At 47.8% G+C, this 144179-nt stretch overlaps 1 protein-coding gene across 2 annotated transcripts; it reads right to left on the bottom strand.

Annotated features, from left to right (window-relative positions):
- Window positions 1-41307: 41307 nt before the first annotated feature.
- ICE1 (interactor of little elongation complex ELL subunit 1) lies at window positions 41308-106891 on the bottom strand. 2 transcript variants are annotated; one of them, XM_040262382.1, is made up of 20 exons: window positions 106558-106891; window positions 93577-93635; window positions 92852-92886; window positions 89448-89466; window positions 88560-88671; window positions 86611-86687; window positions 85599-85636; window positions 83291-83373; window positions 83039-83078; window positions 82905-82961; window positions 71927-72013; window positions 69474-69847; window positions 62677-67209; window positions 61126-61294; window positions 56959-57119; window positions 53929-54119; window positions 52017-52123; window positions 44994-45092; window positions 42453-42601; window positions 41308-41607 (listed from the first exon to the last, which is right to left on the bottom strand). In XM_040262382.1, the coding sequence occupies exons 1-20, from the start codon at window positions 106639-106641 to the stop codon at window positions 41593-41595; spliced, it is 6489 nt and encodes a 2162-aa protein (XP_040118316.1). In that variant the 5' UTR covers window positions 106642-106891; the 3' UTR covers window positions 41308-41592. The 2 variants fall into 2 exon arrangements, with proteins under 2 accessions (XP_040118316.1, XP_040118315.1); XM_040262381.1 differs by having other exon boundaries at window positions 41308-42601.
- Between the last annotated feature and the right edge of the window lie 37288 nt (window positions 106892-144179).

Genomic DNA, 144179 nt, shown 5'->3' with positions numbered 1-144179 from the left:
AGGAAAACCGACAGAGGATGAGATGGTTGGATGGCATCACCAACTCAATGGACATGAGTTTGAGCCAGCTCCAGGAGATGATAAAGGACAAGGAGGGCTGGCATGCTGCAGTCCATGGCCATGAAGAGTTGGACACGACTTGGCGACTGAACAACAACAAGGAAAACCAGATATCAAGCTAAGGAATTTAGTGAAGAGGCAAGGCTCTGGCTTCACTGAATTCATGCCTTTCATACGCATCTCAGGATTGACTGGTTTGATCCGCTTGCAGTCCAAGGGACTCTCAAGAGCCTTCTCCATCACCACAGTTCAAAAGCATCAGTTCTTCAACTCTCAGCCTTCTTTATGGTCCAGCTCTCACATCCGGACATGACTACTGGACAAAACACGGCTTTGACTAGACAGACCTCGTGAACCCAATGACCAGTCTGAAAAGGCAAAGCAATAAAGCTCTTGTGTTCTACTCCACCCAAAACTCTGTCTCTGAGATTTAATTCTGTGTTGGAGTTCAGAGACTGGATGTGGCCCAACACTGGCATGTTCTTTACGTCTAGCAAGGGCAGAAGCTCCCAGAGTAGATGAAGCACTGCTGGCCTGAAGTGACCCCACTAAGGCGTGGAGTTCCAACAGACACCGATTCCTTCCGTGTGCTCTGTCCATCCTCCGTGTGGGATGCCTTTCTTTTACTCTTGAGCAGGCTTAGAGAAAAACGTTCTCTCTTTCATCATCCAACCTGCATTTTCAAAGGCCTGGGATGCCTTTCAGTTGACAGTGCAGGGTTTTCAGCTGAGAGTCTGGAATTTCCACCTGGTGTTTGAGGCTGCCCCAGCCGTCCTCTGCTCCCTGCATTGCCTTCCTCCCCAGCCCTCCTCAGGCTCTGCCTGAGCGTCACCGAGGCTCCTACAATATACACAAGGCCTCCTTCACCCTCGCCCCTTCTACCGTGAATGTCCCTCCTTTACCTCTTCAGAGCGGGTGTGTCGGATCCCTAGGGCTGCAGTAATGGTGCTGCAGACCTGGTAGCTTAAATCAGCAGAATGCTCTTCCCTTGCAGCTCTGGAGGCCAGAAGTCTGAAACCAAGGGGGTCAGCCGGTCCCTGGAGGCTCAGGGGGAGAGTGCAATGCCTGCCCCTGGTTTCTGGAGTTGCCAATATGCACCCGGCATCCCTTGCTTGTAGCTGCATCCCGGTGACCTTTTCTTGTCATCACGGAGTCCTCCCGGTGCGCCTCTCCATCCCTGTCTCTCTCCCCTCCTCAGGCAATGGGTTAGGGCCATCCTGTACCTATGTCTGCACCTCACTCTCCCTTCCACAGGACCCCTAGGACCTGAGCTCCCCACGGATCCCCAGGCCCTCCCTCCTTCCAGTCAGTCACTTATCTGGGCATCACCACCAGGGCCCATCTCTCCAGACAGACACCTGATCACTGCCCACACCTGCTTGGCCTCCACTGACTCCTGCAGACTCTACAGAAAGTGCCCGAGTCTCTGAGCCCTGTTGGAACTGTTCTCCCAAATCTGGGCCCTTCCTCCTGGTCCTTTCTCCTACTTTGCTCAGCACCCAGAATTTGCACCAGTCATGCAGGACAGCGTGGGAAACGTGGCCCAGAGTGGCATGTCTCATTGGACACTTTGACTTTTCACTTTTCTTCCCTTCTCACTACGGGGAGAACACTAGAATTCGTTTTTCTGCCTTATCTCCTGGCTAACTGTTTATACTCTGCAGAACCCTGTGGGGCTCCTGGGCACAAGGGCTTTCTGTCTCCCCCATTTCTTTGGTTATAGGAAATAGTCTTCATTTAGCCTCCACGACCTTCCCTGAGTTCCAATGGACAGATGCAAGCCGTTGTTAATTAGGGAAGGGAAAGTCAAAGTGTTAGTCGCTCAGTCGTGTCCAACTCTGTGAACCCATGAACAGTAGCCCACCAGGCTCCTCTGTTCATGGGATTCTCCAGGCAAGACTACTGGAGTGTGTTGCCATTCCCTTCTCCAGGGGATCTTTGTGACCCAGGGATCAAACCTGGGTCTCCTGCACTGCAGGCAGATTCTTTACTGTCTGAGCCACCAGGGAAGCCCAGTTAGGGAAGGGAGGGAAAGTGAAACCAGGAGGAGCAGTCGAGCAGCCTTGAGGCAGGGGCCTATTTCCCCATCAATGGATACACACACAACAATATCTTTGAGTTGTTTTGCAGATACAGAAAACCCTTCCAGGTAGAGAAGTCAATGTTTAATGATGATATGCTGCCCACAAGCAGGTAGACTCCAGACCAGTTAAACTTGAAGGCTGATGATGCTGACCCCTACTTACCTCACCACCAACCATCAAAAGAACGTTCACGAGCTGATCACACCCTCATTTACTGTTAATACAAAACTTATCACTGTCTTTCCCAAGTGGGGACGCTTGGTTTTGAGGGCATGAGCCCTCTGTGTCCCCACTTCACTTGACCAAGTAATAAAGCTCTCCTTTTCTATTTCACCCAAAACTCTGTCTCTGAGATTCGGTTCAGCACTGGTGCGCAGAGAAGCTGAGCTTTCGGCATCAGTTTTATCATTCAAGCATTCAAGACCAAGTGCAAGGCCAGTCTGCAGGAAGCTCTCTTAGCCCTTCCCCCAACCCAAACTGGCAGCAGAGCTGTCTCTGGGCTCCCAGAACCCAGTAAGCATGGTCAGCTCTAAATGTCTGGCCGCCCACCCATCTCCTTCCCTCGTCTGGGGTGCCTTGTGGTTCCCAGGTAGGCAGACACAGCCCTTCACAGGGTGTGGGTGCTGGGCAAGGTGAGCTGAAGGACAGCCTGTTTCTCCTCGCCTCCTGTCCCCCACTGCCAGGCCAGGGCTGTGCACACAGCCTCCTCTGCTTGATGCCAGGCTCAGGTCTTCCTAGGGGCCTCTACTGGTCTTCCAAATAAAGACTATGATTATTGGCTCCTTCACAACAGTGGAGGGAACCCAGACCTCCATCGCCACACTCAGCTCTCAGCCCCTCGGCCCCTCTGAAGACACAGGTGCCCGTCTTCATCAGGGGGCCTACCTCCCGGGAGGTCAGAGTTCACCAGAGCCCTCAACTTAAAAAGAAAGCACAGTGGGGCTTTAATAGGATCGGGCCACAGGCTACACAGACCCAGCTTCAGACTTCTGGGAGCGAATATCCGTATCCATAAACAAAAGTCAGTCATCTGGAATGCTGACAGCCCCCCGGGGCCTCTCTGGGTGACAGTGGTCCCAGACCCCACGTGTCCCCAGCCTGAGCTGGTGCGGCCAGGGCAGGGTGTTCAGCCACAATGGGAGCAGAGCTGGGTTAGCAGCCAAAGTCAGAGCCGAGCTGTGAGGACCTTTCCACATGCTCCATATTCCTCCTTAGAGATCGTCCACCTCTCATTAAGGCATTGGCTTCCCAGGTGGCTCAGTGGTAAAGAAGCCGCCTGCAAATCTAGGAGACGCAGGCAACACGGGTTGGATCCTTGGGTCAGGAAGATCCCCTGGAGAAGGACATGGCAACCCACTCCAGTATTCCTGCCTGGAGAATCCCATGGACAGAGGAGCCTGGTGGGCTACAGTCCGTGGGGTGGCAAAGAGTCAGACACGACTGAGCACACACACACACACACACACACACACATTAAAACAAACTTATTTAAGTTTCAAGTAGTGATTGGGGCAGAATGAGGTGTTTCAAGATGTACCTAACCTCAAACTTATGTGAGGTTATACCTTATATACCTTATATCTAATAATGTGTTTTCAGGGGGAAAAATCTTTAATTAAGAAAGATGTCAGATGAGAGAAATGCAATCAAGCAAGTCACCCTTCAGAGCCTCATTTATTACCATGCCCTCTCCAGATCCAGCCTGGAGCATAGATTTGCTGATAGGTGTGAATGGAAGGCTTGCTCAGGATTGACCAGCACCCCAGCCCCAGCCTGGTCACTTTCGGGACCCCATCAAGCAACCTGCTTGAAGGGCAAAGAGGTGAAGAAGGGCAGCTGGTTGTCAGAAGTGGAGGGGTGGGGAGGGGAGCCGCCCCATATGAACAAACAGAGATGTGCTCACCAACGTGGAAGAGCAGCAAGTTCTGTGCCTGGGGAGTATCTCTGCTCACTCAGAAACCACATTCCCTAAGAGAGGGTTATCTCAGGGGCCGCAGGCACTGTGTTGAGAAAGATCCTGAGGCTGAACCAAGGCCGATGACAACGGGCCCGACTGTAACGAGAGGTACCCGCCAGACTGTGGGGTGAGGCGAGCAGCCTGGCAGCTGCTGTGTGTCTGTGCCCTCTCTCATCACAGATTGTGCTCAGCGACAGCTATTCCACACGTTGCCCCGCATGTCAGGGAACATCAGCGTTTTCTCACTCGTTCCTAAAACAACCTCATGATGGAGGCCAGACAGGCAGTATCAATCCCATTTTTCAGGTGAAAAAGCAGCATTTTAGAAGGTAACAGGATCTGACACATTGCCCCCATTTTTATGCGATTTTCTCGCTGCTGCTAGGAAGACAGTTGAACATCTGGTGAGCAGGTTAAAACGTGGGCGATGCAACAATATTTATAGCATTGCTCTCGGGAAACACAATCAATACTCCCTAAAGAACAGCAAGCTATCCTGTCCATCTGTGTTAAGACGTGAGACAAAACATAATGAAAGGATAAAACTTATGAATGATCATGAATATGAACTTCTTTGCAAATGGAATAGTATTTGAACTTATACACAGTTGTTTTTTTTTTTTCAGTAAATATGTACTGCAATACTACACAACCCATGGTTGGTTGAATTCACTGATGTAGAACTGTATATACAAAGGACCGACTGCAAAGTTATATGTGAATTTTTTACTGTACTGGGGGCCGATGCCCCTAGCCCCCATGTTATTCAAAGGTCAACTGTAGGGCTCATTTATGTTGACATTTGACAGAAAACTCTGTAAAGCAATTACCCTTCAATTAAATAAATAAAAAAATAAAGGTCAACTGAAGCTGATGCCCCAACATGAAAGGAAATATAAAAGAGATTGAAAATCCTGACTGCTAATTTCTGTGCATGCCCAAAACAAGGCCGGAAAAGAGCGGTTAAACTAAATTAAGGGCATATATTTGAGTCACATGCTAAATGCATAGAATATGCTAGAATACAATCTAGTATGGGTTAGATTAACGTGTGCGTGCGTATGTGCTAAGCCACTTCAGTCGTGTCCGACTCTTCGTGATCCTATGGGCGTCAGCCTGCCAGGTTCCTCTGTCCATAGGATTCGGGCAAGAACACTGGAATGGGTGGCCAGGCCCTCCTCCAGGGGGTCTTCCCAATCCAGGGATCGAACCTACGTCTCCTGCGGTTCCTAAATTGCAGATGGAATCTTTACCACTGAGCCTCCAGGGAAGACTATTAGATTAATGTATAAATAACTGAAATCCAAGACAGGATATGGTACTTGCCATTGGAGAGACACAAAGGAAATACGATTGGAGATCACTGAGTCAGGAGATATGGATGTAAACATTCAGCATGATTACTGAATGGATTTTTATAAGTATATAAAATTTACTTTCAAATTTAAGAAACCAAAAAGAGAGAGCATCTCTCTGTTTTATGGATTAACTCTGACTCTCTGTGGTTTTCTTTTTCCTGGATGAGGAGGTGGGTATGAAAAAGCCCAGTCTATAATGTATTCAAGTCCATTTCCTGAAACCTTTCTAGGATCATATATAATGAGCATTTGATAACAAACCAATTTAGCTTGGGACCCATGGCATGGATTTTAATTTCTGCTTATAAATTTTCAAAGGTTAGTAAAAGAGCAAATAGAGCTTCTACAAATGAACACAGAAATCAAGAACTTCATGTAATTCCTTCCACCATTAAATAGAAATGTTTTTAAACTATCCAACAGGGACTATGACCCATCTTATTCCTTAACTCTCCTGGAAATGAGAGACCCTCTGCTTGTCTGAAGGCTGAACTAGTCTACTCCAGGCAGAGGGTAAGGGTCTTCTGTGTTATTAATTCCTAAAGTCTCTGATCATGGACACTCTTAGGAGTGATGTCGCCTCTATCTGCTATGCCTTGGTGCTCAGGTCCTTGTGGGCAAAAGGAAATAGGTCCCAACTTCTTTGACTTTTGCCCCATCAAGGGACTGAGACTGTCCTCTCCCCTCAAGTCAGGGCAGGCTTGAGATAGCTTCAGTCAAGCAGTATGGTGGAAGGGACCCTGTGTCTTCTGGAACAAGGTCTTAAAAGTCATGTTGCTTCTATGTGGTCCCCGGAAGCCAGTTCCATGCAGTGAGAAGCCCAAGCAGGGGGAGAAGCCATGTGTGGACATACCACTGAACCGTCCCGGGGAGCCCGTGCTTCAAGCCATCAAGCCCGGGTAACACATGTCTGGGTGAGGAAGCAGCCAGACGGTTCCAGTCCCCAGCCTTGGGCCAGCCCAGCCATTCAAATCTTTCCAAATAAGACCCTAGACCTCCTTTCTGTGTTCCATACAGTTTCCTGACCCACAGCATTTGTGAACATATTATCTTATCCCCACAAAGCTTAGGGTCATTTGTTACACAGCATTCAACCAGAACGCCCACCATTACTTCTGCCTATGTTGCTCAAACTTGTCCTGAGTCCACCTCTCAATCTACTTCTATCCTGACGCCGGGCTTCTCCAGTGGCTCAGGGGTGAAGAATCCCCCTGTCAGCGCAGGAGACACAGGAGATGTGGGTTTGATTCCTGGGTCGGGAAGATCCCCTGGAGGAGGAAATGGCAACCCACTCCAGTGTTCTTGCCTGGAGAATCCCATGGAGCCTGGCGGGCTACAGTCTGTAGGGTTGCACAAGCCCAACTGTGAATTCTCTGCCAATCCTAATACAAACTTCCCATCTTAACACTCACTCAACTTTACACTAATATTCTTCTCATCGTAATATTTTTTTGTATTTATTTCCAAAATGTATTTGTAAAACCATTTTATTATCATGGGATGTTTCCATTCTTTTCCATTATAAATATGCCATCATAAACATCTTTGTATGTGATTTTATGCTTGAGTTTCAGATTTGCTTTGAAGGGTTGATTTTCAGAAGTTCAATTACTGGGTTAAAGAGGATTAACGACTTTAAGCTCTGGAGACATACTGGCAAATTTATTTTCAGAGTTATAACAATTTAGAGTGACACCAATAATCTATGAGCATGTCTGTGCTGCTCTGCCCTCTCCAGTTAAATTAAGCTTTATAATTAAGAAAACACTAATTTGAAGTGTAAAATTCACGGTTTTGTTTATCTCACAAATTTATTTAGAGGTGGGATGACAAGGGCAGCTAGAATCCCAGGTACGTCACAGCACGAGATACAAAAACAGACAGAATATGGTTTAGAAGAGAAAAAGCAAAAGGAATGATTGCTGAGCCCAAGGTGGGCAGAGAGAGAGAAAGATGGTACAAAAGGAGATGGAAGAAGGTAGCAGAAGGGACCCTCAGACCATGGCAAGACCAGAAGCATGAAGAAAGAGGAAACCAAAAAGAAATATGAATTCCAAGCGGCTGTGTGGATCACTGTGTGGGTCAGTGCTCCCAGGGGTCAGGTAGTAGACAGGTCTCCAGGGGGTTTTCAGCTGTGTCTGAGAATCAGACCAAGGTATTGGAGAGACCCAGATGTAGAGTCTCTTAGAGAATAAGAAAAAAAATTCTGATCAGCAGTGTTGCTATGATAAAATGTCCACTTGTTTATCACCTCACACTTTCATCAGAGAGAAGCAAGAGGATAGAACACTAGCTTTAGATAAACAGCAATAGGAAACATGTTTTCCATATTCAAAATATTCCAAATAATACTTGGAATGGAAGTGAATTTAATTCAAATACCCTTACTGTTATTTTCTGAAACAACTAACAATCCATCTTCTCGCAGTTAAATGCAGTTCCTTGAACTAAGAAATGTATAAGAAAATTCCAAACAGTCTTTTCAAAGAGGGTATTTTTTGAAATCGTGCTGTTTAACGGTCAGCTTGTTGCACAGTTTTATTTATTTCTTCCCAGATACCAAGGCTGGTGATAAAAACATCTGGTCTGGGTGAGCCTGTTTTGGACAGCAGCATATTATGTAAATAAATATCTGCTTAAAAATGCATCACACAATTGCAACTGGTGTCATCAGCTCCCCAGTTTCCTAAGAACAATATGAGATAAACCACAATTAACTCTTCTAAACAAGAAGAGAGCGACAGTTAAAATAGTCGGTTTCGTTTAAACTCTGCTCTGGACTGACATTAGGACCTGTGTAACTCAGGACATTGCAGGCTGCTGGACTTGCAGAAAGAAACATCTTTCCCCCAGACCACACTCAAGGGCTTGGCACAGACACCTCACATGTGCAAGCAAATCAATATTTTATTTCCTACTGAGCCAGGAAATAGGCAAACTAAATACTCTACTTCATAGTATAAGTGATATTTACATGTCAGGTGTGATCACTTATATTTGTACACTGACCTACAACATGCTAAGCTGATGTCCTTCTTATATCCCATTACATTATCACAACAATTCTAACAAAAAGCTATTAGTAATCCCACTTTTTTTCAAAAACCGGTGCTAAATAAATCCAACTGTTTGCCTACATGTGGGGAGCTCAGTGCTGAGGGGAGAAACTATACAACTGCCATTTGATGCAACTTAGAACCAATGTTTTCCTATTGTACCTGGACCCTCAGACCCACCACACCTGGGTGTTCAGACCCCACCACACCTGGACCCTCAGACCTCATCACACTTAGGCCCTCAGACCCCACCACACTTGGGCCCTCAGACCTCACCACACCTGGACCCTCAGACCTCATCACACTTGGGCCCTCAGACCCCACCACACCTGGGCCCTCATACCACCAGCCCATGCCGACCTCACCTCCCACCTCAGAGGGGCTCTGGGCCCTGCCTGAGGACCCACCAGGTACCGGCTGCCCTGCCCTGCTCCGCATTGCTCGCTCTGCATGACTCATGTCCGACTCTGTGTGACCCCACGGCCAGGCTCCTCTGTCCAGGAGATTCTCCAGGCACGAGCCCTGGAGGGGGCTGCCGTTTCCCTCTCGCAGTGCCCACTATGGTTACCAGGCACCCCTCCCCATGAGCTCTACCACCTGCCTTTCCAGGAGCGGACCTACTACAGGCCAGTGACGGGCAGAAGGCCCTGTGTCTGCGGGGCCTCCGGGTCCGGGGACCACCTGGAACACCACTTTCTGGAGAAACCCCTCCTGTTTACACCGGTACTCCACAGGAGCAGCAAAGCCTCTCTCTCATGTCCAGAGGCTCTTTGAAGAGAGGCCTGCTGTTTTCCAACCTGCTTTCCCTCCACGTGGCTGACACCCCCTCTTGGGAAACGAGACTTTCTCCTGAGGGCCTTGGGAAAGCACAGCGGGTGGCTTTTCTCACAGCTGCAGGGTGCTGCTTATGAGGCGGGGGCCCGGGGCGGCCCTCAGGGGTCCAGCAGTGGGTCCCAGTCTCTGCAGCTCTGTCAGTCTTCACAGACGAGGCTGGGAAATGCGATGGGGCAGGAGGGGGCAGGCAGACCCAGGCCAGCGGGCAGCATGGGTCCATCCCGGGGTCTTCAGCTGGGAGCCCGCGGGCTTCAGTGATGCTCTGTGTCATCAGATTCTGCAGCAGCAGGCCTGAGGCGAGGGGCAGAGGCGTGTGATGGGACGGGGTGTGGGCGGGAAATGAATGGTGTGAGGTCCCGGCTGGAGGAGAAGCAGGAAGCCACGAGGTGGGCATGGCTCCGGCCTGATCCCAAGGGGCCCCAGGTGTGCGTTATCCCCCAGCACAGTTCCAGCCCGGAGCCAGGAAGCTCCAGACCCGGAACCTGGCCACGTCTCTGGGGTCGTGGTGGTGGGGGGCAGGATGGCAGGACCTAACCTCTGGGCACTTCCTGTCTGTGCAGGTGAAGGAGGGGTCAAGGTCAGCGTCCCACAGAAGAGCCACAGCTCCACTGGGGAGATGGGTGCAAAGGCAGGAGGGGCCTGAGGGCTTCTGAATCAAGCACCAGCATCGCCCTCCACAGGTAACAGGTATTTAATCGCTTAATACTTGGGCTTCCCTGGTGGCTCAGGCGGTAAAGAATCCACCTGCAATGCAGGAGACCTGGGTTCAATCCCTGGGCTGGGAAGATTCCCCTGGAGGCGGGCATGGCAACCCACTCCAGTGTTCTTGCCTGGAGAATCCCAAGCACAGAGGAGCCTGGCGGGCTACAGCTCATAGCGTCGCAATGAGTGGGACTGTTCCTGAGTGGGTTCCCTTTGCCCTCCTGACAATCCTCATTGCCCTGACTTCACAGAGGGCAACCTGTGCACAGAGGTCGAGGCCGTGTTCCCTGGTGGTCATACTGCCGGAGGCAGAGCCTAGCCCTGGGCCGGTATTAGGGCCTGTGTCTGCACGTCTCTTGCACAAGACCCTGTTTCCTCCTCTAAGATAAAGGAGCAACTAGCTGGGAGGGTTGGAGACGATCCTTATTGATTATGACACGGCCCTGCCTTATGCCGGGGCGGGAGCCGGGAGAACCAGGAAGGGGAGCAGACACCCGCAGCCTCGTCAGCTCCGTGTGGGGTGAGCCTCTGGTGCCCACGTTCACTCTGATACTGGCTCACAGACAGAAGGGGCTCTCCAGGTGTCTCAGTGGTAAAGAACTCGCCTGCAAATGCGGGAGATATGGGTTCAATCCCTGGGTCGGGAAGATGCCCTGGAGGAGGGCATGGCCACCCAACCCCGTATTCTTGCCTGGAGAGTCCCACGGACGGAGGAGCCTGGCGGGCTAGAGTCCACGGGCTCACAAAGAGTCAGACACGACTGAAGCGAACTGAGCACGCGCTCATAGGCAGGAGCAACCACGCACATTTAACTCCCTTTTCTCAAGACCTCAGTATGAGGGCACCTACTCCATCCTATTTCTCAGGATGTAACCGACCAGCTCCCATGTTACGTTTGTGTGCGTGCGTTAAGTCCCCTCAGTCACGTTCGACTCTGCAACCCTATGGACTGCAGTGAGTGCTCTACACTGACTTGGCCCAGTAGCCCAGTTCACCAAGCCCTGGTCCAGGCAGTGATATCCTTGGTGGTTTGTTTTGTGTTTGAACCCTGGATTCATGCCAGGTCAGTGCACCTGGGGAAATGCATGGCCAGGGTCCTGAGACCAACGCGACTTTGTCAGCAGATCAAAACGAGCCTGTACTGTGCGCTTCTGTTTAAAGACGCTGGTTTAACATATGGCTGACTTACTAACACTGAATTCAAGCCACCATCTCTGGAGCTTGTGTCTGAGTGAAGCTCATCTAACACGTGTATTTTCAGAACCTCTTGTTCTTAGGATCCTGGGCAGTGTTTCAGCATGATGCTTGAGGGAAATTTTAAACAGTAAAGGCATCAACCAGAAGCCTAAACATGGGGAGAATGTGTCACTAAATAGACTGTGAAAAGGCCGCTTGTTTAGTATGGGAGCCGAGACCAGGAGGCGGAGTGCCTTGGTTCCCCCTCTGCTGGGACCGTGTTGGGAACTCAAATTCCCCATGCTCTGCGGTTAGACAGATAAATCCATGAAAGCCCTGAGACTTTTGACCTGGGGCCACAGATAAATGTTAGCAAGTGGGTGAATGCACAAATATAGGCTCTGCAGCTACTGAGGACAGGCTGTGTGTGATGCTGGTCACCAGGTCAGCTTCACGACGAAAGATGTAGTATTGGAAAAGCTCTGTGACTGTAACGCAGACGTCACCGATGAGAACGGACGCGGGTCCTACAGAACCGATGCTCTGGCCCTGAACAGCTGCAGGAGACACCAGTGCTTCTCCAGTTGAGTGCCAGCTTCCAGCTAGAGAAGGGCTGGTGGACGACTGGTGCTGGCCAGGCCCTGCCGCAGCCTCTGCCAGCATCACTGGTGGGGATCCACAGTTCTGCGGACCAGAGGTTTATGACACAGTGCTCAGAGGAACAGCGTGGAAGTAGCTGTATTATCCACAGAACTGGGATCCTAAAAGCCCTGCCCAGGCTGGCACCTTACCTGGGTCCATGCAATGCCTGTGAAGCCTGGTGCAGGCCCAGGGCCCAAGGGGGGAACCTCGTATACATCAACACAATGAGTGAGCAAGCCTGGGCCCCTGAGGCCTGGTGTCCTGGGTAAGTGACTGCGGTTTTAGGGTGATGTGGCCTCGGGTAGGCTACTTAGCCACCCTGCGCCTCAATTTCCTGACCTCAGGCACCCACCCCAGGGGCAGAAAGGGAGAACCAGAGACCCCCCCAGCCTCCGAGTGGTGCGTGGGAGGTGCTGTCTGTCACCTTTGCTGTTACGGCCCAAGTGCTTCCTCTCTTCTCATCCTGTAAAATCCCGGTTAAACGAGCTGCATCTGCCACTCCTGATCTCCGTCCTGTTCCATTTCACACTCGGGAACCAAGCACGCAGCACTTTGTCCAGTTACGGAACGCAAGCTGAGGAGACGCCGTTCACAATACGTGTGTGCCCAGAGGACATTACCTTTAGTGCAATAAGGCAGGCACAGAAAAACAAATCTCATGTGGTATCACTATACTGAGAACCTAAGGAGGTCAAATTCATCAAGACAAAGAGTAGGTAGCTGGTTGCTAGGGGCTGGGGGAAGTGAGAAATGGAGAGAAATTGATCAAAAGGTACAAAGTTTCAGTTATAAGATGAATGAGTCCTAGTGATCCACTGTACATTAGAGCTGGCTCGAGTTAGCACTACTGTACTATGTACTTAGAAGTTTGCCAAGAGGATAGATCTTATTTTAAGTGCTCTTATCACACACATACAAATTATGTTAGGAAGAAGGAGGAGGGGAAGAGGCGAGGAGAAGCGCAAACTCTGGGAGGTGATGGCTATCTTTACACACAGATGGCAATGCTGGCTCCGTGGTGTTTGTATACTCCAAACTCATCAAGTTGCGTACACTAAATATGTACAGCTGTTTTCATGTCAATTGTAGTTGTTCAGTTGCTCAGTCGTGTCCGACTCCTTGTGACCCCATGGACTGCAGCACACCAGGCTCCTCTGTCCTCCACTATCTCCCAGAGCTTGCTCAAATTCATGTCCATTGAGTCGGTGATACCATCCAGCCATCTCATCCTCTGCCTCTTCCTTCTCCTTTTGCCTTCAGTCTTTCCCAGCATCCGGGTCTTTGTGATGGGGTTAGTGTCCTTCAAAGAAGAGACCCCAGACCTCGCTTCCTGTCTCTCTCACTTTCTCTGCCACTTGAGGACACAGCGAGAAGACCACCATTGCAAACCAGAAGGAAGTGGCCCTTGCCCAGTCTGCAGACACCTTATCTCCGGAACTGTGAGAAATTAAGGTCTGTGCTTAAGTTTCCCAGGCTGTGGTTGTAAAGGAGCAAAAGGCAGCCCTGGGGCCTTGCGCCCTGTACGGCATCGGCACATAATCCTTTCCTCAGACTCTGCTTTCTGGAGGATACAGCGTTGGTTTCAAGTGTTCAGTTTTTAAGGTGGAGATTAAAAGATCTATCTTGCATGCTTGTTGTGAGCACGAAATCAAACATATGGAGAATGAAATCACACCCACATGCATAATCATTTATTGGGCATTAACCGTTGACAGAGATTGTGCTAAGACTTTCACAGTCACAACCTCTGGTCCTCAAACAACCTATGAAAGAAGCCCTGTACCTGTTACCCAGATGAGGAGAGGGAGACAGAGGGATTTGAAGAGGTTTATCCAAGGTCAACATTGCAGTGAGGTCAGGAACTGTGAAGGAATTCGTGCTTGGAGATCTGGCCTGGGGGTGGCGCCTCCGTAACCCCTCTGCATGATCAGTGATGCTAGGAGGACAGACCAGCACAGGGAAGAGGTTTACAGGTGACAGCTTCTCTTTCCCTCCATCTGTCTTTACAATCATCGTGTAACATAAGCTGTCGTTACTTCAACATAGTTTTGTAACATGCTGCTGCTGCTAAGTCACGTCAGTCGTGTCTGACTCTGTGCGACCCCATAGACGGCAGCCCACCAGGCTCCCCCGTCCCTGAGATTCTCCAGGCAAGAACACTGGAGTAGGTTACCATTTCCTTCTCCAGTGCATGAAAGTGAAAAACGAAAGTGAAGTCGCTCAGTCATGTCTGACTCTTAGCGACCCCATGGACTGCAGCCCACCAGTCTCCTCCGTCCATGGGATTTTTCCAGGCAAGAGTACTGGAGTGGGGTGCTATTGCTGGTAACGCCCAAATGCATGTTTCCAGCTGTGGGGAGAATTAGTCCTGTGACATCCCCTACAAGTGCTTGGACCGCACTGGGAATTGAGGCTCAGAAACAACAAAATGAATGGACTGTAGAACATACACCATAATGTTATTCTGCACGATCCTTAAAAATGCCTGAGCACCCATCCTGATAATCACTTATCCTTGGAAGCTGGTGGCTGTTTCTGAAACACTTGCAAGTTTTGATTTGTGTTTCAATACTGAAAAGTTATTCAACTGTATTATATTGGGTTTTTTGTGATGGTGATTGTGCAAGCAACTTTCTGATCCACCCCCCCCCCCCCAAAAAAAAAAAAAAAAAAACAGATGAAAGCTGGCTCTGGGTTTGGCACAAACCACATTTGAGTTTGGAGCCCCTCACCTTGTCTCCGCATAAGGTTCACGGGCAGCAGAAGGGCCGCACAAGGTGTGCAGTCCACCGACCACTTTCCTTTCCGGCATTAGAGGACGTTATCTTCACTGAAAGGAAGCCAGCCATGGTGCGCATCTTGCAGAAAATTTGGAACCGTTATTGGAGAAAGCAGTGCTCTACTCAGGTCCTGGGCCTCCTCAGGCACATACCTGGGGCACAGTCCAGCTGAGGCTGCAGGAGAGCAGCAGGTCCGGGAGGGGAGCAGGAGAGGGTCTCCAGGCCAGTGCTGGGGGGCCAAGTGCAGAGTCTGGGGCAGGGCAGGAGACAGCCTCCTCAGGGCAGGGAGAGAAGGAAGCGGCCAAGAGGGCACACCGTGGCAGTGGATGGGGAATTTTAGTGCTTGTCCGAAAGAGAGGGGGAAGGGACTCCCCGGGTAATAAGGCCGGTTGGAGCACACCCAGTAGGGTGTTTAGGACAGGTGAGTGCAGATAGGAGCTGGAAGGACGAGGCTCGGGATGCAATGGGCAAGTGACATAGCCTTGTCCTGGGCCTTCCAGTCATCCAGAATGACAGGTAAAACAGAGCAGGTGATGGTGGAGGCAGCCAACTAAACACATTAATGACCCGGGTCCAGAATGAGGCTGCGGGCCGGAGTGTTGGCCCCACCCGGGTCCTGTCCATGCCTGTGAAGAGGAAGGAGAGAGAAGAGGCAGAGGGGGCACAGGGCAGGAATACTGGCACCTCTGCCTGGTGGTAGCGGTGGAGGTGGGAGTGGGGAATGGACATCAGGGTCTGCAGGAAGGTCCTGATGAGGGCAGCCTCCTCCTCAAGTCCCCGCCTCAGGCTTCTGCTCTGCAGCCTGCATCCTATCCCAGCTTGGAAGCTGTGGGTGCAAGACAATCCCACCCCCTCTGATACACTGAGGATCGCAGACTGCCACTGAGATCCAAGGTGGGATCCTAGGGTCTGCACTGCACACCACATACGAGATGGAGGGTGCCGTGGTTTCAAAGGCAACCACATAACTACAGAAAGAAGCTGCTGATCCTGGGACAGAGAAGCAAAGGGCTTAGTACACCCCAAGCAGTGGGGTGTGGTGGGGGGCTGCCTCCTTCCAGCATGGTGTGGTCCTATGGGCGTGGTTCAGGAGGGGTGGACAAAACCCCCTGCCCCCTCACTGCCTTCACTCTGGGGTCCCAGTCACACTCAAGCAGTTAATCCCACAGTGACTCTGAGAAGCTGACCTTCACCCACTGCTGAGTTCGTGCTGGAGCCCTCAACAGCATAACAGTCAGCAGAAAGAGGCACATTTTGATTAAAAAGCCCACAAATCCCTGGAGAATAGATTGTGGTGTAACAATTTCGCACCTGACCACTATTTTTCATGGGGGAAATAATGAACAGGTACATCAGGAAGAATTATGTGATGAGCACTCAGCATCCCATTCTAGGGAATCTGGATTCAGAAATATGAATGTCCTTGTCCCCAAACATGCCAGCTGGCAGACACCCTCATCCATCACTCCAGGAATGTTTCCTTCCAAATAAACGACCTTTCACCCTGGGCCACCTGCTTCTTCTGACTCAGGTTGTAGGGCTGGTGTGGAGAGAAATACAGTCAGGGGTTAGTCTGGGTTCTCCAGGGCCACACAGTATAGGACACATTTGTCATGGAACGTGGTTCTGAGTCTCTGGAAGACCATACTATGCAGATGGATGGATGGATGGATGATGGACAGATAGATAAGGAGGATTCTAAATATTATCTCTCTCTTTATATATATATATATATTTCTGGATACATAGATATATGTATAGATCTCTATATCAAATATCTATGTATGCATGCATGCGTGCTAAATTGCTTCACTCATGTCCGACTCCTTGCGAACCTTTGGACGTAGCCCACCAGGCTCCTCTGTGCATGGGATTCACCAGGCAAGAATAGTGCAGTGGGTTCCCATGCCCTCCTCCAGGGGCTCTTCCCAAACCAAGGGCTGAATCCGTATCTCTTGTCTCCTGCATTGGCAGGCAGGTGTTTGTTTGTTTGTTTGTTTGAACCACTAGTGCCGCTTGGGAAGCCCCTATCCGCAGATATCTATATATCATCTATGGGAATCTCTGGCAGCTCACTGGTAAAGAATCCACCTGCAATGCAGGAGCTTAGGGTTTGATCCCTGGGTCAGGAAGATCCCCTGGAGAAGATGGCAACCCACTCCAGTATCCTGCCTAGAGAATGGCGGGGACAGCGGAGACTGGCAGGCTGGTCCTTGGGGTTGCACAAGTCAGACACAACTAGGCGGCTAAACCGCCACTGTGTGTAGCCTATGCCTCTCTGTGTATGTGTGATCTCTGCTAGTGTTTCTTCATTTCTTTTTCATTTATTCCAGCTCTGATCTTGATGGTTCCTTTCCTTCTACTAACTTTGGGTGTTTTTGTCGCTATTGCTGTCTTTTTCTAATTGCTCTATGTATAAAGTTAGGTTGTTTATTTCAGGATTTTCTTGTTTCTTGAGGTAGGGTTGTACTGCTGCAAATTTTGCTTTCTTAGAGCTGCTTTTGCCGTGTCCCCCCATTTCTGGGTTGCCATGTTTTCATTGCCATTTGTTTCCAGGCACTTTTTTATTTCCTCTTTGATTTTTTCAGTGATCTCTTGGTTATTTAGAACTGCATTGCTTAGCCTCCATGTCTATGTGGTTTTTAGGTTTTTTTTTTTTCCCTTAATTGGTTAATTGATACCTAATCTCTTAGTGCTGTGGTCAGAAAAGATGCTTGATACGGATTCAATTCTCTTCATCTCTGGGTATAGATATAGCTATATAGAGACAGGGATTTATTCTAAGGAATTGTCTCACGTAATTACAGGGCCAGAAAGTCTGAAGCCCATGGAGCAGGCTGGGAGTTCAGGGAAGAGCTAACACTGCACCCTCCAGGCTGAATCCAGCAGGGCCACTGGCTGGAATGTAAGGAAGAGTTTCTAAGGCTGTCTTGAGGCAGAATTGCTTCTTCTTTGGGAAATTTCAGCCTTTGGCCTTGGGAACTTCAACTGATTGGATGAGGCCTACTCACACTATGAAGTGCAACCACCTTTAAAGTCAGTTAATTGCAGATGTTAATCACATCTAGAAAGGACTTTCACAGCGACACCTGGACTGATGCTTGATCAAAGAGCAGGGCAGCACAGCAGAGCCACACTGACCCCAAAGCGAACCACCCCAGATGGTGTCAGTTTCCTTCTTTCTGGAACTCCCTTGGGATGAACAGTCATCTTTTCCTAGAGGCCAGCTATGCTCTTGGATCAGCTACCTGGCTGTCCAGAGACCAGAGAGAACTGGGGTAACAGGAGATCAGAGGGAGGAGCAGAAGGAGTTGGTTGCTCTGTGATAGTCTCAAGATCAGCTTTTGTCCCCTTCTAGAAATGTCCTCGTGAAGGCAACTTCAGGCATCAGGTCTGCGCTCTAAGTTCAGTTCAGTTCAGTTCAGTCTCTCAGTCGTGACCAACTCTTTGCGACCCCATGAATTGCAGCACGCCAGGCCTCCCTGTCCATCACTATCTGCTGGAGTTCACTCAGACTCACGTCCATCGAGTCCATGATGCCATCCAGCCATCTTATCCTCTGTTTTCCCCTTTTCCTCCTGCCCCTAATCCCTGGGCATGGCAAAATGCCCCAAATTCACACAAATAAATTTTTTTGAATATAATTTACACACATTGATGTGCTCAGACATCAGGTGAACTATTCGACAAGATTTCTATGAATATTACGATGGCACGTAACACTTTCACCAGCAGCCACATCCCCTTCTCACTGCCTCCATCCCACCCAGAAACCGTGGGTCTCTCTTGCTTATTCTTGACTATTTTACCTATTGAATTATATAATATGTATGTTTGCCTTTGGTTTATTCAAGTCAGTCTATTATTCTGAAACATATATCTATTGCTTATTTATCAGTAATTGATTCCTTTTTTTTTTTTTTTGTATGAAGAAGCACAGTTCAATTCAGTTCAGCTGTTCATTCGTGTCCAACTCTTTGCCACCCAATGGACTTTAGCATGCCAGGCTTCCCTGTCCATTACCAACTCCCAGAACTTGCTCAAACTCATGTCCATCAACTCTGTGATGCTATCCAACCATCTTATCCTCTGTCATCCCCTTCTCTTCCTACCTTCAATCTTTCCCAGCATCAGGGTCTTTTCAAATGAGTCAGCTCTTTGTATCAGTTGGCCAAAGTATTGGAGTTTCAGCTTCAGCATCAGTCCTTCCAATGAATATTCAGGACTAATTTCCTTTAGGATGGACTGATTGGATCTCCTTCTAGTCCAAGAGACTCTCAAGAGTCTTCCCGAGCACCACAGTTCAAAACTATCAATTCTTTGGTGCTCAGCTTTCTTTATAGTCCAACTCTCACATCCATACATGACTATTGGAAAAACCATAGCTTTGACTAGATGGACCTCCATTGGCAGAGTAATCTCTCTGCTTTATAATATGCTGTCTAAGTTGGTCATAGTTTTTCTTCCAAGGAGTAAGCATCTTTTAATTTCATGGCTGAAGTCACCATCTCCAGTGATTTCAGAGCCCAAGGAATAAATTCTCTCACCATTTCCATTGTTTCCTCATTTATTTGCCATGATCTTAGTTTTCTGAATGTTGAGATTTAGGCCAGCTTTTTCACTCTCCTCTTTCACTTTCATCAAGATGCTCTTCAGTTCCTCTTTGCTCTCTGCCATAAGGGTGGTGTCATCTGGGTATCTGAGGTTATTGATATTTCTCCCAGCAATCTTGATTCCAGCTTGTCCTTCATTCAGCCTGGGATTTTGCATGACATACTCTGCATATATGTTAAATAAGCAGGGTGACAGTATACAGCCTTGATTTACTCATTTCCCAATTTGGAACCAGTCCATTGTTTCCTGTCCCATTCTAACTGTTGCTTCTTGACCTGCATACAGGTTTCTCAGGAGGCAGGTAAGGTGGTCTGTTATTCCCATCTCTTTAAGAATTTTCCAGTTTATTGTGATCCACAAAGTCAAAGGCTTTGGTGTAATCAATAAAACAGAAGTAGATGTTTTTCTGGAAGTCTCCTGCTTTTTCTATGATCCAATGGATGTTGTAATTTGACTTCTAGTTCCTCTGCCTTTTCTAAGTCCAGCTTGAACATCTGGAAGTTCATGGTTTATATACTGTTGAAGCCTGGCTTGAAGAATTTTGAGCATTACTTTGCTAGTGTGTGAGATGAGTGCAATTGTACAGTAGTTTGATCATCCTTTGGCATGGCCCTTCTTTGGGATTGGAATGAAAACTACCGCACAATTGCACTCATCTCACATGCTAGTAAAGTAATGCTCAAAATTCTCCAAGCCAGGCTTCAGCAATAAGTGAACCGCGAACTTCCTAATGTTCAAGCTGGTTTTAGAAAAGGCAGAGGAACCAGAGATCAAATTGCCAACATCTGCTGGATCATGGAAAAAGCAAGAGAGTTCCAGAAAAACATCTATTTCTGCTTTATTGACTATGCCAAAGCCTTTGACTGTGTGGATCACAATAAACTGTGGGAAATTCTGAAAGAGATGGGAATACCAGACCACCTGACCTGCCTCTTGAGAAATCTGTATGCAGGCCAGGAAGCAACAGTTAGAACTGGACATGGAACAACAGACTGGTTCCAAATAGGAAAAGGAGTGTGTCAAGGCTGTATATTGTCACCCTGCTTATTTAACTTCTATGCAGAGTACATCATGAGAAATGCTGGACTGGAAGAAACACAAGCTGGAATCAAGATTGCCGGGAGAAATATCAATAACCTCAGATATGCAGATGACACCACCCTTATGGCAGAAAGTGAAGAGGAACTAAAGAGCCTCTTGATGAAAGTGAAAGAGGAGAGCGAAAAAGTTGCCTTAAAGCTCAACATTCAGAAAACGAAGATCATGGCATCTGGTCCCATTACGTCATGGGAAATAGATGGGGGAAAAGTGGAAACAGTGTCAGACTTCATTTTGGGGGGCCCCAAAATCACTGCAGATGGTGACTGCAGTCATGAAATTAAAAGACGCTTACTCCTTGGAAGGAAAGTTATGACCAACCTAGATAGCATATTCAAAAGCAGAGACATTACTTTGCTGACAAAGGTCTGTCTAGTCAAGGCTATGGTTTTTCCTGTGGTCATGTATGGATGTGAGAGTTGGACTGTGAAGAAGGCTGAGCACCGAAGAATTGATGCGTTTGAACTGTGGTGTTGGAGAAGACTCTTGAGAGTCCCCTGGACTGCAAGGAGATCCAACCAGTCCATTCTGAAGGAGATCAACCCTGGGATTTCTTTGGAAGGAATGATGCTGACACTGAAACTCCAGTACTTTGGCCACCTCATGCAAAGAGTTGACTCATTGGAAAAGACTTTGATGCTGGGAGGGATTGGGGGCAGGAGGAGAAGGGGACGACAGAGGATGAGATGGCTGGATGGCATCACTGACTCGATGGATGTGAGTCTGAGTGAACTCCGGGAGTTGGTGATGGACAGGGAGGCCTGGCGTGCTGCGATTTATGGGCTCGCAAAGAGTCGGACACGACTGAGCTACTGAACCTAACTGAACTGAACTGAACTGAACTGAGAATCCCATCAGCTCCACCAGCTTTGTTCATAGAGATCCTTCCTATGGCCCACTTAACTTTGCATTCCAGGATGTCTGGCTCTAGGTGAGTGATCACACCATCGTGGTTATCTAGGTCATGAAGATATTTTTTGTATAGTTCTTCTGTGTATTCTTGCCACCTCTTCTTAATATATTCTGCTTCTGTTAGGTCTATACAATTTCTGTTCTTTATTGTGCTCATCTTTGCATGAAATGTTCCCTTGGTATCTCTAATTTTCTTGAAGAGATCTCTAGTCTTTCCCATTCTATTGTTTTCCTCTATTTCTTTGCATTGATCACTGAGGAAGGCTTTCTTATCCCCTGCTGTTCTTTGGAACTCTGCATTCAAATGGGTATATCTTTCCTTTTCTCCTTTACCTTTTGCTTCTCTTCTTTTCTCAGCTATTTGTAAGCCCTCCTCAGACAACCATTTTGCCTTTTTACATTTCTTTTTCTTGGGAATGATCTTGATTACTGCCTCTCATACAGTACCATGAACCTCCACCCATAGTTCTTCAGGCATTCTATCAGATCTAATTCCTTGAATCTATTTCTCACTTCCACTGAATAATTGTAAGGGATTTGATTTAGGTCATACCTGAATGGTCTAGTGGTTTTCCCTACTTTCTTCAATTTAAGTCTACTTGGTTTATAGGAGTTCATGATCTGAGCCATAGTCAGCTCCTTGTCTTGTTTATGCTGACTATATAGAACTTCTCCATCTTTGGCTGCGAAGAATATAATCAATCTGATTTCAGTGTTGACTATCTGGTGATGTCCACGCGTAGAGTCTTCTCTTGTGTTGTTGGAACATGGTGTTTGCTATGGCCAGTGAGTTCTCTTAGCAAAACTCTGCTAGCTTTTGTCCTGCTTCATTTTGAACAAGCACACCTTATCCATTAAAAGATGCTTTCTCTTGGGACAAAAAGCTATGACAAACCTAGACAACATATTAAAAAGCAGAGACATCACTTTGCCGACTAAGGACTGTCTATTCAAACCTATGGTTTTTCCAGTAGTCATGTAGGGGTGTGAGAGTTGGACCATAAAGGAGGCTGAGTGCTGAAGAATTGATGCTTTTGAATTGTGGCATTGGAGAAGACTCTTGGAGTCCCTTGGACAGCAAGGATATCAAACCAGTTAATCCTAAAAGAAATTAATCCTGAACATTCATTGGAAGCAATATTGCTGAAGCTGAAACTAACACTTTGGCCACCTGATGCAAAGAGCCAGTCCATTGGAAAAGACTCTGATGCGTTTCCATCAGATGGAGGGCAAGAGGAGAAGGGGGCGACAGAGGGTGCGATGATTGGATGGCATCACCAACTCAATGGACGTGAGTTTGAGCGAACTCTAGGAGGTAGTGGAGGACAGAGGAACCAGGTGCGCTGCAATCCACGGGGCCACGAAGAGTTGGACACGACTGAGCAACTGAACAGCAACAGTTCATTGTGTGGCTCAGTAGTCAAGGTTTCACTATTATAAAAGTCTTAGGAAGCGCTTTGCATGGACATATACACACATTTCTTTTGCACACACACCTAGGACTGGAGTTACTGGGGAGGCTTCCCGGGTGCTGCTAGTGGTATTCTTGCCTGAAGAATCCCATGGACAGAGAAGCCTCGTGGGCTACAGTCCACAGGGTCACAAAGATTTGCTCATGACTGAGGAGACAGTGCACACACACACACACACACACACACACACACAGAAGTGGATTTAACCCTTCAGAGACTGACGCTTTGCCAAAGTGGCTGAACTGTCTCACTCTCCTGCCAACAGCGTGTGCAGGCACCGGCTTCCTCGGAGTTCTTCCAGATTTGCCGCGGCCAACCTCCTGTGTCTCAGACCTCCAAGCGGAGCAGGTATAACGTCTCACTGGCTTTTTAGTGTGCACTGTCCTGGTAAATTATGAAGTTGAAGAGTTTTTCATGTGCTTATTGACAACTTCATATTTTCTTTCATGAGGTGCCTACATGCCTTTGCCTCTTAAAATTGAGCTGTCTTCTTGTTATTGATTTTCAGGAGTTCTTTGTAGGTGCTGGATAGAAATATTTTGTTTTACGAACACATCCTCACAGTCTGTGACTTGCTTGCTTATTATATTGACAGTGTTTTATGAGGAAGATTTCTTTTTTGTATTTGATGAAGTCTGACTTATTTTTCATTCCATGATTGTGTCTTTTGTCTCACAAGAAAACTTTTCTTACCCTAAAGTAACAAATATATTCTTCTATGATTTTTTTGGATTGTTTGTTTTAGGTTTTACATTTAGGTCTACAGTTTATCTCAAGTAGGTTATCATTTGAAGTGAATTAGTGACTGAGGTTTTTCTTCTTTTTTTTAAAAATGCGCCTCACATAAGCACATTTTAGACCCCACTTAAAAGGTATTGATACATAGCAACAATAAAATCTTTCCTCAACTTAGCTATTAACACAAGTTTTGACAACTTGCTTTAATACACCTGGGGGCATTAGGTGACCTCAGAAAACCCAACGCCTCTTCTTGCATTTTCAGCTCCTCTGCGTGGGACCACTCTGACTCACCAACCACACATATTTATCACTGTCGGTCTCTTGCTGTTAAAATCGCGGCCCTCCCCACCCCTCCTGTGTACAGTACAGCACAGCACATGTGCCAGTCTCCAGATGGGATCACCTCTCTTGATTTCTTCCTTTTTCTATTGCTTTAAATTATGAAACTTGCTATTCATACACATATAGAAATAGATGTGTATATATATATATATGCATATATATATAATTTCAAAACTCCACACACATTGATAAAATTGGCTCAGCTGGTAAAGAATCCACCTGCAATGTGGGAGACCTGGGTTCGATTCCTGGGTTGGGAAGATCCCCTAGAGAAGGGAACAGCTTACCCACTCCAGTATTCTGGCCTGGAGAATTCCAAGCACTGTATAGTCCACGGGGTTGCAAAGAGTCAGACATGACTGAGTGACTTTCACAGCACACAGCAATCTCAAGATCTTTTAAATTTGTACAAATACGTGCCTTTTCTGTTGCTCTTCATGGCTGCCTATTTATGTGGCTGTCTATATAGATTCAAGGTTGAGTCTGATATAATTTTTCTTTAAACTGAAGAAATTGTTTTGGTTTTTCTTGCAAAGAAGTTCTGATGGGGAGAAATTCTTTTAGGTTTCATCCCGAAAAATGATTTAGTTTGCCTCCAATTTTTAAAGTGTATATACTTATTCTGGGAAAATAGCAGATTCCCATGAAACAGTAAGGAATATATAGAGATTCCACATATGCTTTACTCAGTTTCCTCCAATGATAACACGTCACAATACTACAGGTCAATGTCATAACCCAAGTTATTGGCACAGATGCAGTTAAGGTCCGCAGCATTCCATCCCTACAAGGATCTCTAGTGTTGCTCTAGTTAGTAAGGCCTCTCTCCTCTCTGCCTCCATCAGTGATCCTTGGTAGCCACTAACCTGTCTCCCTGAAGGCAATGGCACCCCACTCCAGTACTCTTGCCTGGAAAATCCCATGGATGGAGGAGCCTGGTAGGCTGCAGTCCATGGGGTCGCACAGAGTCGGACACGACTGAAGTGACTTAGCAGCAGTAGCAGCAACCTGTCTCCCCACTTTATAATTTTGCCATTTCCAGAATGAAATTATAGGATAGAACAGTTTGAGATTGCTGTGTGCTGTGAAAGTCACTCAGTCATGTCCAACTCTTTGCAACCCCATGGACTATACAGTCCATGGCCAGAATACTGGAGTGGGTACCTGTTCCCTTCCCCCAGGGGATCTTCCCAATCCAGGAATCAAACCCAAGTCTCCTGCTTTACAGGCAGATTCTTTACCAGCTGAGCCACCAGAGAAGCCCATTTTCAGATTGGTTTACCTTTATTTTTAAGGCTATTTTTGTAAGATATGGACTTCTAGGTTGACATTTGTTTGTGTCTGAGTGAGGGGTATCTGTGTGTCTGCTTTATTTTTCCTGATTGGTGTTTTCTGAGTTCTTTGGATGTGTGGGTTAACATCATCAACAATTTTATACCATTCTCAGCAAATATTAAATATTTCTTCTTGTTCTCTTTTCTCTTTCTCCAATTATGGATATGTTGGACCAATTGGTATTGTCCCATAAATTAAGAGACTCTTATTTATTCTGGGTTTTTGTTTTGTTATGTTTTCTTTTGTTTGTTTATTTTTGATTTGCTATTTTTTTCTGAATTCACCTGTCCTCAGGTTCACCCATTATTTCCTCTGCTGAATCATTATGTGACTAAAACCAATTCAATTTTTATTTCTTATAGTGTATATCTCATTTCTAGAATTTCTACTTGATTCACTTTTGTAGTTTCTTTGTATTTGCTGAAATTCACCATCTCCTCATCTATCCTGTATGCTTTTCTGATAGATCATTTAGCTTGTTTCTAGTAATTTTAAAGCTCCTGTCAAATAATTTCAACATCGTGTCACCTACAGTTCTATTTCTATTACCTGTTTTCTTTCTTCATCATGAGCTATTAGAACAGCGGAGTCTAAAGCAAATAATAGTTCCCTTCATAAAAGACTTTTCTTCTTTGTCTCAGGTCACTGGTTTGGAGTGACTGAGTAAATTTGTTCTATAGTCAAGTTTGGTCTAAGATTTTTGGCAAGTGTAATTTGTTTCAGTTCAATACCAAGCTACAGATATGAGAGTGGGCGCTGGGCTCAGGAGTTTGCATTCTGCGGTGCTCTAGGCGTGAACACTACCAAGTTGATTCATCTTTTCCACCAGTTCTCCACACCAAGTTAGCTCTATCTCTGTAGATCTCTCCCTGGTGTGCAACTCGATCGACATCTTTGTACATTGTTGGGTAGTTCCCTTTGCTTTTCGGGCTTTTGGACACGTGTGAAGACCCTGTTCCACCTAGAATACTTTAGAGGGACTCCTTCAGGCCTCCTGCCCACCTGCAGCCGCTGTCCGTGGAAAATCTGATGTGTTTGGGGAGTGGAAGATTCCGGGTCTCTTGCTTATCCACAGCCCTTGGCAGCTGGAAATCCAACGTGCCTTTGGCTGACTTATCTCAGGTCTCCCCTCTTTTCGTAGTTGCATCCTCAGCTCTGACTGGCTCAGAGAGACTATGATTTTATGGCTTATGCATCTTCTTTGGGTTGAAAACAACAGCTCTAGTCATTTTCCACTTTCTAACCAAATGGACGTCTTCCGTGTCTCTTACCTTCTCTCTATTTTCTCTCATTCTGTCTCTGAGTTGTTTCTTGTTATATTCAGAGCAATCTTATACCAATATCTCATCATTTGTAACCAGTCAGCTTCTATCCTGTCCCTTGGTTTTATATCATACTTGGAAATATACACGTGTGTATGTATTTATATCTTTCTGTTTTTAGAAGTTCCAAAGTTTGTTAGTTCTTCTAATCTACAGTCTGATAAATTTTCATAATCTTCTTTTCCCTTTTCATACTTTCACAGTCCCCTTATTTTTTAAACATGTTGAACACAATTATTCCATGTATTCTAAACCTGGTAAATAAAACATAACACACTCCATAGATCTGACCTCAAATATGGTGGTTGTTTCTGGAAAGTCTCATTCATGGAGTAGGTTTTGTTTTTTTTTTTTTTTTCATCTGTTTTAGTACTTTTTGTGGGTATGAGTATGAATTCGTGCTCCTTGGAACTTTTATCTGTGGGGATTCTTCAAAAATGGGGTTTTGAGAAGATCTTTTCCAGGTGCTTCAGTGGAACTGAACCGGGAGCACTAGCAACTGACGTGGTGGAGTTGGGGCCACACAGAAGGTGTGCATTCTGGCCCAAGCTCCCATGAGAACAGGCCTGTGGGCAGGAACTCTCACGTAAGACCCCAGTGAGTGTTAGCGGGAATGGGGTTGGGGTCCTGCTCCGCCCATAGCTAGGATGGTGGGGCTTTCCTATTCCTACCTGCTCCTTCTGTGGATGTTTTCTGGTCTTGACCTGAAACCTCCTGTGTTTATGGGGTGGGACTGTCAGAAATATCACATTATTCTGGCCCCAGGACTCAGCTCCGCTGACTTTCCTCATGGCCTGGAAACTTTAATCTCATTTGCCTGTCGGACCAGTTTCCTCCCACCCATTCCCCATTCCCATCCAGGCCAACACCCCAGTGATCCTTCCCACCATGGATTTTGGCTTCCTTGTCCATTCTTACTCTCAGGAGATTCCCTTATGTTCTATGGGCTCAACTGTGCAATGCATTTCAAAAATCTGATACAGTAATTACACACTCATCTGGATATCTGCTGTGCAGATCTCCCAAGCGGACCAGCCTGCTCTTGCCTCAAGCCGCTGGATCATTCCAACTTTAAAATTATCATGTGGAAGTGATTTTCATATTAGTCTTTATCTTGGTAACTGTAAATGTTGGCATGAATATAGATATTACTAAGTTTAAAAGGTAAACTTTTACTACATTAAAATTTTACTTCATTACTACAAACTTACTGTTTTAAATTTCAAACAAGACTATATGATTTAAAGAACAATGCTTAACAACTATTTCTAATTTTACAGTAATTGTTCGGCAGAAGTATACACTTAATGACTAGACTGTCTGGTGTTAACTGTGCTTGCATATTTTTTGTAAAAGGTTGAATAAGTCTGTGCAAGCTTAACTTAGACGGGAAGCACATAATCAAGCTGGAATTACACAGATATGTTTTGAGATAGTCTGGGGTAAAATGTATCTGATAAAGTGGAAGTAACTGTGATGTTCTTAAAATGTTCCTTTTTCCATTTCTGCAGGTAAGTAATCTCACATGTTGTTCAGTTGCTCAGTCATGGCTGCCTCTTTGAGACCCCGGGGACTGCAGCGTGCCTGGCTCCTCTGTCCTCCATGATCTCTCAGTCTGCTCAAATTCATGCATCAAGTCAGTGATGACACAGAATCATCTCATCCTCTGCCACACCCCCTTCTCCTTCTGCCTTCTATCCTTCCCAGCATCAGGGTCTTTTCCAATGAGTCAGCTCTTCGCATCAGGTGGCCAACGTATTGGAGCTTCAGCTTCAGCATCAGTCTTTCCAATGAATATTCAGGGTTGATCTCTTTTAGGATTGACTGGTTTAATCTCCTTGCAGTCCAAGAGACTCTCAAAAGTCTTCTTCAGCACCACAGTTGGAAAGCATCAATTCTTTGGCTTTTGGCCTCCATTATGGTCCAACTCTTACATCTGTACAAGACTACTGGAAAAACCATAGCTTTGATTAGACACACTACGGGGCAGTGAAAACCAGGCAGCTCTAGATTGAAGCCAGAGACTGGTCTGCGTCCTCCTGCTGCTCCGATCAGCTCTGTCCTGACCAAGTGAGATGGGTCACGGAGAAGCTGCTGCAGAGGGCCGCTGAGGGGACTGTGCCCTGGCCTGGCTCTTGCTGCCTTGTCTCCTCTGCCTCGTGTGGTCAGCTGGCTGTCCTGTTCTACTGGCAGGGGCTATGCCAGCCTCCTTCTTCCTCTGAGTGAGTGAGTGAGTGAGTGAAGTTGCTCAGTCGTGTCCGACTCTGTTCAACCTCATGGGCTGTAGCCTACCTACCAGGCTCCTCCCTCCATGGGATTCTCCAGGCAAGAGTACTGGAGTGGGTTGCCATTTCCTTCTCCAGGGGATCTTCCCTACCCAGGGATCGAACCCGGGTCTCCGGCATTCCAGGCAGACGCTTTAACCTTTGAGCCACCAGGGAAGCCCTTCTTCCTCTAACAGACGTCAAGAGACAATGAAGTGCCTTTAAACCAGTTCTAACCTTTCCGCCATCTTTCGTCACATCTGCTCTCTGCTCATAGTGAAACGTCACATGGTGAAACGCTCGATCTGGGATGCGGAAAACGTGATTCATCCCTGGACGTTAGAGACCTCCCGGGATGCAAGGAGCAGCCTCGGGTTTCTAGGGTCCCACTCAGGGTTCCCTGCAAGCCCATAATCCACGGTGCTGAGGTCGCCTTGCCCTCCTGTGCCTAGGTATGCAGCAGCACCTGATTTTCAAGGAGGCTCCCAGGAAGACAGAGATAGAGCATGCCTCTCTGGTAGAATGTTTTCTTGACAAACTACCAAGTAATACTTTTAAAAAGCTAGCCAGGTGAAGTTAGCGGCACATCACTGCTTCAATAGTTAACAAAGAGTATTGTGATATTTGTGTAGGAACTTGAACACTTAAAGCAAATTCCCTTTTCTCTCCCCTCACTCCGGCAAAAAAAAAAAAAAAAACAACACAACCTTCAGAAACAAGAAAATAATAAGGGTGAAAGAAAGGGATGGAAATGATTTCACTTCAAAGCTGAGCATCGGCATCAACTAACAAAGCAGCAGGACCGCTACTGAATTACTGAGTGGACCGCGCTCTCAGCTAACGGAAGAGACGTCTCCACGGCCGAATGTGTCCTGAGCTCAGATCCTCATCACCTGCGTGGGCATTCACGTTGCAGGAAGGGGGACCCACCCCTTCCGGCCCGAGAGTGGGCTCTTGTCTAACACTCAGGAATGAATTATCGGAGGAGACACATGAGCTGACAAAGCAAGACTCTATCGGGAAGGGGCACTGGGCGGAGAGCAGCTGGGGAAGGGAACCCCGGAGGACGGCTCTGCCACGTGGCTCGCCGCCTCCGGTTTTATGCTGACGGGGTTAGTTTCTGGCCTCTCTCCGGCCAATTGTTCTGACTTGCGGTCCTTCCTGGCGGTGCAGGCATCGCTCAGCCAAGATGGCTGCCAGCGAGGAGGATTCTGGGAGGCGGCAAGCCGTAGGGAGCGCAACCACTCTTTTCTCTTGACCTTCCCCGCGCGCTCTTCCGGATGGTGGTAGCTCCTTCGTTCTGTGTTCATTAACACGCCCTCTCCTTTAAGATAACTCACGCAATTTCAATCAGTGGTTCCACTAGCATTCTTAGGGGCATCTGTATTTTCTATAGAAAAAAAAAAAAGTTTTGAAACCTCACCGACATTTCTTGGGTGGTCAGACTCTAAAATACCATCTATGGGATACCTGGCTGGTTTCATCATTGCTACCCTGAGTCAGGAGACAAGGCCCAGGGGTGCAAGGAGCCATGCAAAGCCACAAAAGGAAGGCAGATGTTCCCCACTCAGCCTCCACCCGAGACACTCTGGGTCAGTGACCCCGGGTGACCTGCCCTGCGGTCCGTTAACAGGGGAGGGTGGACTTGCCCAGTGCTCCCCTAAAACCTGGGAGCTGGGGGCCCCTTCCCAGACCCCTCGGAAACCCAGCCACCACCAGCGGACGCAGCCTTTGCCTCGTGGAAACTTCTTCCTTGCAAAACACGGGGAGCATGTGAAATACGCTTTGATGCCCTCCGGTTTCTTTTCTCTCCTAAACCTGTGTTTCTGTGTCTGAGTGGATGCGTGGGTGGTTCTGGGCTCAAGACCAAGGTGTAGAGCGCCACCTGCTGGGAAGGTTAGGCGGCTGCAGACCCCAGCTTGAAGTAGAGCAAGGGAACCGATGAGGTCAATGTATTTTCCATCGAAAACTCTGGCATGAAATGAAATAGAAAAATACGTATGTATCAACTCGAGCCGGGCACAAGGGTTTTATTATCTGAAGATTCTGTTCTCCCTCTCTTTTCTCTCCCCTTGGTCAGATTGTGGAATTTGAATGGAAAGGAACGCCAGGTAAGGACAAAATGCAAAGCTCGACCTGTGAAAAAGAAATCATTCGTGATGACATGTCCCTTTTCTTCAGTTCACTGACAGGGGGACACGCACAGCGCTGTAGTGAACATGGATCGCCAACAAGGCCCTGCTGTACGGCACAGGGAGCTCTGCTCAGCGTTACGTGGCAGCCTGGATGGGAGGGGAGTTTGGGAGACAATGTGTCTGCTGTCCACCTGAAACTATCACAACATCGTTAATCAGTGATGTTGCTGTTTAGTTCCTCAGTCATGTCTGACTCTCTGCAACCCCATGGACTGGGGCCCACCAGGCTCCTCTGTCCATGGAATTTCCCAGGTAAGAATACTGGAGTGGGTTGCCATTTCCTTCTCCAGGGGATCTTCCTGACCCAGGGATCAAACCTGTGTCTCTTGCATTGGCAGCTGGATTCTTTACCACTGAGCCCTCAGTTCAGTTCAGTTCAGTCATTCAGTCGTGTCTGACTCTTTGCGACCCCATGAATCACAGCACACCAGGCCTCCCTGTCCATCACCAACTCCCGAAGTTCACTCAGACTCATGTCCATCGAGTCGGTGATGCCATCCAGCCACCTCATCCTCTGTCATCCCCTTCTCCTCCTGCCCCCAATCCCTCCCAGCATCAGACTCTTTTCCAATGAGTCAACTCTTTGCATGAGGTAGCCAAAGTATTGGAGTTTCAGTGTCAGCATAATTCCTTCCAAAGAAATCCCAGGGCTGATCTTCAGAATGGACTGATTGGATCTTGCAGTCCAAGGGACTCTCCGCCACCACAGTTCAAAAGCATCAATTCTTCAGCGCTCAGCCTTCTTCACAGTCCAACTCTCACATCCATACATGACCACAGGAAAAACCATAGCCTTGACTAGACGGACCTTAGTCGGCAAAGTAATGTCTCTGCTTTTGAATATACTATCTAGGTTGGTCATAACTTTTCTTCCAAGGAGTAAGTGTCTTTTAATTTCATGACTGCAGTCACCATCTGCAGTGATTTTGGAGCCCCCCAAAATAAAGTCTGACACTGTTTCCCCATCTATTTCCCATGAAGTGATGGGACCGGATGCCATGATCTTCAGGGAAGCCCTATTAACCAGCTATTGTTGTTTTCAGTGGCTAAATTGTATCCAACTCTTTTTGACCCCATGGACTGCTGCATGCCAGGTTCCTTTGTCCTTCACTATTTCCTGGGGTTTGCTCAAATTCATGTTCATTGAGTCAGTGATGCTTATCTAACCATTTCATCCTCTGCCATCCCCTTCTCCTTTTGCTTTCAATCTTTCTCAGCATTAGGGTCTTTTACAATGAGTCAACTCTTTGAAACAGGTGGACAAAGTATTGCAGCTTCAGCTTCACCGTCAGTCCTTCCAATGAATATTCGGGACTGATTTCCTTTAGGATTGACAGGTTTGTTCTTCTTGCAGTCCAAGGGACTTTCAAGAGTCCTCCAGCACCACAGTTCAGTTCAGTTCAGTTCAGTCGCTCAGTCGTGTCCGACTCTTTGCGACCCCATGAATTGCAGCACGCCAGGCCTCCCTGTCCATCACCATCTCCCGAAGTTCACTCAGACTCACGTCCATCGAGTCCGTGATACCATCCAGCCATCTCATCCTCTCTCGTCCCCTTCTCCTCCTGCCCCCAATCCCTCCCACCATCAGACTCTTTTCCAATGAGTCAACTCTTCGCATGAGGTGGCCAAAGTACTGGAGTTTCAGCTTCAGCATCATTCCCTCCAAGGAAATCCCAGGGCTGATCTCCTTGAGAATGGACTGGTTGGATCTCCTTGTAGTCCCAGGGACTCTCAAGAGTCTTCTCCAAAACCACAGTTCAAAAGCATCAATTCTTCAGCGCTCAGCCTTCTTCACAGTCCAACTCTCACATCCATACATGACCACTGGAAAAACCATAGCCTTGACTAGACAGACCTTAGTCGGCAAAGTAATGTCTCTGCTTTTGAATATACTATCTAGGTTGGTCATAACTTTCCTTCCAAGGAGTAAGCGTCTTTTAATTTCACGGCTGCAGTCACCATCTCCTGTGATTTTGGAGCCCCCAAAAATGAAGTCTGACACTGTTTCCACTGTTTCCCCATCTATTTCCCATGAAGTAATGGAACTGGATGCCATGTTCTTTGTTTTCTGAATGTTGAGCTTTAAGCCAACTTTTTCACTCTCCGCTTTCACTTTCATCAAGAGGCTCTTTAGTTCCTCTTCACTTTCTGCCATAAGGGTGGTGTCATCTGCATATCTGAGGTGATTGATATTTCTCCCAGCAATCTTGATTCCAGCTTGTGTTTCTTCCAGTCCAGCGTTTCTCATGATGTACTCTGCATAGAAGTTAAATAAATAGGGTGACAATATACAGCCTTGACGTACTCCTTTTCCTATTTGGAACCAGTCTGTTGTTCCATGTCCAGTTCTAACTGTTGCTTCCTGACCTGCATACAGATTTCTCAAGAGGCAGGTCTGGTGGTCTGGTTAGAAAGCATCAATTCTTCGGTGCTCAGCCTTCTTTATGGTCCAAGTCTCACATCTGTACATGACTACTGGAAAAACTATAGCTTTGACTATATCTTTGTCGGCAAAGTGATGTCTTTGCTTTTTAATACACTGTCTAGGTTTGTCATAGCTTTACTTCCAAGGAGCAAGTGTCTTTTAATTTCATGGCTGCAGTCACTGTCCATGGTAATTTTGGAGCCCAAGAAAAGAAAAAACTGTCACTGTTTCTACCTTTTTCCCTTTGATTTGCCATGAAGTGATGGGACCAGATGCCGTGATACTCCAATATAAAATAAAAAAGCTTTTAAGAATGTGATATTTAGCTAAAGAAAGCCAGAAAAAAAGGAAGCAAACCTACAGTTTCTGAAATTGTATTATTTTTCATTTTACCTTAGTTTTTCCTATGCCAATATCTCTCTTTAGAAATTAAAGTCATGCACTGCAAAATTGCATCCAAATCCAGAAAATTCATTTCCCTGTCACTAATCAAATAGTTTATGAGCAGAAGACCCATTAAAAATATTATTCTGGATGATCTGGCAAAATTGTAGGAGCTAAATTTCAGTCTCTTTAAAAATACAGAATAGGAAAGGTCAAGAGAGAGTGCTTTAAAAATTCTATTTTCTGCTCCACTGCTGATTTAATAGACAGATTTTCAATGTGCACATCAAGGCTGCTTCCCAGTTGCAGATATTCAGGGCGGAGGCTTGACCCTGCAGGCAGCCCTTCGGTTCAACCCAGGTTCCCTGAGTCTCAGGCAGGAACAGCTATGACCTGACCTGCAGGAGGCGTGGACCACACTTCATCCAGAACTCCTGAAGGATTTTAAGGCAGGACACGGTCCAGTTTGGTTTTCTCCCTCGGCTGATGACACAGCTCCGGAGCAAATACCATCACCCTGGAGCAAGCTGTCTCGACTACAGAACCCAACCCTGCTTTTCTAGATGTTTCCACAGTAACAAGACTCTGGAGGAAGCACACTCTACATGGGCAAGTTCTCTCCAATATCTGAGGGTGACGGGAGAACAGAAGTCCTGCCAGCCTCAGGATGACTGAGGGGAAGCATCTCAGTGACGGGGCTGGAGATCACCTTCCTCTGCCTGGTCGGGAGTGAGAGCTGGCAGCTTGCTTCACTTAACAAAATGCCTCTTTGTGAAAACTTCCCCATCCCGGCCCCCCCCACCGCCACAAAGTTGAGGCAAAGGTTGAAAAACATACAGGGCTACAGACGGGTCAGGGGACCTTTCTCCTGCAGAAACACACAGACACTTACCATGGTTCCCTACGAAGGATGCTTCTGGAGGTCAGTCATGGGTTCCAAGTCCAAACACTTGCAAATGACTGTTGGTTTCTGTTGAAAAGTCTTGATCCCAGGTAGGTGGTTGGTGGGCAGGCTGAGCTGGGGCTTTCCCCATTGCATGCGGGGCAGGTCCCTGACCTCTGAGGGACAAACTGGGTGAGGTGCCCGGGGCGGGGCTGACTGCCTGGCACTCCTGTGATGGGCCTTGTCTTGTCAGTTGTCCCACACACCCCAGTCCCTCCAGAGTCCACGTGATCAAGGTGACTTCAGTACAGGGGGAGCAGATGGGTCTAAATGGACAGACAGCATCTCAGCGTCCCCACAAACAAGGTGACCTCACCGAGGACGCAGTGATTGCCTGTACACCCTAACCCTGGAAACCTCACAGGGAGATTTTCCATAAAGAACTGTCCCCAAACTTTAAATGTGACTGTTACTCAAAAATCACAAGGGTTATCTCCTTTCTTCCCTGGTGGCCTAGATGGTAAAGAGTCTGCCCGCAATGCAGGAGACCCAGGTTCGATCCTTGGGTTGGGAAGATCTCCTGGAGAAGTCCTGGCAACCCACTCCAGGACTCTTGCCTGGGAAAATCCCCCGGACGGAGGAGGCTGGTGGGCTGCAGTCCATGGGGTCACAAAGAGTCAGAGATGACTGAGCGACTTCACTTTTTCACCTCCTTTCTGGTTTTGCTGCATTTTTACTAATGATGGTTTTAAGGATCTGTTAACGACTGGTGTGGGCTTGGACTGTAGGGAAACATAAAGCAAACACCCACCGAGTTGGGAGCTGAGGTGTGCAGGCTGCCTGGGGTGACAGCTGGGTGGAGACTGGACAACACTGGGCTGCCCCCAGCTGCACCCCCAGCGAGCTGCAGGCTCAGGGGAGTTGGTGGAGAGCAGGCCCCCGCGGAGACCACCCAGGGGGCTCCATTCCCTCCAGGGGACCAGCGAGCAGCAGCCCCAGGGCCTTCTGGGACCACTTCCCCAGGCAGAAATGCACTCCGGAGACAGAGCCAGCGCCTCGACAGCTGCTAACCCCAAGGCCGTCAGACGGAGCAGAGCACAGCAGGGAAGGTCCCTGGCGTCCCTAGTCCTCCACCTGAGCCGGGCTGGGCATCTCTGCAAGGAAATCCAGAGCCTGCTCAGAGCTGCCTGGAACTGCAGGACCCGGGTGACGGGGTAGACTGTGTGTCAGCTGTTTCAATGGTTAATTCACTGTAGGCATACAAAGCTAGTGTGGAAAGATGAAACACAAACAAAACACACTGGATTACAATTTAAACTATCAAGGTGGACGTTTAATACTACTAATTTACTTATAAAACCATGGCAATCAAGAGGGGGCCTCCTGTGAACACTGAGGGCATGGTGGGGTCAGGGCTCACTTCTTCAGCCACCGTTTTTTTCCTCTTCATTTTTGTCATCTGCTCACAGTTTAGGGTGAGATAGTCTCTGAGTAGCAATCAATGACGATTTGTTAGGAAAAAACTTTTCGTTAGAAAAAACAATGTTCTTAAAAACAACATAAAGAATGAAAAACAAAGGCTTTGCTGGTGGCTCAGGGGCAAAGAATCCGCCTGCCAATTCAGGAGACAGGTTCGAGCCTCAGTCCGGGAGAAACCCACAGGCCAGGGAGCAGCTAACCCACGTCACAACTACTGAGCCTGTGCCCTGGAGCCCGGGACCACCAGTGCTGAAGCCCATGTGCCCAGAGCCTGTGCTCCACCCCCAAAAAATGAACACAAAAAAAGCCAGTGTCTGAAAAAAACGAAAAATGGGCAGGGTCTAGACTCCTCTCAAGCTGGAATCAAGATTGCTGGGAGAAATATCAACAACCTTAGACATGCAGATGATACAACTCTATGGCAGAAAGTGAAGAGGAACTAAAGAGCCTCTTGATGAAGGTGAAACAAGAGAGTGAAAAAGCTGGCTTAAAACTCAACATTCAAAACAGCAAAGATTATGGCACCCACTCCCGTTACTTCATGGCAAATAGCTGGGGAAAATGTGGAAACAGTGTCAGATTTCATTTTCTTGGGCTTCAAAATCAATGCTGATGGTTACTGCAGCCACGAAATTAAAAGATGCTTGCTCCTTGGAAGAAAAGCTATGACAAACCTAGACAGTGTATTAAAAAGCAGACATCACTTTGCCAGCAAAGGTCCGTCTAGTCAAGGCTATGGTTTTTCCAGTAGTCATGTACAGATGCGAGAGTTGGACCATAAAGAAAGCTGAGTGCTGAAGAATTGATGCTTCTGAAGTGTGGTATTGGAGAAGACTCTTGAGAGTCCCTTGGACTGCAAGGCTATCAACTAGTCCATCCTAAAGGAGATCAGTCCTGGGTGTTCACTGGAAGGACTGATGTTAAAGCTGAAACTCCAATACTTTGGCCATGTGATGTGAAGAACTGACTCACTGGAAAAGACCCTGGTGCTGGGAAAGAATGAGGGGAGGAGGAGAAGGGGACGACAGAGGATGAGACAGTTGGATGGCATCACCAACTCAGTGCGCATGGGTTTGAGCAAGCCCTGGGAGATAGTGAATGAAGGACAAGGAAGCCTGGCATGCTGCAGTCCATGGGGTCGCAAAGGGTCAGACATGACTCAGCAACTGAACAACAACAACAAAGACTCATCTCCTGATGGTAGAAGACGATCAATGTACTCACCTCTTCTTCCTCCCAAATCCCCACTGAAATGGATCACAAGGGGGCCAAGGCGGAGGCTGCCTGCAGAGTGGAGCTCTGACCTGAAGGCAGCATGGACGGGGGAGCAGAGGTTGCGCCCGGAGTCTGAGCTGCAGGTGTCCAGGAGAGGCTGTGGATTGCATGCCTCTCCCGGGGCGGGTACACACTGGACAGCCCAGTCTAGTACCCAGCCTGTCCTGGGCGAGGTTGTGCCCTTTGAGAACCGCCGGTCTGGGGACCAGCCCGCCAGGTGTCCCCTCTCCCATCCCCCAGGGCACAGACCCTGACAGGTGCAAGGTAGCATCACCCTTCCCAGCTGGAGAAGCAGAACCCCCTGGGAGGGCTGGATCCAAGTACAGGCAGGGAGCCCTAGTCCACAAGTCGGGCACAAAAGCCCAGGGTCCTTCGTAAAAGCAAGAGGATGCTGCCATTTTCATAAAATGAACTGAAGCATCCCTCACCACCACTCTTCACTGTAATTCTGTCTCTGACTACGTCATTAGAACCCCTTTCCTGTGCTGAACACACTGACTGCAACACCATCACGGCTGATTCATGAAAACAATCCGAGCATATGAGGAGAGAAACGGCACACTATGAAAGTAGGGCTCCCTTAAAACCCTCTTTCAGAGGCAAGAAAAGGAACTTCCTGCTTGTTCCACCGTCAAACAAGCATGTTGAATTTCTCTGAGAAAGCATCGGGCGAGTGAAGGAAATGCAACCGGGAGGTGTTTAGCTGGATGGCTCTTCCTTTCCAAAGTCCCCTCAATTCCTAGAGCATTCCTCAGGGAGACTTGTGCGGCATCGTTGACCAGATTCTGGGTCACAGCTCTCTGCACCGTGGTTCTTCAAGAGAGAACGTGCTCCTGGAGAACAGCATGCACCCCAAGGGGGCAGGGGGAATTATCCACCTTTATTCACAGCATCAGGCCGCATCACACGACCCTCCACCACACCCATCATCAGCACTACCCACCTGGCACGTTTTACTTTTGTCAAAGTATTTTGTTTTAGGATCATTAGAAAATATCCAAGAAATAATCTGACCAAACTGGCAAATATTTGCTTCTGTTTTTTTTTGGTGGTGGTGATGGGAGGAGGAATGAATTACTATGATCTTGTTGTTATCCAGTAGACAAGTTGTGTCCTGCTCTTTGCGACCCCATGGACCACAGCACGCCAGGCCTCCCTGTCCATCAACTCCCAAAATTTGCTCAAACTCATGTCCGTTGAGTCGGTGATGCCATCCAACCATCTCATCCTCTGTCGTCCCCTTCTCCTCCTGCCTTCAATCTTTCCCAGCATCAGGGTCTTTTCCAATGAGCCAGCTCTTCCCATCAGGTGGCCAAAGGATTGGAGCTTCAGCTTCAACATCCGTCTGATGCTCTTGAATACCATCTATTTTACAAGTTACTCTTTCCACACGTTTTCCCCACTTAACTCCTGGAGAAAAGGGCCCGGGCAGTAAAACCACCTCTGTTCAAGGCCGCAGATGTGGGCAGACGTCTTCCGGAGAGTTCAATGCAGCCCAAGGAGCCGTGTGTGTCTGGGGCCCTGCGGTTCGCGGTGGGGCCACAGCGCCCTCTAGTGGCACCACGCTGCTCCTTCCCAGCCAGGCACAAAGCCCCTTTCCCGTTTCTGCAGGAAATTTGTGAGTTATGCTGTCTCACCCTATCTAAAAAAACCAAGTAGGCAATGTGACCAAGCATTCCTGGGAAGGGGGATTACAGCCTCAAGTGTCACCTCCAGGCTGATTTTGAGATCCGAATGAAAAGCTGGGGCCTCCCTAGGAGTCCTGGGGACAAGTCCAGTTAAGAGGGCTGGCCATGTGTATGTGGGGTGGGATGGGGAGGGAGGTGGGAGTGGGGTTCAAGAGGGAGGGGACGTACGTGTACCTCCGGCTGATTCACGCTGATGTATGGCAGAAACCATCACAGTATTGTAGAGTGACTGTCCTCTAATTAAAAAAAAAAAAAAACCACTGGCCACACTGCTGCACCCCCTCCTCGCCCCACTGGCCCCCCTCGGGCTCGAATCAAGTGTGTGGCTGCAGGCAGAGGGCCGGGTGCCTGCTCCCGGGGGTCGGCCAGCCACCTGTGCCTCCCGGGTGCCCTGACCTAGTCCGGCCCAGGGCACCCCCCACCCCCATTCCAGGTTCAAATGTTTACCTGCATTTTTGCTGCATCCATTTTTTTTAAGTGATGAAACTCTATAACCGTGTTCTGCCCAGGGACCAGGAACGATCGGTTTACTGACAGTTTTAAACGGCTTCACCCTCTGAGGGGGTCACAGTAGGATGGGCCCGCTCAGGCATGTGTGTTCTCAGGAGTGATGCCAGCCTCCTGTGGGCAGAGGGGCAGCCCTGTCAGCGCCACCTGCTCCCCACCAGCTGAGAGCGCATGGGACTGCGGTCAGAACATGACCTGAACTGTGGTGGTCCAGTCACTCAGCCACGTCCGACTCTTTGCAGCCCCATGGACTACACAGCCCGCCAGGCTCCTCCGTCCATGGGACTCTCCAGGCAAGGATACTGGAGTGGGTTGCCATTTCCTTCTCCAGGGGATCTTCTCGACCCAGGCATGGAACCCAAGTCTCCTGCATTGGCGGGAGGGTTCTTTACTGTGAAAGTAAAGTCACTTAGTCATGTCCGACTCTTCGCAACCCCATGGACTGTACAGTCTATGGAATCCTTCAGAATACTGGAGTAGTGGGTTGCCATGCCCTCCTTCAGGGGATCTTCCCAACCCAGGAATCAAACCCAGGTTTCCTGCATTGCAGGCGGATTCTTTGAAGCCCAAGAGTACTGGAGTGGGTAGCAGTTCCCTTCTCCAGGGGGTCTGCCAAACCCAGGGACAGAACCCAGGTCTCCTGCACTGCAGGCGGTCTTGACCAGCTGAGCCCCCAGGGAAGCCCTCTTTGCTGTGGCCATATGACAAACCATGGGACGCCAGGCAAGTTCACCCCCCAGTGTCCCCAGACCTGCCCTCTCCTCCTCACCTCCTTTTACTCTGCAACCCTCCAGGCTCAGCACGCCCCCAACAAGCAGCAGAACCCACCCACCCCAGCTGCTCCTCCAGGACCGCGGACCTCACGGCCTCCAGCAGCTCAGGGGCCGCTGCCTGCCCTCCTGCTCCCAACTTGGGCCAGGGCGCAGGTGCCAATGCGCTTCTTGGCCAGCCCCTCCTGGTGCTTCCTCCTCTGCCCTCTCCCAGGCGTCTTCAGATCACAGGAGGCGCTGAGAGAGGGAAGTGACTCGTCCCAGGTGACCACTCGCTTTAAACACCCTCCGAGCTCTGTCACCTTCCTGACGTCCGCCCCAGCTCATCCCAGCTCAACTCCTGCAGGTATAGGCTCCCGGCTGCCTCCACATGGATGTCTGCGTCCCAGCACACGCCCAGGGTTTGTGGCTCCTATCACCAACCTGGAACCCCCTTTCCCAACTCAAAACTGTGGGACCCCCCAACTCCTTTCTGTCCTTCATCCAACTCAGCACTGTTTTCACCCCCAAGACCCGTGTGACATCTGACCCCTGCCCTGCTGATGGTCTGTGCCCACCAGCGTCAGCCCCCTGCCCCGTCACACCTGCTTAAACCTCCCTCGGAGTGTGACTGAGCCCGGGGCTGCCCAGGTCCCAGGGAGGGGTGAGCATCCTGCTGACACAGGGCAGGCCCTTCCCCCTCAGAGCCAGCACCCCTGTCCACCAGGACCATTGCAGGGCCCCTCCTCTCAGGGCCTAACTCACGAGTGGCCTCCGCGGGGGAAGCCTCCTGGGCCTGCTCCACTGCTCCAAGTCCCCGTGGCCCCCTCACTACATGTAACCGAAGTCTGGGGTGACACACGTCTTTGAGAGCCTGGCCGCTTTCTTCACCAGCTCCCCCCAGCCAGGCTCTGGCCCAGACCACGCGCTCCAGAGACAGAGGGAGAAAGAAGGAACACACAGACAAAAAGCATCCAAAGGGCGAGGCAGAGGTTTCTTTTTATAAATCTCTGTCTGTAATAATTCCTTTAAAAACGGGGAAGGAGTAACAAAATAGTTGTCAGAGGTAATTTTCTAAGGGGAGCATCTCTAGCTAAACGGAGACATCCAACACTGAGGGCCAGGCAGTGCTGGTGCGGGGTCTGCCAACCCCAAAAGCCTTGGAGGGTGCGGCAGTGAGCACCCCGCAGTGTTCGTGCCCGTGTCCGCAGAGGAGGCTCCCGGGCGGTGGCTCCCGTCCTTGGTCAGCACTGGGCTCTCACTTCATCTTTGGCTGGAGTAGAAGGTGGGCGAGGGTCAATCTGTACTCACCAGGACTCATGTGCATGGCTTACTTTCACTTTTTATTATAAAAAAACACATACAAGAATTTTAAGAAATGATGACTAGCGGACAAATCACGACGAGGGTGAGTCATTAAATCCATTTTTCTCTGTACAAATACTAAAATTCCGAAAAGTGGAATATCATCAAATGTGAGACACACTGTTGGCTGTCCGTATATACAGGGCACACGCGGGGGCCCGCCTGTGCGGGGCTGGGTGCAGACTCCGCGAGCCTGGACTCGCTCTCTCCTCCCGGGGCGGCTGAGCGGCGGGAGAGGCGCCCGGGTCTCTACCCTGAGCAGTGGCGGCCCCTGCCGGGGAGGACAGTGGCAGAGTCTTCAGCCTCAGCCTCCGCCTCAGCCTCGCTCGCTCCCGGTCAGTCGTTTGGGCACAAGGTCCAACACTGGCTCAGGAACCAAAGTAATGTTTTTATATTAAACTCATTAAAAAATGCCACTCAGTTTCAAAAAGCGACAAAAAAAAAAAAAAAAAAAACAACAACAACAACCCACTTTCTGCAGCAAAAAAGGGCTAAGTTCAAGTTTCTGTTGTTTGACCAAGACACACAAACTCCAGTCCAAACGTCCGTGCTCACCACAACCGGAAGGGAGACGTGCGTGGCTCGGGGCCAGCCCCGGTGTCTCGGCCTTGGCCCAGGGGGCGCAGCCCGGCCTCTCCCCGGGGCCCGGGGCCACATCCTGAAGGCCAGCTGACCTGCGGCCCCGAAACACGTGAAGGCACTTGGGCGCGGCGCGGGCGCTCAGCCTCGCCCCTCCGCGCACAGCGCGCCCACCTCGTCCAGGGCACCAAGCACCGCAGCGGGGATGCTGCGCGCCGTCTCCCTGTGCCAGGCCTCCAGGATCTTGGAGATCTCCGCCGGGTTGCTGGGGCTCAGGTCACACAGGGCATACACGGCGGCCAGCTGGACCCCCCATGGGATATCTGAAAAGCATTTCCATATCAGTCATCACAAGAGAAAAGCTCTGCTGTTCACAATCTTAATGTTGTTAATCTAGTGAATCGCTATTCATATACTTTCTGCTAGCAATGAAAACTAATAATAATAAGAACAAAACCGACAATGAAAGAAAAGCTCATTAAGTCTTCCCAGGAATGGAAGAAACAAAACGGAGCCCAGTCTTGACAGACCCTTGGTGATGCTGGCACCCTGGGATGGCGTGCCGAGCAGAGGGCACACCGGGAGTGGCCCTCCTCCGGACCACAGCCAAGCTCTCCAGTGGCAGCTCTGGAAGGACCACACCCAGCACTTAAGGTTCAACAGAATATGGATCCCAAAGCATCTGTCAAATAAACGACTCCATTATACCCAAGGCAAGTATTTACACATGGACTTTGGAAAGGAAAAACATGATGAAATGAGAGCAATGAGAAACTGGTTTTTAGTATGAAAGTGTTAGTCACTCAGTCGTGTCCAACTCTTTGCAACTCCATGGACTGTAGCCCGCCAGGCTCCTCTGTCCATGGGATTCTCTAGGTAAGAATACTGGAGTGAGTTGCCATTCTCTTCTCCAGGGGATCTTTCTGACCCAGGGATCAAACCTGGATCTCCTGCTTTGTCTGCATGCTCTTTACTGTCTGAGCGACCAGCGGAGCCCAATACAGTACAGCAAACACTCTTACACACTAGAGCACAGTGCATGATGACGGACACGGCGTTTCACTGTAGACCAGAGCCAGCTTAGAGATTATGGTATGTAAGAGTTCTCATTTAGCCTGAGTTTATTTAGGAGTTATTTAATTCAAGCTTAATTTAGTTCAAGTTTACTCGCTAAGTTGTCCCCGACTCCTGTGACTCCGTGGGCTGTAGTCCGCCGGGCTCCTCTGTCCATACAGTTCTATTCTCCAGGCAAGAATACTGGAGTGGGTTGCCATTTCCTTCTCCAATTTTAGTTAAATTCACTAAACTATTTGGTTTAAAAAGTTCAGGAGTCATTTCTTTAAACTTGTTATTCACTATACACTGTTAGTGATGCAGTGTTCAACAAGGCAAACAACAAGTGTTCAACAATAAACGTCACACAACCCACAGGCTCAGACGGCGATGCTCTGGGTGCAGGCAGTGCTGCTCCAGCTTTAGCGTGACTTTCCCGTTTAGCTACATGGTCACCAGAGAAGGGGACACAAGACTAAAACAAAAAGCCTCACAGAGGAGTCACACGGGGTGTGAAAGCCACTGTGATGAGCAGGAGTGCGTGCGCAGCTGCGGCTCTGGCCTCAGGCCCAGCTGTGAGCTGGCAGCACGATCCAGCTCGAGGTCTCTCCTGGGGCGTCAAGCTTCCTGAGCATAACACAGCCAGCGCTGCCCAGGAGGGCTGTCTGGGGACCCCATGCTGCACTGGCGGCAGGCCCAAGTGAGTCCCCTTGAGCCTCCTTCCTCATAGGAAATGTCTGAGCTGGCGGCTCTGGGGACAGTCCGTCAGCCACCTTCCAGCAACTCTAAGATGACAACACCCCGTCTAGAAGGGAAGGGAACATGGTCCAGACGGGAAGGAAACACCATCCAGATGGGAGGGGAACATGGTCCAGACGGGAGGGGAACACCGTCTAGCGGGAAGGGAACACTCTCACGGGCATTATCTCAGCAGATCAAAGAGAAAGAAGTTCTCAGCAGCTCAACCTGCCGAGTCTCACCCTGAAAGAGGACAATCTAGAGGTTGAGCTCATCTGGGATGTAGATTTCAGATGTCACTGTGCACTCCTGACGGAAGCTGTGTAAACGCATTACCCCTTGACGGCACAGCATTCAAATAAAACAAGAGGGACTCACTGCTTCAAAGGGTCACTTTTTGAGTTTTAAGCTCTTCCCGAATAAGACTATAAGATTACATGCTCTGCAGTATGCACATTAAAGGAAATAGGTAGCGTGAAGACTGGCTCAGGGGTCCAGTCTCCGAGTTCCCCCGGGTGCTAAGGACAGACACCCAGGCTGCAGTGGAGTTGCTGCTTCACACGTGTGACCCCACTTATCAGGACACACCTTCGGCCGGGCACGTGGCGGCAGTGGGGGGCACGGGGCGGCATGAAGCCAGGGCCGACGGCTGCTGAGACCGAATGCCAGCACCAGGTCAGGAAGAGGCCCTTCCTCCTTAGGGGTTTGCTGCCCACGGGCCTGAGCGGCGACCACGCAAACGGCAGGAAACCCACACAGGTTCTAACGCCGGTGCTGAGGGCACAGGCAGAGTGTGGCTTCGTCAAACTCATGCCCGAGCAGTGGGGGACGCGCAGAGCACGGCACACGGGTAAGAGGGCGAGAGAGACTGGGTGAGAGGAATGCACAGGATCTGAAAGTAAATGTGACAGACAGAAGCTGTACCTTCATCCTGCGCATGCTGGATAAACATACCAATCACCGTACTGATGTTCTTCACCGCAGATGGGAACCCTTCCTTCAAACCCAACTGACCTAAACGACCTAGAGGGGAAAAAAAAAAATGTAAACAACCTTGGGTTTACTGCTAACTTTTCATAAGAATTTGAAACTTATGTTTCCTTTTGTTTAACATTATGTGCACTGAGCTTCAGGATCTGAAACCGGGTTGTTGCTGCTGCTGCTGCTTAGTTGCTCAGTCGTCTCCGACTCTTTTGAGACCCCAAGGACTGTAGCCCGCCAGGCTTCTCTGTCCATGGGCTTCCCAAGGCAAGAACACTGGAATGGGTTGCCATTCCCTTCTCCAGGGGGTCTTCCTGACCCAGGGATGGAACCCGGGTCTCCTGCATTGCAGGTGGGGTCTTTACCGCCGAGCCACCAGAAAGCCCAGTGTCAAAGAATTACACCCACAATTACTCCAACAGGCTACTGAAGTACTCCTCTCATCAGCTACAGACTGTCCCGAGACTGGATTTTCTCCAAATACCTCAACCGGAACAACGTGCAGCCACAAGAGAATGAAAGCAGCTGTGGGAAACCAGACAGTGAAGAGGCTTACAACAAGATAAGGTTCCATTCTATTTTTGTTTGGAGACAGCTGTTTTTCATTAAAAATGCCATTTACAACTACTAGTATCATTTTATTAATTTCAAATGAATAGCCAAAATTTGTTTAAAGTATGAGTTCTAATTTCAACTACAGTCATTGACACACAAAACCTGGGCTGACAAAAGCTCTTCGGGGGTCTCACCAGGGAACTCACCAGGACAACGCTCCTTGCCGAGCCGCCACTCACCAGGGGGCACCGGCCTGCTCCAGAGCAGGACCCCTCCCTGCCCCAGGGCCAGCCATGTGGCCTGCCCCCTCTCGCGTGGGAGGGGGTTCCAGGGCGAGCCCTAGATGCCGCTGTGCCCAGGGCCACTCCCTGGGCTCTTGTGGCCATGTCACCCTGCCCAGGCACCGCTGTGCCCACGTGCTTTCTCAGTGCTACAGACAGCCCACAGCTTTGTATGTGAACCAGTCTACCTGCCCCTCTGTGTTGGACACGGAGAAACCGAGGCACAGGGCACCACAGGAACTAGTCACTCTGCATCCCCTGTAGGGGCTCGCAGTGCTGGTCACATGCACCCTGAATGCTGCGAAAGACACAGCCCTCCAGGAAATTCTTTCTACCAGGGACGCCCCGGGTAAGGCCTAACCCGGGGTGAAACCGTAAACGTCTGGATCCTGTCTCAGGCAGTCCTTCACTGAGGATGAAAAGTAAAGGACTTCAGAGATGAGAAAGTCAAGGCACTGTCACTCTTAAATACCTCCTTGCATGAGGTCAAAGTGCTAAGAGCCTGTCCCCAGCCCTATCCCGAGACCATCTATGAGGAGTGCTCGGTGAGCGGTAGGGTGCGTGCCTCCACAGCTGAGGGGCCACGTGGCTGTGTCCCCAGGCCACACGTCGGCTTCCCTGGTGGCTCAGCGGTAAAGAGTCCACCTGCCGGTGCAGGAAATGTGGGTTCAGTCCCTGGGTTGGGAAAATTCCCTGGAGAAGAGAATGGCAACCCCCTCCAGTGTTCTTGCCTGGAGAATCCCATGGACAGAGGAGCCTGGAGGGCTACCATCTATGGGGTCGCAGAGAGTAGGACACAACTCAGCGACTACACCATCACCACCAGATAACACCTGACTATATTATATTGGATCCTTCTCTTTTAATTAAAGATGCTTAATGAACTGGTTTTTAGAAGCTATCTACCAGAGTAAATCAGAGATACAATAAGAGAAACTCATGGATATGAGGTATATGGTCTAAACCATAAGACTAAGACTTGGCACTCACACATCTGATGACTTGGCAAAGACAATGGATAAATCTGCTAAAGAAACAGGAAGAAAAGTCCCCCCAAGGAAGGAAGGTGGGCGAGTCCAAGGCAGCTGGGCCACAATGAAATTCAAGGAAGAAACGTGGAGGTGATCTCAGATCAAAGACAACGCTCTCCACACTCAGGGAGGCCTGAGGAGAGCTGAGGGTCATAGGGAATGTGGCCTAGTCTACAGGGCAGGGCTCAGAGCTGGACAGTCACCCAGGGCTCTCTGTCATGGATTTATACACAGGTATGTTAGGGAAACGATGTTAAGACAGTTCCACAGAAAAGCTGAACGACGTGGCAAGACCCTGGACAGAAATGAAGCCGGACTGGCTACCACAGGAGACGTGCAAACCCTGGCGAGAGGGACAGGGCCGTCCGAGCTCGGGGCTCTGCTGACCTCAGCCGGGCTGTTTAAGACTTAGAACGCTCAGGGCAGCAAGTGGTATCATGTGGCTTTATATGCCTCTGTGTCCAGTGGAGGCCGACTTCCAGCCTCACTTCACTCCCTTTCGACTCAGGACCTCAGACGCACTCACCTCTCCCCACACCCCAGCTCTGCCGGGCTCTCCACTCCTCCAGAGCCCTGAGCTCCACTGGCATTCAGGCAGGTTAGTAATCAGGCGTGCCCACGGCGTGTGCTCACGGTGGTGTTCACACTCCAACCCTGCACCAGATGGCCTTGGATCAGCCTGCTTTATTTCCCAAGGAGCAGAAACCCCATTGGGATTTACACATTTAGTTAAGAATATAGATGATTCCTGTTTCATGAACGCCTGCTGTGTGACTTCATTTATTATTATTATTACCATCAACTTCATTATTCGCTAAATTCTTTAGTAACTGTCAGCTTCAGAAACTCTTAAGATGCTTCTCCAACGCTTTTTTTTCAGAAATGGCTCAAACTCCACCTGAGATGAGTGCACGGGAAGGACAGCACCTGTCCCGCCCTAAAGATCTCGCAGGATTCCGCCTCGTCCTCAGACTGGGCCTCACGGGTGCCCAGCCCCAGCCCCCCACTAAGGAAGCCCCCAGCACCCGCTGTGCATGGGGGTCAGGAGAGCCTTCAGTGCCAACAGACACCAAGCGAAGCTCGCTGAGGTCCTCCTGGAACGGCCTGGCGGCCCCCTGCCCTCTGTACACCAGCCTTTCAGGCATGTGAGCTCCACCCGCCCTGGTCCTCCTGTGACCAGGCAGCGTTTGCCAGGTAGGCCAGACTCTGTTATTTTCCACGCGACACTTGCTTCCTAATTACCCTTCCTTTGAACTATATTTACGTCTACATTATTGTTTTATTATACAGTACTGTTAACTAAATATTAATTATAATTATTAATTACTCCTATGGGCTTCCATGGTGCTCAAACAGTAAAGAATCCACCTGCAGTATGGGAGACCGGAGTTTGATTCCTGGATCGGGAAGATCCCCTGGAGGAGGGCATGGCAACCCACCCCAGTATTCTTGCCTGGAGAGAGTATTCTTGCATGGACAGAGGAGCTGGGCTGGCTACAGTCCATGGGGTCACAAAGAGATATACATGAATTATTCCTATAAGATACACAACTGCATTATGTCACTCTTAATTATGTAAATATATATATATATTACTCTAAATAATATATCATCAAATCTTACAAACTATTCTGTCAAAGTGTTAGTTGCTCAGTGCAGTTCAGTTCAGTCGCTCAGTCGTGCCCAACTCATTGCGACCCCATGAGTCGCAGCACGCCAGGCCTCCCTGTCCATCACCAACTCCCAGAGTTTGCTCAAACTCACGTCCATCCAGTCAGTGATGCCATTCAGCCATCTCATCCTCGGTCGTCCCCTTCTCGTCTGGCCCCCAATCCCTCCCAGCATCAGAGTCTTTTCCAATGAGTCAACTCTTTGCATGAGGTGGCCAAAGTACTGGAGTTTCAGCGTCAGCATCATTCCTTCCGTCCCAGTCGTGTCCAACTCTTTAACCCTAAGGACTATAGTCCGCCAGCCTCCTCTGTGAATGGAATTCTCTAGGCACAGAGGAGAATTCTCAAGAGGTACGAACAATCCTTTTTGAATCCGTAAGAGAAGCTGCTACTGAAACCAGAGTTTCCAGACACACTGATGCCATCACCTGACAGATAGAAACGCAGCTACTGGCCCGTCCGCGTTCTGGCGGCCCCACCTGGGACACTGATCTCACAGGCTGAGGAAAGCCGTGCCCTACGCTCCCACACCTCCATGCTTTCCTGTTCGGAATCTTAACTCCAAGTATATGTTGAGTTATCTCCAGTGAAAATTAGTAAATGTCCACCTTGCAGCCAGGCTGTTGTCAAGACTCAGCTTCTGTATTTATTTGCAAGGTTCCTATGTTTGCAGGCGAGTGTGCACAGTGCATGTCAGCAGACACAGCAACAAAAGCAGTCAGAGCCATTGTATTTCTTACTGTGATCCACTTACAAGACTGATTTACAGGACTTAAAAATTCTTAAACCTCATTTCAAATGGTATTATCTTTGAGTTTTAATTAAATGCCAAAGATACAGAGGATGAGACTGTTTCAACTTTTTTTGACCTCATGAACTGCAGGACGCCAGGCGTCCCCGTCTTTCACCATCTAACGGAGTTTGTTCAAACTCATGTCCACTGAACCGGTGATGCCATCCAGCCATTCCCTCCTCTGTCGTCTCCTTCTCCTCCCACCTTCAATCCTTCCCAGCATCAGGGTCTTTTCCAGTGAGTCAGTTCTTCACATCAGATGGCCAAAGTATTGGAGCTTCAGCATCAGTCCTTCCAAAGAATATTCAGGACTGACTCCCTTTAGCATTTATTGGTTGGATCTCCTTGCAGTACAAGAGACTTTCAAGAGTCTTCTCCAATACCACAGTTCAAAAGCATCAATTCTTTGATGCTCAGCTTTCTTTATGGTCCAACTCTCACATCCATACATGACCCCTGGGAAAACCACAGCTCTGACTAGACGGGACCTTTGTTGGCAATGTAATGTCTCTGTTTTTAGTATGCTGTCTAGGTTGGTCATAGCTTTTCTTCCAAGGAGCAAGAGTCTTTTAATTTCACGGCTGTAGTCACCATCTGCAGGGACTTTGGTGCCCAGGAAAATAAATCTGTCACTGTTTCCACTGTTTCTCCATCTATTTGCCATGAAGTGATGGGACTGGATGCCATGATCTTAGTTTTTTGAACGTTTTAACCCAACTTTTTCGCTCTCCTCTTTCACCTTCATCAAGAGGCTCTTTAGTTCCTCTCCACTTTCTGCCATAGGGTGGTGTCATCTGTGTATCTGCTGCTGCTGCTAAGTCACTTCAGTTGTGTTTGTGCGACCCCACAGAAGGCTCCCCACCGGGCTCTTCCATCCCTAGGATTCTCCAGGCAAGAACACTGGAGTGGGTTGCCATTTCCTTCTCCAGTGCATGAAAGTGAAAAGTGAAAGGGAAGTCGCTCAGTCGTGTCCGACTCTCAGCGACCCCATGGACTGCAGCCTACCAGGCTCCTCCATCCATGGGATTTTCCAGGCAAGAGTACTGCAGTGGGGTGCCATCGCCTTCTCTGCTGCGTATCTGAGGTTATTTATTGATATTTTTCCTTGCAATCTTGATTCCAGCTTGTGCTTCATCTAGCCCAGTATTTTGCATGATGTACACTGCATATAAGTTAAATAAGCAGGGTGACAATTTACAGCCTTGATTTACTCCTTTTCCTATTTGGAACCAGTCTGTTGTTCCATGTCCAGTTCTAACTGTTGCTCCTTGACCTGCATACAGATTTCTCAGGAGGCAGGTTAAGGTGATCTGGTATTCCCATCTCTTTAAGAATTTTCCAGTTTGTTGTGATCCACACAGTCAAAGGATTTAGTTTAGTCAATGAAGCAGATGTTTTTTCTCTTGCTTTTTCTATGATGCAACAGATGTTCACAATTTGATCCCTGGTTCTTCTGTCTTTTCCAAGTCCAGCCTGACCATCTGGAAATTCTCGGTTCACGTACTATTGAAGCCTAGCTTGGAGAATTTTGAGCATTATTTTGCTAGCGTGTGAAATGAGTGCAACTGTGTGGTAGTTTGTACATTCTTTGGCATTGCCTTTCTTTGGGATTGGAATGAAAACTGACTTTTTCCAGTCCTGTAGCCACTGTTGAGTTTTCCAAATTTGCTGGCATACTGAGTGCAGCACTTTAACAGCATCATCTTTTAGGATTTGAAATAGCTCAACTGAAATTCCATCACCTCTACTAGCTTTGTTCACAGTGATGTTTCCTAAGGCCCACGTGACTTCACACTCCAAGATGTGTGTATAGTCATGATAACTATCTTCAATGACCTAATGGGCCCTGACAGAGGAATTGGGTGAACCCAGTTTTGTTTGCTCCCAGGAGATGAATACATGGCAGAGAGTCAGTTCATAGTAAAGACAGCCTCTTCTAATAATGAACAGATCGTACCAGTGATAATGAAATAACACAGGGAATGGAGAGCAGTTTGTCAGATATGGGGCATAAAAAGGAAGAAAATAAGTCAAAGTAAAAAGTAAAGACTTGTAAGGAGCAAATGGAGCAGCAGAACTAAAGGGTCCCCGAGGCCCTCTTCAGACCTGAGACTAAAAACAATCCGTTTCATTTAAAATATTTTTAAGCAGTGATTTTAATTTCTGTATATTCAGCTTAGAATTGTAGAAACAAAATAAAACTAGTTCCAATTATGGAAGTACATCGTTATCCTTACTAAGCAAGTGCCAAAAAAAAAAAAAAAAGGGTGAAAGTAGGGAAGATAAACTTATTTTATAAGTCAAATTAGACTATAACTTATAGCAATTTATGTATCCTGGTATGTATATGTGTATATCTGTCTGTATATTAAAATTAGTATCTGGGAATCAAGACTTCGATTATAAATAAAATGTACTAACAAGAAAAATCTTGACTCTCTGACAAAGATAAATAAAATGTTAACTTATAAAGAGTATGAGTAATGAAAATTAATTTAGTGCAAAAGTACCTACGCTAATGGCTGTAAAGCCAGTCATAGTGAAGTTTCAGTCAACAATTATCATTATTCCACAGTTACTCTCCCACCAAGATAGCATCAATAACAAGAACAAATTCAGTACAAGAGACAACTCACCGACGAGCCTCAGAACTGACGCTACGATGGTATCAGGAGTGTAGGCGATGTTCGGATGTCCTTTTCTGTACTTTATCCACCTATCCATTACAGGCCACAGCTCTTTGCTGCAAGGTAACAACAAATATAGACACGTATGTGTGTGTATGAAAGTATGCATGCCCACCATGGCTCAAATATTAAGAATCTATCTAAAAATGGTGTATAAGTGACAATCAGTGAAGAAGAGGAACTTCTAAAGATGTAGCATTTTTGGCTAACAATAGAACAGACTCTGAAAACTCAGACTTTCCAACTATTCAGGATCTCAGTGCTCACAGTGGCTTTAAAAAAGCTGCAAACACCCGTGCTGGCATCTTTATTCTGTTTAGACCCTTTTCACAAGGCAAAGTACCCAGTATCGTCCCCAAGCTGCAGAACTGGAAGCAGCAGAGTCTGGATTTTCATGTGGACCATCTAGACATCAGGAGCACCTGTGTTCTAGAAGCCTCGTTTCCTGGGGAGGAGCAAGGATAGTCTGTATTTCATAAAAAGAACTAAACCAGAGGAAATGAACCACACTCCACAGGGATTAAAGGAGTTTTCTACTGAACAGTGGCAATTCCTCTTTGCTTTCTCTTTTCAAAAATGTATTAACTTCTTACATAGTATTTGTAACATTAGAAAAGTTTAATACAGACAAACGAAAGGAAAATGTAAATTAAAAGCACCCCAAACAACACACTGTCAGGCAACTATCACTCTTTTAGTTTGGGGCTTTTCCTCCCACACGCGTCTATGCCTGCACTTATGTAAGAACCACACAGTGGTCACAGAGCTCAGGAACCAGGGTCACAAGTTGCTCAGGCAGAGAGCCTGCCTTTCGCCACTCTGTCCACTCCACTAGGGGCGACCCTGGACAAAGCAGCTCTCCCTGGCACCGTCCACAGTGGCCTAACCTTTCACTGGGAGAAGGGCCCTGCCCCTAGCTCCTAGGAAGAGGGGACCCAGGGTAGCCACTCACTCATCATTACACAGCACGGAACAGATGGCCCTGGCACTTTCTTAGTAACAGACTACGAAACACTTTCGTCTCAACACATACAGATTTATGTAGCATGGCTCTTAATTCTAAAATGGCTGTGCCTCATTACACAGACGCCCCAGAATTCAATGATCTGTTGCTTCACATTTAGATGTGGCATCTTTTCCAAGTGTTAGGAGAAAACAAGTTTCCACAGGATATCAAGATACATACTATCAATCCTTTGGGGACTCCTTTTCAATGTCATAAGCCGCTTTAAACCAGCCTTTCTCATCAGAGTTGTAAGAAAATTAAGGTTATATTTAACCACGGAACAATTATAAATACTTGACTATTTTTCCATTCTCCAAAGATGCTGCATATTTGATGCACAGAGAAAAGTTAGCTCATTACACAAAACAGATGCCTGAGCATATCAGACTCCGTTCTCTCCTGCAACTCCAGTGAGAAGAGGTGCCAGTGCAGAATCCTGAAAAGCCCTGCTCCTATGGCCTTTCCATAGCACCTGAACGTTAAGACAGTGATAACGGCATTCCATCTACACGTACTCGCTGAGCGACTCGCTTGCGCAGGCACAGGTCTCCACGTGCCGGGGAGGCCAGGGAACCAAAGGCCCCCCACTCATGAGATTCATTTCCCATTGGGAAAGAGTAATGAGAGAATACAATGAAAAGCAGTGAAAAAGGTATCGGAAAAAAATAAAGTGAGGGGATGTCACAGCGACACTGGCATCTTACAAGCAGTTTTACTCTTATCCAAATCAAAATGTGTGTTCTGAACAGTTCAGCTGCCTTAAAAGGAAAAATGATTCAAACCACAATTCGGCAATCGCTGAATGGACTACTGACAATTCAAATAACCCAGCCTGAGTCAGGACAGCAGCCGTACCTGATAATGTTGTCGTGCGTCCAAACCCACTTCTGATGGCAGCAGAGCAGATCGATGGCACAAACGTACTCCCAAGTGCTATCACTCAGGTCTTCCCCAAACCTTGCACTGGGCTGAAATTCTGTTTTTGGACATAACTGTATGGTCAAAAGCAGCTTAGAAACCATGAAGCCAACATCTACAGGCGCATTCTAGCAAATAAAGGGAAAAAAAAGGGAATTTAGAATTTCGAATGTAATGCATCTTCTATGGGTGATTTTAAGGCACATAACGAGCATCAGATGAATCATCACATAACTTTAAAAGACACCCTTTGAAAGCTGGATTTTGAAGAGAGAACTGTGTTTATCTAGGCATAGTACCTGTCCCTAAATAATTATACAATAGTGCCAGAGAGGCCAGATAAAAAGCTCCAGGCACAACGCAGAAGCCAGCCAGGCTAGAAAAGACTCCGCAATCCACATAGGAACACAAAGTTTCATTAACTCAAACCAGAGAATTAAAGTTACAAATAAAAAAGTTTTTAATATTTAAAAATTCTTTAATAAACTCATTCAGCCATCTTTCTGACCGTATGTATCAACCTGCTTTTTCCAGAAATTCAAAAAACTGAACAAGACTGTACTAGAGTCTTTCGTCTGCCTCCTTTTACAGCTGAGCGCTATCTGGGTGTCTTTCCACGTTCTTGAGTGTAGAGATAGTTTCAGCACGCCTTCTCACTGCTGAGCAGGGACCCAGTCATACCACGGTTTGGATATACCAAAGCATGGATATACCACGGTTTGTCCTTTCACCTACTGAAGACATGTGGCTCATTTACAGCTTTAGGCTACAGTTAATATCGCTGCTTTGGACATTTCTGTAGAAGCCTTTTTGTGGACATAAACTTGAATTCCCTTGGGTTCATACCCAGCAGTGGATTTATAATGTTCTTCTCTTTCTTCAGTTTTTTGTTTGTTTGTTTTTGGGGTTTTGTGATTTAAACTGAACAAGGAGCTTTCAATCTCTGATGCCTGAAAAAGACTGGGATTAATTGGTTCTTCAAGATAAGATGTAATGTTCAGGTGACATCTATACACCCTTCTTGTATACTAAGTTTCCAATTATCTTTTCAGCCTTTTGTAACTGAAAACTGGCTTACTGCAGTGTTCAACCCTGAACCCAACTGTGGTGTGTGTGTACTGCTAAGAGGCCGCCTGGGTCCAGAGCTGCCCCTGTGACGCTGCAGGTGGCAGTCTTCTCATTTTTCACCCTCTGTCTCTACTCACATCTCTTCTCATCCTGAAATCTTGAATATTTTTTGCTTTTCTCTTTCTATAGTCATCTGAACTGAGTTATCTGTTTTATCAGCATTTTTTTAAAGGCAGTGTTTTTTTTTCATTCTCAACTTCATTACTGTTACTTTTTAAATCACATTTTTTCTTTCCTAGATTCCTTCTCAAATTTTTAATTTTCAAGATGGTTATCAAAGAACTTTGTTCCTATGTTTAATATTGAAGACATTTAAACTATCACAATGAGTGTGAGTCCTCCAAAAATGAAAGGTCTCTGATAATGAAGAATTCCAGATACTGCGATTTTACTTTGAGTTTCTATTTGTTCACAGGCTGTCCAGAGACTGTGCATCTCAATCTCCAGGGAATTTTTATATAATTTTTAAATTATTTATGTCTAATTTTACTAAATCATTACCAGACAATTTTGAGTGTAGAATATTTACTTTTAAAAAATTAAAGTTCTTGTGTGGCCAAATTTATGACTGCTTTTGCAAATGTCATAGACATGAAAAAATAGCCTTCATTCAAGTTTACTTTTTGTGTTGTTGATTTCTGCTATCTCTTTACTTATTTTTTGAGTATCACATCTGTTGAGTTCTATAAGACAGAATATGGACATCTTAGACTATAACAGTATTCCCCCTGCCAGGTATTTCTCTCTCTTTTTAAATAGCTTTGAGTTTGTATTTTTATTTGATATGATACAGACAAAATACACTTATTAAAATTAAAATTCTCCCTTCTTCATTAATCATGGCTTTCACCACCCTATCCTATCTAGCTTCACCCTGAACGGGCTGGAGGAGGAGACCCCCAGTGCACAAGCGGGAGGGTTCAGCATGGGAGGGTGCGCCCGGCCGGCCGGCAGCTAACCACAGAGGGCGGGACGCACGCTGGACGTGGGGAGGCTCTGCTCCCGGCCAAGGGAGTGCAATCAGATGGGACCTCACACAACACACTCTAGACTGTGGGGGTGGACTGATGGAGGGCTGACTGCAGACCCGCTGTTTAATACTTCTCTAACTTTTTATCCACCAAGCCCTTCCCCTTTCTTAAGAAAATTAAAGTCTAACTGACAGTAACACCAGAAAGAACTTAAAAGGAAAGCACGATGGCACATAAACACCGTCCACAGGCGCAAGCCAGTACTTTTTTTAAAAAAGGACAGTAACACAGTCCTAAAAAAGGGCAGAACAAAGTGAAAATCAACCTGTCACTGACTTCAGTGCCTCTTCAATATCTCTTCTTATAGTTTATCACTATCAATTCAGTACCCAGCAATTCTCATTAGAGAAAATCTATGAAAAGAACAGCAATCTGCATATGTTAGCACATCAGTCACTAAAGAAAATAAAGTAATAAAAGAAAGCACACAACACTCCAAAAAACTACAAATTTCATCAACTGGGAAGAAGAACAGACTACATTCAGAAAAATCATCAAAGGAAGGAGTTGGGATCTCAATTTTCTCACCTAAGTACCACGTGTAGAAGCAGAGGTTTGCATCTTCTTGGGGCCCTTACATATGTAAGCACGGGTATGGATCTCACCAGAGGCAAATTAGTACCCAAGATAAACTTAGCTCAATGGACATACTTAATGAACAAAATGCACAAGCTTGGACTAAAATGGTATTCTAAAGGATCTAATATGAAGAATAATAACTCTAAAATGCTCACAAACACAAAACCAAATAAAACATTTATATAAGGTCTATGTGTGCAGTACTGCACAAAATAAAAAGAAACCTCACCTTCTCCCAATTGAGGAAGGCACGCAAACAGTTCAGAACTTCTCCCTTGGCGCGCTGCCTGGCTACCAACTGCATCGCCTTATTAATCACCGACTGAGAGATAAATACATCATGCCACATGTTTGCAATGAACAAAGTCAATTTCTCAGACTCTGGAAAATCTATGAGAAAGAAAACAAGATAATAAACCTTCATGTCTGGTTAAGTAAGTAAATTACAAAGCAAGAACATATTTAAACAATGCCCCCCCTGTGCACAGCAAGGCCGCCTACACCTGAAGAAGAGGCAGCCCCATGAGGCCGGAGGCTCAGCTGCCTCAAATCCACTCTGTCCCTCCCACCTGACCCTCCAGTCCTCTCTCCCAGCCTCCAGCTAACTTTTCCCTTCGGCAAAGTTTCTTTAATCAAATTTGAAACCCAGCATGAGTATACACCACTGTAGAGAAGAGCAGTAAACTCTAAAGCAAGCAGAGAAGGCAGACGCCCTGTCTCAAGAGTCCACACCCAGAACCCTGCTACTAGACGAGTGTCCTTTCAGGCCGTCCCCTTGATGGATCACAGCCTCGTTGTGGCGAAGCTTCAGGGCCACCAAGATGGATGGGTCATAATGTAGACTACAGACAAACCACGGTCCACTGGAGAAAGGAAGGGCAACCCATCCCAGGATTCTTAGCACGAGAGTCCCATAACCAATATGAAAAAGCACAAAGATATGACACTGGAAGATGAGCCCCCAGGTCGGAAGGTGTCCGATATGCTACTGGGGGAAAGTGAAGGGCAGTTACTGATAGTTCCAGAAAGGATGAAAAGGCTGGGCCAGCAGAAACGGTGCTCAGCTGCGTAAGTGTCTGGTGGTGAAAGGAAAGTTCGATGCTGTAAAGGAACGATATTGCATAGGAACCTGGAGTGTTAGGTCCATGAATCAAAGTAAATTGGACATGTTCAACAGGAGATGGCAAAACTGAACATGGACATCTTAGGAAACAGTGAACAAAAATGTACCAGAATGGGCAAATTCAACTCAGATGACCATTATATCTACTACTGCGGGCAAGAATCCCTTAGAAAAAATGGAGTAGCTCTCAGAGTCAACAAGAATCCGAAATGCAGTACTTAGGTGCAATCTCAAAAACTGCAGAACGATCTCAGTTCATTTCTAAGGCAAACCATTCAACATCATAGTAATCCAAGTCTATGCCCCAACCACTAATGCCAAAGAAACTAAAGTTGAATGGTTCTATGATGACCTACAAGACCTTCTAGACTAACACCAAAGAAGATGCCCTTTCCATCACAGGGGATTGGAATGAAAACGTAGGAAGTCAAGAGATACCTGTAGTAACAGGGAAGTTTGGCCTTGGAGTACAAGATGAAGGAGTGCAAAGGCTAACAGAGTTTTGCCAAGAGAAAGCATTGGTCAGAGCAAACACCCTCTTCCAACAACATAAGAGGTGACTCTACACATGGACATCACCAGATGGTTGACACCGAAATCAGACTGATTATAGTGCAGCCAAAGATGGAGAAACTCTATACAGTCAGCAAAAACAAGACCTGAAGATGATGTGGCTCAGATCATCTGCTCTATATTGCAAAATTCAGGCTCAAAATGACGACAGCTGGGAAAACCAGCAGGCCATTCAGGTATGATCTAAATCAAATCCCTTATGATTATATAGTAGAGGTGACAAATAGATGCAAGAGATTAGATCTGGTAGACAAAGAGTGCCTGAAGAAAGGCTAAGGGGTTGCCTGAGGAAGCTTTACAAACACCTAAGTAAAGAGAAAAGAAAGGCAAAGAAGAAAAGGGAAAAATATACTCAACTGAATACAGAGTTCCAGGGAATAGCAAGGAGAGATAAAGAGGTCATCTTTAACGAACAATGCAAAGAAACAGAAGAAAACAACAGAATGGGAAAGACTAGAAATCTCTTCAAGAAAATTAGAGATACCAAAATTTCATGCAAGGATGGGCACGATAAAACAGAAATGGTAAGGACCTCACAGAAACAAAAGAGATTAAGACAAGATGGACAGAATACGCAGAGGAACTCTACAAACAGATCTTAGTGACCTGGATAACCACTACGGTGTGGTCACTAACCTAGAGCCAGACATCCTGGAGCATGAAGGCAAGTGGGCCTTAGGAAGCATACTACTAACAGAGCTAGTGGAGGTGATGGAATTCCAGCTGAGCTATTTCAAATCCTGAAAAGTGATGTGCTGCACTCGATAAGTCAGACAATTTGGAAAACTCAGCAGTGGCTACAGGACTAGAAAAGGTCAGCTTTCATTCCAATCCCAAAGAAGGGCAATGCCAAACAATGGTCAAACTACCATACACCTGTGCTCATTTAGCAGGCTAGTAAGATTACTCTCAAAATTCTTCAAGCTAGGCTTTACTACCAGTCTAAACAAGTCAATCTGAAAGGAAATCAGTCCTGAATATTCACTGGAAGGATTGATGCTGAAGCTGAAACTCCAATAATTTAGCCACCTGATGCAAAGAACTAACTCATTGGAAAAGACTCTGATGCTGGGAAAGATTGAAGGCAGTAGGAGATGAGGACAACAGAGGATGAAATGATTAGACAGCATCACCAACTCAATGAACATGAATTTGAGCAAACTCCGGGCAACAGTCAAGGACAGGGAGGCCTGGTGTGCTGAAGCCCATGGGGTCCCAGAGTGTCAGACATGACCTAGCAACTGAACAATGACGATGATAAATTAATGTTTAATTTTACAAGAAACTGTTTTCGAGTGGTTTTACCAGTCAACACAAATATTTGTATCCTGTTTGGCATGAAGCCATATCTTTTTCATTTTCTCTGTTCTATTTTATCTAAGGCTGTGATGTGTTTAGAAGGAGAGTAACCCAAAGCATACACTCTCTGGGCTACTTTGATCTGTTACTTGGGAAACCGCTTATCTGGTCACACTTCCTCCTGTCCCAGGACATCACAGGCTGTTCCCTCCCCCTGGAATTCTCTTCCTTGCTTCTGTCTTCACATCAAAGCTCAAAAGTCACTTTGACAAGGAAAGCATCCCAGGCCTAAGACTCGCTCGAAGCCACCTTCCACTGTACCTCTCATTCATTCAACAGACACTTGGTGGGAGTACACAACGCGGTTTTCCGGGGAGAGGATGTAACAGGAACAAGAGAAACAAAACTGGTACTCTGACGGGATCTAGCGGAGAAGAGGACAAAGGGAAAGGGAGCTGTCTAACCAGCACCAAGTGGAGAGAGACGCTTCCCGAGAGAGACATGGTTACAAACATCCACACGGGAGAGGGTGCCGGGCGTGTCTGAGGGAGAGACAGAGACCCAGGCGGGCCTGGCCACCCCACGGGGCTCGCCTCTCCGCCGCCCTCCTCCACGGTAAACCTGCTGGGTGCTCCTGTGAGGTCACGGTCACGCGTGCACCACTGCAAGGCTGTACCTGGGTCGGGTCACCATCAAAGCCTTCACGCTTATGTACACCCCGTAACTATTTGCTAATAAGTCAGTGACTGAAAAAATAAAGAAAACCAAAGTGGGCAACCAACACAGCAGCTTCATGCACAAGTCTACACATGGCAGGTTCATCCCGATTCAAAAATCCCATAGCCATTATGGTGACATAAGGTTATCAGCCTCTGCAACCTAGATTAGACTCTAATACGACAATCAGTTGGATTTGCGTATCACATTGCTATTTCAATGCTTCCCTGACGACCTGATGTAAAGAATGAGGCCTGCTGCCCATTAGCAGACTGAAGACACAGCACTGAAAGGAAAGACTCGAAGGGCAGCACTCCTCCCCACATCTCCCTGAAACTGCTTGTGAGCCTGTGACTCCACCAGTTTCTGCTCTTTCCAGACAGGGATACAGCAGAGCAGTTTGCTGCATCACAATGACTCCCTCCTGTGTCAACCACGTCCAACTCCAAAGCAGCTGCACAAGCGATAACACCAAGACGCAGTGGGGAGAGGCCCTCCCACACACAGTAGGGATGTGCGTGCTGACCTAGGTAAGCTTCAGTCACATAACTCCTCCCACTGCAAACCAGGGAGATGCACAAAAGACACACAGCAACAACTCAGCTGGAGATCCAGATGCACATGTAAGCAGGCCAAAGAGCAAGCCCCTGCTTCCAAGGCCAGACCGCCACCACCCCCGCGTACCTTCCTTGAGCAGGCCATAGCAGAAGAGGCGCGCCCTCTCCAGGTCTCCCAGCTGCCGGCAGACCCCAACGTAAACCCTGCAGAGCGCGTGGATGTAACTGTGCTCCACGGACATCTTCTGACTTTTCAGCTCTGAGAGAATAGAGTGAAGCAAGCTCTCTGCTAAATGCTGAATTGGGGGAAAAAAAAACAAAGACGATGTACGTTGATATTTATCGTTAGCCTACTACGGAACAGCTACAAGTTACAAAATCAAGTCTTTGGGAAAGCTGGAAAAACAAAAGGGGTACTGTCTTGGACAGAGGCCAGCTGCCACTGCGGTAAGTAAGCCCTCAGCAGGGAAGCCAGGAGGCTCTGCGGAGAAGGGGGCCCCCAGTGGGCAGACAGGCAGTTCGGCAGGTCAGCAGGGCGTGGGGCCCACAGCTGGTCCAACTCCTGATGCCCGTCACTACTGCCACTCTAACAAGCTGCTACTTTTTGGCTTTTATTAAAATAATCTCTGTGTATGAAACCCACTCTAATTCTACTGCCATTCTCATTTTCTGAACTGCAATATACTCTACACATTTATCTCGTTTGTGCAAGTGAACGTCACTCAGTCATGTCCAGCTCTTTGTGACCCCATGGGCTATACAGTCCATAGAATTCTCCAGGCCAGAATACTGGAGTGGGTAGCCTTTCCCTTCTCCAGGGGATCTGTCCAACCCAGGGATCAAACCCAGGTCTCCCACATTGCAGGGAAACCTTAGAATATTGGGTAACAGTTTCCTTACTCAGGTAAAGGAGTACTAAATAACCTGATACATTCAATCACGTGAAAATAACCATCCTTCCAAAGTTACCTGTATTGCTCTTTATGCTTTCTGAAATGAATAGCATGTATACCACTGTGATTCCAGACATATACAGATACCAATAATGTTAATCCAGGGACACTGGAAGTCACCCACCATCAACATGAACATGGAAGAGAGAATAACAGGAAATTCCTAAGAAACCCCACATGCAAACCTACACACTTCTCTCCCCACCTCCTCTTGAAACTAAGCGTGTGTTCCTATTTGACTGGTGACCTGCATTAAGTGTTGGGGGCAAGAGGGGGACCCACACACTTTCACTCAAAATTCTCAAATGTGTATGTAACACCATTGACAAAAAGCCTCTATTTAGAGCAACTGATGCTCTGAAGCAAACCATTTTGAGCCTTTAAACATGTCAGAACCAATGGGAACTGTGCACTTTAAGTCCTGACAGGCACCTTTTTTTCCCCTTTAAAATTTTAACTTATCTAGTGAATACAGACTACCAAGACTCCAATGTCTGACCACTTCTCAGATGTACAAACTGCTGGCTAGAAATAGAGCACAGGTCCTGGTGCTTACAGGGGTGACTGTCCATCCCGGACAATAACCTTCTGTTCAGGGCCCTCCGTGGCGGGAGGCAGCCTGTGTCAGGGGATGGGACCTTCTGTTCAGGGGACCCCTCGGTGGCGGGAGGCAGCCTCTGTCGGGGGACGGGCAATCCCAGCACTCTCCGAGCAGAGCCGCGTACCTTTTTTGTGGTGCTGAACTCGTAGACAACATCCTTCTCCTGGTCTCGCATCACCGGCTTTGTGGAGATGTTTCCCACATACACGTGACTCCGGATGACAGGTAACAGGTCAAAGGTCGCCTCCCCGATCTTTCTCAGGGCCTCTGCGATGGCTCTGTCGGGGGACTCCGTGGTTTCTTCAGGGCTGGGGGGGGGATGCGAGGCTGGGAGAGGATGCCTGTCCTCCTCTGTGCTCAGGGCTGCAGCCTGGGGAGTGTCCGTCCAGGGGCTGCAGCCCATGCCCTCCGAGGTGGGCTCTGGCTCTGGGGACCCGCTGTCCAGGCGCAGCCTCTTGGCACTCCTCAGTGTGCTGGCAGACAGCGCCCTTTTCCCAGCCAGGTCCTGCGGAGGCCCCAGGCCTCCCGCCTTGTCGTGCTTGCCGTCGCCGCTGGAGCTACCCCCTGCCTTCACGAAGGCGGTGGAGCTGGAAGCGATGGCTTGGAAGCCTGTGATGGTGCCCACGGGCCCCGGCAGGCCTTTTCGATCCGCCGGCGGGCCACGCGTGAGCTGGATGTTCCCTTTGAGGATGTTGAGGGTGCGGGCCCGGGCGGACAGCTCCGGGTACATGGTGTCCAGGATCTTCACAGAGTTCTCGGGGGGCGCTGCCACCGCAGGATGAGCAGGTCCAAGTGGGGGCAGGCGGCCAGGCACTGGGAGGGCGTGCTTTGGGGTCGCTGAGCAGAACTGCAGTGGAGATGACAAGACCCTGTCCCCGGCCGGCGCGGACGACGGGGATGGGGAGGCACACGGAGGAGAGCACGGTCCTGGTTCCTCCGGCAGTGGGGATGGCACAGGAGGCGCCGGGGGCTCGGACGACGGGGACGTTGGGCAGAGTGGGGACAGTGGCGAGGAGGGGCTGGAGCTGGAGATGAGGGGAGACGCCAGCCGGGACGTCCTCGGAGGCGTGGCGATCAGGGGGGCCAGCAGCGGGGGCAGTGGGGGCCCCACCTCCTGCCGTATCTTGCTCAGTGTGTCCACGCAGCAGTCTGCAGGTGTGGACGTGTCGGCGTTGGCCAGGATGGTCTGCGTGTGGCTTCTCTGGGGTTTTCCATGACCTCTGTCCCCTGAAGACGACGGAGAGACTTCACGCTGAGTGGTTTCAACTCGGCCTGATGCCGGAGTCTTGACTGGCTTGTTGGACTGATCTCTGTTTGAAACCTTTGATCGATTCTTATTTTTGCCCAGTGGCTCCAGTTTCGAGTTATAATAAGTGTGATCAAACGGAGCAGTCTGCGACTCAAAGTTCTGATCATATATCTCAGAGCTGATCCTCACGCTGGGTTTAACGGGTCTGTTTCGCAAACGACTTTTATCAAAGTTACCACTCTGCCCACTGCTTGAGATATCCTCCTGGGTTCCAGTCGCACTGTGGGCACACGGGGGCTCCTGAAGAGGTGAGCCAGGGCGACCAGCCTCTGGGGACCTCTCCACGGGAGGAACCAAAAGGAAACCAGCCGCCAGCTCTTCCGGATGGGTAGAAAGAGGGGCGTCCTCCGGGGCATCACACAGGATCACCTGGCCCAGCTCCGGCATGAGCGCCACCCCGTTGATGATGGTCCAGTTGTCCCCTTTCTCAATGACTAGGTTCTGATCCTTGTTGAAGAGCACGTTGATGACTTCAGAGGTCACCGTGGAGATCTGACACTGGAGCCTCACCTGTTCTGGCCTCGCCCCCGGGTCAGCGGTGGGGACCGAGGGCTCCGCGGGTTCTGACTGGATCTCCTCCCGGTTGCCCGCCGGCCCGACCACGTCCACGCGGCCCTCAGGTGTGCTTTGCGTGCATTCGCGGCTGGGTTCAGCACGGGCGGGAGAGCCACCCTGAGTGTGCACGCCAGCCCTCGGCGTGGGCGAGGCGGTGATGACTGTGTCCAGAGGTGGCAGTTGCTGCTGGAGGTGCTCTGCCGTCGCGCTCTCAGGCCCTCTAAGGAGCAGGAGCCCCGCAGCCTCCTCCGCCTCGCTGTCCTCCTGGCTGGCCTGCAGCTCCTGCCCGAGCCTGGTGAGCACTTCGGACAGCGTCTCCAGGGAGCAGCGAGGGAGCTGAGCCCGCAAAGGACAGTCGTCTTCCTCCGACTCCACCCACTCTTCAGAGGTCTCCAGCGCTTCCTCTTCACAGAGCTGACTTCCACACCCTTCTCCTGATGGTCTGCTGTGCTTCAAATCCTCCTTCATTCCTCTATTCAGTGTTCCCTTGCTAGAACATTCTGAAACGGAGTCTGCTGAGCTATAGTCTCTCAGCTGACAGCTTTCAAGAAACATGGCGACCTCGGACGTGGACAGCCTGTCCATCTCAGAGAGTGTGCTGATGTTGAAGTCCTGCAGAGCTGAGGTCAGGGAGCCCACCTCGACGCAAGGCCCAGCCTCTGCAGCCCCCGCGCCCCACCTGGGGGCCCCACTGTGCGGGTCCGGCTCGGGCTCGGTCTCTCCCTCGCTGCCGCTGGGCGCCTCGCTCTCCTCCACCTCGGTGTCACCTCCAGCTGCCTCCCGGATGCCACGGTAACAGAATGGGGCAGCGTGTGGAGATGCGGTCTTAGGGGCGCCCAGGCCTTCAGGAGGCGCGCCGCCCGAACTCTCAGACTCCTGCTGCAGGTGTTCCTTCAGGCCATGCTGTAGGGCAGGTGGGGCCTGTGAAACCACCAGGGCCGCCCCAGGGTACCTGACTGCGTCTCCAGCAGGAAAACCTCTGGAGAGAGTCAGCTCCGTGTCTGGACATTTATCTACATCCAAGCTGGCCGTGTCCACGCCTGTGGCCAGAAGACCGGGACTCCGCTTCTGCGCCTCTTCCTGCACCGCGACGCCCGTCACAGTGTCCCGGTTTGGGACTGGGATGTTCTCAGAAGAGAATGAGGATTTACAGTCTGTAGGATGATGGGAATTTTCTACTGGGAAAGAACCTCTTGGAGCATCAAAATCTAACCTTCCCCAGGAGGTGGGGGCTCCTGAGGCAGGGCTCCGAGCGCTGCTCTGCGCGGGGGAGCCCCTCTCCCCGCCACGCTGCGCTCCACACTCTGGCCAGCCATCCCGGGTGTCGCCGTGGGGCGCCAGGGGCTCCGGGAGGGCAGGCTGTGCGGGACCAGGCCGCGCCTGCCTGGTGATCACCGACACCTGATTGGGCAGCACGGATGCGGGGGCCCGGGGTGCGATGGGACTGCGGTCCTCACTGGTGAACGTGGACGCCGACCCACTGCCCTCCGAAGACCACACGGTCCGTGGCCTGGCCTCACCGCCCCGCCGCAAGAGATCACTGTGGTGCCAGGAAGCACTCCTGCCAAAGCCGAAGCCGCTCCTGACCAAGCTGGACGCAGGCCCTGGCGACGCTCGGAAACCTGTCCGAGCCGGCGCGAGCTCCCCCCTCAGCGCCTGCCCCGCAGCCAGCCCAACGCCAGCAGCTCCGGGGAACGCCGAGCGCGGGGAGAACAGAGGCTGCGGGAGCAAGCGGGCATCACTCAAGTCCTCCACAAAGGCTGCGCATCCCAGCGGCCCGCTCCTCTGACCAAAAGGGCCGGACGCCCCCGACAAGGGACTCGGAGTCGGGAAGCTGCTCTCGAGATGGACCCCTCCTGAGGAGCACCCCGGGGGCTCAGGGGGCACCTCCACCGCAGTCAGCCTGGCAGCGGGCGCAGTATGCTCTGAGCCACGAGGGCGGGGAGGGCCAACGGCAGGGGGAACGGCGGGACCACCGCCATCCTCCAGCCCCAAGGGAGACGGGTGGCGGCCACAGCGAAGGGAGGCGCCCGAGGCCGAGGAGCAAGACCACGAATCTCCCAGGCAGAGCCCCATGGCTCCCGGGGCGGGGGGCGCGCCCGAAGTGCACCCCTGCGTGGCTCCTCTTTCCTTCTCCAAGGCTCTAGGCTGCCCCTGGAAATGACCAGAGGTTGACTGCTGCCCTGATTCAGAAGCAGTTCTGTCAGTGAGGGTCCACCTGGCCAGCGCTAACTTGGGTGATTCGATCCCTGGGACCAGCAGGGTCTTCCCGTCAGGTGTCCCGGGCTCCCTGAGTGGCTGCAGGCCCAGGGCAGGGGGATGCGGGTCTGACCGATGGTGAGCCATGCCCTCCTCTCGAGCCAGGCTGCCCGACAGCATCTCAGCAGGCTCGCCGCCCGGGGCTCTGGGACGTGTCCACACTGTGGGCACCAACCTGTCCTTCTGCCCGACCTCTCTGTGCCTGCCCGGCTCGTCCACAACGCCCTTCTCTCTCCCACTCCCGAGCTCAGAGGACACGGTCCAGAGCTGCTCCCGAGCGAAGGTGAATGAGGCTGCGGGCCCCCTCAGGGTTGCTGCGAAGGTCCCAAAGCCAAGCGTGGTCCCCGCGCTGAGAGCCGGGGCGGCCTCGCGGGCGTGGGGTCGCTCCTCCCAGGCTCCAGCTCCTTTCCTCTCTTCAGATAAGCCACAGCGGTCCTGGGCCTCAGGAGGATCTTCTTTGGCCACAGGCTCCGAGTTCCTACATGGGACCGAGTCATAATCGCTGGAGTCAGCACCCTCTCCAAAGAAGGGTTCCTTAAAAACAAAGGAATTGTATCTGTCAGTTAAATACCACTTCAACCAACTACACAGTTACCGCTTCAATGCACTGGACGCAGACACGCTCCGCAAGCTTCTGAGGGAGGCAGGCCACCCCAGGCGGCCCACGGTGGGTGGGCGGGGGTCGGGGAGCCAGCGCCCACCCCTTCTCTCCTCGGAGAAGCCCGCCGGGCTCCGCGCACGTGCACTGCTGCTCCCCGAGAGGCACCCAAGCGCTGCTGCACTCACAGCGGAGGGCTCGCTCTGTCCTGACTGAACCGTCCTCCTCAACTCAGAAGACCCACTGCGGGCAGCCACCCAGCTGTCCTCTCTACGTCCACTCGCCCCTCCCGCCCCCTGGCCCGGCCCGTGCTCTGGGGGCTGCCCTGCGAGCCCCTCTGCCCACACCTCTCACCGAGGCTGCACCCCAGCTGCAGTTACCCCCGGACCCTTCAAGTTCCCCTCCGTGTACGGACCACGCCCCTTCCCCGTGGCCCGTGACCTCCACGTCTGCTCCAGAAGCCCTCTGCGACTCCCGACCGCCCCTCTCGTCCTGAAACCTGCCTCCGTCACCCGGCCCCAGAGAGCCAGTGCACCACCACCCTGCCCTCGGTCCTGCGCAGCAGAGGGATGAGGAGTAACCACCCCGGACCCAAATGGGCTCCCGCCACAAAAGCCCTTCCTCCCGTGGGCTCCAGGGCAGCCTCCCATCCTGGTTTCCTCTACTGCCAACAGCGCTTGCAGCCTCTTCCCTCTCCCGGCGGCCTCAGTGGCACTCGGTCAGGGTGCAGCCCTCACCTCCCGCCCGCTCTGAGGGAGGGACACCGCCGGCCCCGAGCCCTCGCTGGCCCCCCACCCCCGGCACCCCCAGGGAAGGCCCACCCACCCCTAAGGTGGGCCATTTCCCGCCCAGAGAGGCTCCTCTTCTCTGTGCTGGCTCCAGCGTCCCTGGCCGCCCCTCCTCACAGCCACACCGCAAATCTCACCAGGCTCGCTGCTCTCTCAGCCTGGAGACCTTTTCCAAACCAGTGCCTACCAGTTAACTCCAGTGCGGCTACTGGGTCCAGGGGTCAAGAACACAGGACACTGCTGATCCCAAGACTCCAGTCCGTGGTCCTGCCTCTCCCCGGAGTCTCCCACTTTCTTCCCATCCCCACCACGACTCAACAGAAACTTTCACATGGAACCCGACCTTTAGGTCCACTTCTCTGGACCCATCGACAGCTCCTCACTGCCGTCAGGAGAAAACGCCAAGCCCTTAAGACGCACGTGGGCTTGGGCCTGGTCTAGGTAGACACTCCCCGCGTCAGGTTTGCCCCGAGCGCTACACCTCTGTGGACAGCACGAGACACCCGGCGCCTCCTCCCGGCCGGACGCCAGCACCTGGGGGCCTGTCCTGCCAGTGTGCGCCGGCGTCTCGCCAGGGGGGGCCCCCAGCCCAGCCCCCGGCAACACAGACGCCACCACAGCACCCTCATGGGCAATCACCCAAGACCCGAGCAAGAGTGACCAGGTCCTGTCACCTCTGTGCCCGCGGTGTCCAGCACCATGTCCAGAACATAACAGACATGCATTACAGTTCCTAAATGAAGTGATTCAAAGGAGCCATTAATCTCTTTCTTCCTTAAGCCAAAAAGCGTACACATCTGCTCTGTCCTAACTTCCTCTATATGTAATTTAGTTCTGTGTTTTCCAACTCTTCTAGCAAAAGAATGTTGTCAAGTAAGAGTTGCTAAGTTGTGCCAACTCTTTGTGACCCCTATCATTTTCACAATTTAAACAATAAAAAGGAAAGAGAAACAAAAGACTAACTTCCTAAGAAATTACATAAACCATTCTGCAAATACACAGATGATGACTTCACTGCATGAAGATGGAGAATGCAGCAACCTAAGTTAACAGGCGTGCATGCCACACATGGACTTTCCGCCTCTGAAACACTCCAGGCCGACAAACACCTGTGTAACTCACTCACTCCATCCCCGTCACGTGTCCAAAACTAAAGATAAGAGTAAACAACTACAACACAGTCCTCCACAGGACACTTAAAACACGCTGCAGATGAAGACAGTAAAATGCACCCCCAGTACAAAACGAAGACCATGACGTGTGCGCGTGTGTGAGTGTAAGATGCAGACCCCAGGGGCACTGGCGTGCCTCGTGAACTCCCAGGTTCCTCCCTGACACTGTGTGGAGCGCGCCCACATGTCAGGGTGGACGAGGTGGGCACCTGGTGAGGCCAGTACAAAGTGCCCACTCACAGGTGCAAGCAGGGAGGGTGAGACACCCAGGTGAGGCGGTGACGCCAGTGGCGGGGAGGGCACTGGGGACAGCAGAGGTGGGGGCAGCCTGAAGAAGTCGACCGCAGCCTGGAGGTCCTCATCGAAACCCGAGCCCTGAGCCCCGCTCCTCCACGCCGCAGCCTCAGGATTTGGGTCCTCTTGAGAGAGGCCGTTGTCACGACCTGCTGCTCCGCCCACGTCCTCACAGGCAGAGAAGTCACCCTCGATCTCCATGGACAGTTCTGCCAGGCACGTCTGCACTGCCGAGGTGCAGACGGGGCTGCCACCTGCTGCAGGGGGCACCCCATCTTCCCCGGACTCTATGGATCTGCAGTATTCTTGGGCAGGTTTTTCTGCAGGGGAAAAATGTATCAAATTATTTACAGTTATCAATTAAAAAAAAAAAAACACCTATTTTAGCAGTTCAAAATGCTTGTATTAAATCGAAGTAGAAACATTTTTAAAAGCCAACAATCCCTTCCTAAAGGATATCCTATAGAACTTAAACACGTTCCCCAAAAGTATGCTTCCCTCAACAAGCAAACGAGAAGATGGCCGGGGGGGGGTGAGATGCCTTTGTCCACGGACAGCAGGTGTGCCTGCCAAGGCTTCCGTCTGTGGCCATGGTGACAGGCCTCGATGACACACTGGTTCTCTTGGGAAGCAGCAGTATTGGGGAGAAACAGCCTTCTGCAACAAGGTGACAAGAAATAAATTTCTCCTTCGAAAATCAACTTATACCAGGCCTACTCCATGTAGGGCCTCCCTTGTGGCTCAGCTGGTAAAGAATCTGCCTACAATGCAGGAGACCTGAGTTCGATCCCTGGGTTGGGAAGATCCCCTGGAGAAGGGAAAAGCTACCCAGTGCAGTGTTCTGTCCTGGAGAATTCCATGGACTGTATAGTCGATGGGGTCACAAAGAGTCGGAAACAACGGAGCAACTTTCAGCTTCACCCCGTGAAAGCATCTGTACAATACTCTACGGAACCTCGCACCGTAACACAACAGAAAACTACTATAAAATGCCAGTTCTCTTTGGGGTTTGATTTTGGTGAGCAACAGCAAGCTAATTGTTAGTAAAAATATTGTGCCCGGCAATTAACTGGAAAAAACCACCTGTCATATTTGAAAGCTGTAAAAATATATGAGAGCTACAAAAACACCTTTTGTAGAAGGCCTCAGGGCTCCCTGGAGCAGTGGCTGATTACAGGCCTGGGGAGGGGAAAATACAAGCTGAGCCCGAGACAGCTTGCAGAACCAGATGTAAAGACGGACATGCCTAAGAGACCCAGATGGTCTCAGTGACTGCACCTGGGGCAATGTGAGCGATAAGATGAATAACAGAAGTACTGGATTATAATGCACAGAATAAAACAAGTGTCTCTGAGACCATACTGACAGAAGTAAGTGAACGAAAAGTGAATGAATGAGTAAGTGGAGAAAAATGACAGTTCTTCCTTACAGAAGAATTATAGTTAATACCTTTAGGAAAACAAGGGAATTACAAAAGCCACTATTGACAAAGTCGTAACCGCAGCCTACAAGATGCACCAGCAGAGCTAAAATCAGTGGGCCGGGGCTGGAGAGAAACAGAGTATGTGTCATGTCACAACGCCTCCCTCAGGGTGGCCACCGAGTCAAGAAGCAACAGCAGTTTCACAGGAGGAACTGGGCTGACACCGCCTTCCACAGAGATGAAGGTTAACAGCCCCCAGGACAAGGCAGACCACACGCTCTCTCCCCAGCACACACTAGGAGCTCTTGTGGAAAATACATAGCCTCACTCTAATACAAGAAAACATGCCACAACCCACAGGCTTTCTACCCAACGATCTGTACTCTCCAAAAGGGACAGGAGACAAGGAAAGATCAGTAACTGTCAGAGCAGGGGCAACTAAAGGCAGAAAAAAATGACAGTGGAAGCATCAGTTGCTCAGTCACAGTCCAGCTCTTTGCGACCCCGTGGACTGGGGCCCTCCAGGCTCCGATGTCCATGGAATTCTCCAGGCCAAGAATTCTGGAGTGCATAGCCAATCCCTTCTGGGGCTCTTCCTGACTCAGGGATAGAACCCAGGTCTCCCACACTGCAGAAATATTCTTTACCATCTGAGCCACCAGGGAAGCCCAATTAAAGGAACCCGGGAAAGGGGACATGGGCGGGGAAACGGGGAAACTCAGTCTGCACCTGCACCAGCCACACACACTCCCTCTATGAGTCCTTCCAGTGTCCGTGGATGTTCCCTGATGAAGCAGCTATTACAAAATTCAAAGCCAGACGCATTCAGCGAGACTAGAAGTCACGCTGGAAGGAGCAGAGCTCTGGATGATTGCAAGCACCCATCTCAGTTTATTTCACTCTTTCAGTGAGAGATTCAAGATATTAAAAACCACCACTGCCGTATGAAATGAAGCCCTGGAAGCCTCCCCCTCACCTGGGATGCATCTGCCGCCCTCACCGGGGAGTCTGTGTGTGGTGTTGATGCACAGCCAGAGCTCCTTCAGAAGCAGCTTTACCTTCCCTGTGGAAGAGAGGAAAGTGTTAGAGTCATGGCATTTGGCTCATTCAGCCCAAGGCCAAAACACACTCCTGGGCAATCGGGATTTATCACGAAATTAGAAAGCTAGGTAACTTAAACCCCCTTCCCCTCCTTCAATCACTGAACACAATTCAGCCAGCTACTCAACTGAAGGCATATTGACTGAAGGCCAAACACAAGCCTGGGTTTTGTTTGAAGGATGTGGTGCACACAGGGCAGGACTCAGAAAACCCAATGTGCTTACTGGGAAAGGTCTTCACCACCATTATGCATGCACAGGATAAATAAACCTCAGGTCTCTGCATTTTCCACAGGCAGTGACATGTGACTGGGGAGCACAGGGAGGAAGCCCAGCTAGAATGACCCATATAGATCACCGCTCCACAGATTCTACACGGAATAAACAGTATCCGCTCAGTTCCATGAGGTCATCAGAAATGCCACCAGAGGTGACCAGGCGGTAATTAACTTAGGGGCTTTGTGGGTCTTGGGAAATTCTTTAATGGCCTTAAGGGGAAATGAGAGGAGACAAACGTGTGGGTATAGATATATGGAGAGGGAGAGAGAGTCACCTGTGCAAGCAGACACGCAGAAAGAAGCATCTACATCTATATAGGCAAAGTGAGAGCTTTGGAATTTTTGAAAATTTTTTTCAAACAGGTCTGAATTCCTAAAGGGGTTAAGAATCACTGGTTCAAGTTGAAAGGCAAAGGACAATTGTAACTAAATGGAAGTCACATAACATAAGAATATCACATTGTGGTTTTAAAGTAAATTTAACTTTATAAAAATACAAATTCCCCAAAATGTTCCAAGCAAAAAACATTCATCAAAATATAAATATGAATAGTTTGTGTCAAATACACATAAAAAGACAAGCCACATTACTTAAAATTTAACTGAAAATAGTTATTAAGCACTTGCTAATTTCAAGTCACATCAAAATTCTGTTATAGCCCACTTGAGGTTATTAAAAAGAATCATTTCTTGAAAACACTGAAATCTTTAATCTGGTTCTAGAGAAGCTAAAAAAATTAATCTTCTAAACCAAAATATCTCCAAGGAATCACAAATTTTGGAACAGGACAGCCCTATTTAATGGCAAACTACATCTATAGCAGAATTCCATAAAGAATAAATAAATTCCACAGAAAGAGGACCAGGACAAATGGGGAAAACTTACATAACTTGGAAAATTTGGGCATTTCCGACTGGAAACAGTGTCAGACTTTATTTTTTCGGGCTCCAAAATCATTGCAGATGGTGACTGCAGCCATGAAATTAAAAGACGCTTACTCCTTGAAAGAAAAGTTATGACCAACCTACATAGCATACTGAAAAGCAGAGACATTACTTTGCCAACAAAGGTCCGTCTAGTCAAGGCTATGGTTTTCTCCAGTGGTCATGTATGAATGTGAGAGTTGGACTCTGAAGAAAGCTGAGTGCCGAAGAATTGATGCTTTTGAACTGTGGTGTTGGAGAAGACTCTTGAGAGTCCCTTGGACTGTAAGGAGATCCAACCAGTCCATTCTGAAGGAGATCAGCTCTGGGATATCTTTGGAAGGAATGATGCTGATGCTGAAACTCCAGTACTTTGGCCACCTCATGAGAAGAGTTGACCCATTGGAAAATACTCTGATGCTGGGAGGGATTGGGGGCAGGAGGAGAAGGGGACGACCGAGGATGAGATGGCTGGATGGTATCACTGACTTGATGGAGGTGAGTTTGAGTGAAGTCCGGGAGGTGCTGATGGACAGGGAGGCCTGGTGTGCTGCGACTGATGGGGTCACAAAGAGTCGGACACGACTGAACGACTGAACTGAACTGAATAAGCAAGGGATCCTGGTCAGGTCATTTAAGCAAAGGGGGTCACGGTATTTGGAAGCAGTCTTTTGGGTGGGTTAATCGGAATGTAGATAAACAACTTGATCATAGAATTTTGCAACTTAAATATGGATGCACCTCACACGGTGACTGGATAATTTGGGTCAGGAGAGGTCAGTTCAGTTCAGTTCAGTCGCTCAGTCGTGTCCGACTCTCTGCGACCCCATGAATCGCAGCACACCAGGCCTCCCTGTCCATCACCAACTCCCGGAGTTCACTCAGACTCATGTCCATCGAGTCAGTGATGCCATCCAGCCATCTCATCCTCTCTCGTCCCCTCTCCATCTGCCCCCAATCCCTCCCAGCATCAGAGTCTTTTCCAATGAGTCAACTCTTCTCATGAGGTGGCCAAAGTACCGGAGCTTCAGCTTTAGCATCATTCCTTCCAAAGAAATCCCAGGGCTGATCTCCTTCAGAATGGACTGGTTGGATCTCCTTGCAGTCCAAGAGACTCTCAAGAGTCTTCTCCAACACCACAGTTCAAAAGCATCAATTCTTCAGCGCTTAGCCTTCTTCACAGTCGAACTCTCACATCCATACATGACCACAGGAAAACCATAGCCTTGACTAGACAGACCTTAGTTGGCAAAGTAATGTCTCTGCTTTTGAATATGCTATCTAGGTTTGTCATAACTTTCCTTCCAAGGAGTAAGCATCTTTTAATTTCATGGCTGCAGTCACCATCTGCAGTGATTTTGGAGCCCCCCAAAAATAAAGTCTGACACTGTTTCCACTGTTTCCCCATCTATTTCCCAGGAAGTGATGGGACCATGTGAAGTGATGCCATGATCTTCGTTTTCTGAATGTTGAGCTTTAAGCCAACTTTTTCACTCTCCTCTTTCACTTTCATCAAGAGACTTTTTAGTTCCTCTTCACTTTCTGCCATAAGGGTGGTGTTATCTGCATATCTGAGGTTATTGATGTTTCTCCCAGCAATCTTGATTCCAGCTTGTGTTTCTTTCAGTCCAGTATTTCTCATGATGTACTCTGCATAGAAGTTATATAAGCAGGGTGACAATATACAGCCTTGACGTACTCCTTTTCCTATTTGGAACCAGTCTGTTGTTCCATGTCCAGTTCTAACTGTTGCTTCCTGACCTGCATACAGATTTCTCAAGAGGCAGGTCAGGTGGTCTGGTATTCCCTTCTCTTTCAGAATTTTCCACAGTTTATTGTGATCCACACAGTCAAAGGCTTTCGCATAGTCAATAAAGCAAAAATAGATGTTTTTCTGGAACGCTCTTGCTTTTTTGATGACTCAGCAGATGTTGGCAATTTGATCTCTGGTTCCTCTGCCTTTTCTAAAACCAGCTTGAACATCAGGAAGTTCACGGTTCACGTATTGCTGAAGGCTGGCTTGGAGAATTTTGAGCATTATTTTACTAGCATGTGAGATGAGTGCAACTGTGTGGTAGTTTAAGCATTCTTTAGCATTGCCTTTCTTTGGGATTGGAATGAAAACTGACCTTTTCCAGTCCTATGGCCACTGCTGAGTTTTCCAAATTTGCGGGAAACACCCAAAAAAGATGTCCTTTTCATCATAGGGGACTGGAATGCAAAAGTAGGAAGTCAAGAAACACCTGGAGTAACACGCAAATTTGGCCTTGGAATGCGGAATGAAGCAGGGCAAAGACTAATAGAGTTTTGCCAAGAAAACGCACTGGTCATAGCAAACATCCTCTTCCAACAACACAAGAGAAGACTCTACACATGGACATCACCAGATGGTCAACACTGAAATCAGATTGATCATATTCTTTGCAGCCAAAGATGGAGAAGCTCTATACAGTCAACAAAAACAAGACCAGGAACTGACTGTGGCTCACATCATGAACTCCTTATTACCAAATTCAGACTCAAATTGAAGAAAGTAGGGAAAACCACTAGACCATTCAGGTATGACCTCAATCAAATCCCTTATGATTATACAGTGGAAGTGAGAAATAGATTTAAGGGGCTAGATCTGATAGATAGAGTGCCTGATGAACTACGGACAGAGGTTTGTGACACTGTACAGGAGAAGGGATCAAGACCATCCCCATGGAAAAGAAATGCAAAAAAGCAAAATGGCTGTTTGGGGAGGCCTTACAAATAGCTGTGAAAAGAAGAGAGGCGAAAAACAAAGGAGAAAAGGAAAGATATAAGCATCTGAATGCAGAGTTCCAGAGAATAGCAAGAAGAGATAAGAAAGCCTTCTTCAGTGATCAATGAAAAGAAACAGAGGAAAAGAACAGAATGGGAAAGACTAGAGATCTCTTCAAGAAAATTAGAGATACCAAGGGAACATTTCATGCAAAGATAGGCTCGATAAAGGACAGAAATGGTATGGACCTAACAGAAGCAGAAGATATTAAGAAGAGGTGGCAAGAATACACGGAAGAACTGTACAATAAAGATATTCACGACCCGGATAATCACAATGGTGTGATCACTCATCTAGAGCCAGACATCCTGGAATGTGAAGTCAAGTGGGCCTTAGAAAGCATCACTACGAACAAAGCTGGTGGAGGTGATGGAATCCCAGTTGAGCCATCTCAAATCCTGAAAGATGATGCTGTCAAAGTGCTGCACTCAATATCCCAGCAAATTTGGAAAACCCTTTTTGTTACAAATACCCAAAGCAGCAAACAAGGAACCTTAAAAAAAAACATGAAAGGTTCCTTCTGTGTTCTTACAGAGGCTATTAACCAGAGCTATGCCTATTCCAACTGAGCACTCCTTCACTACTCCCAGTCTGACACGAGAGCTATACCAGCAAGCAGAAAACAGCCCACACCGTTGCACCTTCAGGACTTAGTCGTGAAAACCTTTTGGCTGAACCATACCCCTTCCTCTGACCCCTTGACAGACGCCTCCTTTACCAAACACCAGGATTCTCTGAGGAGAGCGTTTCTAGACTTGCCTATTCCACTGACTTGTCAGTGTCCACGTGAACGGCATGCATCCTTAATCACGACAACCTTGTAACTATGTTTTAGTACTGTGCTGGCATGACTCTGGCTCAGGGTTAAATTATTATCACGGAGTCTATTGCTCCTGATAAGCCGTCCCCATCCAGTCTTAGAGTATATATTTATACATACATGTGGGGAAAATTCCCATCTCTGTGCCTCCACTGTTTGGACCCAGGAACACAGCATTTGTGTGCATGTTCGGCGGTTTTAGAGCTGTCTTCCCAGAGGCAGGCACGCTGCCTTCAGGTACTTCCCTGGGCGTCTGACCAACCTGCAGCGACCTGAGAACGGATTGTTCTTATCCCATCTGTTCCAACAGACTAGTCATGACCCACCATGCGTCCTCACTGTACACACCAGCGCTTGCCCAAGCTCCAACACTGCTATTTTGCTTTCTCTACCTAGTCAGTCCCCTCATTTAAAATGACAACAATCTGACTCTTCCTTATTAACACCCACAGCTCCTGCTCTGTGAGTCCGCTCAGGTGCATGGCTCAGGGTCTCCAGCATACACAGAAAGGGTGGAGGAGCAGACTTGCCTTGTTTCTGATGCAAAGACTACACTCTCAGCATTTCACTTTTCTCAAGTTCAAAGTGTTTTTTCTATTACTATCTTGTCTTTTTTCTTTAAATGAGGAATGGATGCTGAATTGAGATGACCCCATCATGTCCCTCTTAACCAGTTTTTGTGGTAGTCCTGAGATTAATCCTCCATCATGATTTGTCCATATTCTAAATCACTAATAGATGTGAGTTCTTAAACTTTTAGTATTTTCACAGCTTTGTTGCTAAGTGACAGTTCTGAGTCTTGAAGATATGTGTGCATATCTTCACATATACAATTAGTTTTGGTACACGGTTAGTCTAAAAGAACGAGACAGGAAGCAGTCCGAGTTTTTAAGCTCTAAAGCAAAAGTAAAGACATCAGGTTTCCACTGAAGACCTGCTCACCTGTGAACCGTCCAGATCTTTCATAGTATTATCTTTAATTTTTAACTTTCTTACGGGTTATTTCTCTGTTCAGGATATTCCAACAACTGCTCTATGTCAATCTGAGTGTGTTTTCCTACAAAATAGTCCATTTTATAAACATGAAAAAATCTGAAATTTGTAAATTCAGAAATTCTCCAAATGTTGCTGAGTTCCTCAGTCCTGGTGCTATTACGTTTTTCTGCCTTTCTTTCTTGATCAGCTTCGCCAAAGAGTGGTCAGCTTCACCAGCACTGCAGAGATCCAGCTCTTCATTTCCATGGTCCCAAATTAACTGCTCTGTTTCCTATTTCATTCATTTATGTTTCCATCTTCATCAATTCCTTCCTTCTATTTTCCTTGGGTTTTTGTTGTATTTTCCTACCTTCTTAAGGCATTTATTTTCTGGAATTCTTGCTTCATTTACTGTAATTCCTGCATCCTAACATCGCTTACGAGGTAGTGCTAGAGGTAAAGAGTTTACCTGTGAATGCAGGAGACTTAAAGAGACTGTGGGTTCGATCCGTCTTGGGAAGATCCACTGAAAAAGGGCACGGCAACCCACTCCAGTATTCTTGCCTGGAGAATCCCATAGACAGACGAGCCTGGTGAGTTACAGTCCATGGGGTCACAAAGAGTCGGACGTGACCGAAGCCACTTGGCACACAAGGGCGTGTCTCAGGGATCCTTCCTCCAAGGCTGCCCTGTGTCTATCCTCATATCCTCATAACATCGCTTAAGTCCACAGCTCACTCACTGAATACTGGCAATATCTCAAAGATTTCAATAAATGCTGCCTTATTTTTGTTTATTTCCAAAACCATTTACTATTTCAGCTTTTATCTTTTCTGTTATCCAAGAGCGGTTTATTGTGTGTGTTCTGTTATCAGTTTTTCAGGAAGGAGGGAGGAGAGATTTTTATTAAGATCTTTTGAAATATCTATAACCTAATCTCAGATTGCAGCTTTTCATTTAGTAAACAGTCTGCTTTTGGGTATGTTTGAAAAGCAGTTTAAACAATTCCCAGTCTTTAAGAGTTAATGTACATGTATAATATCATGTAAGAATCGAAATGCCAGTCTATGTCTGATGCAGGATATGACACGCTTGGGGCTGATGCGCGGGGATGACCCAGAGAGATGTTGTGGGGAGGGGGGTGGGAGGGGGGTTCATGTTTGGGAACGCATGTACACCTGTGGTGGATTCATGTCAATCTATGCCAAAACCAATACAGAATTGTAAAGTAAAAATTAAAAATAAATAAATAATTTAAAAAATAAAAATAAAAAAAATAAAAATTTGTATCAGTGTCTAGCTCAAAAAATTTCTAATGATCTTTGATTAGTTCTTTTCTTAAATTAACAGGAAAATAAAAAATGGTATCATTTAATTTCTAGAGCATAAAAATATGTAAATAACTCTAACTACCAGAGCCACTAGAAATTTATAGAAAATTATGGTAATATCTGAAGAGCTTTCTCACTCTCCCTCCACCCATTCCTGAACATTTGCTTAACGTTCCTTGTTTTCAAATGATCTTCTCATAGTCTTCCAACTACATTTTAAGTCCTGCATTTATAGTGTCTCATAAAATCTGCATTTTAACTTCTTTCTTTATGACATCTGTGCCCCTTTCGTTTCTGGTGCTCATTTTTTCATGGCTCAGAATCTGTTAGGTCTAATGCAGTCTGCTCCCCAACCCTCAATACCACAGTAACTCAGGAACTTAAGATTCCTGTTAATTCTTATGTTCTCCCATGTCAAGGCGCCTGCTAGTTACCTGAATCTATGACATTTGATTTCGATTTGTCTTAGCTGCAGAATACCTCTATGCTTATCAGAACACATGTACACCCGTGGTGGATTCATGTCAATGTATGCCAAAACCAATACACAATTGTAAAGTAAAAATAAATAAATTAAAAAAAAAAAAAAAGTTAATGTAAATCATCCATCCTGCAATCATGATTCCCATTCCATCTCCCATTCTGTTTGCTTTTACTCTCTATTTCTAACAAACACACTGAAGTCTTTCATGAAGTCAGATTCGGCTCTCTCCCCTAGAATATCCAAGCGTTTCACCTGATGCAGTTTTACGCCTGAAGGTCACAAGAGCAGTATCTTCTTGATGAACTGTACTGCTGCCCATTCTAGATAGCTCCTTTTAATCCAGGCAAATTCATTCCTAGGCGTGAATTATTCTTTGCATTATATGGTTGGTTTAGTTGCTAGGTTGTGTCCGACTCTTGCGACCCCATGGTGCCAGGCTCTCGTGTCCACGGGATTCTCCAGGCAAGAATACTGGACTGGGTTGCCATTTCCTCCTCCAGGGGATCTTCCCAACCCAGGGATTGAACCCAGGCCCCCTGCATCGCAGGCAGATTCTTTACCAACTGAAATACGAGGGAAGCCCTTTGTGTTATATGACCGCTTTCAAATTAGAATTTGCTTGAACTGCAATTTCTATATCCATCCCCCTCTAGTCAATCTTTCTGTGTCATTTGTTTTTAAATGTATTTCCTCTAAACAAGTCAGGGATGGAGACGGTACATAAAAATTATGCTCTACAGTTGACAGGCTTTTCTAATATAACTATCACATCAGGGTCTTGATCTGGGAAATTTTCTATCATTTCTTGATCACACTCTCTGGCAAGAGTAGCTCTGTTCTCCGCTCTGGGAAGTCCTAGGTGACCATCACAACATCTGGCTCTACACTCCAACAGCTCAGATGTTCCCTAACACCTTTTATTTCCTTATCTTTGTATACTACATACTCAGAGATATCTACGATCAAACCCCTTGGCTCATCACAGCAACCTTCTGTTTGCCCACTCAGCAATCCAGCCTTTCCAGTGGTTCACTTCTACAGCCGTGCTTTTAGTCTCAAGAGAACTGACCCAGACGGCACAGCAGTGGCCCACGGCTATGCCCCCAGAAGCCCTCTCAGGACTCGACTTCCTCTGGAGACGTGTCTCCCTGCTCACGACTGGCCACTGTTCCCTCGGGGCCTACTCGCTCCTGGTGTCTTTCTCTCTCGTCTCTGCCCTTCCTCAGGACAGGAGCACCACGCACAGCCAGAGCACGTCTCTTCAGCCTCCATCCACAGTCCTGTTCCTCTGACAATGAACGCAGGTCCTCGTGTCATGAACCTACAGGACATGCCTTCGTAAGGAGGGCAAGCAGAGCGAGAATGGGGAGGACCCACAAGGCACACACATACCTCACTCTCTGTAAACAGAGGGAGATAGCCTTCAAAGCAGCACTATTAACCCAATTTTCTGACACCCACAGCCACCCTGGGTTCTCCTGTGTCCTAACTCATCAGAAGACGAAACTTGGGCCACAGCCCGTGGCCAGTCTGGGTCACAGCCCATGACAGCGTGCAGCCAGACGGCAGCAACCCTCCCACCCCGTCAGCCACACTGCTCCTCCTCACCCCGACACCACCCCCAGTCTGGGGACACCAGGCTCCCGCAGTCAAAGCCTGCGATTTTCTCTATGACTGGGGATTTCATCACCAATTGCCACCATCTGCTTTACACCTTCCTCAATAATTGTTAGCATGTTTTAACTATTCTTTGTTTTTTTTTTTAATCTTCTGCCATCTTTAGTTAAGGAATATGAAAGAAAGACAGGCCAACACAGGACTCAAGCAGTCTTTTCAACAGTGAAGCGGGCCCAACGCTCTTTCCAACTCATAATGTCCTTCAGAAGTCCAGTATTAACAGAGCAAAGTGTTAAAGACATACTTAAACATTGGAAATTAAATCCACCAAGCTCCACGGCTAAATAATTAGCAGATTCCTAAAGACTTCATTTATTTGGATAAAGGAAAATAAACAAGATCCTTTCCCTCCCAGAGAGGATATGTTAAAAAAAAGATTTTACTAGTTCTAGTAAAACTAGTAAGCAGTTCTTTGACGAAAAATCAGAACATGAGGCTAGCGAGCAATTATGGAAGGGAGTGAGGGTTCTGTTTTAAACAGGAAGGCCTGATAACGGCTGACTCCTAAAACTGAGACGACCAAACTCAAAAGCTGGCTGTCAGCTGGCAGAGCCAAGCGCTTTCCAGCGCTCGCTTTCCTCAGCAGCGCCAGTACGCAAGTCTCCACACCTCAGAGCAGGAAGAGCCAGACACGTGGAACAAGTATCAGTGATGGCGACAATCAGAACCAGGCCCCAGGCAGCTGAAACGTGCCAACTGTCTGTCTAACCTGAAGCCTTGAACTGCGGACTAAAAAAAAATAAAGGAAGGAGAAAAGGTAAAGGAGACTTCTGAAGAGATACTACATACCTGCACAAAACAATGTGTTTTTAATAATTTCCATTTGAAAAAACATGGATGGATGACATGCAAAGACCATTATTTACTTATTAATCATTTTGAACTTATCTCTATCAAAAAAGTACAAGATAGCACAGCAGAAATTCCTACCTTTTTCAAAACTGAGAATGAAAACACAGAAGGGAGGTACATGGCCAAAGGTCCCACAACAGGTGTTAGTGGTGATGTGAACCCGAGGGTCCCCACTTCTCGTATCTCGCCTCCACCATGCGGCGGCGAGCGCAGCAGGCGACGAGCAGGGCGCGGGGCAACCCTACTCCCAGAGGACCACCGCACCCTCCATGGGACGTCTGGCCTCACCAGGTCTTCTGTTTGCCAAAACACCCGGCAGGGCTCGGACTCCATGGTCTCCCTGCCTGCCTTCAGCCACTTCTATACACCTGGCACCTAAGAAATCGAGTGTTAACTCAATAAACTCTAACCTAACGAGGAAACTCGACTTATTAACTCGATAAACTCTAACCTAACGAGGAAACTCGACTTATTTATTGCCAAGTGTGGAAATCATACCTCTCTCAGCTTACTGACTCTTTCATTCACTGGACTACTTTATCTGACGGCAAGGTTACAGATCTAATCACGACAGGAAACAGGAGGGGTCTTTTCTAACAAAATCATTACAAGTCCTGGAATCCCCATCATTACAGGTGAGAGTAGCAACCTCCCAAACCACTCAAAGAAATGCACGGAGATTAAAACTACATTTGTAATATACTCACTTTTATCGATGCTTCCGTAGGAATCACTTGATATTTGTGTTCCAATATGTCTCAGTTCTAAAATGTGGGGGAAAACAATTAGAATAATGTTTGTCGAAACAGCATTTTTAAGTAAGCATTAACTGAATACTCACCCCTTTCATTTTTCTGCTTAGAAAATTCATCAAGTCTTTCCTGTGAAAACAAAACAGAAGCAGTGTAAGCAGTGGACAGGAGGGCAGCTGTTCTGGACGGGATGCACTGGGGCAGCCCAGGGGCGCCCCTCGCTGCCCTCGCATCCGTGGGGCCTCCGCCTCTGCGTGATGGGGACCCGCTGCGCTGAGAGAGGACACGAGCAGGCCTGGAGAGGAGGCCCGGACACAGGCGGCACTGCTGTGACCCATTACCTGTGTCTTCTTAAATTCCTTTTCAAGTATTTTCTTTTCATTCCTTAGTTGCTTGAAGTCCTGAGTTTGCTTGACAGCAGCCTCTTTATTTAAAGAGTACAGTGAAGTAAAAGAGAAAAATAATTTACCAAATTTATAAATACCATTGATGAAATACTCAAAAAACCCACTGAGAGCTTTTCTCATTTTTTTTCAAATTTGAAACAGATTTTGTAAAGTTACCATTCTTCCAGTATTCTGTCGGAATCAGGAATAAAGGAAGAAACACTTTTGATTAAACTATTATTTACAAAAATGAAGAACTGTCATGGGCCTTAAGAAACCTTTCCAATCCCCAAACAAGCCAACCCAGGCCCTTCAGTCAGGCAAAAGGCTGACACTCAAGACCTACAGAAGAGAGGCTTGCTGTGCTCACTCTTCAACAACCAGCAACACTCCGGCGCCAGAGACTCAGAAGTGTGACTCTGCTAAGCAGTGGTTCACTCATACCCTGCTCTTCATCCGGGGGAAGGGAGAGCCTTCCTGGTGTTTACTACACCGCTGTGCCTGCCTGCCTAGAGTTACCCTGCCTCAAGTCAACTCACCCCAAGTGCCGTAACTATCACAGAGGCACTTCTAACACGTTTGTGTGGCTCCCCTGTCGACCAAGAGCAAACTCTTCACTCAGGTTTTTGGCTCTGAAGCACCAAAGGGTTCAACTATACTATAAAAACCTGACCAGTACTGACTGCATCCAAATATGTTCACATACAATTGCTATGAGAAGTAAAATCCTATAAACACCATGGAGACAGTCCCCTCCTGATTCCTCTAACAGACCTGTCTATTTCTTCACTTGATTTCTATGTCCTATCACTTACTAGAAACATGTTTTTGTCACATGGAAAATATATTTTTGATTCAAAGGAAGTTTGTTGTAATAGCTTCGTACACTCTCACAGGCACTTTGGATCCCTTTAAAACATGTCCTTAAATAGACACTTATCCCCACACACTAGCGAGAGGTCATCTGGGAAGGAACACAGTGATATTGTACTTACTGCCACAATGCTTTTGCAAAAACCAAATCAGGGGAAAAGTTGTTACCAAAATATTTAGCATTTAAGTCTGAAAAACCGGGCTCAATTTAGGCAAGTTAATAACTGGAAACATATTCAGCAACGTCTATTCAAATTCTCAATTCACACTCGAAATGAAAATAAACTGTTCTCTGACGGACTCCTGGTTGCCAAGGGGGATGGAGAGAGAGGCAGTGGGAGTGTGGGGTTAGCAGATGCCAACTAGTATACACAGAATGGACACCAGCAAGGTCCTACCGCACAGCATAGGGACTAAACTCAATCTGCTATGGGAGCCGTAATGGAAAAGAAGATAAAAAAGGATGCTTTTTTAAAAAAGAATGTTTATATTATGTGAGTCACTATGCTGTATGGCAGAGATAAACACAATGCTATAAATCAACTATACTTCAATTAAAAAATTAACTAAAAAAAAATAAGCTGTTCTCTGAAGCAGAGCACTAGTGGTGTGAAAACAGGGCCAGTGCAGGGTCAGGAAGGCCCGCAGCAAGAGGGCAGCCCAGGCCCACACCCGGCTGAGAGCGGGGGACACCGGGACCGGGGGGTCTGCAGGGCCCCCTCGCCTCTACCTGATGCTATCGCCACATCACAACCACTGAGGGAGCGGGGAGAAACAGAAGGGAAGATCTCAAACTCGACTCCTGAAAGGGCTCTTGGCTGCCACAGGACGACGGAGCAGAGCCCCGTGTGGCCCACACCCTCCCTGCTCAGCACAGACACAGGGCCCTGACCAACCGCGGTGGGGGGGGGCGGGGGCGGGGGTGGGGGGGGGGACTGTCAGGGACAAGGCGGAAAGCCCCGATGCAGGGAGCCTCACAGAGATCTCTGCATCACGGGAGTCAGGCACATCCAAATACTCTTGAGTTTCTGAGTACTAAAAGGAGTATCCTTTCCTACTAACCACTGATTTCATCACGAAAAAATGAGAAGGCCCCGTGAGATTCAGCTTTCAAAATTACGTCCTTTGACTGACTGCCGCTTCTTACACGGAACACGTGTGCTGTGTTCTGAGTGAACACGACAAGGACCTACACGTCTGTTCAGGAACTGCGAGGAGCATGGTGCTCACACTTCTGCCCAAGGACACCCTTAACGTGCTCTCCCAGGGATACGCTCCCAGGGATAAGCAGGACTGGACCGCCTGACCGAGACCTGCAGCCCGGCACAAACACCAATTACTCGTATAAGGATGATGGCTCCCACCAGCGGGATAACAGGGCGCCAATTACCTTCCAGCTTCTTCACTTTGGCTTCTAGCTTCTTCTTCCTGATAACACAATTGTACATATTAACATGATTAGGGAAGTATTAATGGAAAAAACATATTACAACCTCAAAATCTGTGGCACATGTTTGTTTTTTTTTTTTTAATTACTGAGATTTATGTAACAAAACGTTAGCCACAACAAGCATCACACACCAACCACTAACACCACCAACTGTTCAGAAGGCAGAGCAAACCACAGAAAGAACAGTATGCTGTTTTCATGCAGTATTTGGAAAATGGATTTAAAATTCTCTGTTTATCAGGCATGCCACGCCTGGGACTTAGATGAGCATGGTTCATCTAAGCCAAGCTCATGTGTCCAGGTGATATCTTGATCAGGTGAGGTTACTTTAAGAAGCATGTCTGATGGGAACAGTCACACCACCATTTTATAGGAGACAGTGGCTAGAAAACTACACTTTTTCAGTTTTAGGCAAGATTTTTGAGTCAGAAAAGGTAGGAAATCCTCTGAGAAAGTCTCTTGAGTTACTGTGAAATAACTGTATGTGTAGTTCACAAGCTTTGTAAATGATGTGAACACAGTATTAGACTTCAAAACAGTTAACTGACATTTTGGAAGAACCCTTTGCCTTAATGGAACAAACACACCCATTCCACATAATATGTGTTAAAGGAGATGACAATTATGTTTGTTTTTTTTTTAAAAGGAGATGACAATTATGTCTTCTCTGTGAAAATGTAACACAGATACACACCCACATATAGACATAAAAACTGTTATGGAGTTCCTTCTTTGTGCAAGCCCTTAACATATGACAAGGTATTTTATCCTATTAATCCTTCAACACAGAATTTCCAGACATGCGGAAACCAAGGTTGAGAGACTAGTTCAAGATCACCCCATTAATTATGGTGAATAAACCCAAATACAGAGAAGACAACACTACTCATATAAGCATTAGACAGTGTCAAGGTTGAACACCTTATTTTCACAGTAATTTTTAAATACATACTGAGCATCCGTTTTTAAGCATTCTTCTTTTACACGAGCATATTCCTGATGAGTGTTCTGATACAACTTTAGAGAACTCTGGGAAAGAAATTTTATATATTGAAATTTACATATTGATTGACATTCACCAATGTGAAAGTCGCTGACCATCAGTGATAACTGATTTGACCTTGATAAGCTAAATCATTATCATTTAATAGTATGAAATTAACCAAATGAATAAATATGTTTAGGCAGGAAACCAAAGTACAATTCACTGAACACTTTAACAGATATAACCAAACTCTCAACAGAGGTAACATGATTAACAGTCTAGTCAAACAGAGCTATAAAATTTTAAATATGCTAATTTTAAATCCAAATCTTCATAACATTGAATAGCTAGTATTTTTGTCTCAACCAATTAGAATTCAGCAACCCTAGAGCAACTTTCGAGCTTAATAAATGTAAGTCACTATTGCCACTGGGCTTCCCCACGTGGCTCAGTGGTAAAAATCCACTTGCCAATGCAGGAGACACAGGTTTAATCCCCAGGTCAGGAAGATCCCCTGGAGGAGGAAATGACAATACACTCTAGTATTTCTGCCTGTAAAATCCCAGGGACAGAGGAACCTGACAACCGTCTATGGGGTTGCAAAGAGTCAGATACAACTGAGCAACTACACAGCAATGATTACCACTGCGCAGAAATATCAATCCTTACCCTTCCTGGTAACCAGGGAGCTGTGTTCACACCAACCGCAGGCACGCGGACCGGCACCATGGGCTGGGAAAGGAACACACTGAGCCTGGCCGCAGCCTTCCTGGGCACACAGTTCTTCAACTGCCAGAGCTTGGAGAGAAGGTCTTCCTGACCCCTTTTTACAGGTGAGGGGCCTGAGGATTCAGAAGCTGAGGAATTCTTTGAAAGCCAAACTACAGAATTGACTGTTGAGGTTTATTATCCAACTCTGACTCCAGTATTAATGCTTCCTCTCAGGTATGGTTGATGACATTACTTCGTCATCAGGGGCAGACAAAATTCAGCACGATTGTTTATCTTTCACCACGTAGATAAATATATAATACTTCCTAAACAAACAGGAAAATCAAGCACTGTTAAAGTAGGAAAACCTCAAGGAGGCGCACGGCATGATTTGAAGACTAAGAGGCGCAAGTGCTGCCAGGTCAAGGAGACAGGAACTAGCGTGGCTACCACTCGTCTCCTGCTAAACACCTAACTACTGGCTTCAGAGTTTTTAATCTGTAAAAGCCGTGAATTCTCTTCTAGAGCTCCAGTAAGAGTAACATGAATTTTATATTAAAAAATAAGTTTACAGCACTTAAAACTGTTTTACTGCAACTGGGTTTTGAAACAGAGAACCTAATTTTTTCCTAAGTTTAACAAAGTCTGAACTTTTGCGTGCTATTTTACAATTATGTGCTGTGCTCAGTCGCTCAGCCGTGTCCTACTCTTTGCGACTCCGCGGACTGCAGCCCGCCAGGCTCCTGTCTGTGAGGATTCTCCAGGCAAGAATACTGGAGCAGGCTGCCATGCCCTCCCCTCCAGGGGATCTTACCAAACCAGGGATGGAACTCAGGTCTCCCACAATGCAGGCAGATTGTTTACCGTCTGAGTCACCACAACGGCAGAAAGAAAAACAGAGAAAGCAAGCAATGCAGGACACAAAGTCATACAAATTCTCAGCTAAAAGGTTCTTCTACTAAATCTCTCAAAAAGCATAAGCAACTAATAAATACAGCCTTACATTGATCACTAATAATTACTGTTAAGGACTGAGGCATCAGTCAACTAGTTCAGGGTTCTCTAAGGATAGCAGTACACTTAACAGTCCTATCATTTCTCTCGGCTTTGTTAAGATATACAATGTCCCCTTATCCCAATGATAGTAAATAAGCAGATCTTACTTTACTGAAGATAAACCTGTGTAGGAAAATTACTTTAGGTACCTTTTTCTCTTCCAATTCAGCTTTTAAAAATCCCAGTTCTTCCTGACATTTCTGCAGAGGAGAAATTTTTTGAAGCATCTGCTCCACTTGGTGATGCAGAGTACTATTCTCTCTAAAAATGGACAAAGCATTAATGTTATTATGAGAAGTATCTATGATGAATTATTAAATATATCTACTGGTGAGTTTCAATTTTTTTCTAAAAACAAAAAAGAAAATAAGAATCTCTCTTTCTAAATGCATTCTATTTATTTTGGTATTTTTAAATACCAGAATTATTTACATATCACTTTTTATTTCTTTGACATAACTCTTTCTAATAAAAGCACATCAGAAGCCATCTGAGAGGCAAACAGCACAGGCTCTCAAGCCACTGGAGAACATGAGAATACTGGGCCTGTCTGTCGAGCGATGCGGCTTCCCCATAATAAGCTCATCACCACGGACTTAAATTAAGCGACAGGCAACTTTGAGATTCATTTCATAGCCACACTTTGCCTCCTTCTAATTTTAAGTGTGATCAGTAGTGTTGTATACATCACTACTAAATTCTGAATAAGATCATTTTAAATTGTTTAAAATATACACAGTGAACAACCACATTAAATTGTCCAATTCACAGAGACACTAACTGATAGCAATAAGCTTCAACTCAAGCCACATGGTCAGTAAAAGTAACTGAAAAACCAAACCCTAGGTCATAATTTGAGACCTCAGTAAGAATTCATTTAAACAATTTAACAGGAAGGAAAATGTACATCTTTTATTATGAGTGCTCAAAAAAGCCTACATAATGGGTCAATTCTATGTGGCACTTTGTTGAATTTGTGTAGAAATCTAGTCCAGTAAATGTCTACCCTGAATCGACTGTAAAAACAGGCAGCTTACCTTCTTGCAAACTGCAGCTGTAAAACTTGTTAAAGAAAACTGTGACAACTTTACAGGTACCAGGTACCGGTCTGAAGATAAAACTCCCTTTAAAACTGTGATAATCTGTGTTCAATACACATACATGTAAGATCATAATTTCTAGAAAACAGCATTCAAAGTTCCACCTACAGCATATGATAAAAAGCTTTTTACTGAGCTACTTCTAACTTACAGCATTAGCATAAGTTGAAATATATATTCCTCTAAATTAAAAGATTCTTAATTAATTGTATGATTAATATGAAACTCTAGACAAAAGCAAAGACCAAGGAATAAACAACTACCGAAAACGACCTTGAGTCCCCACACGTCCTGCCTTGCCTTTCTCAAGAGTCCAGAGCACAATTCCAGCAAACAAGAGTTACATACTTACTAAAATCATATACATATATGTATCTATATGTTTAATGAATACAGGTGGCTCAGATGATAAAGAACTAGCCTCCAATGCGGGAGATCTGAGAAAAGAAATACAAGCAGAACATAAAATCTGAAAAACCTTTCACTTTTACAATCTGCACAATTTGATAATTTCATTTCCCATCACGCTGCCAGTAAAATATTACTGAAGACAGCAGTTTCATCTGTAAGTTTCATCTCCTGTAAGACCCTACTCTCATATCACAATATAGAAACGCCTACTGGTCATAACATGTCTGTATCCTCCTCTATTACAACATAAACTTCTAACAGAGTATAGGTTATTCATCCTAAATTACTGCAGTCTTTGCAAGAAAGAAAAATTCACAAAAATTTCGGATGAAATAAAATATACCCTTTGTCCTATAGAAAGAGAAACTGATAAACAAGAAGACGGTCAGAATAACACAAAAGAGTACAGAAAGGAAACTAAGGCAAGGTAAAAAGACAACCCTCAGGATGGGAGAAAATAACAGCAAATCAAACAACCGACAGAGGACTAACTTCCAAAATATACAAGCAGCTCATACAACTCAACACCAGAAGACAAGCAAGCCGATCAAAGAGTGGGAAATGGGAAAGACCTCAACAGACATTTCTCCAAAGAAGACATATAGGTGGCTAACAAACACATGGAAAGAAGCTCAAGGTTGCTCATTATCAGAGAAATGCAAATCAAAACTTCTATGAGAGATCACCTCATACCAGTCAGAGTGGCCATCATCAAAAAGTATACAAGCAATAAATACTTAAGAGGGTGTGGAGAAGAGGGAACACGCGTGCACTGTGAGTGGGAATGTGAACTGATACAGCCACTGTGGAAGACGGTATGGAGATTCCTTAGGATAAAAACTAGGCCATATGGTGAGATGACCCAGCAATCCCATTCCTGGACATATACCCTGAGGAAACCAAAACTGAAAGAAACACATGTATCCCATTGTTCACTGCAGCACTACTGACGATAGCTAGAGCATGGAAGCAACCTAGATGCCCATTGACAGACGAATGGATAAAGAAGTTGTGGTATACATACACAATGGAATATGACTCAGCCATAACAGGAACACATCTGATCAGTTCTAATGAGGTGGATGAACCTAGAACCTATTATACACAGTGAAGTGAATCAGAAAAAGAAAGATAAATCCTGTCTTCTAACACATATATACAGAATCTAGAAAAACGGTACTGAAGAATTTATTTACGGGGCAACAATGGAGAATCAGACAGAGAAGACTTATGGACATGGGGAGAAGGGAGGAGAGGGTGAGATGTGTGGAAAGAGTAACATGGAAACTTACATTACCATACGTAAAATAGATAGCCAATGGGAATTTGCTGTATGCCTCAAGAAACTCACACACGGGGTCTGAATCAATCTAAAGGGGTAAGGTGGGGAGGGAGTTCGTTCCAAAAGGGAGGGGATATATGTATCAGTTCAGTTCAGTTCAGTCGCTCAGTCATGTCCGACTCTATGGCTGATTCATGTTGAGGCATGACAGAAAACAGCAAAATTCTGTAAAGCAATTATCCTTCAATAAAAAATAATTTTTAAAAAAAAGGAGTACAGGATCAAGTCACATAAGATGCTGTATTAAACGTACAGCACTGGCACCTCAGGCTGCAGAGTAAACAACTGCATACCGGAGGTACGATGAATACACACTGTAAGCAAATGTCAGCTGCGTTTATTAAAAAAAAAAAATCTGTATTTACCTGTAGTTGAGGCTGAAGCAGATCACCCCATTATAGGGGGAATTCAAGAATAAGTTTCATCAATTTTTAATAAACTCTTCTAATAATTTTGATCTTTACAATTTCATAAAGTTTAGGAAAGCAGCTCAATAATTTCCCTGCTAGAAGACACCTGTCATTACCTCAGAAAGTTCATTCCATTTCTTCCAGAAAGGACACAAAGAGCACATATCTGCCTCCTACTGGAATTAACTGCCTATTTCCTTGTTTTGCTAATTAAAGGTATTTACAGTTTCCACACAGCTTTCAAAACCAAAGATATCACTCTTGTAGTAACACAGATTTATAGTTAAACAGACGGACAGTTTCAATAAATAAAACACAAGAGGAGATTTTCAGAGGCCTGTGGTTTTAAATGTAAAATTTCAGATACTAAAGAGATTGGAATGCTACGCTTTGATTTTATTACTCCAATGATACAAATCAGATATGATGGTACCAACACAAACCAATAACTGATGATCACATGAGAGTTTAGGAATGCCAGAAACAAAACTGAAACCAGTCTTAGGTTAGTGCAAAACCTAATTAGGAGCATTTGCTCCAACACTGAAGCTTGAGCTGCAGGTTAGTGAATTCCTAAAAATATGTATGTTTATTGTCATAGGAGAGACTTAATTTAGCTAAGTATTAGCACAGCATGTGGCAGAACAACTGGGCACACAATTTCCCCCCTTTCAAGAAAATACAGAAGCCGATTTGCTCCAGATGGCTCCTGAACAAGTGGGGAGTCAGAGCCCAAGAACTGTCCAGCATATACAAAAGTCCACTATGACTTGGCAAATATTTATTACTCTCTACAAATCACAAAGCTAATTAACAAAAGTTAACCTTCCAACATTCTGATACTCCTACAGTGTAATTCTTACAGAAACTCCCAAATCTTTTCACAGCATCATCTCAGCTTCACATTACTCCTAAACCTAAAGAACATAGGTGAGGTCCTCAGTGCAAATGAAAACCTGAGAAAATCAGCATTAATGACAAAAACAAAACATTCTGCAACAAGGAGACGAGCAGCCTTGATTTAGCCTGTGTCTAGAGTAGAAGACAGCTCACTGAGCTTATCAGAGGTACTTCCTACTTTGAATCTGTAAACACCCCTTCCCAAAGGATAACCATGAAAATTATCACATTTGTTTACATTCTTTAAAATTCAAAGGAAAAAGCCAGTAAAAGGATATCATCACATTTCTTCTGATATTCTGTTAACAAATTACTGCAATAAAGAAGAGTTATGTTACTTTTGAATCTAGAAAACACATTATGTTTCAAGCTTTTTTCAAAATGTACAAGGCACTCTTCTTCCTAGGTTTCCTGCAACAAATTTAATTCATTAAATATATGTGCACACGCATATACAGAACCTTAAATTCCTTAAAAGCACTGCACATATATGAGTTTTTAATTTAAAATTCCTTTGATCTAAATACTATCTTTGCCCATAAATTCCTGTGATTTTTAAAGGATTAAAAAAACAGTCTCACACCATGACCATGAACTACCACAAGGAAATCCATCCAGTCCTAAAGCTAAGAAGGCTTTAAAGAATTTTTAAAGCTCTTAGAATTTTTAACATTTCCAGCTTAGCAGAAATTATGTCCTAGCCCCTGAGCTTTGCTGTAAAGGTCTGAGAGCACTGGGAGTTCCCTGGTGGTCCAGGGAGCTGAGACCGTGCAAGTCCCATGGTGTGGCCACACACCAGAGAAGGGTGCACACCAGTTAAGACCAGAGGCCTCCCCGAGGCCAGGCCAGGCCCCGAGGAGCCGCACTGCCCCCCAAAGCATCACGCGGGCCCCAGGCGAGCAACCCCCGGTCTACCCTCAGTCCAGGGCACCACCACCAGCACCCGCCCCAGCTTGTACGTCAGGTTCATGGGGTTCGGCCAAACACACGAAAACATACTCACTCGGTGTTAATAATTTTTTGCTTCAAGGTAATTAATGCATCAACGTATTCATTCAAATTCTGCAAGAAAAAAAGCTGCAGTTAGCCATTTGTTTTTATAATATAAACTTTTCTGTAACATTTATGATAAAATATAAACATACAGTTCACTATATTATACAAACACAGAAATATGTGAGTCTATTATCTACGTTGTACATAACCCCCCAGGGATATTGTGTGTGACCCTGGGCCCTTACTCCATCGCTCAGAAGCTCCTTCTTTAGCTGAACAACCACACACTAACAGCAAGATGCTCTGACTGTGCGTGCTTTTTCACTGTGAGAGCTCAATAAGTAGTCACTGTTTTAGTTCACTCACTACTATTAACCACCAGTCTACACTTCACTCTGTGTTATTTCCAAAAGGACTTAATCCAAAAATGTATGTAAATTCTTAAAAACAGCAAAGAATGAAAAATAACATGGGAAAGACAAATAGGAATATTAAAATAGGGTCAAGAGTCAGTGAAGTTTCTTTTTATAAGGATCTATTTTATACTTTAGGGACAACTACAAATTTGGCTCTAAATTATTGCTACCAATTTGATGGAAAAAATTAACTGTTCAAAATATTTATAATACTTAAAACTGAACAGATATTTTTTAAGTGACTTTTTCCTTTAATGTCTCCTTTTTTCATTGATAAACATTTCAGAACTAAGAACTTATTTTTCATTATCCCCAAAATGTCTTTATCTAACTTATTTTGAGAATTACAGAACAATTTCCCTTCACACTAACATGTAACATTTATTGAAATAAGAAATCAACACATTAGAAAGTATGTACCTTCTTATATAATCTCAACACCTGTCAAAAGCCACTCTTACTTTTTGTACATATCTTTTCAGAACTTCACTGTACATTTAAAGCATGTTTGGATGTATTCAATTCACCATTTTCCCACTGAAGACCAGGTTGGGTCCTTTTCAGTCTTTACCATATTGTTAATAATACACTGGGCAATTTATTTTCTTGCCCAGTCTTCTGGGAGGCACATCTATTTTCAAATCTGAACAGGCTCCCTGCATCAGTGGTAGCTGGAAACTCGATCATCTCAGAACCGCGTTTTTCATTTATATTTCTTCACCAGTGAAACTGAGAAATCACCCTTGTCTCTCTTAAAAATTAAAAAACAGACACCCACTAGGACAGCTAAAATCAAAATGACAGATAATAACAAGTGCTGGTGAGCATGCAGAGAAGCTGGACCTCTCCTAACACTGCTGGTGGAACAGGAAATGTACAGCTGCTGTGGAAAATAATTTCACAGCTCCTCAAAATGCTGAACAGCTAACTATAAGATTCAGCAATTCCACTCCAAGGTATACACCCAGAAGTGAAAACATATGTCCAGGCCAGGTTTGTACACTCTTATTTAAAGCACTTCCCAGGTGGCGCTGGGGGTAAAGAACTTGCCTACTAATGCAGGAGACGCGGGTTTGATGGCTTGATCCCTGGATAGAGAACGTATCCTGGAGGAGGGCATGGCAACCCACTCCACTATCCTTGCCTGGAGAATCCCATGGAGAGAGGAGCCTGGCAGGTTACAGTCCATGGGGTCACAAAAGAGTTGGACACCACTGAAACAAGTTGGCATTTAAAGCAGCATTTATTCACACTAGCCAAAAAGTAGAAATAAACTAAACATCAACTGATAAATGGATGAATCATCATCTGATGAAGGAAAAAATAAAACGTGGTACAGCCATGCAATGTGAATATCTGACAATGAGCAGAAATGAATGGCCCATGCTACATCGTGGATAAACACTGAAAACCTGCTAAGTGAAAGAAGCCAGCTACAAAAGGCTAACGCTGTATGTTCCATTCATGTGAACTGTCCATAACAGGCAGAGACAGAGAGACAGAAAGTAGACTGGAGACCACCAGGGCCTTGGGCTGGGGAAGCGGGATGACTGTTGATGCTTAATGGGTTCTTGGACAGGGCACAGGGGCAAGAAAGATGTGTTTAACAAGTGGTAACCAGTTTCCGTAACTGTGACTATACTAAAAATCACCTAACTGTACATATTAAAAGGATGAACTTTATGGTATGTGAATTATACTTCAACAAAACTGTTACAGCTAAATTAAAAACAGGAAAGCAAAATAAAAGACTCAAAAGATCTGGTGGTAAAATTGAAAAAAAAAAGATGCCCTCCAAACTCCTCCCTCCAAAAAAGCAGAGACATGGGAAAGAATTCAGAAAAATAAAAGCAATCGGTGTGTCAGTGCAAGAAGTCTCACCTGCCTGATAAGAGTCTCGGGGAAGAATGGAAAAGATAGGGAGATCATTAAACACTGAAATTTCAAGAAGAAAAACCCAGAACTGCAGCCACAGTTGCCAAACTGAAAGGGCCCAGCACAAGGATCCAAACTGGATCCAAACCAGGAAACAGAAGCACAAAATTTCAGAGCATGAGGCAAAACAAGGATCCTGTAAGAGTCATGAGAGAGAAAAATCAAAGTGACACAGTTCAGTTCAGTTCAATCAGTCGTGTCCAACCCTTTGTAACCCGATGAATCACAGCATGCCAGGCCTCCCTGTCCATCACCAACTCCCAGAGTTCACTCAAACTCATGTCCATCAAGTCGGTGATGCCATCCAGCCATCTCATCCTCTGTCGTCCCCTTCTCCTCCTGCCCCCAATCCCTCCCAGCATCGGACTCTTTTCCAATGAGTCAACTCTTCGCATGAGGTGGCCAAAGTACTGGAGTTTCAGCTTTAGCATCATTCCTTCCAAAGAACACCCAGGGCTGGTCTCCTTTAGGATGGACTGGTTGGACCTCCTTGCAGTCCAAGGAACTCTCAAGAGTCTTCTCCAACACCACAGTTCAAAAGCATCAATTCTTCAGTGCTCAGCTTTCTTCACAGTCCAACTCTCACATCCGTACATGACCACTTGAAAACCATAGCCTTGACTAGACGGACCTTTGTTGGCAAAGTAATGTCTCTGCTTTTGAATATGCTATCTGGGTTGGTCATCACTTTGCATCCAAGGAGTAAGCGTCTTTTAATTTCATGGCAGCAATCACCATCTGCAGTGATTTTGGAGCCCCCAAAAATAAAGTCTGACATTGTTTCCACTGTTTCCCCATCTATTTCCCATGAAGTGATGGGACCAGATGCCATGATCTTCGTTTTCTGAATGTTGAGCTTTAAGCCAACTTTTTCACTCTCCACTTTCACTTTCATCAAGAGGCTTTTTAGCTCCTTTTTACTTTCTGCCATAAGGGTGGTGTTATCTGCATATCTGAGGTTACTGATGTTTCTCCCAGCAATCTTGATTCCAGCTTGTGTTTCTTCCAGTCCAGCGTTTCTCATGATGTACTCTGCATAGAAATTAAATAAGCAGGGTGACAATATACAGCCTTGACGTACTCCTTTTCCTATTTGGAACCAGTCTGTTGTTCCATGTCCAGTTCTAACTGTTGCTTCCTGACCTGCATATAGGTTTCTCAAGAGGCAGGTCAGGTGGTCTGGTATTCCCATCTGTTTCAGAATTTTCCACAGTTTATTGTGATCCACACAGTCAAAGGCTTTGGCATAGTCAATAAAGCAGAAATGGATGTTTTTCTGGAACTCTCTTGCTTTTTCTATGATCCAGTGGATGCTGGCAATTTGCTCTCTGGTTCCTCTGCCTTTTCTAAAACTAGCTTGAACATCAGGAAGTTCACGTATTGCTGAAGCCTGGCTTGGAGAATTTTGAGCATTACTATACTAGCATGTGAAATGAGTGCAATTGTGCAGTAGTTTGAGCATTCTTTGGCATTGCCTTTGAGATTGGAATGAAAACTGACCTTTTCCAGTCCTGTGGCCACTGCTGAGTTTTCCAAATTTGCTGGCATATTGAGTGCAGCACTTTCACGGCATCATCTTTCAGGATTTGAAATAGCTCAACTGGGATTCCATCACCTACACTAGCTTTTTTCGTAGTGATGCTTTCTAAGGCCCACTTGACTTCATATTCCAGGACGTCTGGCTCTAGGTGAGTGATCATACCATCGTGATTATCTGGGTCGTGAAGCTCTTTTTTGTACAGTTCTTCCATGTATTCTTGCCACCTCTTCTTAATATCTTCTACTTTTGTTAGGTCCATACCAGTTCTGTCCCTTATCGAGCCCATCTTTGCATGAAATGTTCTGTTGGTATCTCTAATTTTCTTGAAGAGATCTCTAGTCTTTCCCATTCTGCTGTTTTCCTCTATTTCTTTGAATTGATCCTGAGGAAGGCTTTCTTATCTCTCCTTGCTATTCTTTGGAACTCTGCATTCAGATGCTTATATCTTTCCTTTTCTCCTTTGCTTTTTGCTTCTCTCCTTTTCATAGCTATTTGTAAGCCTCCTCAGACAGCCATTTTGCCTTTTTGCATTTCTTTTCCATGGGGATGGTCTTGATCCCTGTCTCCTGTACAATGTCACGAACCTCATTCCACAGTTCATCAGGCACTCTATCTATCAGATCTAGTCCCTTAAATCTATTTCTCACTTCCACTGTATAATCATAAGGGATTTGATTTAAGTCATACCTGAATGGTCTAGCGGTTTTCCCTACTTTCTTCAATTTAAGTCTGAATTTGGCAATAAGGAGTTCATGATCTGAGCCACAGTCAGCTCCCGGTCTTGTTTTTGCTGACTGTATACAGCTTCTCCTTCTTTGGCTGCAAAGAATATAATCACACAAGTCATATACGAAGAACCTGGGATCAGAATATCTTCTGACTCCAGCAATCATCCAGAGACCTGAGAAAGCAAGCCTTTAGCATGCTGGGGGAAAACGAATTCCAAGGTAAAATTCCACACGAGCTATCAATCAATCACGATGGAAAACAGATATTCTAACTCTTGCAGTCTCTGCAAACTCACTCCCCAGACGCCCCTGCTCAGGGAGGTACCCAAGGACGTGAACAGAGCCCACCCTAATCATGAGATAAACAGAGAGAGGATGAGGCAGGCACGAAACAGAGGTCTGGAGAACCCAGCAGGGCAGCTGTGCGCCAGACTGGGGCAGGCCCAAGGGCTCAGAGGGGATTTTTCTCCTTGAAAACCCAGTGGAATGAAGGCATTAAGCTGATCTAACTGACAGAGCTGCAAGGGAACGTGGCGTCATCATACATTGAGATGGATTATTTTTTAAGTAACGTCTTCCCACCCACCCCCAATTCTCTTTGAAGTTCTTTGCAAGTCAATGTCATCTTCCCAGCCTTGCTTCCAGGGGCCATTCTGTAATGTCCAGAACTGTGCCAGACAGATTCCAGAAACATCAGGTCCTGTGGTTAGACACAGCTGGGCTTAAATTCCTCTTCCACCACTTTCTAGAAGGGTGCATTGGGCAAACCAACTTAACTTTCCCTGCCTCAGTACTATTTCCAGTTTTACAGACAAGAAGACTGAAACACTGGTTTTCGTGTGTGTTTGGGGGTGGGGCAGGTTATGTATCTGGCTTGCTATCAGGATTAAACAGAAGCAGCCATATAAAGCATTTAACTTCATCTCTGCCATATTAACATTTTCAAGATTAATCCACTGAATTAAGGATATAGCTATTAATCAGGGGAAACACTAGAAAACACAGAGATAAGGAAAAATAACTGCAATTTATTTCATATTTGGCTCTAACAAACAGTCATAATGATGTCAACTCTAAATAGTGACCTAAGAAGCATTGCAGCTACACTGAGAGGGTTGTTTTTTCCACTGGGAGCGGGGGGTGTAGGTCCAGCCTCACCCTCCAAAGGCAGAAATGGAAAAATAAGTCTGAAACTGAAAAACAAGAAGCAGCGACATACCTCTATTATTTAACAATATGCAACAGTGCAAACAAAACTGGCATCTCTCGAGAACATGGACAGGCTGGCTGGGGGCTTAACAAATCTGGCATGTCTAGCTGTCTTTCTAAACTACGCTCACACAGAACTCTGACTTTAAAAACTTAAAATCACAAGATGCAGCATTACCCAGGAAAGCAGCATACACACCGGGTGAGGACCATGCCGTGGTGGCCGCCGCACCCCAGTCCCTGACCTCTCCTGTGGCCGGCTGGCAGGTCTGCCACTGCGCTGTCCTCATGGAACAGTCTCCGGGGCCTCTCCGACCCCGCTCGCGGTCAAGGCCACTAGCAATGCATCTGGGAACCGTGACCGTGCTGTGGAGCGGGGGGCGGAAGGCCCCGGCTGACCGATCGCCCGCACGCGCAGGCCGTGCCCTCCCGGTGCCCAGCCTGCAGGACAGGACACGGTCCCGGGCTGCTCTCCCTCCCCGGGAGGTGCAGGTGGGGGTGTCCTGAGACCACTCTCCTGCCGCCTCCTTCCGCGGCCCGTGCTCTCCTCTGGAACCCCTTTGCCGCTGTCTCTGTTCTATGTCTATGTGCGGACACAGCTTCCCCTCCTTCGGGGACTTCTCTGCCTCAGCGTCCCCTGGAAACCTCACGTCCCCCAGTCTCCTCTGCTCTCCTGACCCCCTCCTCCTGCTTTCCTCGGGCTCCAGCCCGCGCTGCTCACTCCCGTGCTCGCTGACCCAGCCCCCAGGGCAGCCCCCGAGTCCTGCCGTCTGCTCCACAGCCCGTGGTTCCACGAGCCAGGCGCCCACCCCCGAGTCAGTGAGGACATGAGCGCTGAGAGAACGGGGAGCGACGCAGTCCTGAGTCCCGCCTTCCCTCCACACAGCGGCTGTGCACGCGGGGCGGGGGCACACTGAGGGCCCAGGGCTGAGAGGCGGGCGGGGGCGGCCCTCGAGTTAGGGAAGCGGTGTTACAAGACACAGACATCGAGCAAATAAGGAAACACATGGATGACAGCGGGCTAAGGAAACTGCCTGAGTCTGCCTGTGAGCACTAACGTTTGGGTTTGGGGCGAGAAGGTTCTTGGCTGACTCTGGAGTGCCCTTCCCGCCGTGGGAGGCCTGCCACCTTCGCGGTCACTCCTCACCCCACGCCAGAGGCTGTCCACCCTCTGGGGCTGGTGCAGACCAGAGCCCACAGGGCAGGCCTGAGACTGCAGCCCTCAGAAAGGCCTGCTTGCGAGGAGGAGGGCCTTGGCTGGCGTCCGGGAACCTGGCTTTCTGAAGGGTTCCCACCATTCCCCAAACCGGTAAGAGTGGTACCCAGTGGCCCAACGGTGCGACGTGGCTGCTGCTGAAACCTGCTTTCCTCCCGGGAGGCTGGCGCCTGGGCATGTAGGCAGGGCAACCATATGGCCAGCCCACAGCAGCCTCTGAGCTCGGAGTCTCTAACAAGCAGCCCTGCTGGACAACACTTGACACGTGTCACAACATAGGGCTACACAACCCTTGAGTCAAGCACTCAGCTGGCTTCCTCTACATGGCACCTTGCTCGCCTTTCCTGGGTCTGCTTCACCGCAATAAACCACTAACCTAACCCTGGATCAGTCCTTCCTGGGCATCAACAAACCCGGGGCGGTCACGGGGCTCACTACTGCAGGGTAACCACCCAAATGTCTCCAGACCTGGCCAAGCGTTCCGCAGATAATACAAAGCTCTCCTGCAACTTCCCAACACACGGGAGAAAGACCAACGGAAAAAGGCAGAAGAGACACAACGACACACAATACATCTCCCTGACGGGATCGCGCACCAGGAGGGGGAGGCCACACCTGGCCGTGATGTAGGCCCCTCGGATGGGTCTGCAGATAGTGACCTGAGGGAAATCGCAGCTACACAGAGAGGCCAGAGGAAGTGCGGCAGGAAGGCTTCTGACCCGATGGGAGAGCTGAGGCTCTGCTAGAAAGTGCTCACATCTTGAGGAAGCACACTGAGTGTGGAGTGGGAAAAAAGTGTGTGTGTGTGTGTGCGCGCACCCGCCTGTGTGGAGACCGACGAGAATGTGGAGCGGGGAGAAAGTGCGTGTGCGTGTGCGTGTGCGTGTGTGTGTGTGTGTAGACCAACAAGGACCTGAACAGAAACATCTTGACCACCTGTGAACAGGATGAACAGAATATCAGCCTTCAAAACCACAAATCTCTCTGATTGCTGTGCTGTGGGTGACTTGGCTAAATGACCAGCTCGAATCCTCTCCAGTGAGCCGCGTTTCCTCCTCCTGTTTGCTAACCTTTAACCAACTGCGGGTGAATGGAGTCCGGCCGAGCTTCATGAGGGCTGAGCCTGTCCCCGAGCGGTCAGCCAGGGCCCCAGGTGATGCCCCTGGCACAGTGGGAACGCCTACCCCTCCACCTGCACACACCTGCTGGGACCGCTGGGCGGCTCTGGCTCCGGGGAGGGCAGGCTCCAGCCTCGCGGGCCTCTTCTTCCCCATCCCTCTGCTTGGGGCTTGATCACTCAGGCACTCCGTTCCCCTCCTAGTCTCTGCCCGTGACGCCTCCTCTGCCCACACCATGCCCCTTCCATCTCTTCCCTCTCGTTTATCACAAATGGTTCTTCAGGCCTAGACTCACTTCCTCCGCGAAGCCTTCAGCTGCCCCTCCTGGATGCTCCCAGGGTGCCTACCCTGAACGTCCCTGGGAAGAGAAGAGCTGACCTCTGACCAGCAGGGTCTGAACCGCGTGGGTCCCACCTTTTAATCGGATTTTCTAAGTGCTCCTTACAAGACACGTGCACTGCGGAGCCGTCTCACTCCTCTGGAACCTCAACCACGACACGTGCTCCGTGCCTCTTCTGTTCACGCTCACGTTCCAACACACACCACCGTCTCACAAACATGGTGACGCTCGAAAACATTTCCTGAATGAATCTCAACTCCGTGAGCATTCGCCATAACCACTTACATTTCGGGGCAGGTAGGTTTCAAGTTGCAAACAGTGGAAGTTGAAACCACTGGTGATTATCAATGGAAGTCCAATACAAATTTATATAAACAACTGGCTCAAAGCTGCTCCAAGGATAGCCAAACACTATTTATTCTGAATCTATTGTAGTTACATAAGCTAAACAGTATGACTATGTGCTTCAAACTCTCATCTGGATTCTCCAGAGAATTAAAATGTTTTACTCTGCAATAACTAAAACTGGTTAAAAAAAAAAAAACGTGGTGGGGGTGGAGAGGCCCTCTCCTTCACCAGAATAAAGGGGCTTCCGCCAGCTTGACTTAAAACCTCTCAGCTTAAGATTTGTTTAACAGTACATAATATCACCAGTGTGAGGATCCACACAGGTTTAGGATTTCCAAAGTGTGGCAACCCATACGGACACTGGGCTACAGATCAGTGATCAACCATCGTAACCAGTAAGGATGAGAAAACAGATGAGGTGATGTGAGAGACTAGGGAAAAACGTGGTCAATCTATAAACTTCTAAATCAAGCCACAAAAGCAATGTATCTCTGCACCCTCTTAAGAAAAAGAGGGCAGGGAATTCCCTGGCAGTCTAGTGGTTAAGACTCCAGAGTTTCACTTTTGAGGGCTCGGGGTCAATCCCTGGTCAGGGAACTAAGATCCTGCAAGCCAGAGGCATGACCAAAATAAGAAAGAGAGAGAGAGAAGAGGGCTGGGAGGAGTGAGACGGGGAGGAAGCCGCACAGCCCACGCAGAGCACTGCTCCGTGGGGACAGCTGGCCTCCACGGGGCTCAGGGGGGAGCCACAGCGCTGGTTGGGGGCTCCTGCAGGCAGACCCTCCTGATGTGCATGGGAAACTTCTGCAAGACCCAGGACTTTCACGCGCCAGAGCTGACAGCAGGGTGTGCTCGCCACAGACCCTCTCTCTCTGAGACCCACCACGTGCTGTGGGGCCACGCGATCCTGCAGGAGCGTCTCTGCTGCGGGGTCGACCGCAGGCCTACTGACTGGCAAATGCCTGTCCTCACCCTCCGGTCTCCGCATCCTGATCTCCCCCACGCGTCCTCTTTACCTCCGTCTGTCTGCTGCTCCTGGCCTCATGACCCCATACCCACTTTAGTGACCAGCAGGTGTGGACGAACACACTCCTCCACTCTCCTGTCCCCACTTCTCCCCAACTAAAATTCTCAACGTGAATTCAGAGCCCATCTGACCTAGCCGCTTCGCTTTTTCCCCAGAGGGGATTGTGGTACCTGGAGGCTCCACAACCAGACGTGAACACAGCTGAAACCCCTCAGGGCTTCAGTCCACATTTCCAGTGTCTGTTCCATCCCACAAACAAGGGTTCCCCCGAGCATAACCACACCCAGCCCTCCAGTGCTACCCGTGGGTGTCTCTACCCTACACAGGCTGAGCTGTGTTGGTGAAGGAGACCACAACACCTAACTATTTATGATCCTGCCCCTTTCGGAAAAGGCCTGCAGACTCCTGTACTTAGACACCTCACAGGACGACCCCTACGGCTGCTGGCTGGTTTGAGAACCAACAGAAGAATGTGGCGCAGCAGGAAGGAGGGAGGTGCCCAGGAGGCGACTGCAACAGCCTCTGGGCCAGAGATTACAGAGGTTCACACGAGGGGGTAAGCAGTGGGGACCCGGAGAAACAGGTCGACCAGGAGAAGAAGACAGCACGCTACCGGGCTGGACGCAGGGTGAGAGAGAAAAGCGAGGAGCCGAGGGGACATCTAGCTTCTGGCCGAGCCACCAGGAGGATGCAGCCGCTACTCTGAATGAAGACCAGGTCTTTGAAGGAGGTTTGGACCCATGACTGGACTCATCGTCGTCCTCCTACAGAAAAACCTGTGACTCACTGTCCTTTCAGAAGAAGAGCCAACATCCTTACAACGGACTCGAAGGGCATCCCTGGTTAGCCTCTCCTCTAACTTCATCAAATTCCGTAGGTCACTGTGCCCCCCACCAAATTCACACACTGACGTATAATCAGCTACAGGAGAGGCACAGCAGGGTGGTCCTCCGCTGGGTGAACAGGTCAGAATGGCACAGCCTCTGGGGATGGGATCTGCGGTCTCACAAAGGAGACCCCAGAGCTGCCAAGTGAGGGCACAGCAGGAAGGATCACGAACCAGGAGTGCCGCTCTCACCAGAGAGCAGATCCGCCAGCCCCTGGATCCTGGACTTGCCGGCCGCCGTGACTGTGAGGAGTGAATCCCTGTCGCTTATAAGTCACCTGGCCAGGACAGCCCCAAACCCACCAAGACCCCAGCGCGTGCTCCACCCCAGCTGCCGTGCCTCCACGTCTTCCCAAGCACACGAGCGACTGGCCACCACAGCAACCTCCCGGCCGTCTGGGGTGCTCCTCTCCAAAGACGTCTCCAGAGCTTATCCTCGCCCTCTCTGCCCAAAGACAACCTCCCTGAAGCCTCCCTACTTAAATTCTACCAGACACTGGCCCTTTCCTCAGCCTTTTATTCCTCTCCCTCCTTTCTCTGCTCAATTTATTTCCAGCACATTTATTACCTTCTCACATAACTTGTTGACTATCTCCTCCCCCTACCTCCTAACATAGAGGCTCTAAGAGATGAAGAATACTTGCCTTTTCACCCACTGCTGTAACTGCCTCTGCCCCAACCAGAGCTCCTCCAGTTCCTCAGACACCTCGCTTCTTTTCACCCCCAAACCCGATCACCTGTCAAACCTTCTACCTAGGAAGCTCCTCCCACACCTATCCAGCCTGCTTCTCATCATTCACGTGTCCGAATATCACCAGCTCAAGAGCAACCTGCCCTCCCAGCAGCCCCCAGCCAAGAAAAAACCACCACTCCAACTCCTCCCTTATTTTCCTAACACTTCAAGCCTTCTGAAGTCTCACGGTCACACACACCCCTCATCTGCAATTTGCTCTGTTCACCACTGCGTTATTCACTACTATGTCCCTGGTGCCCAGAACACCGGGTACAACAGGAGTAATTCAATTACACGGCAGTACCACGCTATACTACAACCACCTTCTCTGCCAGCTCAGACGGCAAAAACTCCACCCGCCAAATGCGGGAGCCGCAAATTCCACCCCTGGGTTGGGAAGACCCCCTGGAGAAGGAACTGGCAACCCCCTCCAGTATATTCCTGCCTGGAAAAAAAAAATCCCATGGACAGAGAGAGGAGCCTGGAGGGCTACACATACGGCCCATGGGGTCGCAAAGAGCCGGACGCGACTGCGCACACAGGCACAGGCGGTGCACAGCGCTACTTTACCGCCGGAAAACACTGATGACAGCAGCAAAAAGAGAGACTCCTGACATCAGATGGCTGCGAGCAGTCCAGCTGGGGAGGGGCACTCCGCAGGGCCTGAGGCCGACGCTGGCAGCGGCTCCTCTTCTGCCGGGGGCGCGCACACTCCACACTACACTTCAGAGACGTGCAGCGTCCACGTGCCTTCGGGGGACGAATGACCCTCCTGGCCAACCCGCAGGCCACATGAGCACCCGCCCCCACCACCCCCACAAGCAAGAAATACGGAAGGACTGGCCAGCACAGTAAAAAAACAACCACTTTCTCTTGGGAGAAATTAGCTTCCCTTGGCATTCTGACCACCACTCATCTCCCTCGGAGTCAGCCTTGGGGGAAACACCGGGATTGGAGAAGGGAATCCCAGGGGGCCCCCTCACCCCTCCACCAGCGCTGCACCTAGGAAATGAATCCCAGATTCTAAGCCTGAAGAACACAGGGAAAAGTCGCTAAAACATGTTCAACTCTTGCAAGCCCATGGACTGTAGCCTGCCAGGCTCCTGCGTCCATGGGATTCTCCAGGCCAGAATACTGTAATGGGTAGCCTTTCCCTGCTCCAGGGGATCTTCCCGACCCAGGGATCGAACCCTGTTCTCCCGCATTGCGGGCGGATTCTTTACCAGCTGAGCCACCAGGGCAGTCCAATACTGGAGTGGGTAGCCTTTCCCTCCTCCAGAGGATCTTCCCGACCCAGGAATCGAACCACGGTCTCTCCCTGCACTGCAGGCGAATTCTTCACCAGCTGAGCCACCAGGAAAGCTCTAGCTTTTCCCAACACGGGGAGGGGGAGGGGGGCTTCCGCCCGACCCCCACCCCCACCCCCGCCCCGCGCCCCGCACGGCCCGGCCCAGCCCCTCCGCGCCCTGGGCCTGAGGAGCAGACGCCTCACCTGCTGCAGAGAGGCGCAGCCCTGACAGCGCGAGAGGTCCGCCGCCGTCCCCGGCGCCGCCGAGTGGGTCTCGCCCGGCATCATGGTGCCGCCGCCAGGCCCGCGGAGCCCGCGCGCCTCAGGGGTCGGCGGCCTCGGCCCCGTCCTGCCTCTGCTGACGCCGCCGGGGCCGCCTGGCCCTGCCGGGCCGCTTCCCGCCGAGTCCGGGCGGGTCCATCCGTGCACAGAGGTCCCCGTGGAGCCGGGCGAACGGCTCTCCGAGCCAGAGCCACCTCAGGCGCTGCAGACAGAAACGGTACACCCGGCGCGGCCCCCGGAGCGTGCGACGCCGCCGAGCCAGGACCCCGCCCCGCCCCGGCTCGCCCCGCCCCCACGCCGCGGCGCGGGGCTGCCCGCCGCGCCGCCTGAGGGAAAAACGGGGCGGGGGAGGCGCCGCGGCGGCGGGGGCACACGGCGCGAGGAAACAGCGCAGGGCGGAGAGGCGTCGGACGGGCCCCCTCTTCCGCCGTGTAGCGTTTAGTCTTCCTTTGCCGGCTTGCTGTGTAGACGGCTTTCGATAGATACCTAAAACCTTCGCCGAGGGGGAGGTGACCTGAGGTGACGTCACTGAAGGCGCCTCCCGGCCCTGAAGGACCCCGCACGCTGACGGGCCGGAGCGCAAGTTTTAACTGGACGGAGCGTCAGAGTGCGACCGGGCCCAGGCGGAGACCCGAGGACTACATCTCCCGGCGGCCCCCGCGCGCCGGGCAGACCCCGAGCAGGTCTTCTGCCGCCGCGGGCACGCCTGAGGGGGCGGTTCGCCTCGTTAGACGTTGTCGTCGTCGCCGCTGACCAGTCCTTCTTCCCAGACGTCTCTCTTCTCCACAGCTCCCCCGCCTTCCGTGTCCACTTGCCGTCCGGCCCCGCGCTCCTCGGCCTCTTCCCCACCCCCACCCCCACTCCGGAAGCCCTGCCAAGCACAGCGCCTGGCCGAATCCTGGACGACCCCGCCTCCCGTCAGTGGCCGGCTGCTAACAACTGTTTTTAAAATATCTTGCAAAGGGAAAAAAAGAGAAAATCTTCACTTTACAGCAATTCCCGGATACACTCAAGTTCTCATCCTCTTGTTTGAATCGAAGTTTTCCCCAATATCCGCTGCCACCAGAATCTTTTTGATGATCCCAGCTTGTTGCCATCGGTTACCTTGCTCGGAAGCCTCAGACGTCGCTTCTCGACGTCTGGTTAGGAAATCCGAATTCTTAGCGTCCCATACAAGAACTGCATGCATTAAGGAGACGTCCCAGACCCTATCAGCTCCTTCCTAAATCTTCGTATGGAAATTGCAACTGAAAATAGCAAACCCTACCCCTTCCAAGAAAGCAGTCTGTGTTCCTCTCCAAACGCCGGCATCCCTGTCCTTGCTTGTACACGCTCTGCGGTTGAAGCTGGCTGTGAAGTGGAGGGACCAGGTGTCCAGCAGTCGCTTAGATCACCTGCCCTTGGCACTGAAGAATCGTCTGTACTCGTCCGAGGGGCTAATGTGGGATGTGCAGAAAACAGGAGTAGGGTTAAAAGTGAAAGGAGAAGCGAGAAAGGGGAGAGGAGCCCCTGTGGTCCTGATGACTTTCCATGTCTGCCTTCCAACCTCGGACAAACAGGTCTTAACAGTAACTTCCTTCCCCAGATATCCCCCCCCCCCCGCCCCAGGGTATCTTAGTCAGGGAGGCACCAGCTTATGCTCCAGCATTGGCTCCCTCTGCACTGTCCACCCGCCTACACGACATCCCTACCCTTGCAGGAACTGGGAACTCACTGCTGCCTTCCTGGCTCCTGCACCTGCCTGGAACGCCCTTCCTGCCAGCGTGGCATACTGTAACCCTCCTGTCCTTCCAGGCCGCACGTTTTACCTCCACGACCACAATATGTATGTCCTTTTTTGTCTGCTTGTTTCCTTACTATGTCATATCCTAACTCCTTTGTGACCCCATGGACTATAGCCCACCAGGCTCCTCTGTCCACGGGGTTTCCCAGGCAAGAATACTGGAGTGGGTTGTTTCCTTCTCCAGGGGATCTTCCTGACCCAGGGATTGAAACTGTGTCTCCTGCATTGGCAAGCAGATTCTTTATCGCTGAGCCGTCAGGGAAGCCCCTTTTTGTTCCTTAGCACTAATTTTTTTTTTTATTAATACCACATTTTGACTTGGATAATGGTGTTCTTTATGTCTTAGAGGTGAGTTTTCCTTTTAAACACTGCAAAGTGCAAAGGCAATGGCATCCCACACCAGTATTCTTGCCTGGAAAATCCCATGGATGGAGGAGCCTGGTAGGCTGCAGTCCATGGGGTCACACAGAGTCGGACACGACTGAAGCGACTTAGCAGCAGCTTAGCAGCAGCAAGTGCTATCCACAGTAGGTGCTCCGTGAATGTTAGAATGAGTCAGATTTGTTGCAGCTAATTGAAAGTGAAAAATAATAAGCTCTTCCGCTCAGAAGTGAAAGTGCATTTGTTCCATCTTCTACCTTTCTCATAAGATATTCAAAGGGGGAAAAAAGACGAACAGCAGCAGTTTGTTTTGTGTAACGTAGTGTGGGCAAACTTTCCGTAAAAGGCTACACAGTAAATATTTTAGGATCTGGGGAACATACAGGTCTTTACTGCATATGTCATTTTTTTTGTTTGTTTTTGAAAAACTGTCTACAGATGTAAAACTCATTCTTACCTGGCAGGCTGTGCAAAAACAAGTGTAGTTGTAGTTCATAATGGAAGTTGGTGTTGGCCACAGGTTAGGGAGTGCTGGAAACGACATTTTTCCTCTCCTGTAAGAATGGCCACCCCTACTGTGTCATACTGTAGCCCCTGATGCGAAGAGCCCACTCCTTGGAAAAGCCCCTGATGCTGGGAAAGATTGAGGGCAGGAGAAGGGGGCAGCAGAGGATGAGATGGTGGGTTGGTATCACTGACTCAATGGACACGAGTTTGAGCAAACTCGGAGAGATACTGAAGGACAGGGAAGCCTGGCATGATGCAGTCCATGGGGTCACGAAGAGTCCAAGAGAACTTAGCAACTGAGCGACAGCAACATTGTGTCATTGTGATGGAGACACACAAGCATATGTCTACATGCAGAAAATGGCAAGCAGTGGCTTTGGAACCACACACCTGGCTTTAAACTCTCAAGCAAGTGATCTCTTTGAACTGCTATTTCCTTACAGAGGAGTAGCTGTAATTTAAGGGTAAAATGAAAATGGCAGGGCCAAGTCCATAGGCTCTACCATACAGTGAAGAGGTATTCACAGTTTATTGATGGTGTCATCTAGTTTGGAAAATAGATAATATCTCCATCCAACTCACATAAAAAATAATAGAAAAAAAAGGGGGGGAAAGGTCTGGTTTGGGTTTGTGGTGGTTTGGTTGTTTTTTTTTTTGCAATTTTTTAAATTTTGATCAAGCTTCCAAGGAAAACTATTTTTCTGTCAGACTGTCCTAAGACCTGGAGGGATGTCTAGATTCTGGTTCTGATTTTGGGGACCCCTGTGCCTGGAGTCCAGGAAGCTATAGAGAGAATCCACCTATAATAATCTCAGTTCTTGCCCCATACCCTCATCATCACCCCCCATATCCTTGGTAGCTTCTCAAAGTTAATGCTTTGAAGAATAACAAAATTTAAAGGTTAATTAAATTGATTATTTAATTTATTAACATGATTCCACTGAAACGGCTAATAGATTTTCTCTAGAAGTCAAGGCTTATATCACAAGAACTCAAAATGGAAAGCTGTTTGTTCTTTGAATGTTCTGATATTTTGCTTTATGGAAAGCTATTCTTTCACCTGCTGCATTTATCCACAAGCAAAATAAACTGTGCTGCTTCCTTCTTTTAAATTCCTGAGAGGTGTGTTACAGAATAATGGGTAACTCTAGCAGTCTACAGTTCAGTGGTGTTATCTAATTAAGTTGTGCTAGTTTCTGCATCTGTGATGTAATGCTAACATAAGCCCACAAGATGTCTGTCTTTCCCTGTCTGTGGTTTAGACCTAAATGGAATTTCCAACCATGGTTAGGACTTATGGCACCCCACTCCAGTGCTCTTGCCTGGAAAGTCCCATGGATGGAGGAGCCTGGTGTGCTACAGTCCATGGGGTCGCTAAGAGTTGGACACGACTGAGTGACTTCACTTTCACTTTTCACTTTCCTGCATTGGAGAAGGAAATGGCAACCCACTCCAGTGTTCTTGACTCGAGAATCCCAGGGACGGGCAAGCCTGGTGGGCTGCCGTCTGTGGGTTCGCACAGAGTCGGACACGACTGAAGCGACGTAGCGTAGCAGTACTTTGGCCTCCTGATGCAAAGAGGCGACTCATTGGAAAAGACCCTGATGCTGGGAAAGATTGAAGGCAGGAGGAGAAGGGGATGACAGAGGAGGATGAAATGATTGGATGGCATCAGCGACTCAATGGACATGAGCAAACTCGGGGAGACAGTGAAGGAAGGGTAGCCGTTGTGCAGTCCATGGGGTTGTAGCGAATCAAGCATGACAGCGATTGAACAACAGCAACAATCCCTTCTGGGTGGGGAGGGATGTTTGAGTTTTCCCCAGAGATCAGTGGTGGGCTCTATGCCTTTGCTGCTTTTTTAAAAAAGTATTTATTTATTTGGCAGCATTGGGCCTTAATTGCAGCACACGAGATCTTTGTTGCATCATGCAGGATCTTTTGTTGCAGGGCAGAGATTCTTTAGTTCTGGTGTGCAGATTTAGTTTGCTTTGCAGCACTTGGGGGTCATAGTCCCCTGACCAGGGATCAAGCCTGTGTCCCCTGCATTGTGAGGCAGATTCTTAACCTTTGGACTACCAAGAAGTCTCTCCCAGCCTGGGGTCTTTTCCAGTGAGTGGGCTCTTCACATCAGGGGCTAACAGCATGACACAGCAGGGGTGGCCATTCTTATGGGAGAGGAAAAATGTCATTTCCAGCATTCCCTAACCAGCGGCCAACACCAGTTTCCATCATGAACTACAACTACACTTGTTTTTGCACAGCCTGCCAGGTAAGAATGAGTTTTACATCTTAAGTCAAGGGGTCTTACCTGAAAGATTGAGTTTACTCAGAAACCTGAAGAACCAGTTTTTGGAAGACACCCTGAGGCTAGGAAAGATTGAAGGCGGAGGAGGAGGGGACAGAGGAGGAGGTGGGATGGACAGGAGTTTGAGCAGTCTCTGGGAGTCGGTGAAGGACTAGGGGCCCTGGCGTGCTACAGTCCATGGGGTCACAAAGAGTCGGACAGGATGAGCGACTGGACAACGACCTGGAAGACCGAGTTCACTCAGAAACCTGAAGAACCAGTTTTTGCTTTAAAACAAGCACGATTTGGAATGGAAGGCAGAACTGCTACAGCTGATACAGATGAAGTGCAATTTAAAGGACTCTCCTGGCTGCTAAGCCCTCTGCAGGCGAGTGTGAGGTGTTCTGTGAATGTCCGGCAGCTGTAACTCCCGGTTACCTAGGACTCTTCCACGGTCTCCAGGATTTGCTTCCTGAAAGTTCCCATCCTACAGACCCAGTAACTGCTGGCCCCTTCCAGCACCAGGATCATCTACACTGTTTGGGGGCCAGATATAAGATGAAAATGCCAGACCCCTTGTTCAGAATTTCTGATGAATTCTAAGATGCAACAGCAAAGCGTCAAACAGGGGCAGTCCTCTTGTGAGCGAGGGTCAGTCTTGACAACGGGTGGCATGCCGAGATAGTGGCCCCCGCCTCCCTGTCTGGAAGCAGACCTGCCCCCAGCTCCCCTCGCCTCCCGCCGTGGTCCGCCGTGGTCCACCCTCCCCCACGCCTGGAGCACAGAGCCACGTCCTCCCTGCTCCCACACTCAGCCCACTAGGTGGTCCTCCCTTCCTGTCCTAAGAGACACCAGAGTCAGACCAGTCCAGACACATTGTGGGTGGACTTCTCGCTTCACCGAAGGCTCTCATCCTAGGCCTCGTGTCTCTCCTCCCTGTCTGTCCGTCCATCTGTCCAGGTCCTTCGTGATCCTGGTTGCACATGGTCTCAGCCACCCGTGTTGTGGGTCACTCCTGTCTCCTACGGCTGTGATTGTAAGACTCCACGGAGCCCTGGGATAACTTGCAGGGTGACCCCAGGAAAGTTCTGAAGGATGGCTCAAAATGTTGTTCTAACTGTCGAAGGAAAAAAACATGTTATTTCTGACACTTGACAAAGAATAGCAAAGCCTTTATTTATGCCCGGGCTTTTGCGGCAGGAGAGAGGGCTTGGGCCCCACGCCAGCAACCAGCAGCCACAGCCCCCGGGGCGGGGGCGGGGCGGGGGTGGGGCAGGGGGAGGAGCGTATCTAAGAGAAAACATCCAGCCTCCAGGGGTGGGGGCAGGGGTCCTGGCTAAAGCATCCTGACAGGACTCTAGCTGCAGGCAGGCAGGGTGGTCAGATCTCACGTGGGGGACGTGGAAGATGGGAAATGTGGAAGATGGGGAGCGTGATCAGACGTCTCCGGGGTCCCGTACCCAAGGTGGGGCCTCCTGGTCCAAATGACTGAACAAGACTCTGCTTCAGATCCAACCAGGCAGAGATGAGCCCTGAAGCCCGGGGGTCAGGGCCACACTGAGAGGACAGCTCGGAGGAGGCCTGTGCAGGGGAGATCTGGCGGGAGGCAGCAGCCGCGCTCCCGGGGTCTGCTCCGCGCTCCCGGGGTCTGCTCCGCGCTCCCGGGGTCTGCTCCGCCCGCCCCTCCACGTGCCACCTGAAGCGAAGCGCTCTCTCCTGGAAGAAGCCTGGGGACCTGTCTCTCTCTCAGAGCCACCACTCAGTCCAGGAACGAGGAGAGCTCTGTTGAGGCCATTCTGTGTCGTTAGTCACTCAGTCGTGTCCGACTGTTTGTGACCCCATGGACTGTAGCCCGCCACGCTCCTCTGTCCGTGGGATTCTTCAGGCAAGAATACTGGAGTAGGTGGCCATTCCCTTCTCCTGGGGATCTTCCTGACCCAGGGGTCAAACCCAGGTCTCCTGCATTGCAGGCAGATTCTTCACCACCTGCGTCACCAGGGCAAATCCACCAGGGCGTTTCTGAATAAGAATAGCCTTCCCTGTTAGCACTTCAAGGCTGCCAGTGGGTCCCAGCACCGGTGACAGCAAGGCTGGACCCACAGTGAGAGAGGGAAGACAGAGGTCACCACAGGCCACCGTGGCGCCTTCTAACCCCTGATCCTTTCGGGCAGGTCCGAAGGGAGGAAGGGTCTCTGGCAGACACGGTCTGAGGGTAGTGGTGCTCCTTTGAGACAGGCTTCCTTTTTCCACTTCATGGGAATCTAAGCCGGTGCGGACGCAGCATCCCCGCCCAGGGAGGCTGTCCTCCCAGCTGGACGAGCTGCAGGAACCTCCCTTCTCCCCCCGGCCCTTCACACTCCACTGCTGGCTCAGTCCTCACCCTGGAGTCCTGCGGGCACCTCCGTAGCAGGCACATGAAACTCTCGCCCCGATTTTTGCTGCAAGTCATACCGTGTCCCACTGTTTTATGGAGACAGGGATGGATCCACTCCCTCCCTACTGTGCCTTCCCTAGGGCCTCACCTTCCCTCCCGCCCTCTTCAGAGTCTGCTCTGAGCTGAGCTTTGGTCCTCGAAGTCCCTGCTGGCTTGGCCTGTATCCTTGAGCGCTTGGGGAACGACTCTGGGAATGACCTGTTATGCCTGTGATCCCCGTGGCCTCTGTGCACTTAGCATCCTTCTTGTCACTATTTAAAGGGATCCGTCCTCGCTAATGTAACCAGAACCTCTCCTGAACTGGCATGTGTGTTCAACAATGTTTCGCTGTCATCTTTTCACGGTTATTAAACATGAGGTCCGGTGAGCCCCACTCGAGGTTGACACAACACTGCCCCTTGGTGGCCTCAGTGCCATCCCAGGACGTGTCTTCACGCACCTGTGAGCTTGCCTCTAAGCCTGGGTCCCAGCTGGGCCCTGCTCTGAGGGGCACTGGGCGTCAGCCTCACACACTGCAAATTCTCACTCCACATCAGGGTTTCCCAGCCTTACCAGCTGCTCTCTTCTTTAGTGGCTGAGTCATGTCCAACTCTCTGTGACCCCATGGACTGCAGCCCTCCAAGCTTCCTTGTCCTTCACCAGGTCCCACAGCTTGCTCAAACTCATGTCCATTGAGTTGGTGATGCCATCCAACCATCTCATCCTCTGTTGCCCTCTTCTCCTCCTGCCTTCAGTCTTTCCCAGCATCAAGGTCTTTTCCAATGAGTCGTATCAAGTGGCCAAAGTATTGGAGCTTCAGCTTCAGCAACCCTGGGACTGGGTAATTCTGGAGAGTTGTGATGGTGGGGCCTTCCTGTTAAACAGCAGCCCCCAGGCTGTATACCAGATGCCAGGAGCCCCTCCCCCTCTGTCACCGTCATGAAAACCAAAACTCTCTCCAGACCTTGCTCACATCCCCGGGGTGGAGGTGGGGGGTTCAAAACCAGCCCTCCTTGAGAACCACTGCACTACCTCACGGAAGTTGCGTCTTTAATTTTCTTGGTGGCTGGAAGGGAAAACGTGGAGGTGAGGGAGTGATTTCTTAAAGACGGAGGATGCGTGGGCATCTCCGCCTGCACCGCTTTCCTTTGCTGTAGCTGCTGGTCACCCTTTCCCCCTTCCCTGGGGTCTTCCTGGGGCCCAGACACCCTCTCCCCTAGACGCCCCCATCCCACAGGCTGCTGCTCCTCAGTCTCTCTTACTGGCCCCCCGGACTGCCCCTTGCAGAGTGTCAGTGCGGGCAGACCTGGAGTGGTCCGCCTCCTGCCCTCCCCCCGCGTTTACTCCTGGTGCGGTGAACTCCTCCGTCTGCCCTGCTTCCAGCCCCGGCTGACACCACACAGCTTGGTCCACTGGCCTGAACTCTACAGGAGCAGGTCCCCCGCCTCTGTGCGCTCTCCCACAGTGGGGAAGGGGCGTCCTGACCGTCTGGCCGGGTTAGCCACCGTGTGTTCTCCAATTACAGGCCCAGAGCAGAGGAGGTCCCCTCCCTCCTCTCCCGTCCAGCAGACGGGCAGCCGGGCAGTCCAAGCACGTGCATCCCAGGCTCCCACCGTGCCCACCGCTCTCCCCCGCGCCTGTCCCCCTTTACTCATCCCAGCGGTGCTTTGACACACAAGTCGTCTCAGATTCCCCAGCAGACAGGGAGTGTGAAGTCACGGCCGACCTTGCTGCCTCTGTGTTCTCACTGTCCCCTGCCCCTCTCAGATGCACCTCGACCGGCTCCAGGCACTTCCGACCCCCTTCAAGAGGCTCTTCCTTCACCTCAACATCTGTGGGCCCCTCCCCCACCTCATTCACTTCTCTGCTGCAGCCCCCCCTCCCCCCAGGCAGAGGGTCTGCCGGGGGGTCTGTCCAGGTCAGCTTGGCTCTCAGTCTTCTGAGCTCTCGTCACCACCCGACATGACCTGCCTGTGTGCTGATGGCTTCACTCGGCTGGAACTGGCGCTTCATGGAGGAGAAACTCTTTGTATTCATTTCGGGTCCTCAGCACCTAGAGCATGCCTCATGTGCCTAACATTCAACAGGTTATTCAACTGGTCTCATTGTGGAAAGAATTAATGAGTGATCAATTAACAATTAACTAATCACTAATTAACAAATGAGTGATTAATTAACAAATATCTGGATTAAAAAATATAGGTTAGTCAGATTAAAAACCAGGAACTCCACAGTTGTGCTCCATGACAATTTTTTTCAGCTGAATTAGCTGAAAAATGCATGTCACCACGTGGGTGTTTATAACAGCTTTGTTCATAATTGCTGAGACTTGAAAGTAATTCAGATGACCTTCAGTAGGTGCATAAATAGATAAACTGCGGTCCATCCAGTCAATGGAATACCATTCAGTACTAAAAAATGCACGTTAAGCCATGAAAAGTTCAGTTCAGTCGCTCAGTCATATCTGACTCTTTGCAACCTCATGGACTGCAGCACTCCAGGATTCCCTGTCCATCACCAACTCCTGGAGCTTGCTCAAACTCATGTCCACTGAGTCAGTGATGCCATCCAACCATCTCATCCTCTGTTGTCCCCTTCTCCTCCTGCCTTCAATCTTCCCAGCATCAGGGTCTATTAAAAGACACAGAGGAGACTTAAGTGCCCATTATGAAGTGAAATAAGCCAGTGTTAGTGGGCTACATCCTGTATGATTCTGACTCTTAAGATATTCTGGAAAAGGCAGACTATGCAGAAAATAAAGTCTTCCCAGGTGGTGCTAGTGGTAAAGAGCCAGCCTGTCAATGCAGGAGGCTTAAGACATGCTTTGATCCCCGGGTTGGGAAGATCCGCTAGAGGAGGAAATGGCAACCCACTCCAGTATTCTTGCCTGGAGAATTCCATGGACAGAGGAACCCAGCTGGTTATGGTCCATAGGCTCACAAAGAGTCAGACACTACTGAAGTGACTTAGCACGCACGCATGGAGACAGTGAAAAGACTGTGGTTTCCAGGGCTTGGGGAGAGGGGAGGTGAACAGGTGGAGCACAGAGGATTTTTAGAACAGTGAAAATATTTCCTGTATTAGAGGATAATAACGGTCAGATGTCTTATGTTTGTCCAAATCCGTAGGCTGTTCATCACCCAGAGTGAACACTCACCTAAACTAGGGACTCGGGGATGATGACTCATCAGTGTGGCTTCCTCAGTTATAACAGATGGACCACAAGGAGGGAGGTGTTGGCAATGGGGGAGGCTGTGTGGAGGAGGGGCGGGACAGGGGATACATCTGTACTTACCATTTTGCCGAGAACCTAAAATGTCTAAAAATTAAAATTTAATATCTATAGTGTGTGTGGATACATATATACACACATATATATATGCAAGAAGTTTCAGGCAGTGAGACTCACAGTAAGTCTCCGAGTCAGGGCCTCTGGAGTGCAGGGAGCCAGGGGCCAGCAGTACTGATTAACTGAAGTGATGGCAGGGGCACGGACAGACCATAGAGGGTCTGGTAAGCCAGGGTAGAAACGCTTTAGGTTTGAAGTGCAATGGTCAGCCGCTGGCCTTCCCTGGTGGCTCAGATGGTAAAGATGTCAAGTTGCTTCAGTCTAGTCTGACCCTTTGTGACCCCATGGACTGTAGCTTGCCAGGCTCCTCTGTCCATGGGATTCGCCAGGCAAGAATATTGGAGTGGATTGCCATGCCCTTCTCCAGGGGATTTTCCCCACCCAGGGATCAAACCCGCATCTCTTAGGTCCCCTGCATTGGCAGGCGGCCTCTTCACCACTAGTCCCACCTGAGAAGCCTTCTTAAAACGCAGATAGGAAAGAGTCTGCCCGGAATTCAGGAGACATGTTCAGCCTCTGGGTGGGGAAGCTCCCCTGGAGAGGGGAATGGCAGCCCGCTCCATGGGCAGTCATTCAGTTCAGTCGTGTCCGACTCTTTGCAACCCCATGGACTGCAGCACGCCAGGCCTCCCTGTCCATCACCAACTCGAGGAGCCTGCTCAAACTCATGTCCATTGAGTCGGTGATGCCATCCAACCATCTCATCCTCTGTCGTCCCCTTCTCCTCCTGCCTTAAGTCTTTCCCAGCATCAAGGTCTTTTCCAGTGAGTCAGTTCTTCACATCAGGTGGCCAAAGTATTGGAGCTTCAGCTTCAGCATCAGTCCTTCCAATGAATATGCAGGACTATTTTCCTTTAGGATGGACTGGTTGGATCTCCTTTCAGTCCAAAGGACTCCCAAGAATCTTCTCCAACACCACCGTTCAAAAGTATCAATTCTTCAGCACTCAGCATTCTTTATGGTCCAACTCTCAAATCCATACATGACTATTGGAAAAACCATAGCTTTGAGTAGGCAGCCATTAAAGGTTTTAAGAAATGGAGTGGCCTGATAAGATTTACATTAAAAACATTTCTTTCTGGCTGTCAAATGGAAATAGCCTAGGAGAATGGGTGTCCTTTCCTGAGTTGGGAAAGAGTAATCAGCTTTGGGCAAAGAATCAAGTATGTGTTCCTCTAAAGACGTGTGTAACTTAAGAGGTTGTTTATGGCTTTCACAAGAGAGATCACACAATAAAATTGTCTGGGCCCCTGGATGACAAAAAGATTTTGAAAAGTAACATTTTAAATTTCTTACTGGCCTTTACGTGGCTTCCCTTGTGGATGAGCAATAAAGAATCCACCTGCCAATGCAGGAGACATGGGTTCAACCCCTGGGTTAGGAAGATCTGAAGAAGGAAATGGATACCCATTCCAGTATTCTTGTCTGGGAAATCCCAGGGACAGAGGAGCCTGGTGGGCTACAATTCATAAAAAGAGTCAAACATGACTTAGCGACTAACAGCTACAAAAAACTGGCCTTAAGAAACCATGATTCTCAAAACTTTCTCATTTCTGAACCTGAAGGTCCAGATTGTGAGTTGGGATGGTTTTATTCTAAGATCATGAGAATATAGCACATTCCATAATTTATCCAGGCAGGAAAGGATTGCCAAAGAGGGAAATATATATATATATCTTTCATTTCGAATAAATGTTGAGCAATTGTTTGAATTTTAGATAAAATGATACCAAACATCTTTGGCCAGAAATTTTCCTTTGGCCTCATCCTCAAGCCCTGACATAAAGAAAAATGGTGCTAAGCTTTAACAATACGTTCCAGATATACGGCAGACGCTCCAAGTCTTGGAGATAATCATTCAACATATACTAGAGTGAAAAAATAGCTACATGTTCTGCCTTAAAAAAATAGGAAAGTGTGAACTCCAAATGCCTCTAGGACATATCCTATTGAATTGGTTGTTATATTTTGAATTCCTAGTTAAAAAAAGAACTTTTGTAGCCAGTAAGGAACTTTATAGCTTTTGAGGAAAAAAATTAAATATCTGTTTAAGCATAGGTTGAAATTTCTTTGAAAATTCAGAAGTAAAATCTGAGAAGGACTGTTGTGAGGACAGATTACATCCTATCTAACTCTGGAAGTAGAAGTTGCAGGCTGTAGCAGCCTTCAAGTCCATCCTTGTTCTCAAGAACTAGGACATCCAGCTTTTGTGAAAGGCAAGAGGCTAGGTGAGGGATGATGCTTCCTTTTTCTTTGCAGAAAACATAAACAATCCCTTGGACTACAAGGAGATCAAACCAGTCAGTTCAGTTCAGTCACTCAGTCATGTCTGACTCTTTGTGACCCCATGGACTGCAGCACACCAGGCTTCCCTGTCCATCACCAACTCCTGGAGCTTGCACCAGTCAACCCTAAAGGCAATCAACCCTGAATATTCATTGGAAGGACTGATGTTGAAGCTGAAGCTCCAATACTTTGGCCACGTGATACGAAGAACTGACTCATGGGAAAAGACCCCATTGCTGGGTACGATTGAGGGCAGGAGGAGTTGGTGGGCAACAGAGGACGATATGGTTGGGTGACATCACCGACTCAGTAGGCATGAGTTTGAGTAAACTCTGAGAGATAGTGAAAGATGGACGCCTGGCATGCTGCAGTCCATGGGGGTCGCAAAGAGTCAGACACAAGTTATCGACAGAACAACAGCAAGCAAACAACCATGGGGCCTTTCAAGTAGGCAAAGTGATTCAGTGAAAGTGTTGAAAGTGTTAGTCACTCGGTCGTGTATGACTCTTTCCAGCCGCATGGACTGTAGCCCGCCAGGCTCCTCTGTCCATGGGATTCTCCAGGCAACAATACTGGAGTGGGGTGCCATTTCCTTTTCCAGAGGATCTTCCCAACACAGGGATCAAACCCAGGTTTCCTGCATCATAGGCAGGTTCGTTACCATCTGAGCCAAATGATTCAAGGCCCTGCTAAAGCCAGGCAGCTCTGTCACTTGAGAATGATTCAGTTGTAAGGAACAGGAAATGTAATCTCATTTGACTTTTAAAGGAATGTCTTGGCTCCTGTTAACTGGTCTGATCCAGGGTTAGCAGATCTGAGCTTTTAACTCTGTCAGTGATCAGATAGGCCCTTCCCAGCCAGGCACGTGATAGGCTGTGTCCTCAGGATTCTCCTGCCCTAGGAGCGAAGTTCTTGCTCTTACAAACAAAACCTTGGCTCCCTAAGGCCAGGCGCACACACCTGAACCAGCCTCTGCGGCTGGGAGAAGCTTAGGTCTGGGTCACACACCTTGCTGGACAGCCAGGCAGCCGCCCACTCCATGGGGTATGTTGTTGTCCAGTCGCTCAGTCATATCCGGTTCTTAGTGACCCCGTGGATGGCAGCCCACCAGGCTCCCCTGTCCTTCACCATCTCCCGGAGCTTGCTCAAACGCATGTCCATTGAGTCGGTGATGCCATCCTCATCCTCGGTTGCTTCTTCTCCTTCCGCCCTCAGTCTTGGCCAGCATCAGGGTCTTTTCCAGTGAGTGACCACGGCATGTGGAGCCGGATACTGAAACGGACTCAGGTGCTTCTATGCCTGTGAGAAGACTGGATGCTGGCTGTCCACCCTCCAGCATGGGTAGTGATTCCGGGGGACCCTGTCTTACTGCACTGCCCTCCGCGCCTTCCCACTTTGTGGACAGGACTGGGATGTAACGCCCTGGGTGGGCAGTGACTGCTTTTATTCCTCAGGTGACTAACTGTAGCAGGGGCTTTAGTAAAAGGAAACCAGATTTGAAAGGGTAATTATGAAAGCAGATTTTTTTCATCTGTTCATTTATTGGGTATATTTTAGGGGGCAACACCCTCCTCTATGGCAGGCACTGTGTGCTGTGCTGGGATAAGGAGATGTAGGCTCATCTTATCTTGTCCCAGGAGCTCACTTAATTGAGAGTTAGGAGGTAAGAGTGTCTGTCATTGAAACCATACAAGAGAAAGAAGGATGTCTTGAAGAAGCCCAATGGTCAAATAGCATTGGGAAATTGAGTCATACCTGGATATTTATTTTAAGAGGCTTATGCTGCTGCTAAGACGCTTCAGTCATGTCCGACTCTGTGCGACCCCACAGACGGCAGCCCACCAGGCTCCCCCGTCCCTGGGGTTCTCCAGGCAAGAACACTGGAGTGGGTTGCCATTTCCTTCTCCAATGCGTGAAAGTGAAGTCACTCAGTCGTGTCCAACTCAGCGACCCCATGGACTGCAGCCTACCAGGCTCCTCAGTCCATGGGATTTTCCAGGCAAGAATACTGGAGTGGGGTGCCATTGCTTATATGAACATCAGGGCTTGGCCCTTTACAGGCAATTATTTTTAAAGGATAAGCAAAAATGCTTGCTCAGCACTTGTTTAGCTGACTGCCCAACAATGATTAGTTGTTCAGATTAAGAAGCTATAAAACCAGGACACCAAAACTTACATTATGGCGATTTAATCAGATTGTAGACGAAGTAATAGAGAAGAAAACAGTAAAATTCTCCAGCGGTCCCGCATTTGCAAATCTTTATCTGGAGTCGAGAGAAAAATGATACACATAGTAAATAAGTTTAAATCACATGCAAGGAAATGGATTGAGTAAAATGAGAGTAGATGCTGTTTGTTTAAAGGTGACTTCACGTGGTAGAAAGAGGTAACTGGCGATCACATCCTCTCGTGATCTCCCTGGTATGTCTTTCGCAGATTAGAGGGTCTAGAAAGCTAACACAACTGTGCTTGTACATCCTTGCAGCTAGGCTGATGGATGTGAATTAGCGTCTGCCAATCAGACTTTATTTTTCTGGGCTCCAAAATCAATGCAGATGGTGATTGCAGCCATGAAATTAAAAGACGCTTACTCCTTAGAAGGAAAGTTACGACCAACCTAGATAGCATATTCAAAAGCAGAGACATTACTTTGCCAACAAAGGTCTGTCTAGTCAAGGCTATGGTTTTTCCAGAAGGCATGTATGGATATGAGAGTTGGACTGTGAAGAAAGCTGAGCCCTGAAGAATTGATGCTTTTGAACTGTGGTGTTGGAGAAGACTCTTGAGAGTCCTTTGGACTGCAAGGAGATCCAACCCCAGTCCATTCTAAAGGAGATCAGTCCTGGGTGTTCTTTGGAAGGAATGATGCTGACGCTGAAACTCCAGTACTTTGGCCACCTCATGTGAAGAGCTGACTCATTGGCAAAGACTCTGATGCTGGGAGGGATTGGGGGCAGGAGGAGAAGGGGACGACAGAGGATGAGATGGCTGGATGGCATGACCAACTTGATGGATGAGAGTTTGAGTGAACTCCAGAAGTTGGTGATGGACAGGAGGCCTGGCGTGCTGTGATTCATGGGGTCGCAAAGAATCGGACATGACTGAGCGACTGAAATGAACTGAACTGAACTGAACTGAATTAAAAGTGGTCACAGAAGAAGGAAGCAAGGGGGAGGTCGTGTTTCTGCGGCTGTGACCGGGTAAGGCTTGTTTTTTTTTTTTTTTTAATTTTTCTCCAGCAGTATTCCAGGATGCTATGACTAGTTTCTTAGCTGTTGAGAACCCTTTGCAGCAGTGACGGCTGGCACATCTTTGGACATCTAGGGTAAGAGGTCCCGCAAGGTTGACACTGTCCCTCTGACCCTGTACCTTCCCCACTGGGTGCAGGTGGCAGCTCCTGGTGAGTCTGGACCTGTGGTGCACTGGGCTATTATATTTCTGGAGGCCCACCCAGCCTGGAGACACTTCCAATTCAGTGTGCCACAGCTCTATGGATTCATTGTTTTAAATCCTTTCATGCTTAAAATAGTTGCGGTGTCTTTTATTCCTTGCAATTTAATTCTCACTCATCCAGAAGTTGGCAAAGTCGTCATAGGCAACAGACCCTGGGGGACTGAGATGGTGAGGTGATCTGTCAGTGAAATTTGAAGGCAGTGAGGATTCAGTCACCGTGACAGAAACTGGACCTGTGTGGCAGACAGTAGGAAAAGCTACATAAATTCTCACCCAAAGTGTCCAGGAGTAAAGAGTCTGTTGAAAGCAAGACACCAGTAGACCAAGCGGCTGCTACAACCTCCCGCAAAACGAGGAGCATAAGGTGGGGGGGTGGGCTGGAAGCGTGTGGCTCAACAAGATTTCAGAGAAAAAGAGTGTTAAGCCCGGGTTTTTACATTCTCTGCTGTAGTTACAGTCGGACAAGGAGCTCCTAAGTCTGACAGATAGGGCTTCTTCCTGGTAGCCGTGGACATGGCCGAAATGATCACTCTCATTGCTGACTTGCAGAGTCAGCTGAATTCAAAGCCTTGTCGGGGCTCCTTTGAAATACAGGAGATTGTTTGGTTCAGAGTTAGAACTGGAGAACTTTGGTTGAGAGATTTCCTTGCTAAGAGAACTTCCTCCTTCTTTGTCTGACGAGGTCAATCTTATCAACATCTGACATAGTCTCCTGGAAAGGAATGCTGGCTCTCTCCTTGCCTGTTCTTACCTCCTCATCACCCCTAGACCTGTAATTAGAATCAGATCCCCACGTGCTTCAGAGGCAAAGAATAGAATCTAACTCAGGAAGAGAAGACATACTAATCAAAAGAATCATCATTTGTTTTTACAGTCAGCCTTCTGTATCCGTGGGTTTCACATCTATGCATTCAACCAACCACAAAATGAAAATATTTGGAAAAATATTCTGGAAATTACCGAAAAGCAAAACTTGTGTCACTCACTGGCAGCTGTGTAAATAGTATTTGCATTGTATTTAGAGTTCTTTGCATAGAATTTACATTATACTTACAATCATTTACCTTGCATTAGGTATTACGTCTAGAGGTGATTTAAAGTATGCTGGAAGATGTCTGTAGCTTACATGGCAAACACTAGACCATTTTACATTTACCATTTTACTTGAATATCCATAGATGCTCCTGTATCCTGGGAGGGGTCTTGGAACCAATCCCTCTTGGATATCTAGGAAGTGTTAGTCACTCAGTCATGTTCAACTCTTTGTGACCCCATGGACTGTAGCTCTCCAGGCTCCTTTGTCGATGGAATTCTCCAGGCGAGAATACTAGAGTGGGTTGCCATTCCTTTTTCCAGGGAATCTTCCTGACTCAGGGATCAAACCCCGGGTCTCCTGCATTTCGGGCAGATTCTTTACGGTCTGAGCCAAGAGGTAAAGGGGAGGGAAGGGTTGGATATCTAGGAAGGGTTGTATTTAATTACACGAGAAGCCTGGGTAATATGTTTTGGAATAGTTTGGCAACATGCTAAATAAACTCGAGCAAAAGGAATATATCTTCAGTTTGGGCAAATGTACCAGTTGTTCTAGTCTCTCACTTTTGATCTGTGTCAACATCTTCATTCTCTGACAATTAGTCATAGGAAATTTGAGTATCTTACCATCCTATAGGGACAGAGGAGCTTGGCAGGCTACAGTCCATGGGGTCGCAATGAGTTGGACATGACTTAGCAATTAAACCACCACCGCCGCCATCATCCCTTAGGGTGCCATATTTATTCAATTTGTTGATGGCATTGTGCTCATTGAACTTGGGGGGCCAGAAATAGCCTATCACGTGTAAGAGCAGGCAAGATAGAACTGACGAAAAGTTCCAGGGGTCGCCACCAGCAGTGAACTTGTTGCAGGTCCGCACACAACATACATGGGAGGGCAGAGCATGACTTGTGGGTGTTTGAGACTCTGTCACAGAGAAAGAAGCTCAGGGCTTGGTCAGACTCTTTTGTTTTGAGGAAGAATACACTACGCGTGGGTGTTTTTGAGGAGCACTTGTAGGAAGTTGATTCCCTTACATTCTGTGTCAGGGCCTCTGCTCCAGACCCCTTGGCCCCTCAATGCAGCCTTGACCCGTTTATTTGAGTAATCTGAAAGGCAACCAGCTTCTGAGGAATACAAAGCAGAAGGCGAGATGCTCTGACACCTGGCTTCCTAGTAGACGCAGAAGCACTGACCAAGTATGCCGTCAAACCTACTGCAGACCTTCCTAGAGGAACTGGTGAGGCCCTTAGACTTTTGGCACAAAAGGCAATGCCTTTTATGGAAATTGCTGTTCACTCACTAAGTCGTGTCCGACTCTTTGTGACCCCAAGGACGGCAGCATGCCAAGCTTCCCTGTCCCTCACTGTCTCCCCGAGTTTTCTGAAACACATGTCCATTGAGTCGGTGATGCCATCCAACTATCTCATCCTCTGTTGTCCCCTTCTCCTCCCGCCCTCAATCTTTCCCAGCATCAGGATCTTTTCCAGTGCGTCAGCTCTTGACATCAGGTGGCCAAAGGACTGGAGTTTCAGCACAATGGTTTTTCTAAAATATCTCTTCATTGCTATAGGGACCCGGAAGAGATCGTGGAACATCGTATGTCCTTATGATCTAACTGATTCGGTCATGAAGTGTGGCTTCCAGACAGCACTGGGTCAAAGGGAGATGACATTGGAGAGCTTGAGCATTAGCAGGCCTTGAAGGTCAATTAAAATTGCAAAAACATTAAACCTAATTAATAGAGGGTCAGGCATAGTATGCCAGGAACAGCCTAGGATAGATCTTTGCAGAATGACATCTCCTCTCAGGTTTTTTCCTGTTGATGTGTAGTCAAGGGAGTTTCTCCCTGGGGTGGAGATCAAGCAGTTCATGTAACGTCTCATTTTTATTGGAAGGAGCTATGGCCGCAGGTGTAGACCTTAACTGATCCACGGGAAGTTGAGGGAGTTTGGCTGCTCAGGGACTTGGAAGGAATATGATTGGAGGCCTGGTCACAAGGGGTCTGGAGCACAGGCTCGGCTACAGAATCTGCTTCTTACAAAAGTTTTGCTCCCCAAAGTTTTCAGTTACCAGGTAGCTCAGATGACCCATCTGTGCGGACCAGTTACCCTCTTCCCACACCACCTTGGTTTTCCAGCAGCAAGCTGGCCGTGGTATCTTGGATGAGGATGAATAACAGCCTGGGCTTTCCTTCACAAAGCTGATCTGTCAGCCTGCCACGGGCTTCCCCGGCCAAGAGCCGACAGGGCTGAGTGTCAGAGACAGTGTCATTCCATGGGGAGTGGGAAATGGAATGTTGCCCGCTGTATCAGAAAACAAAGGATGTGAGAGCCATCAGCGATTGCAGCCACCCCCCGGGGAGCCCTGAGGGAACTCAGGATGGAAACTCAGGAGGAATGCCAGCCAGTCATCATCACACTGAATCCACCACCGACCCCCACCCACTGGGGGGCCCGCAGAGGCTTGGGATGAGAAAGCACGGGATCTTGGCCCCAGACAGCTGAGGTGCAGATCAAAGGACTGGTTTCAGTGAGCCCAGACGCTTGCATCTTCCCATACATAGGAAAGCACTGAATTCCTTAACCTGAGATGTCTGGCTTCCTTTAATTAACAATAAGCTTTTGATGTTCAGACTGCCTGCCCCTAGTTGTAAAATTTCTATATAACCTGGAAACCCCCTTCAGGCGGGAGAAGTTAACAGTTAACCCTGGTACACTGCCCACAAGCACACAGACCCCAGACCAGTTGGAACCTGAAGGTCGATGATGCTGACTCATACTCACCTCACCATCAGCCAACCAGAAGAATGCTCACAAGCTGATCATGTCCTCTTTGAAAAATTTCTATAAAACCCCACACTCACCCCTCTGGTGGGGACATGCCATTTTCAGGGCTTTAGTCTCCTCTGACCCCTTTTGCCTGGTAAAGCAATAAAGCTGTATTTTCTATTTCACATAAATCTCTGTCTCCAAGATTTACTTCCGTGTTGGGGTGCAGAGGAGAGATTTGACTTCAGCATCCCTGGGGGTTATGTGGTCTTCCCTTCCTACCCAAACATCCACACGCAGCTGGGTGTTCAAAATGCTGGAATAGTCTATCGAGTACCCAGGCAAGACATCCATCAGGGGGCATTGCTGAAGTGGGAGTGATGTGAGAGTGGGAGACGCCCTGTAGGATGCTCTGTTCACTTTGAAATGGTGACTGATACTTGGTGCTATTTCCCCAAAGGCAAAAATACACGTACCCCAGACCCTTGGAGGTAGGGCCGGGTCCTTTTGTTATTACCCATAATGACCATCGTGCAAAATTGCTTCCCGCTCCCCCAACTTTCAGGTTTCGTTGCTTAAAGGTTTTCATTCCTGGGTAGGAAATGCTGAATCCCAGTTATCCTCAGGGACGGCTCTTAGAACTGCTGAGCCAGTGGCAAAGGCTAACGGAAAATTCAATCGACCGGCCGAAACAGGACCCCAAAGAGCTCAAGTCTGCTAAGAGTAAAGGTGCGATTGACCAGGTTAATAGCTGCAGTATTTTCCGAGTGGAGAAAAGGAAGTCATTTGTAAATAGTTACAGGAATAGAAATAGTATGTATGGCTTTGTGCCCACTTGCAGGAGTGAGCACCATGGTAACGCCCGATGCTTCTTTCCCATTCTGTAAAGGTGGCTTGGCCAAGTCCCCTTTCCGTCTCTCACTTTTCTGTTTTTATTTCACACGCGCTTCTGTTTTTATTTCACACACGCTGTGTTGGCTGTGGTCAGCGTCTCGGTCTCCGGTTGCAGAAGGGGAGACTGTGACTGCTGAGGCCATGGTCCGATGATGGACATGCTGATGGACAAGAGTGAGGATCTCTCCTCTTGTGCAGAGAAGATGGAGTTAGTTTTCATTTGTATGAAGAATAAATCCATTATGTCGGGCGGGAGCTTTCTTGTCCTTCCGGTGGCTAAGAAGATTCCTTGTGGGATGGTGGGCACAGGTCCGGGGCTGCTGGAACGGGTTGCTATGGCATGTTTCGGGGTGCCTCTCTCAATGTCCATCCCGAACCCCATCTGTGCCTCCCCAGAGGGCCAAGTTTGGGACGACGTTTCTCTGCCTCCTCTCCAGTTACAGTCTGGATGAAACTGGCTTCTGAGAAGCAGCTGTCTTCCCAGGACGGCTGCCAGGCAGAAGGGCAGAGAGCTTGCCTTGCTGCCACTGTGGCACGTCAGCTGACTCTCGGGACCAAGACGCTGGCTTCTGCAGCCCTGGTCCACTGTCTAGACGCTCACTTCCTGCCCCTGCAGGCTGAGTCTTCTGGTACCTGGAACACAGAGAAGGCCACAGGTTCCTGAAGTCACCAGTTCCATCGAGATGCCCCCAGTCCTCTTTGTAGCAGAAGTGCAAGCCAGAAAGGAACTTCGAGTTATTCCCCGAGCCCAGTTGGGGTACAGACCCCTTCTCCTTTTGACTCTACTGGAAGCACACAATCCGTTGCACTAAATCCCTTTTCGTTTAAAATACCTAGTGATTCTCGGGGACTTCCCGATAGTCCAGTGGCTAAGACTCCACACTCCCAATGCAGGGCCCGGTCTAGTCCTTGATCAGGGATATAGATATTCCCTGGTGGCTCAGCAGGTAAAAATCCACCTGCAAGGCAAGAGATGCGGGTGTGATCCCTGGGTTGGGAAGATCCCCTGGAGGAGAAAATAACAACTTACTGCAGTACTTCTGCCTGAGAAATCCCAGGACAGAAGAGCCTGGTAGGCTACAGTCCACAGGATTGCAAAGAGTCAGACACAACTGAGTGACTGAGCAGGCACGCGTTTATCATGCATGCAGGGAAATAGATCCCGCATGCTTCAGTGACATCCCACGGGCCTCAGCTAAGATCCAGCAACCATATATGTGGTTCTCAGTTGCTAAGTCATGTTCAACTCTCTGTGACCCCATGGACTATAAAGCCCTTCAGGCTCCTCTGTCTATGTGATTTCCCAGGCAAGAATACTAGAGCGGGGTACCATTTCCTCCTCCAGGGGATCTTCCTGACTCAGGGATTGAACTTGTGTCTCTTGCATTGGCAGGTGAATTCTTTACCCCTGAGCCACCTGGGAAGTCGCAACCATATAAATAAATAAAAATAAATATATTTAAAAGAAATACCGAGTGGTTCTTGTGTCTGGTTTGTTAGCATGAGGGTTGACTTTGGAGGCAGAAATGCAAACGGCACCTGGACTCCTAATTCCTGAGCTGGTTTCTCAGCCATCTTTCTTATTTTCCTCAAAGATCCCTTGTTCCCCCCACCAGCTTGCAGTTCCCTCCCTTCTGTTCCACTCCTCCTCACCGCCTCCTCACCTCTTGGCTCCTGCAGGCTCCATCATCACACATTTACACCCAGATTACTGCTGACTCACACAGCCTCAGACATCTCCTTCCAGTCGTCCTTAACAGCATTGGTGCGTTTGTTCTCTTAAAGCAGTTTTATAAAAACAAAAACAAATTATTCTCTTTCTCTAAGAACGCTGTCGCTAAGCATTTATCACCTACAAGACAAAGTCCAGGGGTCATAGAACGGATTCAAGCCTGCTCCCTCCCCCTCCCCACACATTTCCCACACCTCTGTGAAGCTTTATTACCAGTGGGTACGTTTAATCCCCCCGGGGTCTCCCAGCCATGCTTTGTATCTGCATGCCACACGACTCCTTCAGGGGAGTGCCGCCCGCCCATAACTTCATCCATCCACATGCCAACACCTTTGATCTCCCGGGCAAGCCCATCTCTTCCATGAGGAATCCCTAATTTACCTAGCTGGGGGAAATTGCTCTGTCCCGTGACTCCTACAGGACTTAGAGTGCGGCTGGGCCATGCCCCCCACCCCGCAGTGTGCTGTGTTGCTGTTGTTTTATCCTGGGTCTCTCTACACTCTGACAGGAGGGTCCTCCTGCTTAGAAGTTCGTGCTATCACCACCTTCCACAAAGCACATCACAATCCATTCATAAGACGGGCTCTAATCCGTAATGACTTAACTGACCTCAACACTTGAAGATAATGGATGGGGAACCGTGACTCCTGCCATCAGACTTGGAGGGTGGTGTTAAATGCTTTCTGTTCTAATAGCAACCCGGGCATGCATTGTGTGTGTGCTTAAAACATTTTTTTTCAATGTGTGTTTTAGATTTTCTGCCCCCAGTGGAGGTAGTATATTGACTCGTGTAACAGGAATCCTGCAAAAAGCAGTGTTATTTGTGAAGTACCTTGTTTCTCACTGTTAAGTAGCAACATGAACAGAATGGTGTCATTTACTTTATGAAGTGTGTTTAAGTCATAGATCTGAAATTTGAGAAAAGTAAAAGTGTTCCAACAAATTTTAAACTTGACAAATATGATCCATTGTCTTTGAACCAAGTGGTACTAATTTGGCAAAGAAAAATAAAAAAAAAGAATCCTTATTGTTGCCAGCATATATGTTTTCAACTCCCTTATCCAAAAGTTTCTCTCGTTCTTCTGAGGGGAATTCCTTTTTCACACTAGGTTTGCTGAAACTCCCATTTGTTACAGGAGTAGATTGCATGATTTCCTCATCTAAACGTCTCCCCAGGAAAGTGAGGGTCCATGTTGGAAACAGCATGTTCGCCCCACTTTAGTCTGCTGATCAAGCATGGACTGAGCGCTTCTGCTCCAGGCTGGGCCTGGCTCCGGGCTGTGGGGGTGGCTGGGGGGTACACCTGGCCAGGTGAGTGCCCTGTGCACTGGGATGCTCTATCCCCCGGACCTCAGGAGCAGAATAGGAAGGTGCAGCATTGCGGGGCACGGCAAGGATTTTTACTATATATTCAGGAACCGGCACGGAGGAGATGAGCTTAGAATTCAGGGATGGACATTAAGAAAGGATTTTACCAAGAACAGAACCATTACGGCCAGTACATCTCCAGGGGAGGAAACAGCTTTGGCCAAGTCACTGGGTATGAAAGTATCGGCTTTCTGAGCAGAGATGAGTAATAGCATGTGGCAGGAGGGAAGGCGGGTAGGGCCAAGTGAGGGAAGACGGAACAAGAGGTGGGTGGTGGGGTGCTTAAGTTACCAAGAACCAGTCTGGGCCCCAAGGATATTGTGTGTTGTTGAGAGTCAGGGTGGAGAAGGGTTTTGTCTAACTTGCTGGACTGAGAAAGGAAGAACTTTTCAGGTGGATTTCTTCTCTCCTCTGCAGGACAGGACAGACAAAAAGCGCACACAGCCTCACGGATGCTTAATGCCGAGTTGCACAGGTACCTCGGCACACATCAGATGTACGCATTGTGCAAAACCCTGCAGAGTCAACAGCAACCACTACAGCAGCTTCTGAGGAATGCCAGGGGGCAGTGTGGGGTCATGCAAAGACTCGCAGCCTTAGGACGTGGCCACTCACCGAGATGCCTTGGCCGAACGCTTGAGCTCTGAGAGGGGACCTTTCTTCATGCTTCTCTAAGCTGGGGCAATGAGACTTCCCTTTGGTCCATGACATAGGAGCATGCATAAGACCTGACCTACAAGTGGATGCTTAGTATGTGGTAGATGCTATAACACGGAGATACCTAGTGTTCACAGATCCAGAACTTGGTACTTTCTCTCTACTCCTCTGCCACACAGGTGAGTTCTCACTGGGAGCAGGTCTACCTGGTTAACAAAATGCTTGTTTTGTTAACAAAACAAAATTCAAATAAAACTCCTTGTTTTATTCGAATTTTGCAAAAAAGCCTCCCACTTTGCCTTCATCTGGAATTCACCCCAGTGTTGGGCTGACCTGCTCACTCCTAGGAGCGGAAAGGCCCCAGAAGGGCATCCAGCTCTGTGCTCGTCTCTTCCAACACGTGCGGCTGTCACGTTAGGCATTCTTCCCCCTTGTCATGCCCGTGTCCACACTTCCTGTTGTCTTCACAGACCCTTGGAAGCCATCTGGCTGAGGGTTTTGGGAATCATGCAGAGAGAATGTTCTCTGACCGCTGGCCTTGCTGCCAGTGACCCAGGGGGCTGCCTCCTGCCCTCACCACTGGTCTGACTCTGTGTCGAGGGGTGCCTTCTGGGTTTTCTATCTTGTAGGGGCTCCTCATAAGCATGCTCTGCTTGAATCTGGTTCATTTAGGAATTTGTGGTGGGCTGAGTGTTGGGAAACTGAACTGAGTGTGGTAATGCATGCCCACAGAACTGACTGTCTACATTGCATCAGATTATACCCCACGGTCTCCATCAGCCTGACTTCTTCTCTCCAGATAGGAGTAAGCTTGCAAATAACTTGACTGCCAATCTCAGGAATTTCCCCAATAAGAATTTAGATGAACATTCAGGTACCCAATCTGCAATGGATAGTAGTGTATATGTCCTCAAGACTTGCTGAATCTGCTTCTCCCAAGATATTTTATCATGAACTTTAAGCCATCCCAATCCCACCCCACTCTGCTTTGAAAGACCAGCCTTAACCCAGACACCAGAAATCTCATAAATGTCCCAGCTTTGCCCCACCCCCCTCCAAGATGAGTCCAAGGCCTTCACGGTAAAACAGAGCAGTGCCCCATGGCCCTTCCCACACCCATGTCCCCTGCCTGCCTTTTGTCTGTGGGAAAACTTTAGGCAAAGAGCAACTATAATGTGAGTGAGTCACTCAGTCGTGGCCGACTCTTTGCGACCCCATGGACTGTAGCCCCGCAGGCTCCTCTGTCCACGGGATTCTCCAGGAAAGAACACTGGAGTGGGTAACTATTCCCCTCTCTAGGGACTCCTACCCACCCAGGGGTCCAGCATGGGTCTCCTGCATTGCAGGCAGATTCTTTACCATCTGAGCCACCAGAGAAGCTTACTATTAAGAGGCATTTCCAAGTATAGAGACAGATCAACTTTAAAAGTATCAGCAGATACATGTTTGATTTTATCTTACAGTCTACAGACAATACATTAGAAGAGGTAAAGAATTCATACACCTTTTCCAAAGGAATACCTGAAACAGAAGTGGCAATAAAGTTATAAATGACAATCGTAAATCAGATGAAATAATTTAGATGAAGCTTATCTCCCTTGAAGAGATGGGGACTGGGCAAGTGGTCAGGAAGGAGACACAATGTGCTTTTAACTTTGTATCCGAATGCTTTATTAAAATTCCCCTTCTGGCAGAAATGCAGAAACAGAGGGAAACAGTCAAAGGAGACCAAACAGCAATAGCTTCCTCATTAAGCAAAGTCAAAGAGCTGTAATTCCAGAAGGTTATCCTGGGCCACATCCTGTGGACTGTCTTACAGATACTGAGGCCCCCACCACGTGGAGAAATTCACTGCATGACGACCACACTGCAGCCACAGTAGTTGCCACAGTTCTGAGAACTGGCCTCTGAGAAACTGGACAACCCAGCTCTGGAACTGAAGGTAAACTACCTAAAACAATCAAGACGATGCTGATCAGACCACTGATGGCCAACTTCAAGGTGCCCGTCAGAGCTGACTGTGCTGTTTCTGCAAGCAGCCCCCCACTGCATCTACAAAAGCTCCAGCCCACTTCTTAGATATCATTTATAGCTATTATCATGTCTGAGACACATTTGAGAAGCCAGGTGATATGCGGAAGAGGATATCAGGCACAGAAAATGTGAGCTAAAGCTTTGGGGTTGACCCAGGAGAATCTTGCAAAGGGCCACTGTCTTCAGACTGATGGCCCATCAAGGCTAAAGTCCTATTTGAGGAAAGTCCTGCAGTCCTCACTGGTGTGGGGACAGAAGAAGGACTACCTTCACGGCTGACTTCCACAAGCTGTGCTGCCTTCATTCTGTCAGGCTTTGGACTACAGTCTGCCCTTCCCCGCCCCCTGCCCCACCGCCAGCATCCAAAATAGAACAAATTTTCCTTTCCTACTTACCGCTTTGTTGGCTTGTGAACTGTGATCAGCCAGACCCCATTTCCAGTTACACAAGTAGAGTCCTCCTGCTTCTTGGCGAGCCACAGACTCAGCCTTGTTCTGCCAACAGCCTGCGTTGGTGTGACTTTCAAAGAGCGGGTGTTCAACTGCACGGCTGCTCCAGTGCCCAGGTCCATCTGGTGGCCTCACTGCTCCTGGCTCTATGTTGAAGACGTGTCTCCGAGGACCCCTAGGGGCAGTAAACAGGGTCATTGCGTCATGTCCCGACTCCACTGCTTACCAGCGTCGTCATCCTCAAAGAAGCTCCCGGTCCCTGGCTATAGTGTTGGTGTGGAGTGCTGAAGAATGGTTCCTACAGTTATCCATCTCCCATCCTTGTTACTTTGCATGGCAAGATGGACTTTGCGGATGTGATAAGGTTAAGGATTTGGGGCAGGAAGGTTTTCCTCGATTACCCAGGAGGGCCCTAGTAGTAATCTGAGGTATTCTTATAAGAGGGAGATTTGCTAGCGAAGGGAACACAGGCAAAATGAAGGCAGCATGGCTTCCTGGAGTCAGCCGTGAAGGTTGTCTCCCTCTTCTGTCCCCAAGCCAGTGAGTGTCTCAGGATTTTCCCCAAATAGGACCTTAGCCTTGATTGGCCATCAGTCTGACGACAGTGGCCATTTGCAAGACTCTGCTGGGCCAATCCCAAAGCTTCAGCTCACATTTTCCTTGCTTGACACCCTCCTCTACCTATCACCTGGTTTCTCAAATGTATCTCCATCATAGCAGTAGTTATAAATGATCTCTGAGGATGCATTGAATCATGGGATTTTATAACTATATTTTTTCTATCACAAAGTTCTCCTTTCTTGAGAAAATTCTTCACAAAATCTTCTCTACTGAGTCATTTATATACGATCTGATTTTGATCTTATACCATTTTTTTTTTTTTAGTTTTAGAAAAATTTGATAAATTTTCTGAAGATCTAAATTTTTCCAGGCTCGAGTACATTGTGCTAATTGCTGAAAATGTTTAATTAAAAAAAGACACTCTCCAAAGCAGGCTTCCAGAATTCTATTTCCCTATGGTGCTGTAAAAAGACCCATCTCCTCTCCTACTCAGTAAGAGAGAAACTTTCCACGACTGTAGGAACAACCAGCATTTTAAAATCTTTACCGAACGCGTGCTTTGGAGTCACTGGGAACGTCTTCCACCAACATTACAGGCGGCTGGGTGGCCACCCACCCCCAAAGATGCACTTCTGGGAAGGGGCGCAGCCCTTATCTTCCCAGGCAAGACAGGCTCCTTCCCTGGGTACCGCTTTTCTTCCGACGGTGAGTAGTTCTGAGCCTCCCCAAGCACAGTGTTCAACGACAGGGACACGGAACACTGAGTGAGCTGGACTGAGACAGCAGGAGGCCAGAGCTGGAGATGGCCCGAGTCTCAACTGTCATTGGCTGACTGGACTGGGGAGGAAGGGCGTGCAGACAGTGTGAGGAGCTGGAGCCAGGGGGATGACCGCCAAGCCAGTGGAGGGGCAGTGCAGACTTGGCAGCGGGGAGCAAGGGTGTCCCTTGCGGCCCGGGAGTGCTGGCCCAGGGGCAGGGGGGCTCGGGGAATCCATGGAATGTGTGAACAGAGAACATCCCAAGGCAACCACAGAAGGTCCTCTTGCCTGAAGATTTAGGCACAGCTGGTTGTCACCACTGCAGAGAATTTAGGTGGGAAATGATGGATGGAGCCGAGGTCCAAAATCCACACACTGTTTCTGTGTAGGGCAGCACGTTCCTGACTTTCTAAAGTGCTTGGGCAAGTGGCGATCATGATAACAGTCCTCTACCTGTCCTCCTTTTATGGCCCAAATCTTTCCAAAATACACAGGACAATTTCCTGTTTTACACAGTGAGTGCATGCATGCTGAGTGACTTCAGTCATCTGACTCTGAGAGGCCCCCTGGACTGCAGCCCACCAGGCTCCTCTGTGCATGAGATTCTCAGGCAAGAATACTACAGTGGGGGGCGGTCCTAAGATGGTGGAGGAATAGGACAGGGAGACCACTTTCTCCCCCACAAATTCATCAAAAGAACATTTCAATGCTGAGTAAATTCTACAAAACAACTACTGAATGCTGGCAAAGAACATTAGGCACCCAGAAAAGTAGATCATTGTCTTCAAAAACAGGTAGGAAAAATATAAAAGATGAAAAATGAGACAAAGGAGGTAGGGAAGGAGCTCCATCCCAGGAAGGGAGTCCCATCCCAGGAAGGGAGTCTTAAAAAAAGAGAAGTTTCCAAACACCAGGAAACACTTTCACTGCCGAGTCTGTGGTGAGCCTTGGAAGCACAGAGGGCAACGTAACAGGGAAGAAAAATAAATAAATAATTAAAACCAACAGATTACGAGCCCAACGGTAACTCTCCCAATGGAGAAGCAGCGCAGACACCTGCATCCACCACTAGCAAGTGGGGGCTGGGCAGGGAGGCACGGGCTGCAGTGCTTTTTAAGAATCAGGCCAGAATGACCCGAATGTAACCAGAACGAACTAACTTGGGCTAGCAAACCAGACTGTGGGATAGCTACCACGCGAAAAGCTCTAACATAAGATACCGCCAGGACCGCCCACAGCACAAAGGACAGAACAGAAATAGCCAGCTGCAGACCATCCCCCGCCAGTGACAGGCAGCCAGAGCCGTAAGGGCTGGAAGGGGGCAATCGCAGCCCTGGAGAGACTTTACCTACCAAACTGCAAGCAGGCTTCTTTGCTAACTAAGATTTCTTGGGGTTCTGGACAGTCACCATCCACCTGAGAAGGGGTGCCAGCAGTACACCCAGAAAACTGAGCAGCCGGGAAAAGCAATAAGTCGCAGCAACTGCACTCGCCAAACACCTGAGCTACTTGGTCCTGGGAAGGGCACAAAATGCAGGCCCAACCGAATCTGTGCCTCTGAGGGCTACCTGAGAGCTGAGCCTGAGCAGCTTAGACCGGGGAGGTGCATGCAGCCTAGGGCTGGCCTCAGACGGTTCCCAACAGAGCAACGTAGAGCCTGAGTGGTGTGCGCCGTGTGCAGGGGCATGCCCAGTGTGGCTGAGACACTGTGAGCACACGCCAGTGTTATTTGTTTGCAGCATCCCTCCCTCCCCACAGCACGACTGAACAAGTGAGCCTAAAAAAAAAAAAAAAAGTGTCTACCACCGCCCCCCTTGTGTCAGGGCGGAAATCAGACACTGAAGAGACCAGCAAACAGAAGAAGCTAAACAGAGGGGACTGCCTTGGAAGTGACTCCACACTGCCCACAACTCCAGAGAAAGTCCCAGATACGTCTTTACTATTTTTACGACCATTCTCTCTCTCTCTTTTGTTGTCCTTGTTGTTGATGTTGTTTGTTTTTTCTTCTTTTCTCTTTCTTCTCCTTTTTAACTTTTTAAAAATTTTAAGTCCTCTATTTCTCCTTTAATTTTACTTTTTATAACCTACTATCACTTTTCAAAAAAAAGAACTTATTTTTAAAGCAAATGCCGTATATATATTTTTTGTGGTTGTTGTTGTTTTTTAATAATTCTCATGACTTTTTTTTTCTTGTTATTCTTCTTCTTTTCTTTAATATTGAATTTTTGAAAATCCAACCTCTATTCTAGATTTGTAATCTTTGCTTTTTGGTATTTGTTGTCAATTTTGTACATTTAAAAACACAATCTTCAGTACCCAATTTTACCTGAGAGCGAGATTACTGGCTTGACCACTCTCTCCTCCTTTGGACTCTCCTTTTTCTCCACCAGGTGGCCTCTGTCTCCTTCCTCCCCCTTCTCTTCTCTACCCAACTCTGTGAATCTCTGTGTGTTCCAGATGATGGAGAACACTTAGGGAACTGATTACTGGCTGGATCTGTCTCTCTCCTTTTCATTTCCCTCTTTTACCCTCCTGGCCACCTCTGTCTACTTCCTCCCTCTCCTCTTCCCTGTATAATTTCGTGAACATCTCTGAGCGGTCCAGACTGTGAAGTGCACATAAGGAAGTGATTATTGGCTAGCTTGCTCTCTCCTCTTTTGATCCCACCCCATCTCATTCCAGTCACCTCTAACTACCCCCTCCCTCTTCTCTTCTCCATGTAACTCAGTGAACCTCTCTGGGTGTCCCTCAATGTGGAGAAACTTTTCATCTTTAACCTAGATGTTTTATCATCAGTGCTGTATAGATGGAGAAGTCTTGAGGCTACTGTAAAAATAAAACTGAAAACCAGAAGCAGGAGGCTTAAGTCCAAATCCTGAGAACATCAGAGAACTCCTGAATCCAGGGAACATTAATCGATGGGAGCTCATCAAATGCCTCCATATCTACACTGAAACCAAGCACCACCCAAGGGCCAACAAGTTCCAGAGCAAGACATACCATGCAAATTCTCCAGCAACACAGAAACACACCCCTGAGCTTCAATATACAGGCAGCTCAAGTTACTCCAAAACCATAGATGTCTCATAACTCATTACTGGACACTTCATTGCACTCCAGAGAGAAGAAATCCAGCTCTACCCACCAGAACTCCGACACAAGCTTCCCTAACCAATAAATCTTGACAAGCCACCAATACAACCCCACCCAAAGCGAGGAAACTCCATAATAAAGAGAACTCCACAAATTCCCAGAATACAGAAAGGCCACCCCAAACGCAGCAATATAACCAAGATGAAGAGACAGAGGAATACCCAGCAGGTAAAGGAACAGGAGAAATGCCCACCAAACCAAACAAAAGAGGAAGAGATACGGAATCTACCTGAGAAAGAATTCTGAATAATGATAGTGAAAATGATCCAAAATCTTGAAATCAAAATAGAATCACAGATAAATAGCCTGGAGACAAGGATTGAGAAGATGCAAGAAAGGTTTAACAAGGACCTAGAAGAAATAAAAAAGGGTCAGTATATAATGAATAATGCAATAAATGAGATCAGAAACACTCTGGAGGCAACAAATAGTAGAATAACGGAGGCAGAAGATAGGATTAGTGAAACAGAAGATAGAATGGTAGAAATAAATGAATCAGAGGAAAAAAGAAAAAACGAATTAAAAGAAATGAGGATGATCTCAGAGACCTCCAGGACAATATGAAATGCTCCAACATTCGAATTATAGGAGTCCCAGAAGAAGACAAAAAGAAAGACCATGAGAAGATACTTGAGGAGATAATAGTTGAAAACTTCCCTAAAATGGGGAAGGAAATAATCACCCAAGTCCAAGAAACCCAGAGAGTTCCAGACAGGATAAACCCAAGGTGAAACACCCCAAGACACATATTAATCAAATTAACAAAGATCAAACACAAAGAACAAATATTAAAAGCAGCAAGGGAAAAATAACAAATAACACACAAGGGGATTCCCATAAGGATAACTGCAGACCTTTCAATAGAAATGCTTCAGGCCAGGGGGGAATGGCAGGACATACTTAAAGTGATGAAAGAAAATAACCTATAGCCCAGATTACTGTACCCAGCAAGGATCTCATTCAAATATGAAGGAGAAATCAAGAGCTTTCCAGACAAGCAAAAGCTGAAAGAATTCAGCACCACCAAGCCAGCTCTCCAACAAATGCTAAAGGATCTTCTCTAGACAGGAAACACAGAAAGGGCATATAAACCCAAACCCAAAACAATAAAGTAAATGGCAACAGGATCATACTTATCAATAATTACCTTAAACGTAAATGGGTTGAATGCCCTGACCAAAAGGCAAAGACTGGCTGAATGGATACAAAAAAAGACCCTTATATATGCTGCCTACAAGAGACCCACCTCAAAACAAGGGACACATACAGACTGAAAGTGAAGGGTTGGAAAAAGGTATTCCACACAAACAGAGACCAAAAGAAAGCAGGAGTAGCAATACTCATATCCGATAAAATAGACTTTAAAACAAAGGCTGTGAAAAGATACTAAGAAGGCCACTACATAATAATTAAAGGATCAGTCCAAGAAGAAGATATAACAATTATAAATATATATGCACCCAACATAGGAGCACTGCAATATGCAAGACAAATGCTAACAAGTATGAAAGGGGAAATTAATAATAACACAATAGTAGTGGGAGACTTTAATACCCCACTCACATCTATGGACTGATCAACTAAACAGAAAATACACAAACTTTAAATGATACAGTAGATGAGTTAGACCTAATTGATATCTATAGGACATTTCACCCCAAAACAATGAATTTCACCTTTTTCTCAAGTGCTCACGGAACCTTCTCCAGGATAGATCACATCCTGGGCCATAAATATAACCTTGATATATTCCAAAAAATTGGAATCATTCCAAGCATCTTTTCTGACCATAATGCATTAAGATTAGGTCTCAATTACAGGAGAAAAACTATTAAAAATTCCAACAGATGGAGGCTGAACAACACGTTTCTGAATAACCAACAAATCACAGAAGAAATCAAAAAAGAAATCAAAATATGCATAGAAACGAATGAAAATGAAAACACAACAACCCCAAACCTGTGGAACACTATAAAAGCAGTGCTAAGAGGAAAGTTCATAGCAATATAGGCATACCTCAAGAAACAAGAAAAAAGTCAAATAAATAACCTAACTCTACTCCTAAAGCAACTAGAAAAGGAAGAAATGGAGAACCCCAGAGTTAGTAGAAGGAAAGAAATCTTAAAAATTAGGGCAGAAATAAATGCAAAAGAAACAAAAGAGACCACAGTAAAAATCAACAAAGCCAAAAGCTGGTTCTTTGAAAGGATAAATAAAATTGACAAACCATTAGCCAGACTCATCAAGAAACAAAGGGAGAAAAATCAAATCAATAAAATTAGAAATGAAAATGGAGAGATCACAACAGATAACACAGAAATACAAAGGATCATAAGAGACTACTATCAGCAATTATATGCAAATAAAATGGACAACGTGGAAGAAATGGACAAATTCTTAGGAAAGTACAACTTTCCAAAACTGAACCAGGAAGAAATAGAAAATCTTAACAGACCCATCACAAGCACAGAAATTGAAACTGTAATCAGAAATCTTCCAGGAAACAAAAGCTCAGGTCCAGACGGCTTCACAGCTGAATTCTACCAAAAAATTTTGAGAAGAGCTAACACCTATCCTACTCAAACTCTTCCAGAAAAATTGCAGAGGAAGGTAAACTTCCAAACTCATTCTATGAGGCCACCATCACCCTAATACCAAAACCTGACAAAGATGCCACAAAAAAAGAAAACTACAGGCCAATATCACTGATGAACATAGATGCAAAAATCCTTAACAAAATTCTAGCAATCAGAATCCAACAACACATTAAAAAGATCATACACCATGACCAAGTGGGCTTTATCCCAGGGATGCAAGGATTCTTCAATATCCACAAGTCAGTCAATGTAATATACTACATTAACAAATTGAGAAATAAAAGCCATATGATTATCTCAATAGATGCAGAGAAGGCCTTTGACAAAATTCAACATCCATTTGTGATTAAAAAAAAAAAAACTCTCCAGAAAGCAGGAATAGAAGGAACATACCTCAACATAATAAAAGCTATATATGACAAACCCACAGCAAACATTATCCTCAATGGTGAAAAATTGAAAGCATTTCCCCTAAAGTCAGGAACAAGACAAGGGTGCCCACTTTCACTGCTACTATTCAACATAGTTCTGGAAGTTTTGGCCACAGCAATCAGAGCAGAAAAAGAAATAAAAGGAATCCAAATTGGAAAAGAAGAAGTAAAACCCTCACTGTTTGCAGATGACATGATCCTCTACATAGAAAACCCTAAAGACTCCACCAGAAAATTACTAGAGCTAATCAATGAATATAGTAATGTTGCAGGATATAAAATAAACACACAGAAATCCCTTGCATTCCTATACACTAATAATGAGAAAGCAGAAAAAGAAATTAAGGAAACAATTCCACTCACCATTGCAACAAAAAGAATAAAATACTTAGGAATATACCTACCTAAAGAAACTGAATACCTATATGTAGAAAATTATAAAACACTGATGAAAGAAATCAAAGAGGACACTAATAGATGGAGAAATATACCATGTTCATGGATCGGAAGAATCAATATAGTGAAAATGAGTATACTACCCCCAAAGCAATCTACAGATTCAATGCAACCCCTATCAAGCTACCAGCGGTATTTTTCACAGAGCTAGAACAAATCATTTCACAATTTTTATGGAAATACAAAAAACCTCGAATAGCCAAAGCAACCTTGAGAAAGAAGAATGGAACTGGAGGAGTCAACCTGCCTGACTTCAAGCTCTACTACAAAGCCACAGTCATCAAGACAGTATGGTACTGGCACAAAGACAGAAATATAGATCAATGGAACAAAATAGAAAGCCCAGAGATAAGTCCACACACCTATAGGCACCTTATCTTTGACAAAGGAGGCAAAAATATACAATGGATTAAAGACAGTCTCTTCAACAAGTGGTGCTGGGAAAACTGGTCAACCACTTGTAAAAGAATGAAACTAGATAACTTTCTAACACCATACACAAAAATAAACTCAAAATGGATTAAAGATCTAAATGTAAGACCAGAAACTATAAAACTCCTAGAGGAGAACATAAGCAAAACACTCTCCGACATAAATCACAGCAGGATCCTCTATGATCCACCTCCCGGAATACTGGAAATAGAAGCAAAAATAAACAAATGGGATCTAATTAAAATTAAGAGCTTCTGCACAACAAAGGAAACAATAAGCAAGGTGAAAAGACAGCCTTCTGAATGGGAGAAAATAATAGCAAATGAAGCAACTGACAAACAACTAATCTCAAAAATATACAAGCAACTTATGCAGCTCAAGTTTAGAAAAATGAATGACCCAATTAAAAAATGGGCCAAAGAACTAAATAGACATTTCTCCAAAGAAGACATACAAATGGCTAACAAACACATGAAAAGATGCTCAACATCACTCATTATCAGAGAAATGCAAATCAAAACTACAATGAGATACCATTTTGCACCGGTCAGAATGGCAGCGATCCAAAAGTCTACAAGCAATAAATGCTGGAGAGGGTGTGGAGAAAAGGGAACCCTCTTACACTGCTGGTGGGAATGCAAACTAGTACAGCCACTATGGAGAACAGTGTGGAGATTCCTTTAAAAATTGCAACTAGAACTACCTTATGACCCAGCAATCCCACTGCTGGGCATATACACCAAGGAAACCAGAATTGAAAGAGACACATGTACCCCAATGTTCATCGCAGCACTGTTTATAATAGCCAGGACATGGAAACAACCTAGATGTCCATCAGCAGATGAATGGATAAGAAAGCTGTGGTACATATACACAATGAAGTATTACTCAGCCATTAAAAAGAATACATTTGAATCAGTTCTAATGAGGTGGATGAAACTGGAGCCCATTATACAGAGTGAAGTAAGCCAGAAAGAAAAATACCAGTACAGTATACTAACACATATATATGGAATTTAGAAAGATGGTAATGATAACCCTGTATGCGAGACAGCAAAAGAGACACAGATGTAAATAACAGACTTTCGGGCTCTGTGGGAGAGGGAGAGGGTGGGATGATTTGGGAGAATGGCATTGAAACATGTATACTATCAGGTAAGAAATGAATCGCCAGTCTATGTTCGATACAGGATACAGGATACTTGGGGCTGGTGCATGGGGATGATCCAGAGAGATGATATGGGGTGGGAGGTGGGAGGGGGGTTCAGGACTGGGAACTGATGTACACCCGTGGCTGATTCATGTCAATGTATGGCAAAACCAATACAGTATTGTAAAGCAAAATAAAGTAAAAAAAAAGAAAAAAAAGAAAAGAATACTAGAGTGGGTTGCCATGCCCTCCTTTAGGGAATCTTCCCTAATCAGGGATTAAACCTGTTTCTCTGATGTGTCCCTGCATTGGCAGGTGGGTTCTTTACCACTAGCACCTCCTGGGAAGCCCTACTTTATGCAATATTATACAGTAATTATAATATACGTATAATGTTCAGTATATATGCTAAGGACTTCCCTCATAGCTTAGATGGTGAAGAATCCGCCTACAATGTGGGAGACTTGGGTTGCATCCCTGGGTTAGGAAGATCCCCTGGAGGAGGACATGGCCACCCACTCCTGTATTCTTGCCTAGAGAATCCCTATGGACAGAGGAACCAGTTGGGCTACAGTCCATATGGTCACAAAGACTCGGACATGACTGAGC

The sequence above is a fragment of the Oryx dammah genome, unplaced genomic scaffold (assembly GCF_014754425.2).
Source record: "Oryx dammah isolate SB20612 unplaced genomic scaffold, SCBI_Odam_1.1 HiC_scaffold_20, whole genome shotgun sequence".
Classification (NCBI taxonomy): Eukaryota; Metazoa; Chordata; class Mammalia; order Artiodactyla; family Bovidae; genus Oryx; species Oryx dammah.
The sequence above is the reverse complement of the archived record's forward strand: the minus strand, read 5'-3'. Positions and strand labels throughout refer to the sequence as shown.

Excerpts from the sequence above, each read along its gene's own strand:
- ICE1 (XM_040262381.1), bottom strand. The coding sequence starts at position 106,641 with ATGATGCCGGGCGAGACCCACTCGGCGGCGCCGGGGACGGCGGCGGAC. Across the intron at positions 86,688-88,559 it reads CTGAATTGGAAGAGAAAAAG|AGTTCTCTAAAGTTGTATCA; the intron begins GTACCTAAAGTA and ends TTTCTTTCCCAG. Across the intron at positions 54,120-56,958 it reads CCTTCCTCAATTGGGAGAAG|AATGCGCCTGTAGATGTTGG; the intron begins GTGAGGTTTCTT and ends TTTATTTGCTAG.